At 36.4% G+C, this 144,179-nt stretch overlaps 1 protein-coding gene across 2 annotated transcripts; it reads left to right on the top strand.

The window, feature by feature from the left end:
* Positions 1-10,453: 10,453 nt before the first annotated feature.
* STXBP6 (syntaxin binding protein 6) lies at positions 10,454-117,115 on the top strand. 2 transcript variants are annotated; one of them, XM_035328042.1, is made up of 7 exons: positions 10,454-10,861; positions 15,473-15,699; positions 50,510-50,693; positions 98,111-98,241; positions 100,002-100,167; positions 113,277-113,434; positions 116,683-117,115. In XM_035328042.1, exons 3-7 carry the CDS (start codon positions 50,540-50,542, stop codon positions 116,704-116,706), a joined length of 633 nt encoding a protein of 210 aa, XP_035183933.1. In that variant the 5' UTR covers positions 10,454-10,861; positions 15,473-15,699; positions 50,510-50,539; the 3' UTR covers positions 116,707-117,115. The 2 variants fall into 2 exon arrangements, with proteins under 2 accessions (XP_035183933.1, XP_035183932.1); XM_035328041.1 differs by lacking the exon at positions 15,473-15,699 and having other exon boundaries at positions 10,457-10,861.
* The last annotated feature ends 27,064 nt before the right edge of the window (positions 117,116-144,179 follow it).

Here is a 144,179-nt window from a genome sequence, read left to right on the forward strand (position 1 = left end):
TCACCTATAATTTTATCCAGAAGTTGCACAATGTGCTGCTCTGCCTGACACAGGCTGCTCTGCTTCAGTGATCTCCCTCATAACTTCTCCATTTTTTGGCCAATATTGGAACTCCTACCAGATGGAGAGGTGTTTAACATGCAGAAAGAATGCTGGATAACATAGAAGTCTGGAAAAACATGTAACAATGGGAAAATTCTGTAGTAGCAAGTCACATATGTGATGCCTCCATCTAAGGAAAAGAAGCACGCAAAGCACATCTGTGGCAGGCAAGCCACAGGCAGAGCTCAGATGTTCATCCTAGGTTCCAACAAGGCAAGAGAATCAGCAAGGAGCTCGTGATGAATTTACCATTGTCTCTCATCAGGACAAACACGACAGAGGTTAGTAGAGCATCCCAGACCAAGAAAAGAAAAAGCAGACCTTTCCTTTCCACTTTCTACTTGCTTATACTTCTTACCTTTCATTTTCTAGAGGAATAGCTAGAATAGCCCTGAGTCTGTTTCAGAAACCAGGATCTGCAGTGTGGAGTTCAGCTACATAAAGGCCACTTGGGCTTTCTCACTGGAAATAAAAATAGACTTCCACAGTCAACATCATCTAAGGCAATGCAAGATATGTTTTCAAAGTATGACAACATACTGAAATTATTTTTGTCAGACACAATAGCCTACAAAGACATTAAAAAAAAAAAAAAAAAAAAAAAAAAAAGGTTTTAAAATTTCTTCATTTATCTGAGAATGGTATTTTAGCTTTTTGTTCTGTGATTTAAAAATCAAGTAAAATATAATATTGTTAGACTTGTCTGCCACGGAAAATCAAGTGTGAGCTCCTGCCCCATCCTTCTTTCACTCATGAAAGTATATGTTCACTATTGTAAACAGTGTTTTTAAAGCAATTCTATCTTATTTGCAGTTTTCTACTTTTCTAAAGCAATACAAAACTCAGATATCAGTATTCTTATATGCATATTGACCAAACCACATTTTTAACTTTTGAAAAGGGATTTCATATATATACTGGGGGCAGAAAATCCAAGGGATGGTCTCTTTTGTAACCGCTTCTCACAGAGATGATGGGCAAGAAATTTCCAAGTGGTGAATGCCACCTCCTCAGTTATTTAGCCAGATGATAGTCAACAGTGAGCTTGCTGGCTTCCAGAAAATATCTGTCCTTGGAGGTCAGTTGTTTACTTCAGCAGCTAAGGGTGAACTCAGCAGACTTACATGGGCATCAGTTCTTTCATCCAGAAGCAATCCTGTCACTCATGGTTACTCTACAGCTCTCAGTCTCTATCTTTTTCACGGTCCTGACTATCTGCAGCAGGTGTCTGTACCTCTGCATCCTTATGAGACAGAAATCTGGCAGTCGGATTCACTTCACTGCACAACTCCATAACCACTTGTAGGTCTGCTGTCAGGTTTCAGAATGGAAAGGCTTATAAAAAGCACTGTGGAAATGACTGGGGTAAAAGGTAACAGTGTCCTGATAGCAATGTGGCTTTTTGTTTGGGGATTAGCTGCAGGGCTGAGCTCAGAAATGGGAAGGCCTGTGAACCAGCTGCCAAATGCTCTCCTCTATGTGCCATGCAGATAAGCAGAGGAAAAACATCAGGCAATTTGGAAAAGCAGAACACATGCTCACAGAGCATGCAGATGTATATGCCATATCATGTGCTCTCTTATGAGAGATCTCTCATGCCTGGTCCTATTTGAATCTGTACTATGTAATGATCTAAGCGTATAGGAATCCTCTATAAATGAAAATGGATGTGTGGTCTTAGATACAAAGAGAACTCTTTCTTTCCTAAAACCTTTTCCCTAGTTTAGTTTAGCTTTCTGTTATGTTAAATTCAAATTCTAGCCATTCTTCTCATTTTTATCATCTGAGAACAAAATCACAGTTCACTGAGTATTTCAAAATCAAATATGTTCTGAAAAAAAAAAAAAAAAACACTACATAATTTCACAAAGTTTTCAGTTTATTTATTTTGAATAGTCTTAACTTCTTAAAGGACACAATGAAGTTATCTGTATATAAGATTATGCACTATTGCAGTGTATTCTTTATTATCTTGGGGAGAAGGCTTTACTATCACAAACACTTGCATCTACACCGTTGCACACCAGAATATTAAAGACATCCAGATAAAAGATGCCAGTTAAAAACAAAAAATGTCTTTTGGCCTACAGGCCGTAAGCAGTAGGGGAAGTACTTTGAAATCTTATGTCTGAATGAAAAGCTTCAGCTGAACAAAAAAAAATATACATGTATTTCTAATCTTAGAAATATTTATAGTGGTATACAAGGAAAACATTTAGTTTATTAAAGGAAAATTAATAGAAAATTTTGGGAAGGTTGCAAGATGAGAAGATAAGCAACCTCATTGAAATTGGCTAGCTACAAGAACACAGTGAAGTCAAAGTGCACATTTCAGAGCTGGGCCAGCGCACCCTGTAGAATACTTGCCATTGGCATTGATGATGAAATGGAAAAAGGTAAGTTAGCTGCAGTGATATTCTCGGAACACTAACTTTTAAAATTAACATTTGGATATAAGCAAGAGCATATTATTTCATGTTTTTCTCTTCCTTAACTGTCCTTTTTATGTGGATATATTTTTATTTATTTATTTATTTATTTATATTGTTTTCCTAACTACTTTCTTCTACTCCCCCTTAGTGAGAACTAAGCATTATGTGAAAAAAAACGGGGGGGGTGGGGGAGGGAGTTTGCCTTACAAAAGTTAGTAAACACAGCAAATATCCAAAAGTTATTTCACTTAAAGAAGATGGTATTAGCTAATGCTGATATTAGTGCTGCTTATCTAGACACTAAATTGCTTATAAAGGAGATATTTTACTTTTTTTTTTTTTTTTTTTTTTTTTTTTGCCTGAAAGAGCTATGCAGGTTATAAATAGCACCATAGTGAAAAAAAGCACACTATGACAATGTGCCAGATAACAATTAAATAGCCTAGAAATGGAACAGAAATGAATTGCATGTACAATATCTTCTCACATGCTCTCTTTACTCAGTTATCCTGTAAAATAGCATTAGTCTTGAAAGTAGATTATTTAACAGAATGCAGAGTTACTTCACTATGGAGATATGCTACCATAGATATGGGGTTGGGGAGTGAGGGGCTGGGAGCAATTGCATTGTTGAAACAAATTCTGGATTCTATTCATTACATGTATTCAACATGAATTCTCTTTCTTCATTAGATTTACAATAAAAGACTACTCCAACATTTGATGTATTATTAGTTAAAGATACTGGAAAGTATTTTGAAAACAACTTACTCAAGACATTGGTTGTGTTTGGTTTATTTATTTATTTATTATTTAATTATCTCTTCTTTTTCATAGACTAAGAATGCTTTACTATGTTTTTGCTTCCCTTAGCTTGCAGGGAGTAAAACGTAGCTGAGAGCAACCAATCTGGAATAATTTATTTATTTATTTCAGAAGCATTAACAATAAAGCTTAATGAAGACAAAGCCTAGGTTGCAAAGAAGGTCTGCCTAACTTATCCTAACAAATATTTATAATTAACCTTAATAATGATATGAAAGGAAGCTAGTTTGATTATTGTTACTGTTATTCTGGGAATTAAAACTTCTCAGATGAATTGCACTTTAAAATTAATCTCTGAGTATTCAGAACAAACTTTAAGTACCTGGGAAGTATATAAGCCTTCTCAGGAAGTTAACATCACTGGATATTATATAGGTGCGTTGTAAAATCAATTTTCTTATATGAAGGAAAAGTCATTTATTCTTTTTGAAAGCCTCAAGCCCAATCAGTTTTGAAGCACCTGTCTATTACATGTACTCAAATCCTTAAAATATTGCATTGTAAATGCATTCACCTTTTTATTTTTTCCCCTAAATTTATTATGTCTGTGTATATTGGTTATATACAGGTGTTGAATCAGCATTATTAGTATTTAAAGAAACCTGATGGTGCTCTCAATTGTGTTATTTGGTAAGTGATTTCAGGTGTAAGTAAAATCATGGGCTCAATTAGACTTCACCTTTGAAAGAAATACACTGGATATCTACCTATTGCTTTATTTTTCTGTTCATATATATTTATGCATATGTATGCATGCTTGTTTTGACATACATTGTCTGACTAGCTCCCTCAGGGAATGGTGCCATTAATCAGTTAACAATGAGTGCAAAATTATCTATTGAGTATTAGATTCATTGTCAGAATACACAAGCACATTTCACCTGACTTTTTTCAAATGCTTGGAGGGGTGGGCACCATGCTGTGTACAGTTTGAAATTTGATTTTCTTACATATGAGATAAAATTCAAAAGTTATTAAGAATGCTTTAATATTTGTTAAGCTTGCTACTGTTCCTTTTTTTTAAAACAAACAAACAAACAAACAAACAAAAAAACCTGTATGCAGTCAGATACCTTCAGAAGTTTGAGATGTTTACAGTGCTTGAAGTGACTGAACTCCAAGGCTCTTCTCTCTAAAGTATTGCTCTTCTCCTGACAGTCCTGGTGGGTAACTGAGAGTAAGTACACAGTTTCGCATTGCTTGGGCCTTACTGCACAAGGCTGTTCCACCTCTAGGGCAGAAATCCCCAGGCACTTGTACTGAGCCTTTGAGGACTGTGATTATCTCAGGAAGCTGATAATGTTCAATTTTCTCCCCAGAAACGCTCACATAAATATATGTATGTAGGTTACAGATACAGATATACACATAAAGAAAACGTATATGTTCATTAAATAGTCTATGAAGTTCATTCTCAAGACAACTGATTTGATTCTTTCTGCCTCTGAAGACAAGATTTACCTTATCGTCATTGATGTGGGCAATGTATCTTACAGCTTTCAGTTTGTAATTTGGATTCTGTCCAATAATCCTTATTATTCTAAAACAGCACGTTCTGCCCTCACACATACTCTTCTATCTGTTCATCTGTACAAGGAACCCGTTCACAGATATTGTGACTAATACAATTTCCATGCAACCTCTAGCACTGGCCATCAGTGGACCTCTTTCAGTGGTAACTAGTTTGCAGAGCCTATAGATGATTTTACTAGAAGCAGATTTAAATCTAGTCCTGAATTTAACACAATTTATTTCACATATTAAGTTTATCATACTGAGAACTTTGAAATTATTTTTAATGTGATATATCCTCAGAAAAAGCAGACAGATGGTGAATGGTGGAAAAAGAAAGGGGGGGGGGGAGCGGGAACTCAGGGCATGTGCATGTATTTGTATGTGCGCACCTGTACTCAGTTATGGGCCCAGGCACTTGCACACACAAGCAACAGCATTCATCTGTCCTGCACAGTCAGCTGAAAGGCAAGATAGTTTGATCATTTAATTTTGTAATTTTCATAAGAAAAAGTAGAAATCAGATTGAGGAGCTTTTTGAAAACTTTGGATCTTCATAAACAATTGTGAGGCCAAAATCATAATATTGATAAAAAAAAAATGATTTCAAAAATCTATTTTCAATGCATCCTCCAGCATGTAGCATATCTTCAATTATCTGTCTATAGCATCTTTAAGCCTTCTCCTCCACGTTGTTATCAAACTGTTTCAAATATGATCTTTAACTTGAGGAAAACGCATTTCTTGTATGTTTTATATTTTAAATATTAAACCACATATTGGTTTATGCTCAAAAAAAAAGCAACCTATAATCATTGCCATAATAGTAATAAAAAGGTTTTCTGGAAGAAAAAAAATTTTCAAAATCAGTTGGATTTTTTTCCATTCACAGCTTCAAGTTGAATTAAACAAGAAGGTAATCTGGGAAATGATTTAGGAAGGAATACTACAGAGCCAATAAAATATTCTCCAAGTGCTTTGTAGAGGCATCACAGTAAATTATCTAGATCTGTCTGCTTTTTTTCCACTTTACCATAAAGTGCATTTTTCAAATAATTTGTAGGTACAGATTGCTAGGTACTCTCGATTCCAAAGCAAAAAAATAAAAAATAAAATCCACAGCTGTAATTGTTTTAAAATTAACTGTTATGAAAACGTGTTTCTAACAGTTCTAAACTCCTTACATTTCATACTCAGCCCAATGACCTTTAGCACAAGTCTCTACATGGCTATGATACTAAGCACTTAGTGATGATAAACAGAAAGGCATGCCACACAAATGATAGATAATTTGCTGTTGCATTCCCCATACTGTATTACAAATCACACTAGAATTTCTGTGGTCAAGTCATACCCATCGTCAGGCCAGGCAGCAGGTGACATCACAGCCATATGCTGTGCACTCCCCTCGTAATCATAAGCATTACACATAGATCTTATCTGCTGTTCGAGACAAACCTGCAATTAGTGTCTAAGCCAATCAGGTCTAATAAAATGCTACAGTCTTCCCAGTCCCATAAGCAAGCATCAAGCAAAACCTTTTAAACCTCCTACTGGTGCCTAACCCACAGCATGTCTTGAAAAGGACATCTTGGGAACTTTAGAAAAAGGTCACAAACTCTTCCAAGACCTCTGAGGTTCACTTGTGCTTGTTGCTGTGTGTTCCAAAGCTTTCTGAAGTATCATTGGTAGTGAAAAACAATTCTTCTTCATTTCATTTTTAGGTAGCTATCTTTAAACTGGTCCCTGCACATCCTGTGACAATAAGCTCTCGTGCCGTTATTGGAGAAAACTGGACAGTTCTAATGTATCCTAGTATTTTGAGATTCTGATTTTGCACATACACACACCCCTATATATATACCTTGATGTTATCTTAATTAGATTTGAATTAAGGGCTATTTCTTTTGGACTGTCTTTATTCTTAATTAAACACTGTAATTTTCAGTTGGAGATAAGACTTAGGGGTGACCTGGGTTTGCAGCTAGGGATATTACTTTTAATCTAAACAGGAAATGAATAAACATCAGAAGATACCAGTGAAAAAACTGCTTTCTCTGCAAACATTAATAATTCCTATTAATTCTGTGTAGCAGGTTGTACACAATTTCTTTTTGTTAATCAATATTTATTAATACTGAGCACTTACAGAAGAAAATATCATTCAGCACGGATGACAGAAACTATACTTTTATGTTAAAAACATATTTGTACATTTTGAGAAATACAGGTGGAATCCTGCCAATTTATTTTCTTACTTATGCATGCATTCTTTCATCAGAAAAAAACCAATACTGCTCATTATATTCTGAAGCAAAAAGAAAAGCAGAGTTACAGTCCTTCAAAGAACACGCTGGGGACAGGCCATAGTTTTGTAGGATACACACTGCTCATCGCTGATGACTAGTTCCTGCCTTTATCTACTCTGCATGAGGGTCTACCCCTCCTGCTGCTAGCCCTCCAGAGCCCCGACCTGTGACCTGCTGCTTGCCCATGAGGTGACAGCAACACCGCTGGATCTAGAGCCTGACCCTGCCACCTACCACATCCCTGACTCATTTAATTACTTGTAAGCACAGGCTTGGATTTGCCACGTGGGGTTTTCTGATCTGAGGGCTCTGGCAATTAGAAAGAACAGCACTGCATGCAAGTGACAGCAGAACACAATTCTGGCTTTAACTGTGCTGCAGCCTGAGAAATCCAAAAGTCCAAGACACAGCTCCCCCAAAGAGTTCATTGTACCATGCACTTTCTTATGACTTGTTATCACTCTCTTGCACCTGTCAAGCATTTAAATTGGCTAATGACTTTAGCTATGCACATGAACACCAGCACTTGCTTTAGCAGTCTCATTCATTCAGTCTATGCTACCTATCTTTAAATGTTATGTTTGAACGTTTCCAGTCTGCTCAACTTCCCATATAGTGTACTGAGGTGACTGCATGGTCCTTTGTTAGTCCTGTGATGGACTACAGACATCCTGCTCATTACTCTTTTACCAGGCTGGTTATCAGTGACAGTCCTAGGCACTCCAGTGGTACAGCTGCACAGCTGTAATAGATTTCCTGCTTTCCAGGCCTGCACGACATTTCATTAAGCCTACACTTGGAGGCAATATTTCTGGGAAGCAGTTTATTGTCCGAAATTTAATTTTAAGAATCTTGTTTACCTCATGTACAAGCCACTTCCAAAATCTCATCTTCTCCTGGGGCAAAGGCTAAGTTTTGCTTGGATGAATCTTAGACCCGAATATCCATCAGGAAGATCTCAGTAGTTCTGTTTCAGTGGAATTTCAGAATCTGGGCCTTCCTTCTGATCCCACAGGACCACAGAATATATGGAGAAGAAGCTCAGTGTCTTTTTTTCTGAGAACTCAGCCCTGTAAACTCTTGAGGCTCTGAAGAGACGTGCTTTGGCAGAATTATTGAAAGCAGTTTAAGACAATATCACTTGCCAGGTTTAAGCTCTGTCTCCTGGCCAGAGATTGCTGTAAGAAATGTTTAGGTCAGAATTAAGGTTAGTTAACACCAAGGTAACAGAATATGGATTTGGGTAGGAGAGACACAAATGCATGACCTGTTCTACAGTGAAGAGAGTAAGCCCTGTGAAAAAGTCTGGCATGCTGCTGTGGGCACTAGGCTCTCAGATTTATTCATTTAATTCTACCAGACATCACTCGTCAGAACCCTTTGGCACTCAAAGAATTTTACATGGTTGATTGACAGATCTCTGTATGAGTTATGTGTAAATGCACTTACTTGCCTGGACCTCTTTGGCATGAAGGCTGAAGTCTGTTGGACAGTTTTGGTGTGTTAATCTAAGTAATAATGCATCCAATTGTAGGATGGGAGCAATGGCTGAGCACACGCATGCCACTTGGCCTGACAAGGCCCAAGGACATTGAAGAAGGCATTTTTACGGGAACTGTACAAGTCACTGTAAATTTTTTAAACATAAACTGAAGTCCATCAACATCTAGTAGCAACAGTTAACTTATCAAAAGTAAATACCATCAGATCCAAAGATGATGGGAGCAAAACTGAGACATATCTGAAAGGCCTGAGAGTAGCTGAAAATTAAAAGCTGGACTTCAAGTTCTGCTCTAATTTGAAATATATCACGTGCAGAGAATCTACAGGGAAAAAAAAAAATAACCACTAGAAAACACTAGAATAAGAATAAAGGAATAAAACATGGAAGGGCTGACAGGTGTCATTCTGATTGTTCCCAAAAGCATGTTCAGCTTTTTTGCATGTTGGTTTCTGGCATTAGGCAATTAAATGATCTTCTCAGCTTGTGTTACTGGTCTGTGTTGTTGTGGAGATGTTAGCAACGTTTAAAAGACTTGGTATTTATGCACTATATAAAAATAGATCACATATCTGGACATTCCCAAGTTTATCCTTTTGAAAAGATAGTCATGAACTCTTGAAAGGACTCAGCTACTCTGCTACTACGTGAAGGAGTAACCTTCTTTGCAGCTTTGCCTTTTAGAGCTGTGGCCTGTGTTCCCTCATCTTTCTCAGGGCTGTGCATTTAGCCACAGGACCAGGGAGCCAGAGACGTTTAGCTGTAACGGCAACCGGTCTCACTCACACAAAACAGAAATCTATCTTTTGGAAATTTATTCTTAAAAATTGAAGGCCACTGGGGGCTGAACATCTTTACATTTAAGATGGGGGGGGAAGTAAGGCGTTTGTGGGTGGCTGTTGCCTCCAACAAAAGTTGATCAGCCTGTTTCCACTACACCCGTGCAAAAGCTATTGAAATTAACGTGAGTCATTCACTGCATTTCAGAGCAGTTTTAAGGGAGGCCTGAAGGAGCAGCAGTACGGCAGACTGCAATGGTCTGAGAGACTGAGGCCATTGTGAACAACTGCCACTGCATCGATAACCATCCGAACAAATGACGGGGACAAAACACACACACAGTGAGCAACCAACGCTCATTTTCTGTAACAAGCGGAAACTGTACTAACTACAGTTCACGTTGACAATCACACAAAAATGCAGTGTTATAAACATTGCAAAATACAGCACCAAAATATTTTGATACATCGAGAGTGTTTATTTTCATACTGGGCAGCGCATTGTCTTTAAGCATTGGGTTCTCAGCGCTGCCACCGTGAAGAGTGCAGTCCCAGCTCTGTGGCATGGGGCCGGACACCTCTTAGCACCAGGAGCGAGCGTGTGGCGACAAACTTTATTTCCAGCCTTGCTCTCTGGCTGTGCGCCGGGGTCTGATGCTCCAGCAGAACGTGATGGTGCTGCCCTCAGGGTCCCAGTGAGCCTGGGCAGCCGCTCCCATACTTTCACGACGGAAGGTTCCCCGTCGGTGTTTCTTTCCGTGCTGTTGTTCCACCTTGGGGCCGTTTGGGCAGGCAGAGCCCGCCCCACACCGCCGGTACTCTGTGACAGCGAGCCAGCGCGCTCCAGTTTTCCTGCAAAACTCATGAGAGCGCTAAAAGGCTGCTTTACCGAGTTGTTCGGTAAAAAGGCTGCTTTAGCGAGTAACTCGCTCCGCAGCTTCGTCCGCCCGAACTCCTGCAGCCGGGGCTCGGTCCTGACGTTGCCCGGCGGGGCTCCTTGTCCCCTCCCCGCCGGCAGGTCCCAAACTCAGGTCCCGGCGCGTTGGTTTCCTCCCGCGGCCCGGAGCTGCTTCCTGTCCCCGCTGCCGCCACCGCCACCGCCACCGCCACCGCGCAGCGCCCGCCCTGCCGCCGGTTCGAGGCCGGCCCGGGCCGGGGCCGGGGCCGAGGGCGGGTGCCTGTCGGCCGGCGGGGGTTTGTCTGTCGGCCGGCGGGGGTCCGTCGGTCGCCGGGCGGCGCGGATTGGCGCAGCCGGCGCACGTGGGGCCGCCCTCACGCCTCGGCGCTGGCAGCGCGGCGGCCGCCGCCGCGGGAGCTCCGTGCGGGGCGGCGCGGCACCCGGCCGCGGCGAGGAGGGCGGCGGGACCCAGCCGAGTCGAGCGGAGCCCAGCCGGCACGAAGGTGAGAGGGGGGCGGCCGCGGGGATCCCCGGGGGGAGCCCGGCAGGCTCGGATCTCGGAGCACACCCCAAAACCTGCGCAGCGCCGGCGGTGGCAGTCCCCGGGTTCCCCCCGGTGAACTGCTCCGAGGGGTGGAGGGCGGCGTAAAGCTGGACGGGAGGCGTCCAGAGGGGCTGCTTCCAAATGATGGTTTAGGGGTAATAACCTTGACAGCCCGGGGGAGCCGCCGCCTCTGCCCTCCCTGTTTTCTGTTCTCAGCGGCTCCGTTAATGGGAAAGTAAAACTTGGAGCGCCTGGCTGCTTTTATCGGCATCGCTGGGGCACTGCCGCTGCTGAAGTCTGAAGTTCGAGGAAATATTGACCTTTATTTAGAGAAACGTGACGGTCTTTTTTCACCTCGTTTTGCCCTCCGCCAAGCAGAGGAGTTTGCGTTTTGCGAGTCGCATCCCTTTCAGAAGCCCTGCGTCTTTCCATAAATGTAAGCGAGCTTTCGGGATATCTCCAGCTTGGCTGTTTTCCCTTTATGAGTCAGAAATAGTGTTACAGCTTTTCATTGCTTGAACGGGATCCACAGCCCCGTGGCATTCCTTTTAAGAGTTTTAAGAGTTCCTGCTCATGCGGTGGGAATAATCTGGCATCTCTTTGTGTTTGGCATTTCTGAGGACAGGAGCAATCCTTTCTCGTTGTGCAAGGCTGGAGGATGTCAGCGTGGTGTCTCGGTTCTCTCTGGATTGCAACATCTCCAGGCTGCAGCATCTAGCTACGGAAGAGATCTCGGTGCCCTGCCCTCCCTCTTGTACGAGAGGGGTAAACAGACAGCACTGAAATTGCACCTTGGTGGTGATGTACTCTTTTTTTTTTTTTTTTTTTTTTTTTTTTTTTTTTAGCAAGTGATAGGTTGCTTTTCCTTTATATCTCATTTCCAAGCACCCCTTAGCTCTTGAATTGTTCAGTGAGTGTAGTTGGCTGTTTTAAGGAGTCCTTGAAAACTCCAAATGTGGTGGGCTCTGAAGTAATGAACAAAAAGGACGTGTTTGGGATAGCTTGAATGAATAATCATGATGATGAGTTGGTTTTCTTCCAACCCCCCATGAAATACAGTTTTACAGCTTTGTGCCTCTGGGAAGAATGATCCTCCTTGGGGATGATGGTAATCTGCTTGATACGTTACTGGAGAAAAGGTCTCTTTCAGTAAAATGTTTTAGGGCCTTTCTACCTGGGGGGATGTAGTTATGGCATAGTTGTGCCACAGTAATTTCCCTCGTGCACGTTCTTGATTTACATTTAGAATATGCCTTAAAAGTTGGATGCTACCTTTAAAGATGCATTAAATTAAATAAAGGAAAAAAGAAGTACTGTGATATTTTCAGGGCAGGGTGAGAACGCTTCTTTGGGAGTTAGCCCAAGCACCATTTTGTGATAGCTTCCTCAGGTGAAGGAATTGCCAGGTGGAAAAAATCTTTAAGAACTGTGCTATATGTTCTATAGGTGTTATTTTACCACTTTGTTTGAGTGTTTGCTGTTGGGACTGAGACTGCTTTAAGTCACACACGTTGATTTCACATCTACATTTGCTGTATCTTCACATTCCTGAGTGTCCCCTCCATATGCAGTCTGGATCTGAACACCTTGAGTTAGGGAGGCATGATGAGAATGCAGTAAAGTGTGCCATGGGAGGCCCAGGGGTGGTAACTGCTTAGGGCTTTTTTTCCACGTGTGGATTCAGATCATCTCACCTCTCTGTGCATGTGTGATTTTTTAGGAAGTAAGGATGTATTGAAAATAAGCTAACTGTAAAATCCTTAGCATGAAGGGGTTTTTGTCCCCTCCCAATTGTGTATTTGTTCATTATGTAGGCTACTCATACTAAAAGCTCACTTCTTAAATAAGAATTCCTCAGTAGCTACTTTGTACTGTTGTTAGTGGATTAGAGTGTAAATTTTAGAGAACTTAAAAATACCTTTTATCCAAAATGTGCAGTTTTAAAAAATGTGGGACATAGAAGATCTATGTTGTATTATGAATAAAATCCCATAAAAACAGATTCTATAGAGCAGTAGCTGTAGGTCTGTTTTTTGAAGGAGGTAAGCTGTCTGAATAATAGTGCATTTGTTCTTTCTTTCTCTTTTCATCCTCTGTAACTTAATGTTCCTTTTCAGTGTACAGCTGGTAAGTTAGCCTTGCCAAGGTGGTACAAAAGTGTTTTAATCACAGTTTTGGAAGCCAGTGTTTGGATAACATGATGATAGATGACAAATTAATTTCTCCTGTTTTTAACTAAACAGGAATGCTCTAGCTAATGTGTATACAGAGACAAATCAAGTCCTTCAAGAGAACACTTAATTTTCATAGCCCTTGATTGGCAGTCTGTAGTGATGTTGGGGATTTGAAAAATAGATGAACTAAAAAGCTGTGGCATTAATTTTTATCATAGCCAGATATGCCAGTGAATTCATTAATACACTTTTGGATATGACTGCAGCATGCAGTACTGTGTTAACTGTATATAAGTGTGTCTAAATTTAGGTGTTTGGTTTATTTCTTGTTGTTTGGAGTCAGGATACACACACTAGGGCTAATCTAAACTAGGTTCTTACCAGTGCTAATGAATATCATCTGGTTGTTTCTGGTAGTTTGTAGTATAACGTTCCATAACTTGGTTCTACAACTCTTTAACTGAGAATAAGTAAACCTTTACATTTTCTTTTTTTTTATTATTTTTGAAAAAGTATGCTGGTATCTGAGACAAATTTCTTAAATAGTAACATCAATTACAAACAAATAATATGTTAACAAGAGACAGAAAAGGCAATAAATGTCATAGAGCATTTGAACTCTCATGTAAGTGGGGAAACTGGTTTAAGGGGACAAGGGAAGGGCAATGCCTACTATTCCCGTCTTTTTCCTTTTTTTTTTTTTTTTCCACTCCCCTGACTGAAGTGCTACCTCAGAAATGAATGAATGATAGTTTTTCAGGAAGCAAATGTATTTTTAAGGCTATATATAGCAGAAATAAACTTGTGAAATGTATTCACTGGGTAATAGAGGGAAGAACAGAGACTAGACAATTTTTCAAAATCAGTGCATTCAAACTCTTTCAGACTTCTGATACCCTTCCTCTGTCCCCAGAGGCTGTGTTCTGGAAATCTGTTTTCTTTCTCCCGTATACATTTCTTGCAGGCCCAGCTGAGTTTTGTCATACACTATTTGTTGTGACAGCCCAGAATACATAGCTGAACATTAAGGTAAAGCTCGGGCATGTTTTTTCCATCCCAATCTTAGGCAGACATCCCCTGCACCTGAGTTCTTTGACTTTGAAACACAGATGATGCTGTGGGGCTTCTTTGTCACAAGTATGAGAGATCCTAATTCCTTGGCAATTAGGACTGCATGACAGTAGATTAGCTCAAGAGTGTTCTCTTTTCCCCCTTGCCTTTCCATATTTTTTCTTAGGTAAATAGTATTGGGAAAGGCATCTTGGCTGTCCTTGAGTGCTGGAAGTCTGGGAGCAGTTTGGACTGCGATGCTCCTGGAAGGGTGGGTTGTCATCTTTGGAAGATTTCATAGACATTGGTGTTTTTATGCTTGGAAGATCTACCTTTGGCAATGTTAAAACAAACATATTTAACTTCTTAATTTTATATGCAGATTTCAGTTAGTGATAATACAGCTACAGTAGCCCCAGGGAAAAAATCTAGACGTTTCTGATCTGTAACATTTTGATTTCCGTAATAAAATAAGGATTATGAGAGCTCAGGAATGCTCAGTGGAGCAAAACTCATACCAGTGGTTATGAACATGAGTTATTAAAGGTTTTAGTGTCATGAGCTGATATAGATCAAAGTCCAGCACTTAAAGGCATTTCTTTCTTGCTCTTTAAACTTGGTTCTATTCTCGCTGTGGGCATGAGAGCAATGCCAGCTCCAGGAACTTTCTTCTTTTGCCTTGGCAGAATAGCTGGCATGGTAGACTTTAGACACTTTCCCTTCATTATATTTTCCTAGAGATCACATGTGATTTTACATCTGTGAAGTTTCCAAGTAGCATAAAACTCAATTACAGCCAGATTTGTTAATAGCAGGGGAGGAAAGCAAATTATATGTGTCTGTATGAAACACTTCAGATGGAGAGACTTTGCAAAACTGTTTTCAAGGTAGGTTCAGTTTGCCTTGTTTCCACATAAACCAGTTTGGCTAAACCTGCCTCAGTAATAAATAGTAAATGTGCATGGAGAGGAGGAGTTAACCAACTCTCACTCCAGTTAAACTGAATCAAAACTAACCTGGTTAAGTGATGAATAAAGTTGTGCTGGGAACAGTTCATTTTGCTTGAAGCATTGCTATAAGGTCAAGTCAGAAATACAATTTTTATAAAATTTGGTGTTTGCCTACAGTTAATCTATGAAAAAAGTCCTGTAAGTACTTTTCCTTTCTTCTTGGTAGCAATGCTGGTTAACAAGGTTGTTATTTATGGACTGTGGTTTTGGGTCTCCTTTTCACAGATGATTCTTTGCTATACATGCAGGCTGTCAGAAAGCATTTTTTATATCTTGCAATTAGTTGATTACAGAATGAAAACAGTAATTCCCTAATTTTGCTTACTTTTTTTTCAGGATTGTTAAAGTGCAAAATTGGAAAGTGTTTCAGTTCCACTTCAACCTTGCTGGTGTAATTTTGAGGAAGAGAAGAGCAAACATTTGGCCATGTGTAATCCACACTTGGAAACTCCCTCTTGGCAGTTAGAAATTCAAGGATGTTAACAAACTGTCTCTTGAATCATTTGCTTTGTGGGCCATTATGCAAGGACATCGACTTGCCCTCTTGATTTGAAGATGCTTAGGTCATCATTAGTAGTAGTATAGAGAAAGAAAAGATATAATTAATTACTGGCAGATTTCAGATGGTGGATTTCTGTGAGTTCATTTATTTTCTTGAACTTGTATGGCAGTTTCTTAATGCTGTAATAAAGAGCATCCAAATATTATGATATGCGCAGAGGTTAGTGACTAGTCTGTTAGCAACTTTGTGATTTCTGTATAAAACACTTCCATTAGTTTTGTATGGGAATTCATTCACAGTGGGTTAACAAACAGTTCTGTACGCTAACATTATACACTTGGTTACTCTGTGGGATGCCCTAGTGCCTTAGTCTCTCAGGCATGGTGCACTGGAGAACAGGTGGATTGTCAAAGGAGGTTTGCCCCACTTACTCCTAGCAATGCAAAGGACTTCTTACTGGCTTCCTGGTGGCCCTCAGCTCCTTGCTGATATGCAGCTTCTGTACCTTTTGTCGTTACCGGTTCTTTCTTCACTGAATGCAAGTTATGTGATGCAGAGAGACAAAAAATTGTCTGGTGTCAGTATGCATCTTTCCACTGGGAAAGACCAATAAAAGAACATATCTTCAGCTGTCTTTTGTCTTTGAAAGTCAGATTTAGAGGTAGATATCAAAACTCAGAATTCGTACCTTAGTTTTGTTATTTTAAAATATATATCTACACAAAAGTGATTGCCTGAAGAAAGCAATCTGACTTAAAAACATAAAAAAGGAAGATCACAGAATCACAGACTTGTTGAAGGTGGAAGAGACCTTTGGAGGTCATCTTGTCCAGCCCCTCTGATTGATTCTTGTTTCTGACATGATTGGAATTTTTTTTGCGGATCTATCATACCTTTCTCTTTAGAAGAAAAGCTGTGCTAAGATTAGCTTTTGTTTGTTTTGTAGGATGTTGAAAGGAAATCGCTATTTGTAAATTTCAATGTTGACTGGTTAAGACAGAACAAACCTAAAAGTTTTTTTTTGTTTTTTTTTTTTTCCCCAATGCTTTGCATACAGACTGCCAACTGAGGTCAGGGAGACGTTCACAAGCAGCGTGGAGTTTTAATTTACCAGATCTGAAAATTTCTGAAGTTACCATATTTTTCTAAGCCATCTTAAACTGGGAACTTTCATTATACCACAGGTGCCTTTCAGAAACAGTAATGTTACTTCCCTTCTGCCTCCCTGTGGCTTCTGACCTTAATGCATTGCTCTCATGTTAGGAGGTTGCATTAACAATCCATGTTATATCGAAAGTGGCAGAAGAGCGATTCCATTTCTGGGCAGAATGAATGAAGTTCTTAGTTAATAGACCTGAAACTTCTGAAACTGTGAAATAAACTAATTATTTATTTTTCATCATTGGTAACGTAGTAAGGTTTGTATTTGAAAAATGCAACCCAAAGTGAATATCTATGTGTTTTTAATATTTTTTTTTTCTGTACAACAAACTAATTTGAGTACGTTATCTTAGCAGACAGAGGTTGCTTTAAGGTAAGATATTTAGGTCACTTTCAATTTACCAGGGCCTGAAGTATACATTCATAATTGGTTGTGGACAATTCTGACTTAGCTCTTACGGAAATTAAAGAAGAGGCTGTTGTTGACTTGACTGGGAACTGAACATAGCACCTGGGCGTGTTTCATCCTGTGGAGTTGCTTCACTTTTCTAGCTCCTATGGTTTTAGGTAGGTTTCAGGCAGTGCTTTAGTATGTAAATATGGGACTAAGTGATAGGCATTTTTCAAATGTTAAGATGGTAGTTATATAATCTGTTCTTGAAATACCCAAATATAAGATTAAGGGTTGGTCTCATGATGATGAATTGTATCATACGAAGGTCTTCATTACTCTGTAATAGAAACAAAGTGGTTCAGTCTGTGCTTAAAACTTGAGTATTTTATGTCAGGCCTTGCCTTGCACTGCGTGTTACAAGTTTATACTGTGGCACCTAATTATCCCCTGGTCTATGGTGTCTGTGTTTCCTGTCTAGTCAGTGGAAGTAGTTGGAAGCCTTAAGGGCATGAATTGGAGTGTTATAGTGTTTCACAAAATAGTAATGGCATTACTTCAGTAAGCAGTGTGAGAAAGCATGGGCAGAAATAGCTTTTATGTGAGTTGTGAATAATCATAGAATCGTTAAGGTTGGAAAAGACTGGGTTCTGTCCTGTTTACACATCTTAGCCCACCGCTCTCCATGTAGGCCCCAAGTTGATACTGAATTGTGAGTGGTTCTTGTTCCCAGCCCTGTGGGTCAGCTGCTTGGCACATCTCTGTTTGAGCTGGGAAAGCCTTATGAAGGTAAGAGAATTCATTGATCTATTAAGCTTCTTCGGATGATACTAGGACCAGTAATTTATATTTAATGCCTTGATGGGATCTCAGATATTATGTTTAATACTTTAAATAAAAAGTAAAACCTATGTGTCTTGTAGTATTTTCACTATAAGCACTTACCTGACAGAAGATTAATATACCAGCTCTTATAGGAGTGAGAAACTAAAAGCTTATACTTTTATTAAGGAACTTAGTAAATGTGAGCTTTGTATAGGGCACCCTTAGATCACCAGAAGAATCAAGTAAAAGACATAGTTTCAGGTTCTGTTCAGTTGCTAGGCAGTGTTTCAATTTGGGGGGCAAACAGCATGTGGTTAAAACTTTAAGCATTGAACACTGGTAGTTTTTTTTTTTATTATTTAAAAATCATGAGCCTTAGCCTTCTAAAAATAGAACTTTAAAGATACCAGCTGAGAGCTGACAAATGTCTTGATACTATTATCTTATTTTCCATTAAAGGAAAAAATAATGTGCACACACACATCTTAGTCACAGGTAAAATAAATCTGATTTTTTTTTTTTTTTTTTGCAATGCTGTCATTGTGAAAGAGCCATTGATAGTTTTGAATGGAAGAGTAAATGCTTGTGATGGGTCTTGTGAACTCCTTTGCCATGGTTCTATAATTCCAATCCTATTGCTAGTTACTTGTGTGTTATTCTACTAACTCTTCTTACAGAAGTGACTACTTATGCATGAGAGTGTGCAGAAGTCTGGGCTTAGGTAAAGGTTGATCCTGGTGTCACTGGAGTGTAATTACAATGCTCTCCCATGGTTATTAGGTGGGTGACAAAAATGTTTGCAACTCTGCTTCCCCTTCCTCAGTGCTAACTAATTAGGAAGCTGACTGCTTTGTGGATGTTTGGGTAAATGAAACCAGGAATTCTCCAGTGATATCAGACGCTCATTTATTTGATGTTTGTCCCCTATGGAAGCTTGTGAAGCAGTGTACTGTCAAGATGCTGAGTTACTGTGCGATTAGATGCTTGTTTTGAATAGTAATAACTGAAGTGAATGATATGCAATCTTCAAATTATCTCCCTGAAACCTTGGAGAGACTTTAACTACTGTTTTTTTTTTTTTTTTTTTTTTTTTTTTTTTGTGTGTGTGTGTGCAGAAATAATACAAATAATACTGTTATTCATTCAAAAGCTAGCTATGTACAGTTTGGGATTGTTCTTTGTTTTGTATTGATTTACTGGGAAAAGTGGAGGAGGGGGTTGTCTTTGCCAGCAGTCCAGGTAGCACTTTGAATGCTAAGTGGGGCTTCCCTACAGCCCTCTGAAGAAGTAATGGGGCTGAGGAATGCAGATGTGCAACATGTAGTCTGGGTGTTCAGCAGTGGCTGTCACCTGGGGTTGCACAACTGCTTCCCAAATGCCAAGTTTTTCAATACATCCGGGAGCTAGGTGTGGTTAACCCCAGCTTAATGCTGAAGTGCATGACCTTACATGAGTTGTTTAAGGTCATGCCACTTAAGTGGTAAAACTGCGATCATAATCCATCATTCTTTTTCAATTTTTAAAGATTGCCAGTGTGTATCAGACTTCATTTTTACCTTTTTAAGCAATTCAGTAAAAGACTTGCAGTGCACCTCAGTGTGCATTTGAAGTCCCTTGGTATTTGAAGCTGTGGATTTATGCCATCCATGTAGAACCTTGCCCAGTTGATAATACAAACTTCGTCCCCTTTCCATTTTATAACAAAACAGTTATTTATGTTTCTAGAATAAAATAGGCAATGGTGTATATGGGCTACTACATTTCCTGCCTCTCTTTGCATGTATCTGCTGTATTTTGCTCTGTAGTCTGACATACTTTGTGTAGGTACCCTGCACAATAAGGAAATGAATTTCACAGGTGCAGCAATAAAAGCCACCCATGTGAACACTTAGGTGTGGGTATATCTTAGTGACCTGTTCCTGATTTGGTAGCCGGAGTTAAAGGAGTGCATTTGCTCACTTCCTGCTGTTGACACAGCAGTAAATCCAGAGTTAGCTTTCTGTATGTTCCCTCCATTATGCAGGTGTATGTCATGTTCTTGCAACATAGGTTTCCCTGAACTTCAAGACATGTTTTGAAGTTAGTCTCATGCTTTGATGTGAGAGCTCAAATTCATTTTTGGTTTGTTTCAAACCCATCCCTTCCAAAAGGTGGCATGAGAAAAATGTGAGTTACTCTCTCCAATATTGAAAGGGAATCCTGCTCTCCTGAAAGGGTGAAAAATGTATTTTTGTTGGCAGCGAGAGATAAATATTCTTCTTATTTCGTTATTTGTGCTAAGATGAGAGTAGTGGGGATCAAAAAAGTTTAACCTGAATGGTGATGCAATATCTTATAATAAGCTCTTCTGAATAAACTGTTCTGAAAATGGCAGAGATACTATAGGACAGAAAATACAGCAGTCCCACTGTAAACACAACTGAGATGGAAGGAGGTGAGAATTCAGTACCTCAGGAACACAGGACAAGTTCATGAGAAGCCTTTTTCACACTGAGGTGTGGAAGCTGGTAGGGCTGTTTATCTAATTAATGAACCAGTGGCACTGGTTCAGCTGTCCTCCTCAGCAAGGATTATTCCCATGACCTGGGCCCTGTCTAATCTCACTTTTAACACCTTCAGCCTTTATCATTTTCACTACTTTTTCAGTATTTCTCATAATTTCATGTTGTTCTAATCTTTTAGTCTTTTGTATGTGTCTTTAATCATCAGCCTGCTCTCTTTCAGACCTCATTTGGTGGTCTCCCGTGCCTTCTTAAAGGACTTTGTAGGCGTGTATTCCCTGTTGTGTTTCACCTTGAGCATAAAATTCTGCATCTGTGGAGAGAAGACTTTGACTAGAGATTGATTCTTCCATTGACAAGTTAGTTCTCTCCTCCTTTTTTCTTTTTCTTATCCTTTTTCTTATCACCATACTTCTTCAGCTTATCTTGAATGCTGTCTTTTGGGAAGAGGAGAATATGACTTCTCTAGCTCTTTGTTTCTCTGTATTTTTCACTCCTGTTTCACGAAATTTCTTTTTCCTTTCTTGTGCCAGTTGCATACTTTAAATGAAACAAAGTTGTTGGTGATAAGGGATGGAAGGCAAGTGTTCTGTAAATACCACTGTGGTACATTCTGTGTCTTTCCAGATATGCTACACTGTGGCAGGAGGATGTGAAATATTTTATACTCATTGAGTAAATAGTAGCTGTTAAAAATAAACACCTTTATCCATGTCTGGGTAGCTTTTTCTAGAAAATCCTTAAACAAAAAGCTGGGAAAAGTATGTATAGAGTAAGGGGTTGAATTTGAGAATGCAGAATGGACAGAGGGCCCTGGAGATAGGTTAGATAGGTAACTAATGGTTGTTCCTTCTGCTATGTTGGAGCAAAATAACATAGCAGAAGGAACAACCATTAGTGCTAGTGTGGAAAGGTGAAAATAGAAATAAATGTTCATTAAAGGAAAGACAAACTTGGGATGGTGATTTTTTTTTTTTTTGCCTCCACATGGAGTGTTTGAAAGTCTAAGATAGTATGTACTTTAATACCATGCAGTGTGTTCTCTATCTATAAAGATTAAAATTGGATTAATGCAGGTTGAAAGGCAAGAGAAATAGATCCATTAGTTATCTTTTAATCTTTCATTGAAAGGAACAGTTGATTTCATTGTAATATTATCTGTTTCGCAAGGTACAGGATGCTGAATAGCTGCCTCCTGCTCTGGTTAGCTTTCTCTCTAGTTCCAGGAAGTGTGAGCACCTTAAACACTGTTAATATATTCATCATACTTACAGATTTTTATTAAGAAAATTTCTATTTGTTACCCTTAGCAATTTGTTTTACTATACATATTAGACATTATACCATATATATTATACATTACCTATTTCTGAGACCTCTGCTTTTTTAGAAAGAATCTCATATCTTTTCTTATCTATAATATACTTCTTTCAGGTGTTTGATGTTTCATTTTAGTTTGAAAAATAGTCCTTATATTAAATATGGATTTTCTAAACTTACGTATATGTAAGTAAATTTTCGTAAATTACGTAAATCTTCTCTTACATAGTTTATGAAGCTGAATAAAACCAATGGTCAATTTGCAGAGCTTCACTTTTTTAAATAGTGCACAAAAGAGCTTAGAACAGAAGTAACTTGAGAACTGTTAAGTTCTGGATCGATAATATAAGATCGAAAATTATTGATTGGGTTGATTGAGTAAAGACACATTTTTTGTCTTTGGACTGAACACAAAGCTGAGACAATAAGTATTTCTTGGAAGATTTATTTTGGGAGATATTTTTCTGAAGTTTTATTAACACGGTATCCCTACTTGATTCCAGATTTAATTTTTCAGTTTTCTTTGGGGTTTCTATGAAATTGTTCCTTGTACAGCAAGCAAATAGTCTCTAGTCTCAAGTATATAAATGATGCTAGAATTGTCAAGCTGAGCGAGCAACTTAAAATAATGAGTTGCAAAGAATTCAAAGTATGCATCTGGCTATTAGGGCCATACCAACACTTTTCTCATATCCTTATTTGAAAAAATCTCTCTCTTCACTTACTGTGCAGATGGCCATACAAAAGATTGCTCTTTCAAGAGAGAATGAAACGTCACTAGGCATAGTAGCTAAAAGCACAAAATGCACTGAACTCTGTCTTTCTCAATCTCAAAATCTCTCTGTCATGTGGATTAAGAAGCAGCTCTCATACAGATGTATCTTTTGACAAATTGATATCCTTGTAAAAATTAAATGAAAGCCTTTTAAGAAGTTACAAGAGCAATGTCTGTATCATGCTGTCTGCCTGCATTCATGTGTACCTTGCATTATAGATGCCGATTTTCCCAGAGATGCCTGTCTTTTTTTTTAACAACACTTTGTGTATGAAATTTTCTTGGAGAGACAGAAGATTCTCAAATAGAAGGTTCTTTAGCTCTTAAGGCATGTATATATATTTTGCATATGAGACTTGTACCTTTGTTGAGGCAAATGTAGTAATGGGTGTTGCTTTTTTGTTGTTGTTCTTTTGCTGTTGCTGGTGTGTTTTTTTTGAGGATAAAAAAATCGAAACTTTTTTTTCTTTTTTTTTTTTTTTCCTGGAGCATTTGGGAAGTTAACTTTGAAAATTCAGCTGACTGCTTTGAAACCTTTCTAACACGTAAGTAGGGATAATAGCTATATTAAAGTGCTGTAACACTGGTAGTATCCCACTTTTTTAGAGCATTCTCTGGTGTTGGAATCTTGATGAAAAAATCAACTTCTGGAAAATTCGGTTCAGCTATAATAGTGGAGACTGGAAAGAATAAAGCACACACAAATAAATGCATGTATCAGACCTTTAAGGGTGATGTTTAGTGGTTTTCTTTTTGAAAGTTCTTTGGCTGTCTGTATGTGTGGTGATTCATCTGTGGCCTCGCTGTAGTTGTTCTGCTGGATGTGGTCTATTATATTCTAGTTCAGCATTACTCTTCAGAAATGTACTCTTCATCTACACCGCACATAAATACTTTATTTAAAAATCATTTAATCTTTCTCGTATGCTTCAAGACTTCAATTTTGACCTCCGAGTTCCTGTTTTGTTTTTTTTTTTTTTTTTTTTTTTTTTTTTTTTTTTTGCACTGTGGCTCATGAGACTGCTGTGAGGAGTGCAGGTCTTGCTCCGTTCTGATTGATGATGATGGAAGAATTCAGAAAGCTGGCTAGTTTTATAGACCTGAAAAACTATTCTGTTCTTAAAACTTGTCATAATCAAATCTTAGAAAGTTACAACTATGATATTAATATAACATGTATTAACATATTATTTTAATGATTATATCTGTGATAAAAAATACTGTCGAATCTTCCTTGAATTGGGAAGGATATGGGAAGGGATGTTAAATGTAAACATTTATTTTTAATGCTTTAAATATCAATCCAAAGATCTCTGAGGAATTTTTCCAGTTGATGCACATAGTGGGCATAGAACATCATTAACTTTGTCATGCTTTTAGCCCAGCAGGCAGTTAATTACCACACAGCTGCTTACTCGCTTCCCCACAGTGGGGCTGGAGAAAGAATCAGAAAGGTAAAGTGCAAGAACTCATGGGCTGAGATGAAGACAGTTTACTAGGTAAAGCAGAAGCTGCACACACCAGCAAAGCAAATTCTGGAATTCACTCTCTACTTTCCATCGGCAGGCAGGGGTTCAGCCACTCCTAGGAAAGCAGGCCTCATCTCACATAATGGTTCCTTGGGAAGGCAAACTCCATCCCTCCAGACAATTCCCTCTTCCTTTCGAAAGGAAGCTGTTATTGCTGACTATGTCACCATGTGGTGTGAGACATCCCTGTGGCCGGTCTGTGTCAGCTGTCCTGGCTGTGTCCCCTCCAGCTCCTGGTGCACACCCAGCTCCCCCACTGGCAGGGCAGCACAAGAATCTGAAATGTCCTTGGCTCTGTGTGAGCACTGCTCTGCAACCACTAAACCATTGCTGTGTTACCACGACTATTTTCATTCAGAATTAAAAACATGGCATCATACCACCCTCTGCAAAGAAAACTAGTTCTATTTTACCGATAAGCATGACAACCTTAAAGAGACTTCTTCCTGTAGAACAGGATCCTGGCTCTCTGACGAATGCATGATAGTTCGGGGTTCTCTTCCTCTCCAAGAAAGATGTTTCTCTGTTCTTGAAAGTCTGTCTTTTCCCAATTGCAGGCCTGTCTTCCTATGAAAACATAGGAGCTCTCTTCTTTTCTTTCTTCCTATTCCAATTTCCTTCTCCGGATCATGCACCTGAGTTACTTTAATCTCCTTTTCTGTCCTTTCACCAAATTTCACTTTAGAAAGGATGGTTAAGAAGGCTGAAATTGCAGCAGGGTGCCTACTCAGACTACAGCATTATTAGTCTGAAATTTTATTACTAAAAAGAGGACTTCAAATTAAAAGAAAAGAGAGTGTTGAGCTATCAGCACAAATGCACAGAATGATGTTTAAGATGGTGTAGAGTACCATGCATGTTAAGATGAAGAATACTGATCGCAAAAGAATATTAACAACAGTAATTGCAATAGGATTTTAACAATTCTAGGACAAGTTTCTAGCTTAAGAAAACTTAGTTGAAAATGCTTTTGTTTTGACTTCAGCTTACATTCTTACAGCTGTTTGCCCTTTTTGCTGTACACTGATAGTGCTCAAAAATCTGAGTTGAGCCATTTTTCTTCCCTTTCAGAGAAGAACAGAGAAGACAATTGTTTTGTGTGAATACAGCTCTAGAACCGCGTACATGGAAATACTAGATCTGAATTGTTCTTACTGCAGTTGTGAGAAGGCACCAAAGCAGTAAATTCTATTGTGCAACAGCAAAGACAGCTAAAGGACAGTAAACATTTGGGTTTTCTCTTGAATCTGATGTGTACTGTTTATTTAACGAGGCTTCATGCTTTTGGAGTGAAAGAGTCCGGCACTTGGGGCAATTCCATGGTGAGTAGCAATTTGAGATTCTATGTATATCTTTCTCTCTTTTTTTTTTTTTTTTAAACCTTGGACTTGCTGGTTGTCAAATACCTTGCAGCAGTTAATGTATTTACAAAAGGTAGAAGAAATACCACATACATCTTGAATGCTTAGCAAACATTTGTCCTTTACTTTAGACAAGCTCACAAGTGTCAGAATAAACTTATAAGGCTTCAAATGTGCTGGTATACTAAAAGCATTATTAACCTCAACAGGAACACAGCTGTACAAAAGCATCTGAATATTATCCTTCCATGAAAGGAAGGAAGCTAAACTATAAAATAGCATATGTATTTTACCCACACTGCTGCATAGGGTCACTGCAAAGCAATCCTTCTGAGGTGGGTTCATAGGTGATGTCAAGTGGTGGAGGAGTACCCCTGTTACTGACAGCTTTTTCTCTGCAAAACAGGGAAATCCAGTTTGAACTACTGAAAGAACTGGGGTAGGCACAGTTCTCCTGACTTCTTGAAAAATAAGATTCTGAGTTGTCTTTCCAGGCAGAGAAAACCTAGTTGTGTTAGAAGGACCTAGTTTTTCCTGTCTGTCTGTGAAATGTAACTAGCATCTCCGCAGTTCAAGGAAGAAGAGAGTATTGGCCAACATCTTTGTGAGAGCTGTGGAGTCCACAATGACTAGGTTTGAGAGTGTTGTATGAAAAAAATATGTAATCTGATGACAGTATGTCCAGGGAACAGAGCTATGCTTTAGCTTGGGGTCTTCTCAACTTATGAGAATTAAAAAGAAATTACATGGGATTGAGGGGAAAACACAATTCATCCAACTTCTTTGTCATTGAGGACAGCAGTAGTAGCCAGAACTACTTGTTGATTTCAAGCAAACTAGGTAGTATAATTTTACATGATTCTAGATCTTTTGGGACTTCTGATTTTGCTTATGAAACACAAGTAGCTTGAAGAGGTTGTGGGTGTCTGCTTCATATGGGACCTTTTCTCCCTTTTTCTCGTCTACTCCCTTTCCATTCATATTTTGAAGTTACACCAGGATTGTACTGCGAGCTTCATTCATAAGTGGTTGCACATGTGTAGGCTTCACCTCTCCTCCCTGCTGAAATAAAACTCAGGAAAGTAAGGTAATTATTGTGCTCATTGGAAGTATGTTGTCAAGTAATCGCAACAAGACTGTTTTATTAAGACTTGAAACTGTTCTATTTCTCTCTCATCAAAACACTCTTCTTCAAAGGAAATAGATTTTTAGTTCTCATTTTATGAAGTATTCAAAAATGTAGTCTACTAACATATTTGAATTGGAAAAAATAGGCTCAAAAGTCTGGTTAGTTAAGTATTTTTCCTGGAATTAAAGTTATGTAAGAAATGGCAGTTGGGCCACTTCTCTGTTACTGCACCTCATTAAGGTACCACACCCAAAAAGTCAATAAACTCAGACTAGTGTGGATCTGAGTAAGTAATGTTCCAAGATTATGGCATTCAGCTCCTAATTCCTTTTCTTCTATACCACCTGCAAAGTGCTGGAAAAAAAAGTTACATACATTAAATATATATACATAAATTGGGCTTTTATATAAATGATTTATTCACCTATATCAACTAAAGTCACTATCTGTTCTTTTCTGTATGTTGAGATCATAGAATGAAATTTGGCAGGTTGAATTGTATTGAAATACAATGTACAGGTAGTCCTTTATAGAAAGGGGTCTGCTGAAAAAAATGTAAGCCAATGGGTAGGAAACTGATCTGCTGGGGCTTGTTAAAGGATATGGATTGCTTAGGGCATTCCTCAAAAGTGTATCTACATAGTAACCACAAGCCAGGAGTTACAGTTCAACTGATTTGGAGTAGAGATATTGAGCAGAATGTACTACTTGTGGTGAAAAATTATATTTCCTTTGTGCCTGGATTATAATAATGGCAAAAGGTACAGAATGTTGGTGCTGATTTAGCATAGAGGCTAACTTTATTCTAAAACTACATAATAAGAAGCAATGTTTCAGTAACATTATGGAAACAAGCAGTTCCTGGCAGACGCTAGAAGGAATTATATTGATAAAGTTAGCTGCAGGAATTTATTTATTTATTTATTCCTTTCTGAGGTGGAGGTTGTGATGCCTCATAAAGGAAGATCTCTGAAATTTTCTGTTAATGTGAAGAACAGTGAGACTTTCAGGATATGTTTTTCTAAAAATTCAGTCTCTTAAGGCAAGTGAATGCTTCATTGCAACCATTTTTTTTTTAGTCTTTTGATCTACACGTCAGTAGACATCAATCCTGTTTAGTGATTCAAGCTTGTGAATTTCAATAGAAGCATTGGTTTCATACTGAAGCTTGTGTAATGCCAGTGGTGGTTGTTTAATGGAGTTTATTTCCATAAATTTATTTCTCAATTCTGAAGTTCATTAATAGTGCAGATACTTCACACGATCTTAGAACCCCATTCTTCTGAATTGTTTTTCCACGTGGTTTCTGGCCAGTGGACTCCAGGTTGCCCTGCCTGAGCAGTATGTTGTGCCAAGGGATCTCCAGAGGTCCCTTCCAATGTTAACCATTCTGTGATATCCTTGTTTCAGACTAAGTGAAGAAGGCCCATTTGGCTACTGTTTTCTATGAGTAGCCATGTGAATATTCTTGGATATTTCCAATTCGGGGGAAAAAAAAAAAAAAAAAAAAAAAAAAAAAAAAAAAAAAAAAAAAAAAGGTTATTAAGATAATCAAATAGAGGTCATTTTGAAATAGAATGGGAGGAGAACAGTAGCCTTCCCCTTTGATACCATCCCTGCTCAAGTGAGAGCAGCTTGGAAATCTACCCTTTGCGTACCGTTCTTTTTCTTTCCTTCTTGGTTTAATAACATAGCTATACTGGCTAGAAACCATGCAACCACTCTGTCCTCATATGTTGAAATACTATCTCAGGAGGGGAGAAGAGGCGCTGATGCGGGTCAGCAAAAAGATGCTAAAGAAGATGAACTTCCACATCTAGTGTTTTATTTCAGTATATTTTCAGTGCGTCTGTGTTTACTCAGAACAGAATTATAACAAATTAAGATTGACCTTTTCAGTTTTCATGCTTTTGTGGGCTGTTTTTAGAACATTTTGTTTCTATTAGTAAGCCACTTGTTAGGCTAAAGTATTGAGGTTTATCAGTCAAGTTCATAGTGTTTTTGCTCCTTTTCCTTAAAAGTAAAGATACGCTGCCTGCTCATAGGTGACCTATTTGTTTTATATGATGGTGCTAGAAGGTGATAACTGGCACCTTGCGTTTCCATAAAATTTAAGGATACTTTTTAATGAATTTCCTTTGCTGTTCTTTAAGGGAATTAATTCACATATCACAAGAAGCTGAATGGAGGTTGCGTACAGTATCACATGACTGTTTCTCTTTTGGCAATGCTTAGTAAGCATGTTTCATGATCCCAGTAATTCTGTTCAGTCTAAGCCTAATTTTGGAAAAAGAAGAAAAACTGATGTGTTGTCTCTGTCTGGAACTCATGCTACAAGGCAAAAACTTTGTAATTGAAGGAATACATGGTTTGTGTTTGAAGAAATTAATATCTAAAAGTAAAACTTTAATATGTGTTGGAATCTTATGTTTTTAGTTTGATTTCAGCTGTTACTGAAGAGGGACTGTAATGTAATGCTTCATTTAACCTTTCTTCATGAATATGCTCTAACCATGTCTCTAGTCTCTTTCTCCATTTGGATGCTTGATGACTCTCATTGTGGATTTTTAATTATACGAAAATGACAACTTCAGTATAAATGGCAGTTTTTGAATCCACTTCCAAGTAGACGCTTAAGATTTTTGTTCAGATTCTTGTAGATTGCTTTAATGCTCTCACACTGCTCTAGTGGGTTCGTAGAGTCTTGTAGCAGCTGGAAAAGAGTCTGTCTTTTATAACACTTGTCAGCATCGCCATTTATAGTCCGTACAGCAAGCCATCTACTTCTTGCTGTGAAAGTGCTGAGCTATTCTAGCTTAGATGCATGTGACCTGTGAGTCTGTTGGACACCTCTACCCTATGCATAAGCACTGCAATTACCTCATGCTTACGTGTCACAGGCACAGGCGCTAACCCAGTGCGTAACACAGAACGCGTATGTAAGAGAGGAATGCCTGGTGGAGTGGTGTAATTAAGCGTGGTGCAAATAGGACACGTGCATCTTTCAGACATGAACTGTATATTCTGCAACTAGTACTGATGATTGTCTTCTGGACTGATGTATCTATTGTTTTGATCAGTCAAATCATGATTATCAAGTACTAAATAGAAAGGTCATTTGTTTGTTTTAAATATGAATTTGGAAGACTGAGATCTATTTTTTTTTCAAATTCTGATCAAACTAGTTTAAGATCAGCGCAAGGACAATACTTTTTTATTTTTAAATGCCAATTTATTAATCCTACTACTACTTTTTAAGATACCTGTGCGTATCACATACGCATGCAGCTTGGTGGTGGTTGTGAGTTTGAACTACTGCATAGCAATGGTGGCTCAAACAGTACAAATGACATTAGTAGGTAAGTGGGCTAAAATGTTATTAAAACACCCAATGAAAAGCTTGTTCTCTCTCTCTCTCTCTCTCTCTCTCTCTCTCTCTCTCTCAATATACATGAAGTGATGGATTTCCTTTGCTCTAGAAAGATTTAGGAATCACACTTCCTGGTTTTATATACTGGAGGAAAAAAGACCTCCATAAAGAGGTTACCTTGGGGTGGCATTAAAAATATTTTGGACAAATACCAGTTGTAAATGTGTGCTGGAGTTGTCCCTACGAAGGACTGGATGTTTTGAAATGCTTTCCAGACATGTTTTTCTGAATTTCCATGAGCTCAGCTGCTTTCTGGAATAAAAACTTTCACTGTCTTCTAGTCCTACCCCTAGAAATACAAGTTGGTCAGCTGTTTCCAGTGGTTTTCTACCATCAGTAATTCTTCATGGATAGTTTTACCTGGCATGGGTGCTAGTTCATTTAAAAAGAATAAACAGCAATAGAGCACTCTCAGTGTTGCTTTTCTATGCAACAGAGATGGCTAAGCAGAATGAGTTATGGGCAGAATGGGCAGTTATGCTTTCCATTTCATGCAAACACACCAAAAGCAGAGAAAACCTGTGTGAAATAATGAAATCTTTGAAATTCACCAAGGAATTCACCGTGGAATTATGAAATTCCATGTCAAAATTTTATGATTGTTCATGGTGAAGTTACAGTCTCATGTTTTCATTGAAATGTTCTTATGTATAGCCAGCTTTTTGAGAGGTTAATTAAACTGTTAACATTTGTAACCATTGTCTTATCGATAGTTACTTACTAGTGATTTATGCAATGGTTTTTAACTCTGAACAACTGCATAAATTTCTCAGAAAAAAATGATACTAAAATGTTAATTTCACTGTTTCACTTGTCAAAGAGCTATGCTAGCTATTTGGATTCCTTTTCTCTGCTCAGATGTGGTTATAGTTGCAAGGATTTATTTATTGATTTATTTATTTGTAATTCCTTTAAGTTTACAGGTTAGTTTCCTTGGCATTCAGAAGATTGCCAGTTACTGACCTATACTGAAATAGAACCATACTGAATTGTAAAGCAAGACAGTTTCTTGCATAATTCTCCTTTCAGGCCTGCTCAGTTTTTCTTCTCCTAGGATGGAGTTATGCCCCAAAGATGTTGATAAATATTGATAAGGGTTGTTGCAGTCTGAGCAGTTACTTCTATTATGCTTGAACTGTTCCTGTGTTTGAATAAGAAGGAATTTTTATTGACACTGGTATGATGTGTCAGGCTCAGTAATTACCATACTGTTGTTAGAGGGGATATCCATCTCATGATCTTGATTTCACGTGGAAGAGCTGCAAGGCTTGGAAGGCCCTTTGTCTCTCTGTCTGTCTCTTTTTTTTTTTTCTTTTTTTTTTTTAAAAATCATTATTTTTTTAACATGCTGTTATTAGGCCAGAGCTGCTTGTGTCAGTTTTCTTTCCCACTGAATCTCAGCACAGACTTGGTGAGACTAAGAACATTCTTGTGATGCTGAAGAGTGTTTTGAGGATTATCGTCGTTCAGTTTTGTTCTGTGCATTCCAGCTTTCCTACAGGAAGCATCCTGGCTGAGAGACAGTGTGGCCTTTCTCAGTCAAAGCCAAATCATGCTGCCTCTGTCCTTCTGCAGAAGTCTAGTAGCCTTTCCTCTGAAGATCTCTATCTGCAGGTCTGAGGTCCTTATTGCCCTTGCTAAACACAAAGAAGCACAAATTTTTCAGTTCACTGATGTAGCTTTGTGATGTGTGCTAGCAGCCTTCCCTCTGCTCAGCTGCTGTGCTAGGTGGTCCGTTACCTAGTTGCTTTTCTCTTTGAAAATGAAAAACAGCTCAGTCTAGCTAATGCTGCTGAATAGGAGCTATTACTCTGTGCAAGCTAGCACTGGGGTGTGTGTGGAAAAAGCTTCCTCCATCATGCTTCTCTGCTCTCCCTGGTTTGCTGTCATGTAGTGGTAGCCTCCACTCTCAGGTGATTTGCAGTCTGTTACTCAAAACCTTCTGAAAGCAAGTAAAAAAATCAATACTGTTCGCTTGATTCCTTCTTTTGTTTTTCCATTCTCTGTCACAATGAGACTTGAAATAGCTGCGTGATAACAAAAGGATCCAGTATAGACTCTGGATCCTGTTTGCTTGTTAGTAAATTTGCTCAAGCTGTTGCTGGTGTACATTGTCCTTGTGCAAATAGTTACTTTTGAGCCGCTCTTCTGTTTCCTGTGTTGATTGAACTGCCTAGGCACCCCATGGTCCTATAAGGACTAAGACTGTTCAAAATGCTTATTTAAATATTTTTGTTGTTGTTGTTGTTTGTTTGTTTGTTTGCTTTACATTAAAAAAGTAAAGGATTGTAGAAACACCAGTGGCTGTTGGCTATGCAGGAGGCTGAGTTGATGCTATTTTTTTTATTTTTATTTTTTTAACACACAAAGATTGCGAACAAATTGATAACCCTTTTTGACAACATAAACCCTAGTTCTTTAAAATATTTTACTCGCCATTTCTATTGACATGAGTATCCTACATTTCTTTTGTATAACAAGAGTTGTTTTTCTGCTGATAGCAGTATCTAAGTAGATGAAGTTAGTAGTGCTATGTATTTACCTTGTTATGGACACTGTGTAAAGAAAACAGTTTGAAAGTATTTTATCTGACGTATCAGAACAACCTACTCCATTTGGAAGAAATGTTTTCTGATTTATTTTAAGGTACAGGGTAGACAAAGAGTGGCATAATTTCAATATTTCTTTTCAAACCTCTGAAACTAGATTCATTTTGATTTTTATTAGGGAGAATAAAATGGGAACATGTTACAAAATTACATCTCTAAAGCCAGTACTTCTCTGGCTATCACCAAGTGATTTGCTGATGGAAATGCTGGTGTCCTGAACTATGTACGATACAACTGTGTCGTAGCTGTTAGGTTCTGTGCCTTTTGCATCTTTGTCAGATAGCTGGCACTGCAGTTACCAGACCTGAATGTCACTGTCGCATGTTGGTTGCTTTGCTGCAAAAAGAGAAAATAAAGGCTGGTAGGGAAGTGGTGATTGTAGTGTTGTTTTTGTATTGGTCATATCAAAATATGCATTTTACTAAGGAATTGCTGGGTGTCTCATACAGTGGTACTAAATTCTTAAGTCTCCAACTCACATTCCATCTGTTTGATCAGAATTATTAGTCTTAGTTTGGGCTGCTTCTATGTCTCATGTTAGAAGTATGTGCTTGTTATTTAGTTGCCAAAGGGTTTCTTTGCAGATTTTCAGCATTTCAACTGTTTGGATGCATGTCTACTCTTGCATTTGGTATGAAAAGCTGTGAGAAAGATCTTTCTTTTTCAGGATTGAACCTTATCTAAGGCAATGAATAACGAGCAGAGATCCCCTTAAATGCTAGTGGAAAGTACTATATTGCGCATAAACAGGATATTTTGGAGTTATAAGTTTCTGAACGTGTTTGGAGCTGATTTGCAGTCCCATTGATTTTACTGAGATATGAGTGCTTATCCTCTGTTAATGTTTTGACCTGCCAGGTTTTCTTTACTGAAATGCAAATTATATGCACCTTAGAGTAGTGTTGCGAAAGAAACTGGATAAAAAGGAGGAAGTACTATGTTAGAAAACAGTGAGCCATGTGCAAAGGAGGATACAGTGATGACAGGGTGGGGGAGGAGATAAGTATACACAGGTAAATATATCTCTGTTGCACTGGTTGATGCTGGGATTCTGTGCATTTTAGGGTTAGACAAAAACAAATGTTTACAGAGGGAGGAGGCAAACACCATGTAATGGTTACTAACTTAAGTTAGTGCAATTCCACCAATATTATGCCAGTGTGTAATGAAAAACACTGTGTTAAAAAATTAACAAAATTTTCTAAATGAAAACACTCTACTGTTTGGAGTTCTGATATCAAACTAAACAATGTTGAAAGTTATCAGTTATTTGGGAAACTGTACTTGGGTCTTATTTGCTTCTTGTGACATTAAAATAACAAAATATTATTTTAATGTTTAGTTTTTGATGCGTAAGACCTATGGAAATAAACTTTAAAGTTCAAAACCTGAATATTTAGAAGTTGCACAGTTTTGCAGCTCATAATTGGGAAAGTAATTCTTTATTGGCAAGAGAATGTTTTATTTTTCTTAAATAAATTTTTCAAACATCTTCAGCATCCACTGCCATTTCAGTTTTGAGACAATAGTGTTAAAAAAGGTAAGGCAGGAGCATGACTGAGGTTTCTAACATGCTTTATTTCCTGCATACAAAGTGAAGCCTGATATTTTATGAGCAAGACATACTAAAGTAATTAATTAATCATAAACAAAATAGCTGTCTCCTAGAAGAAGGAAAAAAAATGCTGGGGATAAGAATGAGTCATGGGTTTGGGAACTGTGCTGGTCTCTGTGTGGTGAGATCACCAGAAGACTTATGGGTTTTCAGTGTGCTTTCCAAGACAAAAAAAAAAACATATTGTGAAGTCAGTAAAACCTTCTTTTTATCCGTTAGGTTTTGAAATACTGGCTAGTGAGGATACTGTATCCCTGTATTCTCTGGATTTTGTGCTGTAGTGCCTAAAGTCAGAGCCATCTCTTCCTGGCTCCGAGCAGGTGACTGTACTCGGATTAGAGAATTAGATGTCGTCAGATTGTCTCAGACCGGTGGTCAGGTGGAAGAAGAAAATGACTCTCAAATTATTGGGCTTGCATGGGAAGCAGGGAACAAGGGACGTTTCTTCTTCTCCCTGTCCAAAAGAAATATTTCAAGTGAACGGTCTTGAAACAATGGGTTTATTTTTTCACTGAGAAGTTATTCAGTGAGGATAACCCCCAGTGAAGTTCTATGCTTTGCAGCCATTGTTGCCTGCATGTGGCAAATTACTGCTCATGAAACAAAATGGTGTCAGTAACTGTACACAGACTTATTCTCTGAACTGTCATCAGCATTAGCTGTTTCATCTCTTGCTCACAGAATACATTCTCTGTGGTTAAGTACTGGTTCCAGGAATTGCAACATACTGTGCATGTGTCTGACAAAAGTAGAATTTCCTGGATGTTTTATAAAAAATACGCTCATCTTAAAATGCAAGTGAGAAGCATAGGCCAAATCATATTATGCTTACCCAATGCATAACCTTGATCATAATCTGGAAGAATGCAGCAAGCAAATGTAATGTTCCTCAACTCAATTGGGTATATTTTAAAGATCCAGCCTTCTTATCTGGTATTTGTTCCATCCTTTTTTCATTGTTGGGACCAAGCCTTTCTGCCATTGGCACGTTCTTGGTAAAACAGGTAAACGCTAGCATCTAAACAACCTAGAGTTTAGCATGGTATGGCATGCAGAAGATCACAGTTGAGAAATCATGAAGGGGACATAATAAGCAACATGAAGGAATACCTACCCCGAATCCCTCCTTTCCCCCCTCCCCCCTCCTTGTAAACTGTAAATTTAACTTACAATTAAAATTATTTTTTAATTATAAGAATTTATAGCAGGCCCTTGTGTTTTGCCAGTAGAAGCTATTTCCAAGCACATGAAGGACAAGAAGGTGAGTAGGAAGAGCCACTGTGGTAAATTATGCTTGACCAACTTGATTACCTTTTGTGATGAAAGAATTTCCTCAGAACACGAGAAGAGAGCTGTGCAGAATGGACAAAATGAGGATATATGTATACCCAGTGAAATGTATTTATTCCTGTTCTGATGTTATAGCACTTTTAGAAGCGGGGATTTGCCTCCCTTTTTCCATAGCTCCTGTTCATTTTGTTTTGTCACTGCCAGAGTGGGGGTTCTCTCTTTCCCTGTTCTCATTCCTCCTAGGAGATTGTGATATGGGGGGGGGGTGGGGGGGGGAGGGGGAATTACTTGTTCAACTTGAATGTTAAGATTATTTTTAAATCTCCTGTGGCAAAATATTTAGCAACTGTACTACCTACCAAGAGCTTCCTAATCTAGCACTTCTTGCATTTTGGATTATACTCTGTTTTTTAATTGGTATTTCAGTGGATGTTCTCAGTGTCTCTCTTTTTCCTTTCTTCATTGCAATCTGGGATTGCCCTCTTCTGTAAGTTTCTTGACTTTACCTACACCATTTTGACAAAAATACATTTTTTTTTATCTGCACCTTTCCTTCCCTGTAACCATGCCTAGTTAGTATGTAGATTGCAAACCTGTTAAGGTGGCTATAGTGGGCTCTTTATTTTAGATTTAATGTTGCGAAAATGCTCTTTGTAATGTGGATAAACCAGGCACTGAAATGAGCCTTGGTCTTGGAACTTTTGGAATTTGTTTTTCAATTTCTTTGCTAAATCTTGATAGCCAGAATGAAGTGAACTTGTTTGAAATAAATTGTCATAGTGCTTCAGTCTAATGAGTGGACAAGTTTCCACTGGATTCTTCAATGGATTCTGAAACCATGTTTATTTAAATACTGACTGTGTGGAGAAAAAAAGTAAAGTAAAAGGTAAATTTAAGTTTGACTTGGATTATTCATTATTATATTAACTTTTTTTCTTCTTTTAATGTAGTTGATTTTGTAGGTGGGTGGTTTTAAGGAGTTACGTATCAGGAGACAATGCTACTGTTTGTCTTTGTTTTGCTTTGTCTTGAGCTTCTCCGTCCTGGAATATATGAAAGGAAAAGCCTATAGCAAAGTGAGATTACTTTGTCTAATAGAAGATATCAAAGTCTAGTAGTAATGGGTGGTGCTTTGTGTGAGTAGAGCTGACATGTCCTGTGGAGTATTGAAAGAGAAAAATCAAAGCTGTAAAGCGGAGTCTGTAGGCTTATTGCAACAGGCCATTATAACTGATGCCTCAGAAATGATGATGTGTAGGATTCAAGAGCAATCAAGTTAAAGAGTGTAGTTCTCAGGCTTGTTTCTAAAGGCATCTGCAGAGCTGAGAGTGTAGTTTCAAGACTGAGTTAACGAAGTGAGCTGTAGATTATTGCCCAAAGTAGTACATGTTCTTACGAATTCCCGTGTTGATACTAATGAAGTGCAGCTGCAAATTTTAGTAGAGAACTAGTGTTCTGATGAATCAGCAAAAAGCTGCGAGATGAAAGAGGCTGACCACTTCATTTGGCAGCATCCCACAGTTAAACTGGCATAAGCTGGTGCTGAAAAGCAGCTTTTGGCTGAGAACAGGATTATATTGATTTCTTTGTGAAATAGTTTTCCTACCTGTAATCGGATATGTCTAACTTTGAGCTATTCTAGTATTACATCTATGTATTGATACTCTTGCGTAGTGGTGTCTTGGTTTTGCACACGAAGGATTTTTTTCATAAAGCTGTTTGTGCTGGAAGAAGAATATTATTCTTAAGATAAGCACGTATGTATTTACTTGGATTCCTTTTCTAGTCTGAACATCATGGTAGAGGATGCATGGCTTGCAGTTGTTTTCTCTTGCATTGTATTGTATATGTGCCTTTGTTAAAGATGTAATCTATATCTTCATGTTGCTCTGGCAGAAAGTATCTGTTGGATAAAAATCATGATTGTGTGGGTTATGTGCTTGTTCTTTCAATTGGATGCAGTTTATCTAAGGGTATTGCTAGGGAGCATGCCTTTTTGTGTTGTTTTTGTTAGATGGTTTCTGGCAGTAAAAAGTCTGGAGATGTCGTTTTCTTTGTAATATCAATATTTACAGCTCAGCTCTAGATATAGGATGTATTAAGTTGACCTGGGCACAGAACCATTGCAGAGGGTCTGTTGCTGTGGAGGTAGTTAATTTTTATACTTCTGAATTTGACATGGAGAAATTCTTTATCCAGATGAAAATGTATATTTCTAAACTTGATGTACTTCTGGAGCAATGGTTATCTTTGTATAAACCTATGAAGATGTTTTGAGAGATGTTGTTTTAGGGTCTATAACTGTGCCCATCATTTAGAGAGAATGTAAATTATTCATAGGTAAGTTGTGAGTGGGAGGATATCTGATACATTGATTGGGCTGGGATCAGTTTGAAAGATGCAGTTGGTTTGTTTTAAAGCAGCCCTCCTGCATTGACACATTAAATGATTAGATGCCTAAGAGTTATAAACGTAAGTTCTATAAGAAAGAAGCATAGAGTCATTCCTAAACTTCTGAAATGAATGTTGCAGGGGTTTTTGTGTTTTGTGACCTCTCATATAACCTTCCCCTCCTCCCCCCCGCCAAGTTTCTTACACAAGCTTAGATGTCATTTTTTTCAGTCTACCTTCTCATGCCATTGTGTATTGTAATTCAGACATGTAAAACTTAATTCTTGAAAATGAAAGCATTGAGGGAAAGGTATGCTACCATCTCTCTTTTGGGAAAATGTAAAAACAGGATAGAAAGGACTTACTGCTTTGGCTTTTGGCTGTTTAGGTTCCCGTCTCTTGTGCATCTCTGTACTGTAATACTTATCTCAGATTTCAGTGTAGAAATAGAAAGTGTTACAGTGTGTTGTACAGGTATCCATATATTGATTAATACAGCACTGATCTTTAAGATTTTTTTTATCTACAAGTTATTGCTTTATGTAGATTCATAAACCTGATGAAAATTTTCATATCCTCAGGAAATCACTTGTGATATCTTGTGGTGTGTTTATATACATATATATATTTTAATCTGGTTTCCAAAGGGTTATCATCACCTGACAGGATGATTTCTCTCTGCCACCTACATGTTTAATGGAAATTTTCTATCTGTTAAAATAGAATGCTAATTTGCAATCAGTGATCAGTGGTAAAACTATGAAAGCATCAAAGGAGAGGAAAAAGCCAACAGTTTCCTTTCTAGCTTTCTCAGATTTCTGTAAGACTAAACAAGACATTCATTTGAAAAATAAATCTTCATAAGGTCTGTTTGCAGTAGTTTTTCCATTAATTTTGTCAGGAGTGCAGAGTCAAACAATCAGACATGGTTGGAGGGGGGATGGATAGTGTTTCTAATAATTTCTGAGATAACATCCCTTGAACAAAACACTTAACAAAGCCATTTTATTTATTTATTTATTTTTGTAGTTTTCTTCTATTTGTAAGACTTTTGGGAGTTTTGCAAGTTTAATTCGGCTCACCCATTTTGAACTGTGGGATATTTACTCATGGAGGATTCGTGGGAAGTAGTATGCAATAAGTCAGAAATGTCTTCAACTCATGTTATTTGCCAGAAAAATCATACTTAACTGCAAGAATATATCAGGACACTACTAACAGATGGTTTACTACTTTTGCATGGTTTTTGTTTTCCCTCAAGTAAAATGTTGGTGTAATGCTTTAAAAGAGGTCTCTCTGCCCATACAAAGATTTTGGTATCTCAGAACTGGGTGGTGGAAAAAGTCTGACAAAAGCCAATAGGTACTGATACATTTCGTTCTTAAAAGAATTATATATTTTGTCAGTAAGTGATTTTTTGCTCATGTATTTGGAGATATTTTAAAAATGTTTTTATTTACCTGAAAAAGCTGATTCACCTTGTGTGGGTGAAGTAGAACACTTAAATTACTTGGAGTTATGTTTCATCCCCTTGTATTGCTCTGCTTTTGTACTCTTCCCTGGTATTAAAAGTAATATAAAAGGAACATCCCTTGTGTTTACTGAGTTTACTTCCCTTTTCCTCAGATGTGGGTGTTGCAGGTTGCAGATCAGAAAATTGAAAATCTTGAGCCTGAGAGACCCAAGTTCGTTTCCTGCTTCACTTTGAGGTATTTGATTTAATAGATATTGGTAATGTGAAAAAAATTACAGCTTATACCAGTACTAGTTACATCAGTGTGAGTAGAAATAAAACTGAAGTTTTTAGAAACATGATGATGTGAGAGTGTGTGAAAGTGCACTGGTTGGAGTAAGCCATTGGCAAGAGCACTGTAAGACAGCTGAAGCAGGTTTTTTATTTAAAACACCTTCAACTAAAACTGCAGTAATTTCCTATCTCTTTAGCAACCTGTATGCTAAATTATGAGTCCATTTAACACCTGGTTATTCAGTAATTAGCTAAACAGTACTTGCAGAGTTTGTCCTTGTTGAGCAGCTGTGATTGTTCATGCTAATAAGGGAAAATTGTGTTCCTCTGAGACGTCTTTGCCAGAGTAGCTCCCCAGACTTAATGTGCTCTAGTTGCATGGGACGTACTGCAGTAATAGCATTGCATAGCATCTTTGGATATTTGCAACAGGTTCTGATGGAATTTATTGCAGAAATCAGAGTGTATGCTAACAAAGCCTAATTTCCAGTTTGTCCTTTTGCCATGCCTCAGTTTTGTCCAACAAATAATGGAATCAGTACACCAAGAAATTTGTTCCTATCTTGAGACATCCTTTATTATCAAGGAGAAACCTTCTATGAAATCCTGTGTTTCACCACTTTTTATTCAGTTCAATTCTGTGGATTCCTTTTTTCAAGTTTTGGTTTTGAAAAAAAAAAAAAATGTTTAGGTTGTCTTCAGCCAGCCAATTTCAAACTTCCATCAGTGTGGTAGAAGTTCCTGACATTTCGGAATCTGTCCTTTAATCATTGCTTCATGATCAGTACAAGCTAACACTGCCAGTGCCTAAGGCAGTCCCAGTGTTATTCCTGCTTTTCCTTTCCATGTGCTGTCACAATCAGCTGTGTAGTGATTTGAGTCAGGGAGCTGATCTGAGTAAAACCAAAACTAATTACTATTTTTCTGCTTTTAAACTGGGTTAAACCTGGATTAATTCTCTTGTCTAGTTCACTGCACTACTATATAAGCACTCTTTCTGTCATAAGGACTAAAAGGGCACAGAGAAATCGATCATTTCTGACAGCACAGATGCACTAGGTGGGCATAAATTAATTGTGAAACAACAGAAACTTCTGAAAGAAGCTCTGAACACTACAAATGGCAGTCCTTCAAACTAGTTTTTCTTTCATTAGGGAATGGGGGCTGCTCTTTCTCTCCATAGTTCTTTAATTTCATTTATTTAATAGTTTTTCTTTCCAGACATATTCAATGAACAATGGAATAAAACCTATTTTTTAAGGAATCAGAAGGTGACTAGAGAGAACTCAATTGATTTGTTTCTATGATAAGGTATTAGACCATGTGAGTAAGTTAGAGCTGGCAGATAGATTGCAACTTTAAGGATGCCTTTGAAACGGTCTCATGTGATATGTCATGAGTGAACTAGGGAAACGCAGTTTATATGGAAATAGCATAAGATGTAGGAACAGAAGAATGATTGTAGAACTGTTTTCAGAGGAGTTGGTATCTTTCTTGTTCTAACTGGAGGAGTGAAGGGAGGCTGTGTTAGCTCCCAAACTGTTAATGACTAAAACTATGAAACACAGAATGTGCATACTAACTTTCAGTGGGTGTCAATCCAGAGAGATCTGCAAATGTGGAAAGGCAGGCTTGGAATTCAAAATGATCTTACAGTATTGAAGAAATAGCTTGAAAGTAGTAAATACAAAAATCTCTTGTTAAGTGGGAGTAACGAGTTACTTAAATGTCAAATGAGAAACAAGTTGTGTAGTAGTAATTCTTCAGAACACCTGAAGAATGTAGTAGACGAGGGCTTTCGCTCTCATCTACGTCTTTTGCTGACCTTTTGGAAAAGATCTGCATATGGTAGTCTCACCATAAATAGGAATGTTAACTGGAAGATCTATAAAGTAGCGCCTCCAGTTGACTTTGCCTTAAAAGAAGCTGTGAGTCCATACTTGAGGACTGCTATCCAAAAAAGATGTAAGCTCATGGGAGGGAGTCTAGAAAGGTCAGGTGTCTGGAAGCCTAATTGTGAGGAATGACAGAAAGAACTGTGATAACTCAGCCTGCAAAGTCTAAAGGCAGATTTAATAACTGGTCTTAACAGCTAAAAATGTCTAAAAGGTTGTAAGAATTAAGCTGACATTTTAAGACTATGATTTTCAGTGTTGCTATGCGGAAGTAGTAGCTCTTGCTGCTATGAATGTCCTGATGTCCTGAAGTAATAAATATAACTTCCCACAAATGCAAATGTGGTATCTCTGGGGCTTTGTTAAAACATCTGGCAGTTCCTGAGTTTCTCTGTGAATCTTTTTGTGAGGTTAAAAACATTCCTGTTGCAAAAAGATGATTCCAAGGGCAGTGTTCCAAACCAGTTCTTGGTTGGCCTTTAATAAAACAGTTCATGCTTTGAATAGCGTTGCTTAATGTGGTATTCTCTCTCCTTAGTTTCAAACTCATGCCTCCTCAAACAATTGTGACTTTCAGTTCTGGGACTCTTATAATATGAAAATACAGTAACTCATCCAACCATGTGCCTTCTTGTACCAACTCCTATATAATTTTGTATAACTTCTGGACAGAGTTCAGGACAGTCTCAAAAAGAGCCCAGTTATCCTGCATCTTCTGCTTTTGCTAACATCTGTCTTGAGGAAGTAAGGGTAACTGATGTTGTGTGATCCCTCTTACTCTCTGTTTTAATAGACCTCTACTAGGGCAGAGCTCAAGAATGAAAACAGCTGCTCCGTCTTGTGCACAAAAGTGGATGTGGTCCTTGTTAACCACTTGCAGAATTCCACTGATATCCATGGTAATCTCTCATTGTAAGTACGTGCTTGGAGCTTGTGTGTGTGTGATAGAGGGAGGTAAACAAAACTTCAAGGTGAACTTTTGGGTTATGTTATGGTCTGCCAGACTGAGGCACTTGATGATGTAGACTCAAAAGTACCTTTCTGGTTTGCATCCCCATTTCCTTATAAATACCATTCAGAACTCTTTTTAGACTTATAGGTCCTTGCAAGTTGCACAGAACTTAAATCATATTCCTTTGGGATGAAAGGTTCATCCTGCCTAGGGTGAAGAACCATGTCAAGCATTGATATTTTAGTTGCTTATTGCTTCTATTAGACATTAAAATACTACAACCATGTGCTTTGCCAATCCTGTGTGTTTTTTTCTTGATTAAAAGCATTACATGTTCTCGAGCCATGAAGTGTTGTACCCAGCATGTCCATTCCCATTCCATTCAACTTATTCTAGAAGCCCTTTGAGAGATTCATAGATAATTCAAACCAGGCTGCTTTAAGGGGTCAAAAAAAAAGAAAACCCAGTGCTGGTGTGCTGTTGAACACCTGTTCATAGCTTGTTCAATCCATAGCTTGGTTAAAAACAGTTAAGGGTTGTAATTGTGAACTACAATATGGCTACCAGACATTGGATCATGTGGTTGACTGGCCTCTGTGAGATCCACTTAAGGGGCTTCTTTGTTGTTTATCTTTTGTTTTATTTGTATCTTGTTTATTTGTTGTTTTAGATTTAGGAACCGTTGCTCTCTGAAGTCTGCTCATGTCCAATTCAGCTTGATTGGGCAAACAGATTGTTTAGTAATTATATTTGTAAGTAAAAACACATTGGGTGACTGAATTACCACTTAAGTGTCTGGCTGCACAAATATATTTACAATTCCATAATTTTCATATTTTAGAATTAATATTTTATTCAAATGAACCTCTCATCACAGAGAGCTTATTTGAAAAAGTAAATTGGAAGTGTGACTTCAAACAAAAGCTCTGGAAAGTGTTCCCCCCTGCCCAGTAAATAGTTGGAAAAACCTTGAACTCTTGTTATTAGGGTATAATAGATTTCTTTTTTTCTGGCCTGTACAATGGTTGCTGCTAATTAAAAATTTCTCAAAATCAGTTTTCACTAATAGAGGAATCACAGAAGATACTCTGATCTGTTATTTCAATCATTTTAAAGATTTTTACCTCAACTTTTTAAACCAAAGTTGGTCTACTGGTTTAATCCTTGTTTGCAGAGCTAACTAAACTTGGTGTTATGCTTCTAGGTTAACGTTAACTTAAAATTACCTACTGCAGACGAGCTCTAGAAACTGTATGTTTTAACATTTGGTTTTGGAGGACTTATACGTTATTTGTCTTTGTGCTATGATGCTATACTTCTCCAAATATGTAATAACTAGTTGTTTGAGACAACAAGAAATAGAAAACTTTTGATAAATGGAAATGATCAAATACATAGTCTCAATGTTTCTAGCAAGTAAATACCAGATAGTTATCAGAATAGAAGAGGCTGGGTCCTTAATAATGTTGTCTTACAATGATGTCTAAAGTCGAGGTATTCTGTCAGGATGGCTAAAAGTGAATTTGTGTGCTGGTTAAAGCTATCAGTGCAGCCCAGCAGTAGTTGGTTGCTCAGGATTTCACGCTGTAAGCAGTATTGCAGCAGTTACCCTGTCCTGTGAGCCCATTCCTGCTTGTGATTAAACAGTATCTTAGCATGCAATGATGCTTAACATACTGAACGTTTTTTTAAAACATTCATTCTCTTATTTCTTACTTCATTTCTTCTTGCTGATTTACAGCTGTTAAAGTTCTGCATGCTGAGGATTAGTTTCCCCAGTGTGTCTGTGTAGCATTACCTCAGCATGGATATTGCAACTCCCTTTCTTTGCACTTGTTTGCATGGCCCTAGAAAACATCTGGGTGTAAAGATAAGTCAGGTGTGTGTTGGCAGGCTGCTGGAAAGCAGTCTGAGTTTTTGGCTGACCAGCAAACTATTTCTGCTCATTGTTTCTGAATGTGAGGGATCTCTTCAGGTATCTTCTTAGTTTTATTTAATATATTTTTTTTTAGAAATTACCTTTAATTCCTGCTTTCTCCTCTGTTCCATATACTGTGGACTGGTCAGCTTGTTCTTAGGAGGAAATTTTACTGATACAAATGCCGTGGGAAAGCATTGTAGCAGAGAAGGGTTTGAGGTGATGCAGCGTACATCAGGCACTAGATCAAATCTGCACGGAAACCTCTTCTCTCTGGCATTTGTGTAGCGCTGCGGGTGCGGTGAGCATCCAGACATCCTGCTCCATAGGACTGCAATGGCTGGAGTGAACACCCGCAGGAGGAAAATGGAATTTTCTTTGTTCAGCCAAGAGCATCATTAGAATAATTTGAGCAGAATCAAGTGTGTAGAACAAAGGAAGTGTGAGGCAGGTTAGTGTGGTCTCTTTACTAAGACTCATGCATTTACTGAAATGTTTAAATCCCCCTTGCCTCAGAGGGGTAGGGCCTTGGGGCCTGCCCTGCCCCTGTCAGGAATGTTGTGAGCAGAAACTCTGCCTTCCCACGGCTCAGAGAGCCTGCAATAACATTTTCTACTTTAAGGCAGTTTATATTTGAGCATGTTTCCAGGATAATTACTTTTTTTTGGCCTAGATATTGAAATGGATACTTCTGAAGGAAACTGAGACCAGCACCTTTTTTTTTTTTTTTTTTTTTTTTTTTTTTTTTTTTTTCTGAGGCACCAAGCAGCTGAGATGAGAACTGTCATGTACAAAACTGAACCATTCACTGAGAAAGATCGTGTTGTTGTCCCATTATAACCACAAGTTGTGTGGTTAAGGTACGGTTTATAGAGGTCAGTGCTTCAGTCCCTCGGGCTTATTCTGATTCCCCCAACTGTTGGGTAAGACCTACGCGATTAAATTCAGAGAAGACTCCATGATTAAAAAGGAACACTTCACAGCCCTGAATAAATTGCCTAAAATTTCACAGATGTGTATTTATGAGTTGGATCCTCTTGGATAGATTGCAGAGAGGTGGATCCTGAGACTTACATAGAAATGAATCCATTTTATAGGGAACCACCACTCCAAATCTATCCAAAAGAGGATCCAAAAAGAGGAGATTTCATATTTTGGATGTTTGAATCTGTCTTTTCATTCACAGGGAGATGACATCTGGAATTGATAGTGATGGCTACCATTCTCCAAACTGCATTCTGAATCTCTCTCTGTGCATCAAACAAAAAGGAAAATAAAATATTGTTAAAAAGTAAATTAAGAACAGTCCAGAACTGATACGAAAAAAAAAAAATCACATAATGGCTTACATTTTTTAGTTGATCCATATATTTTTTATTTTGCCTTTTACTTTTCAAAAATCTATTGAAACTTACTGCCCAGGCCTTTCTCTCAAGTAAGCTCAGGGTTTGAAATCCTAGGGTTTGAAACACATGCAGTCATGTGTTACTAATAACATAGTACATATTAATAATGATAACAATCCTACTGATTTTAATCTAGGCAATATTGCCTACCTTCTTTTTTCCATCTCTCTGACAAAGATAATTGTAATAAAAAGTATAATAAAGTATTGAAGTATAATAAAGTATTAAAGTATAATAAAAAGTATAATAAAAAGTATGCAGTAATTCAACTATTTCTATATCTACGTGTGTGTATATATATATGTATATATACATACACACACACATATAAAGGTTATGATGACCTGGACAGACAATTTAAAATGAAGGCAAGAAAAAAGCCACTGCAGGAGGCTGAGTGAATTTTTAGCTTTGATACGAAGTCGAACACCAAGAGTCTGGGCATGAATTGCTTTCCTTAATAATTTCCTATGCTTTGTGAGAAAGGAGATTTTTTTTCTCAGTTGTAATTAGATTGCTTTTCTTTAAAGTTCAGTAGATTTCTGATGGCCAAAATAGCCTTAATTCAAATAGCATAAGTTAAAGTGGGGGGAGAAATACTCATATTTCAAAGTATTTGAATCCACACACAGTGGAAATCCACACAGTAGCGGAAAACGGTAATAATTTGAATTCTTCTTGGAGCTAATGCCAAGAACATTACTGTATAAATAAATCTGCATGTACTACATGAAGTCTTGCATGTACAGCCATCATCTTTCCTTAATGAAAAGAGGTTTTTGTTGGAGGATGGAAAAAATTGACAGTTACTCATATGCATTGAGCAAGTCTTCCTTTTTTTTTTTTTTAGTAAAACAAACAAAAATACTGTATTAAAGATTCTTTTGAAAAACAGGAGTGCTGGAATGTTTTACATATTTATCCAAAGGTTATATTAAAGTCTTTTACATAGATCCACCAGTAAATATGGAGAAGGTTACTTATTTATACCTAGCTGCTGCTTTTTGAACTATGAGAAACAATTCAATACAAACTATACTTACTGACAGCTAAATCTCAGAAGTCTGTTTACACCTAGGGATATAACAGTTGGGTTGTTTTTTTTTTTGTTTGTTTGTTTTTTTGTGCTAATGTTGGTTTCCATATTAGATTCAGAAATCATGTCAAGCACACTGTATTAGATTAATCTCGTTATTCTGGCATTTGAGACTGTTGTAAACCATCTATTTAGGAAAGAAGGATCAAAACCTGGGCAGTGAGTGCATACTTTAGTCAGGGGCAACATTGGGTGTCTACTGACGATGTTTGCTACAACTTATGGTCAATGTATTAAAAAAAAAAAAAAAAGAGCATAATCACAAAGCAAATAGCAGCATGCAGCAATATTTGATTCTTCCATGTCACTTCTTCTGTGCCTCTACTGCAACAGGAGAATTTGTCTTGTGATATTGTTTAGCTAGGCAGTATTTAAAAGTTGGATTTTTATGGTTTTCTGCATAAAAGCACTTCCATTGATAGATAAGGATGGGTATATACATGGAGAGATACATTCCTTCTGCTAGGATTAGTATTTCATTTTGATTATTGTGTACGTGGCAGTTATTCTTGTTTCATGCTGTAAGTTGCAGTGCGCATACAAATCAAAGTGATTTGGGAAATTTATGAAACGGGATTTGGATAGTGTCTCTTGTTTATTTGGCCTGCCTCCTGTTCAGCAAAATCCTACTGATTACAGCTATATACATTGAGAACGATCCTTAAACTAAATCTTGAAGTATTATATGAAAGCTTTGAAGCTGTAAAGAAATATTTACTGCTACAACCAATTTCAGGTAAGAAAAACTGAAAATAGGGGGCACTGAATTTAGTGCAATCACTCATTTCTTTATAAATATATCCTCTTTTAATCAAGGAGACCTTTACAACACAGACTGGTTTTGAAATCATGCTTATTTTGCAGTGCATAAATCTTAAGAAAATGTCTGAGAACATCAGTGGTTCGACACTCCAGTTGCAGAATTAACAGCCTCAGATTGTGGCTAGCTAGAGAACCTTTTTCTGTAAAGTTTATTTATTAAATAAATTTATTTATTAAATAAATTTTATTTATTAAATAAATTTATTTATTAAAGTTTATTTTTACCTGAGAGAATGTGTTGGTTTTCCCATAGAGACATTTATTAGAATTTGTTTAAGCATGTGAAGGTCTGACACTGAAGTTATTTTGGTAAAGATTATCAGTCTTTATCTCAGCCAGAAGGAGCTCTGTGTGATTAAAACTGTAGTTACGAGCAGCAACCTTGAATTTTAAATAAATAAATAAAATAGTCCTAATGTGCCAACAGCTCACATGCTGGTATATGCTGCAGTTATTTCCATAATACAGAACAGGAGAAAATTCTGGTACGATCACCACAAATGTGAAAACAGCCTTTTCTAAGTAACTAACAGGTAGATTTATTCTTTTGATTCTTTTTCCATGTTGATATTTGTTGTTAAAGGATAGGTAACTTTCATGGTAGGAGTTAAAAAAATCACATATTTTGGAGGAGCTGAGCATTCTTTCTTGCAAAAACTTCTTTTTCTGAAATTGGTCTAGTTTTATCTTTTAAAAGGGCCACTTTTAAGTGAAATTGATTTTCTTTTTTTGTAGGAATGTATGTAAAATAACTTCACGCTACAATTTGTCAGAACTTGCACAGCTCTAATGTTGGTTAACTGTTCTGAAACTGGAGTGTGCTATTGCGGTTAGTGCCTTTTTTTTTTTTTTTTTTTTTCCGAAGGATTCTATTTGCATCCCAAAATAAATAGCTTGTTAACTTGATTTGGACTAAATTGTGCTCTCTCACCTCCATGAACACTGGTTTTGAAAAAAAAAAACCATAACGGTATCATAAATAGGTACCAACAAAATGCTGAAACTGAAAATGCTAAGACAATTCCTTTTCTGATTATATGTATCTCAGTATGACGGTTCCATGAGTCTCTTGGATTTATTATCTAATCTGACCAGAATTTGTGTTTCTATTGTGATTAAATTGTGGAAAATATCATCTGCCAGTATCATCCCACAGGTAGAATTCATGAGAATTCAAGTTGAGACCTGAATGTGATCATTTAAGGCAAATGAGTCATCTTTTTTGACTTTCCTTTAGAAAGTTTGAAAAGCATGCATGTGCAAGTTGTGTAATAAAAAATGAAAATATATCAGGAGACCTCTCATTAATTTCTGACACAGATTTAGAGGCTCCATGAGTTTTGTTTTTTTTTTTAAAAATTATTATTGTTTTATTTAAATTCTGTAGTATGTTTTACATAGTGTCTGGAAAAGATATACTGGAGACATTTTGTGTTCTTTATATAAATTAACTTAGAGATGGAAACAAAAGATCAAGTAAGGAGAAAGCTGAAGGTAGTGGTGGCAGCATGGGACTGGTGATTCTTGGAGATAAGGAACACTCTTGTTAGGACAGACATTGAGCAAATAGAAAATGGTCAGAGTGAAAATAAGTTAGGCTTGAGAAGTCAAAATGAACCTTGTTCAATTAAAACTTCCCTGAATAAATAATTATAGGGCAAGTGATTTAAAAAGTATATGAGGATCAAAAAAGAGGATTGTTTCTGGCTATGAAGTTTCTTTAGATTTAGCAGTCTGTTAGTGGGACCTACATATTTATTAACAGATTTCACTACGGAATTATTTTGAGTTATAACTCTGTCTTCATAAAATCAGAGTTACATCAGCTCTGTGACTGAGTTCTCTGTTCTTCTGTTAGGCTCCGCTGTAAGTTGTGCTCAGATGCACATTTCTTTTGTTGGACGCGCCTGAATAAGCAGCTTCCCTCCTGCTCCTTCCCTGTTCTCATATGTTTTTTTCTCTCCAAATGTCTCTCCTAAACTGATTGTGCTATTACATGATGAAACAAATTGAGGAACTGACCTGGGTTAAAATTACTTGGCAAAAATGAAGAGGTGTGGTTTTGTCTAAGCTGATTTTTCTGATACTGTTTTCCTGTGCAGTTGCCCAATTGGTAATTACAGAGGGGTCGAGGGGATGAGGTATTAAAGCTGCAAGAATTGCAGGAGCTGCTTAAGGAAGCCCTGTCACTGAAAGCAATGGTCCTGAAAGAATAGTCTTACAGAGATCTAGGCTTCATGTATTTTCTGTGAATGCTGCTACTTGTCTGCCAGTATGACCTAGCTCAGAGTGGAGGCTGATGAATTTGACCACAGGCTCAGTTCAGTTCCTCATTCAGTGCTTTCTCTGTGTACATGGAACAGATGAATTTTCCACTGGTTACCAGAGAAAGAATTAATGAAGCTTTTATGCAGAATGAATTTAGTTACAAAATCTCAGTGAAGAATTTGAATCACACTGAAGTGCTAGTATGGACTGCTCATGCCCAAATAGGCTAAGCTAGTTTGAGACTTTGTGTGGATAACAACAAATAACTTTATGGATGGCTACTTTGAAAATTCTGCCTCAAAGTGTATGAAATTCTCTTCTAAATTCTTTGAATCATTAAAGACTTTATTTCAAGGTCAGAGATGCTAATGTCAATCAGCTGGACTTCCATGTAGCTTTGGAATAGTTCCTAATACTTTTATTTATGATTTTATTTTTAGAGAGTGTCAGTCTGCTATATCTGATCTACAATGAATGCCAAATCTGCAATCAACAAAGAAATATTTGCCCCACATGATGAAAGGATGCTGGGAGCTGTCCAAGTAAAAAGAAGAACGAAAAAAAAGATTCCTTTTCTAGCTACTGGGGGTCAGGGTGAATATTTAACATACATCTGCCTGTCAGGTAAGATTAAAGATTTGGACATCCATTTGTCTGTTTTGGTATATTTTGATTAACTGATTAGATGTTATCCCATAGCTGCAAGGTGCTGGGTGACTCGAATCTTAATAATGGAAGCAGAGAATAATAGCACTTGAAATACAGGCTATTAATATTTATACCATATAATAAATTGAACAGGTGGTTTCATTGTTTAAAAAATGAGGTGTTCTCATAATATAGCTGCAGAATATGAACAGATAGAGTAATTGGAAACAGTCTTTTCTTATCGATGTTAAGATCTTTCTTGGAGGGTTGAACTTCATATTGTTTCTGCTTTTTATGCCCTGAAATTCCTGGTTTGAAGCAAATAAATTCTTTTCATATTTGCACCTGTGTTACAAACTTTTTGGGTCCTTAAATATGCAACTTTCAGTTAAAATATTTTCAGTTCAGTGATACACAGCACCACTGTTGTATTTGATATCCTGACTGGACAAAGGGGTGAAGAAGGAAATAGTTGATTTGAAGGAGAAAATGATGTATAATGATCGGTTTTGAGGTCTCACAGGGAACAGGGAGAAATCATCTATTGCTGCTAATGTGTTCAGGTGAAATTCATTTGAGCTTCTCCAAAGTCAAATCGGTACTAATGAGAGTCTGAGTTTTGTGGAACAGACTACTGTCCTGGTTTCAGTTAGGACAGTTATTTTTCCCTCCTAGTAGCTGGTAGGGTGCTATGTTTTGGATTAGGATGAGAAGAGTGCTGATAACATGCTGATGTTTTAATTGCTGCAGAGCAATGCTTACACTATGCCAAGGACTTTTCAGCTTCTCGCTCTGTCCTGCCAGCAGGCAGGCTGGGGATGCAGCAAGAGCTGGGAGGGGACAGACCCAGGACAGCTGACCCAAACTGGCCAAAGGGGTATTCCATACCATCTGACGTCATGCTAAACAATATATAGGGGTGGCTAGCCGGGGTGGGGGGCCGGCTGCTCGGGGTTGGGCTGGGCATCGGTCAGCGGGTGGTGAGCAATTGCATTGTGCATCACTTGTTTGTACATATTATTATTATTATCATTATTATTTTCTATCTTAATAAACTGTCTTTATCTCAACTCACAGGCTTCACTTTCCCGTTTCTCTCCCCCATCCCAGAGAGGGAGGGGGGAGGGTGAGCGAACGTCTGTGTGGTGTTTAGCTGCCAGCCGGGTTAAACCACAACAACTACATAGTAGTTGTCTGTTTAGCATATGTTGTGCTAGGTATATTTTTACCCTTTCTAATAATGGCAAATGTCCATTCATTTATTTTAGTGTGTATAAATGAAACTCATTGATTGGGTAAACTGTGGTTAACTGTGGTATCACAGATTTTTGGATATATTTTTTCTTTTAAGAATGTAATTTCGCTTATGCTTTGAATACTTTCTGGTTATTATAATTGAAATTAAGATAAATTTCACCAGGATTATGTCTCGAAGCAGTTGGAAAGTAGTTTGTGACACTCGTTTGCCTATAGATTATACCAGTTTTCAGACTTAGCATGTAATTAAGTTGCTTGTTAGGCATTCAGTGCAGTTCTAGATTTCTAGAGATACCCAGCCTTTCTTCCAGGTACCTCTCTCTCTTAGGAAGGCAGAAATCCCCTTGTAGTTTCTGTGTCTACTAAGTGAGTGTGTGTGATTATCTTTGATATCCTAAGGTGCTTTCGTCACTTACATTTTTGAGTATCGGTTGCCTCCTTAGAGGGTGTGTATCTCACTGCAAGTAAAACTAGTGGTCACAGGAAGAAGTGCTCTGTGAAGTTCAGATGATTGAGACTGTTTCTGAAGTAAATGGAAGATTATGTTTCATGGACTTTGTCAAATTTCTTTCCACTGAAAATTATATTAAACCTTTCAAAATGTAGAGTGTAAAACCCAGTGACTCTACAGCTGTTATAAGACGTCACACACATGCACACAAAATGTAGATTTATTAAATATGTTGACAAGTAACATTTGTATATGTATGTACAAGTACCTATGTTAAATAGAAGCTGCAAAGTATCTGTACACACACTGTGAAGACAGTAAGACAAAATAGATTCAACACTTCTTGCTGAGTATTCAGCGTGCCGTTCTTCCCATGTACAGTAGATTCAAGGAAGAGTTTGATTCACCTAGCCTTTTCCCTAAAGTTGTGGTTTGGATACCCTTTTAAGATGTAAAGATTGCAGGCCTCAATTCTCTCAGGTTGTGAAGGAAGCTGAATCTAGGTCTTCCATCTTTGAAATAAATGTTCAGATCACTAACTTGTTTTGAAGCAAAGGCTCAACTCTTACTTGTTCGGCAGTCAGTTTTTAAGAGTTGATTTTTTTTTTTTTTTGAGTCTTCATACTCTAAAGAACAATCCTAGTCTAGGACCACACAGTTTCAGAATATCACAGGTATCCCACCATGTTTCGAATACCCTATTCATGACTAAAGGAGGAGTGGTCTGTGCTTTCAATTTTCTATAGGCTAATTCTGTTCAGAAGGTGGATTGGATTTTTTTTTGCATTGCCAATTTGGGGAACATAGCTTCCATTCAGCTCCCGCACTTCTATGTTCATGTGTAGCAGCCAGAATGGACTTGAAGATGTTACACAGTCTTAGATGCATCTAATGCCATTCTGCAACAGGATAATGCATTATGAGTAGGTAACAGCACATGTCCTGATTTCAGCAGAGTTTCTCTTTGACAAAGAGAAGTATTCAGGGTCTAAATAAAACTACTGAAAAATGTGGTGGTCACTGAAAAGCTCTGTAATTGAATTAGGCGAGTTGTGTGTGGCTTGCTGTTAGTGAGGTTCTGCAGGGGAATGAGACTTTATTATTATTAAATATTTTAATAGCCTATGCAATCAAATACAATGTATGATCAGTAATTTCAGTTGACTTAAGAGGCTTGGGAGGGGACTGCCTGGTATGTTCATATTTGAGGACAGATTCAGAATTCCAGAGTGATCAAAAAGTTGACATAATACAATAGGGTTAAGTGCAATTGCTTATTTAGTCAAGAACAATCAAGAGCACAAAACTAAAGGGTAAGGAACAAATGCTTCTGCCACTGAGGTTAAAGGAAATTGCGACAAGGATAAACTGTTTTGCTCTTCCCAATGGCTATGAAGTAATAATGGTTTTAGCTGCAATGAGTAGGTTTATTAAAAAAAAAAAAAAAATAGTAAGGATATATGGGAATGGCAGTTGTGCTGTGTCCCCAGACAGCCTAAGATGAACTATATATGGGGGTTACAGAGTGTACTTGGTGACTTTCCATTTTTTCTGTGATTCAGTGCAAAGTATGAGAAGCATCAATGGCCAGCTCTAGATAGTAGTTTCCACTTCAAATGACGTATGCTTTAATGCTGAGTGTTGCAACACCTATCTTAGAAACAACTTTATAAGCCCTGTACTCTTTACCCATTTTTTGCCCAGGTTTTGCGATATATTAGGTAAATGTAGTGAGTAGAATATATGCATTCTTAGTTTTCTTAGAATGATTTGTGTGGCCTTTACTAGAAGGAATTTGATAATTTACAGGCTAGAGCTTAGTATATCAGTTGAAAGAGTCCCCTTAGAAACTAACTTGTTACGAGGATTATAAATGTTTGGGGTTATAAAATGTTCTGCCTACCTATAGTTTCATTCAAGATAGGGCATAGAAATCTAGACATCAGCCATTGTAAGAGCTATTTCCACGTTCTACTGTGTTTGTAGCTGAAAAAATAACACTGTTAATAGTTGTGTCTTCCTTTCTCTTTTGAATTTAAAATACATTGTTGTCTATCTGCATTTTTGTAAATGAGGATAGAGATCCTGAGCAGAGGGACTGTATCACTGCCACCTGTAGGACTCAAAGAGCTGGGATAGTAAAGCATTAGAAGAGTCAAATAGTGAAAACAGTGAGATGGGAGAGTAAGAATGATTGTTGCTTCAGATTTTTACTTGAAGTATGTACTGGGCTTCATATTTGACAATACTAAATACTGAATTGGTTAGAAGGAAATACCTATAGATGCTCCAAAAATGTGTACATAATGCCTGTCAGCTGCAACTGAAGGCGGATTAATGTAAGGATGCTGTAGCAAGACTGTTTACTGCAGTTGTGGAGACCTGCAACCTGGAGCCCATTGTAGTGGCAGGGCTGACAAAGTAAGACTGGGAAGCATAGCCAAGAGAGATCTTCTCAGATATTTAGTTGAAGAACAGCAAGCAAGGAGTAGACAGATGGGAAACACAGAGGCTGTAGGCAGAACAGAGAAGATGAAAACTGGGATTTTTTTTTATGTAGGAAAGGATTTGACACAGCAAAAAGGCAAGAAATTCAGAGCTGAAAGTGGATATTTATCACCTCCTCCACACTAGCAGGCCTAGTGACAGTTATTGGATCAGATCTAAGTTTTAAATTTGTCACCATTGTCTTATATAATTGAAATATAAATGTTTAAAATAGCTTTTAGCCTTATTTAGAATGCTGAATTAAATATGAAATACTTAAAAGGTCACTTCAGAGATACAGGGCTCTGGCCATCTCTCCTAGCTGCTTGTGCGCAGTTCTGTGTGTTATTTCCTTTGACATGATATCATTATGGCTTCTAAGTGACTTTTAATATTAAAAAGGTTTTTAATTTCATATAGTGCATTGGAAGTGTTCCAGTTTATACATATGGATGTGGCATTGACCTTTTCGAGACTAAAACTCTATTGCAGTTGCAATACACTGAATGAACCAGATTGTTCCTTTTGAACCTGAATTCCTATGTGTGATAACACTTAGCTGTGCTACTCTTTCAAGTCCTTCTAGTTAAAAATTTGGAGTGTAAGTTTTAAAAGCTAATATTGTTTAAAACTGGGAGTGGAATCCTTTTTTTCTTTGCTGTCTCCAAATGAAATGAACATATTGTTAACATTGGATGGCTTTTATGTGAAAGTACAATCTATTGAGAGTGATGAGGAAAAAAAAGCCCCCAAAGTGCACAGAAATTGTAAGGAACAACATAAACAACATATAGATATAACATATATATATATTCATTTTTTTCTTTCTTCATTAAAATTTAACCTCATTGACCATGTCACAGTTTGTTCAAACAGGCAGTAAATTAGCTTAAAAAGCTATTTGCAGTTACCACAGTGTATGAAGGTGTTTGTTTGTTTGTTTGTTTTTTCTCCTGTTTCTAAGTATACAGAGAGACAGAGGTCTACCTTATTAGCTTAAATAGTTTTGTGAATACCCTCAGTTTGTGCTCTTACAGCACATTTACTTCAGCTAATATCTAACCACGCTGCTTGGTTATGCTTCCAACATAAGCACCGTATTCTATTTTTGCCTCTAGAGCCAACGGTGCCATAAAGTTGTTTTTCCAAATATAAACTTGTTATTCCTTCTAAACAGATGGCTCATGGAGAAGAATATTACCTAGGAGTGGCCTATATCTCTTCTTCCTTTGAAGGTAACTTGACATGGCAGTCAGAAATTCCCCCTAATTTCATGGGGAGTTCCAGTGCTGATAATACGTAATTGACCTGTCCAATTTTCAGTTCAGCTACCAAGCAGAAAGTAGTGGGAAGGAGTTTCAGATCAAAATAATTCATTTTTTCTCCTATGTCTTCTCATTTTTTTCTTGTCAGTTTTGGTCCTGTACTGAAGTGACCATCTCCCAATTTATTTTTTTCATGTTGAAGAAAACATTCCTTTTTCAGGAGCTTGTAGTGCAGAGGATTCTCATGTTTCTTTCTCGGGTTGTGAGAAAAAAAAGTGAATTTCCTTTTTCTGTTTGCTTTCAAGGAGAATACTGTAGTCACCTCATCATAGGGTGTAATGAGGTATTACTGAGTAATTTGTTGGGACAGTTTCCTCTGTTTAAATGTTGTACTGGGGGGTGAGAATGATACTTCAGTATTAATGGTCAGACACAGTGCATTCAATTTGGAGGTGGATCTGGCCTACAAGGATGTCAGGCCCTCTACTGAATGTTTAATTACTTATGCAAAGTGGAACATCATCTACGTGAGAGATTCAGTCAGCTCAGAAGAACATGAATAGTAAATGGTGGTTTGGTCTTCTGCAAGTTGTGTGTGATTTGGACAGCTGTTTGAAGACAACTGCGGGCCAGTTGTGGTGGTTTCCCTAAGCCCACGGACCTCCAGGTTGGCACAACAGGTGGAACATCTGGGCATGCATTGATATGTATGTTTGATCATGGAAGATATCTCCAGTAGCTGTATTCAGCACAAGGGCTGCCAGTTACAAATGGTGGCTTTAAGGTAAAAATTCATATACTGTGTCCCAGTTTACTGGGTTTCTGTGGCAAGGCTTTGGTAGCAGGGGGCTGCAGGGCTGGTGTTATCTGTGAACTTAGCACAGCAGCAGCCCCATGTCAGACAAGAGCTGTCTCCAAAAGGCACCTGCTGCTGGCCAAAGCCGAGCTAGTGAGGGAAGCTGGTTGTGCCTCTGGGAGACCAGATTTAGGAAAGGCAAAAAATAAATAAAATAAATTAAAAAATATATATACCCTGCTGGGCAAGAGCAGCTAAGAGAGAGGAGTAGAAAATGTAGAAAGAAACATCACTGCAGACAAGGTCATTGCAGAAGGAGGGCAGAAGGTACTCCAGGCATGCAGCCAAAGATCCCCTGCAGCCTTTTTAGAGGCCCCTGGTGGAGCAGGCTGTCCCTCTGCAGCCCATGGGTCCCATGGCAGAGCATATCTCCATGCTACAGCCCACGGAGGAGGAGAAGATAGAGCAGGTGGATGTAGCCACATGAAGACTGCACCCCATGGATAGCCCTCACAGGAGCAGGTTCCAAGCCAGAGCTACAGGCTGTGGAGAGGAGCCTGTTCAGGAGCAAGCAGATTATCTGTCGGGGGTGTTGCACATGGGGGACCCAGGTTGGAGCAGTTTGCTCTTCATGGATGGGCCCCATGATACGGACCCATATTGGAGCAGTCCTTGAAGAGCTGCTGCCTGTAGGCAGCCCCCACAGGATCATTTCGGGAAGGACGGCATCCTGTGGGAGGGACCCCACGTGGCGCAGCGGCAGAGAGTGACCGTGAGGGAGTGGCAAAGTGCTATAGACTTACTGCAGCCCCCATTCCCCGTTCCTCTGCACTACTCGGGAGGAGATGGAAGAGGCTGAATGGGGGGAAGGTGTTTTTAGTAAACAGTAGCTGGGGAGTGATCTTCCTTGTCCAGACCCTTGAGCCCTTTTTCATTGTATCTTCTTGCCTTCTTCCTTTGAGGAAGGGGTGTGAGAGAGCAGTTGTGGTGGAGTTTAGCTAGCCATCAGGATGAAGCCACCACAGTCAGAGAAGAGGAATATTAAGTATTTCGCTATCTTGGATGAGTTCATTGGATACTAACCATAACTACAGAAAAGTGTGGTTCCAGTTTTCCACCTAACATTTTTTTCATTTTATATGATACCTGATAACTTTCTGATGGCCTATGGAGAAACTGGTGCAGAATTCAATGGACAGGACTTTGCTGTGCAGAAAATCAAAGTAGTGTTCCTTCTGTATTGGCAGCTTTCTATGTCAAAGCACAGATTAATTGGAGACTTTCTCCTGTTGGCTACTGATCCCTCTAAACCTTCCTTGTGTGCTTCCTTAGCTGTTTTTACTTCCAGTTAGACTCAGGTGTAACCTATACAGATTTTGTGCAACTTCTGCATTCATGTTGACCAAGTCAATGATAATTTGCTAGCATCAGTGGAGTTACTGATAGAGCATTCTGTGATTTCCAACATGTGCAATTCAGTGGCAACTGCTTTGTGTTTATTCTGGAATTCCGTGGGCTGATGCCTCTCACAGCCTTCCTGGTGCCTACGCTGATGTTCATGTATCTATGTATTGAGTTGACTATCAGCTTACTGAAACTTTTTGTCATTAGTTTTGCAGCTGAGCTGGTGCAAATGCATAAGCAAGGCTCTCTGGCCATGGGAAACATGAACTGCAGCTGACTTGCATTGTTATGAAACCATTTAGACTAACATTACAGTTGTGAAAAACAAAGTACAATGAGGAAGATGCTACAAGGAAAACTTTTTTTTTTTTTTTTTTTTTTTAACAGTAAGAATAGCAAACAATTGGTGTAGACAGCTTTGAAAAAATGTATAATCTGTCATTGGAGACCTTTGGGAAGAAGCTGTAGAATTTTGCCAGGAGTTGCATGAAAGGTGACAGATTTTGCCTTAAAGATAGATGCTTTGAAAGATCACTTGGGTTTACTTCTAGACTTTTTTTTTTGATGACCGCATGATTGCATAGAGGAAACTTTTCAGAGTAGCTTCAGGGCAGAGGAAGAAAGTCAATACTTTTATATGCCATTTTGTATATGATACATCTTGTTTCCATATTTCCATTTTTGATACTTTCAAATTTGAAAATCTGGAAAAGAATTTTCTGGGTGTATATAGCACACCATCTATATAATGCTTAGTTGAAAACTGAAGCTTATAGAAGACAAATTTGTATATTTATTTTTGGTCCTTCTATCCATGGATCAGTCTTGAAAAAAAAGCTTTCCTGTGCAAATGCTTCATTTACTGAAGAAGTTTTCTAGGAAGCAAGTTGAAATATGTAAGCTACTCCTTAAAATTTATGGGCATTTCTGAGAATTCCTTAAAGTTAGGAGGTTATGGCAAACATTGAAAAGTGCCGAGAACGATGTTCTTTTCAGTATGTATGTTTTTTGTTTCAAAACTTTGAGTTTCTGCATGGTGGAATAGGCTCATTACACTTTCTTCTTTGCTTTGCTCCATTAATTTAGAGGCATCTTGTTTGATCATTCCAATGCTTTCTGTTCTACTTTTGAGTGAGGAGATAATTCTTTCTTGTGATTGTGTACATGACAGATTACTCTATTTTCTTTACCACTTAGTGTGTTTTAGGCTGGTGTTCATATTTTTTGCTTAGCAAAGGTATTTCTACTGATATTTAATGATTTTTTTTGATTTTATACTATTATATATAAAAAAAAAAAGGCAGGCTTACAGACACCTGTAGGATTGATATGAAGGCAATTTCTACATAACAAATTTGCAGTTAGAAAACATGCTTAAACCATCAAATATGCAAGAATGATTATGGCCTTTCATGGATCTATTTTCCCCTTATTAACGTTTCTTCATAAGTCAGTCTAAATGGAATAAGAATCCCTTTTAAATGCTGTAGAATTGAAGCAAATGGGCCTTTTCAATACCCCACCTTATCTTTACTAGGGTTTCTTATAACGTTGATTAACCACTTTAGGAATTTGGATGAATTCTGACATTTAGTCTGCCTTTACTTCATCTTTTATAATAGCTACCTAAAAAATCATCAACAGCTTTTGAGTTAAAACTCTTGAAATTATTTAAATTTTGTTAATTCTGAAGTATTTTTAAAATTAAATAGAAGTGTGATTATACAGAAGTATGTTATCATTAGCCTTTTTATCGAGTAAACTAGGGACTGTTACTGCCTTGATGACATTTTTGTTCAAATGAAATAAATTACAAAGGATGTCTCAGACCTTGTCTTCTCTAACATGAGCCTTTAACAATACACGTGTTAACGTGTTAGCTGTTTTTTTTTTTTTTTTGCTTTAAACAACAATATCAACATTAGTTTTGAATTGTGATTAGTGATGCAAATGCAAATCCTTTTTTTTTTTTTCCCATAACCTAGAACAGAAATTAATAATAATTTTTTTTAAAAAGGCAAGCAAAAAAAAACAAAAAAGATTCTTTTCCTCCCAGTTCTTCAAAGGAAAACGTTCCTGAACATCACCGTCCCCCCATCTTGGGAATATCTTCAAGACAAAGGTTTAATCTTCTACATACCTATAGGGCAAATGTGTGTCTTTGATGTTGTGCTCAATGACTTATATTTATTGTTCTGTATTGGCCATTAAGTTGGGTAAAGGAGAGCACAGATATTTTTGAATTGTTGCTTAACGTGGTTGGATTCAGGCAGTATACATATGTGTGTAAATCTGTATAAATATACACTGAATACATACATATGTATGAAGTTTTCATCTGTGCTTAGCTATTAGCCTCAGGGCTTGTTACAGATGTAGCAGCAGTTTGCAGTAATGCTGGTTGATAGTAACTGGTAGTGCTCAAACATGTAATGTATGGTGGCTCAGAAGACTGACAGCACTGACAAGGGTAACATTCCTCTCAAAACCATCTTCCCTGTTGCATCACAGCCTTGTGATTTTGCCAAGATGTTGACATTGTGGGTGCACAGCTCATATTAAAATGTCAAAATATAATTACCTTCATCTACCTCTACAGTGACTGTGATAGATTATAATACTGAATGGAGTTCTTAGCCAAACCTCTCCTTTATCAAAATTTGTTTTGGTTTAGATAGTTTTTTTTTGTTTGTTTGTTTGTTTGTTTGTTGATATTTTAACTCCATGGATCTCAAAAGGATTTTTAGAAGTCTAAAAAACACTTTCTCTTAATGCTAATAAATGCCAACTTCAATTAAATAAAAATAATTTCAAAAATTAAGCCATGTGAAGGGTCTTTGAAAATCTTTACCTGTCATCAAATTAAATAGATAGAAAACTGGTGGCTGTTGTGTGGGAGCTGGATTAACTTTCTGTTCTTCGTTATTGATCTTTTTTGTATTTATTTAAAATAGAGGAAGGAAAATTAATATATTGCTTTGGCAGGTAGGCTAATTTATTGATCGTATTCAGAGTAATATTGTAATATACGTTGATGTTCTGATACTTTCTGACTGTGTCCAGTTGTTCAATTTAAGGTAATCAATTCTTTTTCCATAAAAATATTGCTTAAAAGGGAATCTTGTTATACAAAAGCTACAGAATTGTCTATTTAAAAGCATCTGGTCAGTTGTTTTTTTTTTTTTCCCTTCTTCTGAAAGCAAAGAAAGAATGTATGTATGCTTCCATGCATCCATCCCCCCAGTAAAGTACTTGATCTAATTTACATGCAGGAAATACTTTCTAAATTGCAAGCTGAAGGTGTGCAGTTCTGTGTCTGACTGATGTTTGATGTTTCACAGAATTGCCAGTGGTTTCACACTTTTTTTTTTTTCAGAATAGAACTGTAGCAGATTGAAGCTTGACAGTTACTTATTGTGCATCACTTTCAGTTTTATAAAATGATATGTTGATCCAGAGAACTTTTATCACTAATACTACCTTCAGCTTTATTCAGAGTTGAACTTTTGGAGTTGCTTTTCCTTCCACCTCACGCACACGTGTTCCTTGGAACAACTCCCAAAATACCAAATCAGATGATTTTGGAAGGAAGAAATATTGAAAGAAAAAAAAAATCACACAGAAAAAAAATTAATAATAATAATAAAAAAAAAATCACCAAGCAAAACAAAACCATAGAAAGCCAGAAAACTTGATGGGAAAAGTAAGGAATCAAATCTGTTTCTTTCGTCAGACATAACTTTTGTAATAATCAAAAGGCTATCCCTTTTGGTTTAATGTTCATAAATACGAAGCATGTATTGATGCAGTAAATTGTTATGCATAAAACAATTTGTTTACAAAGCTGTATTTGGAAGTTTTACACTGGAAGCTGTATGTTGTCCTGTTCATCACAACTGAAGCTTAATGAGGTTATTCCTGGCTGGAATTTGTAGCCCTTCCATGAACGCATCCCAGAATTACTAGGAAGTCTTACAGAAAGTGGTTGAGTTGCAGCATTCCTTTCCTATCCCTCCATGATCAGAGTAGGTTGGCAACTGTATTCCTTTATCCATTCATTGGAATTATTTGTTCTGGGCAGGTTAGCATCCCTAAAGGGTTGGAAGTAGCTTCCTTCAGTGCATGCAGCATATTTCACTGCACTGTTTTGCCCAGAACATGGCAGATGCTTGCATCAAGTTTACTGCCAGGTTAAAATGTTTGAATGTCATGCTGTCTTTTGGAGGTGGTTCGTTCATTCGTTGTCCAAGTGAGTTTTTGGCAGGGGTTAGTGCTATCTTATATGTGATAAAAATGCAGAGCTAGAATTAAGGATATACTGAACAGTATTTTGTGGTAACTGTTCCTTCAAGTTGAAGTATGGAACCATGCACATAAGACCTGTGTGAGTATTTACTAATTGCTAGCTTTAGAAGAAATGGTTGTTATTTTACCATGACAATTAAAATTGGCGTGTTTTGCTTTGAGGTAGGATTCAGTTTGAACAGTTTTCTTAGGTTTTCTTAGTTTTCATGGTACTGGAGAGAGGCCTTTACAGTACTCTGACTCATTGTGATGTGAATTGTTGAACTTTAATCATATGAGGTAGAAAGCATCTCGATTGTTTCCTTGCAGTTGTGCTTCAGAAAGCGTTTCTGCCAGCTACTGTGTAGTTCTGCGTTTTGTAGCTTCTAAAGGCTATATGTTCTTTCTCCCTGACCATTGGTTGCTGTGTCACAGACTTTGAGTAGATAAACATCAGATTAAAATCTTATCCTTTTATAGTGCTAGTACTCCAAGCTGTAGGAATCAAATCCAGTATGTTGTCGTCATAATTCTGCTCTTTGAAGTCTGTACAATCAAATAACTTTCAGTGTAGAGCAGTCCATAAGAAGTACTTAAAAAGAAATTGCAAAGCCAATTAGAATATTGCATTCAGCTCGTTACTTTTGCTTTTACTGTTGCTTTGTCAGAGATGAATAATACAGTCCTGATCTCTAAATATTTTGTTTATGAATTTTATCTATAAAAAATAATAGAAGTGAGTTAAATAGAAAAAGAACAGGTAAGGACCAATAACCTGGTCTGCTGCTGTGGTTTGCCTGTATCCCCAGTTCATCCAAACCGTTGCCAGAGGAGCTTCAATACTGATCAAGTATCAGGCCATTTAGGGAACACTGTAGGGAAGGAGGTTTGAGCTAATTCTGTCCATTTCTCCCTCAGTGGTGTAATACCCAAACATTTCCAACTGTAACAATACATGTATGTATGCATCTGTGCTATCTGAAATAATTGTTCTGTGTTTACAGAAGCCAACTTATTCCCTCCGGCCTGCTTAGATTAAGATTTTTACATATTTTGGATTTTGTAATCTGATTATGCATATCCGAACAAGAAGGAAAAAAAACAACATATGAAGGGTGGGGAGGCTGAGAGAATATAAACTATGTAAAGTTTTGTTGGCCCTGTATCAAGGAGGATCTACCCATTTGTCCAAGTTAAAACAATCTCTGGTAGCTGTTTAGCTGGAACTGCTTCATAGAGAAAGTCTGCCCCACCCTTTCAGTGGTGCTTTTGCTGTGTTTATTAGAGCTCAACAGTACATAATAACCTTCAGCCTCAGGGAATGATCGAGTTACAGCTGTACTGCAGCTCAAATTTTCTAACACTAGCATTTGGAAGAATGCCTCATTTAGGTGAAATTTTCCTCATAGCCTTTTGGCCTCATTTTCCATTATAGTAGTTTAAACAGCTACCTTTATCATTGAATGGGTATTCTGAAACACAGATCACTTCTCTCTAAGCAGATGAGTACTGCAAAACTACAATATCTGTGAATATAAGAAAACCTGCATTACATTTTTTCATTGCTTTACAGACATCTCATTTACTGTGTCAGAGCCTTGCCTTGAGGCAAATGCAAATTGAGCTATTTTCAATAGGGGCCTAAATCTTGATTATTTGGTCTCCTTGAAGGTTGCTTGACACAAAGTTTTCTCTTTTCTGTTGAGGGATTTTAGGCTAATGAATGACCTTAAAAGATTTAAGGTAAATCCCTTTTTCAGGGGGTTGGTCTGAGATACCATTATAATATTGTGGAACATATGCATCACATGGTGAAGTTCCTTAGGCAAATTTATCTGCCTAAAACTAGATGGCTATTAAAAAAATTGCTTGAAGAATCTAGTTGTCCATCTGTATTGTCTCCTCAGATGTTCAGAGGACAGGCTCAGCTGGAAGAGAAGCTGCAACATAAACTTCTTGCTGGATGAAATAACTACTAAATGCTTTTCATGGATAATATGATATCAGCCCCTGCTGAGTTAGTTATCTTAAATCTCTGCCTCTTGTCACTCTTAAGGAAACAGTAGTAATGGTAGGAGCTGTTTTCTGTGACTGGATCAATGTCCAGAAGAGAATGGAACTTTTGATTTAAAAGAATATTTTGTTGCATAATTTACACAAAGTGTGCTTTTCCTGAGTGAGGTGGAAAAATAAAAGCTTAAATAAACAAAAGCTTTCAACCTCCAGTCATAATATTCATTTGCAATAATGGCAGATTCTTAAATAATTAGTGATGGCGCAAGCACTTATTTTTTTCTTGAAGTTCTCTAAAATATTGTCCAATAGGATTTTTTGACAGCTAGAATTTGGTAGATCTACTTGGAAACAACAAGAGTTTATGTAGAGAACTTTTGAAAAAGTTCTGGAGTAATTTTCTCTTTAATATTTGTATTCAGATGTCATAGTTTCTTTTAAGAATAGGTTTCTTATATTTAGCCCCCATAAACGTAGCATACAAATACACACAAACTATCCATCAACTGTACCATCTGCCTGATGAAGTGCTGGTTGTTTACCCAGTGATCATTGTGTAATTGAAACTAGTTGAGAAGCAAAAGGACAAAAATAAGCCTCAACTATGGACAACATAAAATTGGAAAAGTGTTGAAGGGATGCCATGAAATTTGTCAGGAACTGAAAAAGGGCATTTGAAAAGTTCTAAACTGGTAGACCACTGTATTTCATGAATTATAAAGTCATGAAGTATTAATTTTTTATTCATTTAGACTCTCAAACACCACTCTAATTTGTTTGTAAATTTGCAGTGCACCATGCTTTTAAAATAAAATGTTTTCTTGCCAAATTAAAAAAGGTGTAAAAAAAAAAAAAAAAAAATCTTGCCTTTGAGTCAGCTTCTTGAAATAAATATTGATCTATGCTTCATACCAGATTGGTGAAAACTGTTGAAAATGAGAGATTTTTATTTATTTTTTTATCTGGAAATTGATGTAGCCTAATAAAGCATTTTTGTGCTAGTGTCAAACAGCTTCTTTTCTTGAAAGAATGGTTTACGAAGGGAAGAGCAGAAGAGAGAGTTACCATGTAACCATAAATTAGTAGAACTAAGGACTTCTCTTGACTCTAATGATGGATACAATGTGATGATGCATTTTGAAAAACAGGTCGTTCAATACATTCTGAAATCCTCTGAGAAATAAAGCACTTAATTGTTAACCTCCAGTGGCAGTGGGTTGATTGGTTGTTGTGGTTTTTTGTTGTTGTTGTTGTTGTTTGTGATTTAGTTCATGGGAAACAACATAGATTTCATTAAAGGCTCTAAGTGCCTTTTAAACATGACAAAACCTACTTTTTTTGTTTAGTGATATTTCAGTACTTTTGTTACGCTAATTAAATAGTCTATCCAAAAATTTGTGCGTAGTAAGACAATGTCATTCAAGTAGTCTGCTTAAATGATTCAGAACAGCAGTGTAAGCAGTAGAATTATTGTCAAGAATTATATTAGTTCTTCATTTAGATAGATAGCAGGAACATGTCTCCAGGACTTGAGTAATCAGGGTTGTGTTATTGCTTTGTACTGCTTTGGACTCAAAGTTGAATGGAGAAAATTTCATAATTAGAAATTTTTACAGAAATCCCATGAGAGCTGTGGAAAAAGTCTCTGTCACTGAATAATCCTGGCAAGATTATGGAAAAGATCCTCCTGTAAGGAATGTCAAGGCACAAGCAAGGCAAGGAGGTGATCCAAGACAGCCAGCATGGCTTCACCAAGGGCAAATTGTGCCTGACCCCTGTGGTGGCCTTCTCTGTTGGAGTGACTACATCAATTGACAAAGAAAGACCAATCGATATCACCTACCTGGACTTCTTCAAGGCCTTTGGCAATGGTCCCACATGACATCCTGGTCTCCAGACTGGAGAGAGATGGATTTGATGGGTTGACCATTCAGTGGATAAGGAATTGGCTTGAAGGTCGCACACAAAGAGTGGTGATCAATGGATATATGTCCAGGTGGAAGCTACTGACAAGCAGTGTATCTCAGGGGTCTGTCCTCGGACCAGTTTAGTATCTTCATCAATGACATGGTGGGATTGAGTTTACCATCAGCAAATTTGTAGATGACACCAAGCTGAGTGGTGCAGTTGGTACACCAGCAGGAAGGGATGCCATCTAAAGGGACTGGACAAGCCACGTGAACCTGATGAGGTTCAACAAGTCTAAATGCAGGGTGTTGCACATGGGCTGGGGCAATCCCAGACAGAATTACAAACTGGGAGAAGAACTCCACTGAGAGCAGCCCTGCAGAGAAGGACTTGGGGTTCTGGTGGATGAAAGGCTCGACATGAGCCAGCAGTGCGTGCCTGCATCCCAGAAGGCCAACTGCATCCTGGGCTGCGTCAACAGAGGAGTGGCCAGCAGGGCAAGGGAGGTGATTGTCCACCTCTACTCTGCCCTTGTGAGGCCCCACTTGGAGTGCTGTGTCCAGGTCTGTAGCCTCCAGCACAAGAAGGATGTTGATCTGTTAGAGCAGGTCCAGGGGAGAGCCACAAAGATGATCAAGGGGCTGGAGCACCTCTCCTATGAAGCAAGGCTGAGAGAGCTGGGGATGTTCAGCCTGGAGAAGAGAAGGCTCCAGGGAGACCTCACTGTGGCCTTTCAATACTTAAAGGGGACTTACAAAAAGATGGAGAGTGACTCTTTGCTCAGTTAGATAATGACAGGACAAAGGGGAATGGTTTTAAACTAAAACCATTAGTTTAAACTAAAACCATTAATGGCAGGAGGGAGTTGGGAGGCTAGAGGCTGCCTCAGTATTAGCATGTTTCTGATAAACTTTTGCATCAATATTCTGTCAAAGGACACAAAAAGTATGTAAATACTTTTTAAAGCGGGAGGGGAAGGGGTAAAGATTGCAAAGTAGCCAGACTTTTCAGGCTTTCTTCTTGAGTTCTTTCTTTCAGTTTGTTTTCCCATTTCCAGTCTCATCTTTCTTGCAATCACTAAGCAAATGTGAGACATGGGTATCTTTCTTTTGTTAATTAACATCATTCAGCTTTGTTGGGTAGACAGCACCAGTATGCACTGTGAAACTTAGGAAGTAAGTTGTCTTGAAAAGCAGGAAAAAGGTGGTTTTATAAATCTTGAAATGTATAGGAAATAAGAGGATATATGTTGATGGAAGTCAGACAATTATTGCTGTCTTTTTTCTTCCTTTTCAACAAACTTTCCTGAGCCCATAATAAGGATCTCTGAATATTTAAAAGGAAAGATCAGTCTAAGGAATATTTCTGTGAACTTAAGTTGCATCCCATAGAATGTCTAACTGAATTCTTCAGCAAGTCTGGAGACTAGTCTGCTTATACAACAGCAGAAATCCTTTGTCCTGGGCGTATCGTATTTATCAATCTTACTCATCTGAGGAGGGGGAATGAGAGAGCGGTTGTGGTGTTCAACTGCCTAGCACGGTAAAACCACCACACGTGTACAATGACAGAAAGATCCCTCCTCTGAGAGGAGGGAGAATTACTAGTTCTGCAATATAATTGTATCAGCGTGCTTCAGTGGAATGCTTTTTTGTTGTTGTTATTTAGTGGTATTTTTTTCTGGCCTTAGCTGCAAGTAAAATTGAATTGAAATTGAAGTGAACTTGACACTTCTTCTAGAAAAAGAGGAAGCCACTGTTTTCCAGAAAGTCAAGTTTCAGAACTTGGTTTGAAATTTTCATGCTTGCTAGGTAGATTTCAGCTGTTCCCTGTGTGCCTCTGTCACTTTAGATTGTTAGAGGTACACTCCATGTCAGACTTAAAATTTTCAGCATGGTAGACCTTGAGTAAACTGAGTTAGTTTTTGTTTTGTGAGGCAATTACTAAGTACTGTTGCCTGTATTAAAAAAGAAAAGCTTTCTTTTCAGATTCCCTCTGAACTATGAAAGTCATAGTATGTATCAAATATTTTGGCAAATTTTGAAAGTGTCTTTTTGAAAAAAAAAACCTATTTCTCTTCTCTAATATCTAGCAATTATGCACAGCTATTGTTTTCTGAAAGAAAATGAGTATGGCAAGATTATGCCAGGTAAAGACAAAAATACCACCCTTCTTTCAAGTATGTCCTGTTATTTTTAATTTTGTTCCATTAGTTTGGAATGTATCAAAACATTTCTCTCCACGGATGTGCTTAACTGCATTATACTACTCTTGAGGGGAAAAGTATCAGAAGATACAATTGTTTTCAGAAACCCTTTGAAGATAAGTCAAAGTTTTACTGACATTTCTCAGAATAAAAATAGACGTTCACTTTCTTATCAAGTCCATTTATTAGAAATGTTAATGGAAGGCCCACTAATTTAGCAGGAAAAAAAAAAAAAAGATGATCAGTGTAAGAGTGTTTTCATGCAAATGACACATGTAAAATTTAAATCTCTTTAGGAAAAGGTGAAGTGTGATGTGATGCTAAATTGTCTAATGTACTCAAAAAAAAAAAAAAAGTTCTATCTGTCTCTGCTTTTCATATTATAAGTATTTTTTCTGTAACCTATGGTTTCAGACTGTTTCAGCTCAGTCTTGGTCACTTTCTTAATAAATTTCATAGAGGCTGTTCTCATCTCTTTGCTTACTCAAACATTTATCCTTTCTAATTGCCTTTTTTTTTAAAAAAAAATATCTATGTGGCTTTAGAAGCCTGGATTGCTGATTCAGGGGAAATAATTTGATTTCATGCTGTCCTTCCCATTTTGCATTTCTAAAATGCATTCAAAGGCTGGAAAACGTTTGAAATGCCCTTTTTATGTGAGTAGTTCCTATAAAAAACTGTTGCAGATATTTTCTTTTAGTTTTCTTATTCATGAATAACTCTAACAAGGTTTTTCTTTATTATTATTTCTACTTCTAAATTTTCTTTTTCTTCATGGCTAATTAATTGGATTATTTCTGCTACCATATTTGTATATATATGTATGTATATCCTTTTTCTAACTATTTTCTGACAGCTGATTGTCTCTGTGATTGTCTTAGACTGCGACACCTTCTTGGAGAAATTTCTGTCACTAAACATAGTTCCTCACTTCAAGTTAATTCTCATTTTAATTTTGCGCACTTCCTTCCTGAATGTGACTATTCACTAGTAACAAGGCATTGTCAACTTGCCTCTATTTCTGCTTAACTTAACTTCCAGATGTTGAACTTTACACAAGAATCTACCTTTTTTTTAAACAGATATAACACTGTTCTTTCTTTGTCAACCATTGCTTATGTCAACCTTTCTTGTTCCTAACCCTGACTAGTAATATTGGTGATTCTTTTTTAACCTCATGTGATTATTCTGTAGCCTTTTACCTTCTTTGTTCTTTTTAAGCAGTCTCTGACTCTGACTCTTCTGTTTTACAGCCATACTCTTTAGTTCTCAGTACCTCATCTGCTGCGTTGGACCATATTTTTGTTTTGCTTTGCTTTGTTTTTCTTTTTCCCTTTGTTTCTAGAATCCTGCTACAGCTGCAAACCCAGGCTTCCGTTATAGCAGTTCTGTGAAAATTTGATATCCTATCACTTGGCATCATTCCCTGCTCAGGAGGAATCATCTGGAGTTTAGAACTCTGGTTTCTTCTTCTCCCTGCACTCTTTGCCTTCAACGCTTTTGGATGTTTTTTGTTTTCTTGTTGGGTTTTGTGAACTCCATGCTCTGATTGTTTGCCTCTAATTTGAGGTCAAAAGGTATCATTCAATTGACTTGTGTAATAATTAATGCATTTTCTCATGAGCTCTGTACAGGGGGGGTTATATAAGAGAAGTGTAGAGAGATTATGCCTGAAAGACATTTGGTTTTGACAACAGAGACTGGTTTGAAAAATCTGGAAAACTAAGAATTAAGAAATTAAAAATATTATTGATCTATATTTTCAACTCTGAACAAATGGTCATTAGGACATGTTTGTGTAGGTGGATCACTGGAAACAGCTGCTACATTGTCATAATTTTTTTTTAGATACAGGTGTAAGCTTCTAACATAGCTAGTTCTGATTTGTCTTCCTTTTCACTTGTTAAAACATATTACTCTGTTCTCTAGCAGTGTAAAGAGAGCTTTGTGTTGGCTCTACAGTTGTTCATGCTTTCCTTCTTTTTAGCACATTGATCTCAAGAGAAAGAGAATTCACAACTTCTTTCCCTCTTTTTACACAGCGGTATGCATAAATAAACACTATCATGTATACAATTAAAAAAAATAAAAAAGGTATGTTATAAAATCCATATGTTGAGGCTACAGTGAACAACACAGGAAAGAAAAACACATTGATCTCTTTTGACACATCCATCCTCATATATTTTAAAACTAACTTCAGCCATAGTTCTTCTGTTTGTTATAAACTGTCTCACAGCATTTCTTGCAAAAGATTGCAGATAAAATTTGAGTAATATGGTGACTTAATTTTTTCCATAAAATGCTTTTTCTGATGGTGTGACAAGTTAATAACACAGTTTGTCAAACATCTGTGTGTATATAGAAAACAGAATAAAAGAAATGCAAATTATTTGAGCTTTAAAGTGATGCTAAAGCAGATAATTTCTCTTATACCGTAACGAGAATGCATCTTTTTGAGGGCTGATTTAAAATTGAATAAAACTATTTTGCCTAAGTATGTAAATTATTCTGAAAGGATAAATGTTTTCTTTCATTTTTAGCATTATACAAATACCTCAAGAACTGGATGGATTTGATATTCAATAAATTCTGGATATTTAATAATGCACATGTAACTTTGTCAGGCTATGTCTTGACTATATGCTTCATCTGTCAAAGCAATCTGACTCAGAGTACACATAGAATTTCCTAGAATAGGAATAACTTGACTGACATGCCCTTTATTTAAGATGTTATTTTTACTGAGCCAGTAGTTTCATAGCCTAGTTATCAATATTCCTGAAACAAAGACAGTTACCACCAAGTTGCTAAGTGACTGTAAACTTGCATAAAGGGTAAGTAGTACTGTAAGGACAGGAAGCAGACAGCCCACTTTTAATGGTTCTAGTATAAAGCTAAGAATATTTGTCGGACTTTTCAAGTTCTCGTTTGACAGTGATGTGGATACAACTGTGGTGGAAATCAGTTTTATCTTACTGGTAAGTGCCATGAGATGTCAGTTTTATCTTACTGGTAAGTGCCATGAGATGTTAGAAGAACCAGAAGAACTGGTAAGTACCATGAGATGTTAGAAGAACCCTGGGATCATAACAATGCAGGGCCACCTTCAGCAGGGAATGCTGCTTCCATATTACCCAGAGAGATTGGCTTGTGCTCTGATATAGGAAGGCATTCTTAATGTTTCAGTAATTACATTGCTACAAGCAGACTGAGGCAGGCAAAAGGAGATTGATTTACTAAACTGATGAATATCAAAACATACAAAACCGGTGCTGGCAGGATCCTAGGATCAGGACAGGGTCATAATATTTGAGGAGCAAAAGGTAATTGTTATACATATCTCTAAGAAATAATGTGTACTTGGAAAGCAAACACTAAGTGATGTAATGTATATTGTCCCTTTCCACCTGGACATCTTTAGAGTTGTTTCATTGCTCTGAAATGCAGGAAATATTCTGAAATGGTTTTGTCATTTTCGCCTGAAATGACTTTTGTCTTGTACCAGTAGTGCTTGACATACTGCTGATAACAGTATTAATGACTTCTAAAGTATTTCATATGGTTTTCTTCCAGCTTCAGTGCGACAGTTGTTTGAGGTGCACTGTCAAAGGAAGTTGGTGAGGTGTCAGGAAGCATAATCCAGACAAAGGGGAGTGGAGAAAGAGAAGAGAGCTGTAGCTCATATCTGCAGCAACTGTATCCTGCTGACAGTGCAGCCAACCTATAAAATTAGATGAATACTAACATATCCAGTTCCACCAAGTCTTGTTTTATTTTGCTGCATTTATTCAGAATGTCATTAAAGTTATTACACAGCTGTTTAGGTGTCTGTGTCCAACCTTCTGTTTGATTGCATTCAAACTTGGTTATTGCTGTTCCACAGAAGCCCTAGCAGGGATAATAGCACACTGTTTGAGATTTATTTATTTATTTATTTGTTTATGGTATCTTGTTTTGTTTTAAGATAAAACGTTTGCATTTATTTTTCTAGGAGACCTTGACCTCTTGTTCATATAAATGTTTTGATATGGTGCAGGAGAACAGAAATTATTATTTTCCCAGCAGAAATTCCTAGTCTCAGGAGTCCTGAGCCACTACTTCACCCAACTAATGAGATATTCAGTGTACTCTAACATACTGTATGGAACATCTTCCTTTGAAGACTGAAAGGTTTTTGATAAGTATGCTGTAAGGTCCCGCCATTCTAATTCCTATTTCACATAGGAACAGGAAACGTTTACTTCCAGTTACTTCCAGTTGTATGTTGTATATAAACATTAAGAAAAAAGAGCCCTGAGACCTAAATCCTGTTATCTGGAACCTCCATCTGTGATAACAATACACTGTGGTCTTGTAATGGTAAATTATTCATCAGCAAGATCTCTTTAGACTGAGGTTACAGATTATATAAGTATTGTTTATCATACTTTAGTAATAAAATTTAATAATTTCCTGCTCACACATTGTTGTATTTTTTAACTGTACAGGGTCATCCACATGATAATCATTCTTGGCTGTATCTCATCAGTATTATGTACTCCACAAGATCTCTGCTGGTGACATTTGTGTAAGCTTTCAAGATGCAGCTGCTGCTTATGTTGTTAAATCCTTTTCATTACGTATTCCTTTGAATAGGTTAAGCAACAATGGCAAGAGTGAAGTCTGGGGCTAAACAACTGCAATTTGTGTAGTACTGTGCAGTATGCTATGTCCAATTTTAAATTTCAGCATTATTAATATACCAAGAATCCACTATGAATTCCTCTATAACTTCTAAAATTAAACTTATTAAAGCTGAGCTTCATAGGATGGTACAATGAATTAATAAAAAGGCTGGGATTCTTATTAAAGTTAACTATTATACTATATTGGCAAAAGGAAGCCCTCAGGGTAATATTAATCTGAAGACAATGGTGGTAGTTACAGTATGAGATCGTGGTTTAAAAATAAACCAGTGATAAATCCACATATCTTTAGCAGTGGGTGTTAGAATTTATTACTTGTTCACAGAAAGTCTCCTAAACAAGAGAGCCACCCCTCTGCAGAACCCTACCTATAATACCATGCATAGTCTAATCTATAAAGAAACAACCCTATCTGAGTTGTTCAGCACAAAAACTGGTCTGCACTGCATCTGTGCAAGGCTAAGAAATTCCAGGAACTCTAAGTAGATATTGAGGTGGTTGACTTTTCTCCAGCAGGTACAAACAGGAAAAAAAAATGTAAATAATTATCAGTCAATTATCAATTTGTTTCTGCTTAGAGTACTTGAGCTATCTGGTATGCATCATTCAAAATCACGTGGGCTTTTGAATCCATGTTTATTTGCTCCATTGAGGGAAGTATATGCAGCTCTCGCAACTCTCTATCTTTCTTAGTAAAGGAGTACTCAAATGAGATTTTGTGCTAGTAAGGAGGAATCCAGGCAACCTGAAGCAGAATTCCTGTATTTCTAAGGATTTCCAGACCAGCATGCATAAATGCACATGTATTGCAAGTCCTGCAGTGTGTTTTATGACCTTTGTGTATGCAATCAATGCACATACTGTACAGGTGTTCTTGGGAACTCGGGATATTGTTCAACCTCATCATCTTGCCCAAGCAACAAATATGTGGGAAACCAAATAGAAGTGTTTATAAAGTATTTGGCTTATGCTTAGGGAAAGCTTCCAGGTGGAAAGAGGAGAATATATCTGACGAAATCTGAATAGGCAGGTCTGTTTATTAGGTCTGTTGTATTTTCAGTTTTCTGGAGGCTGTCTTTATAACAGAATGTTGAAATGATAGCCTTCCTTGATATTTTTTTTTAAATAATTGACCTGCAGTCAGAGCCAGATATTTGTGTAAAAAATTTTTAAAAGCTTATTGTACTCATATATAATGTTGTAGAATTTGTGGACCAAGCACAAATCAGGCTGGATTATTATGTTCTAATTTTATTTTCCGAATTAGAACTCTTTTTTCCCCCATTTTGTAATCAAATGCATCTAGTGGATCCTCTTTCTTCATCCGTAAAACACAATATCTTAAGCAACTTCATAAAGCTGTGTTTTCCCATTCCTATCTGAACAAGAATGTCCCTAGCAATCACCCAGAGAACTTGCCACAGGTGTATAGGTACATACTGACATATTTATGCTCTTGTTAACTATAATGATTTGGGTGAGTTTTGTAATATATTGTTTTCAAGCTTACTGTTTTCAAGTTTGTAAGGCTTTAATTATATTATATATATATATATATATAATACATATATATATTATATATTTTTTGAGATCACTTCTTTAATGTTCAATGTAGCTGTGAATCATCACTTGGCTGATGATGCATTTCACCTTTGCTTAAAAGAAATTGATGTGGTTCAGTTATTTGTTTTAAAGTAATCTGATCCCAATTATTTTCTTCTGGCCACTTACAATACCTATTATTCTGGGAAAGGTCTATCCTAATTCAACACAAAATACAGCAATATGAGACATCCCTTTAAGCTATAATTAAAAACAAGAAACCTTATTATTCCTGTATTATTCTCCAGTAATCTTTGAGCATTTGTGATCTATTGGGACGCTTTTTTAAGCACTCTGTTCATCTGTACCATAGCTGCTGTTATGCTTCACGCTGTTGAGTTTGACAATGGAGACTGAGAGATTGAGATAAAACCCTTTCAAAATGGATGGTGCTGTTCAGCGCCCTTCCCCTGTAATTTTAGTCCTTGCATCCTTTCAATCCAAATGCCTTCTCCCTTTTTCCCTGATGTTACTTGTAGTTTCTGTAGCTATTCAGTTTACTCTGGATCACATTAAATTTCTTGTGTTGGCAGTCTTTGCAATTATACTGCATTCAGTAAATCTCTGACAAGGCTAAATTGACTTCTGAAGAGCCTTTTGAAGGCCTCATTACCATTAGTTTTTGTCCTGACATGCTAAAAGGGACATATTCCTGCACTTCTAGCAGTGCCAAAGAATTAAGTGCTTGAATACCTGTCCTTATGCAGTATAAATTTTCTGGGTTAATGCTTATTTCTCTTTGTTTCAAATAGCATATTACAGTCATGGTAGAAGTGGGTCTGTGTAACCCCTGGAACTGGGATGCAGATGTGGCTGCCTAAGAAGAATTAGACCAATTGATAAAGCAACATACTGCTTGTACTCTTTCTAGCTGGCAAAATGTATTTAGGTTCATAAGTAACCGTGGATTTAAGATTTCTAGTCCATATAAGAGTAAGCTATTTCAGTATTCTCAGACCTGGGAAGAGAACAGTGAGGTTCAGTGATTGTCCCTCACCGGGCTGATATTTGTCAGCAAATATCATAAACAGCTGTGTAGTAGTTAGACAAGTCAGGTTATGCATACTAATTACTTTATCAAACTGTTTCACAGATATCCTGATGTTCAATTTATAATTGTTTGAACAGTTTGAATTCTGAAGCAAAACTTGTTGATTCTTGAAAATGACAGAAAAGGTGCCAGGGAAGGAAGAATATTCTAAGAATAATGCTTCACTAATGTTTGTTTGTTTTTATTAATAATTTTTATTGTTTACCCTTTGATTTCTGAAATCTTCATATAAAGAGGTTGAGGGGAGATTAAGTCCTTTAAAGTGAGGGGTCCTATTCAGCTTTTATTTGATTATTTCAAAGGGAAGCAAAGTAACGTTGGTTTTATTAAAGCATCTTACCCAGCAGCAGGATGCTTTTCTGAGTTTCTGTACTGAAACTTCAGTTCAGCAGGTTACAAGTTAGGAATAATAACTGGATGGAAGAAGCAGAAATCTGTGAAACAATGAAAGTTTTCTCATTAAGGGAATTAGTCTCAAGGGTAGGTTGGTTTTGGTCTTTTTTTCTTTGAAGATGCTATGTCTTATTCCTACTATTAATGCATACTTAAGTACTTTACTGAATGCTGGTAAATTTTTAAAACTTATATTTCAAGGAGACTTCTGTGGTGGTGTTCTCTCTTAAATCTTAGTCTGGAGCAGCTCAAAAATGAGAATAGCTTTGTTGCTCGTTTTATCTTTTTTATTTTTTATTTTTTACTTAGGCTTGGGACTCAAACTTCCCACTGATTTTCCAGCTTAGTTTCCATGGAAGGAAGGTTCCGATCTGCAGGAGCTATGGTAGCTCTTGCAAATATGCTGCTGCTATAAACCCACAAAGATACAAACATGAATCTTTATGGTGTGGAGCAAACCCTTTGGCTCTTCTACATGAAACTAAAAACTGAACTAAATACCTAGAGAACTTTTAAGTTGCCAGGGTTTTTCATTTTCATTTCTAATATTTTTTTACCTTTCAGTTCTGTTTCTGGTTCATAACACTGTTCTGGAATTGAAATTTGTATACTCAACAAAGATGAAAGGGAAAAAATCTATTATGGAAAGTTAAGGTGCATTGAAATATCTGTGTGTTTGCAGGGATCAATCTGTGAAAATTAATATTCTGTTTTACTGCTTTTGTGGAATATTTTTTTCTCTTTAACGGAAGTTCTGTTGCAGTGTTTCTGTCCTGCTTTTTTCTTTTCAGACAGATTTAATAAGTACTACATCAGACTTTCGTAGAAGGAAAGTATGGAAGCACATTGTACCTCCGTAATGGGTTGAGAAGAGCAGAGGTAAAAGCCAGCTATAGATGTACCATATTTGACCTGCTTTGAATTACCTATGACTACTGAAAATATGTGCTTATCTGCAGGAAATGAAGTACTTAAGTGATTCATTAGGCAAGAACTTTTTGTACCAAAATTGATTCCTACAGCCAATCATAAATTGTAAACCATGGTAATAAAGCAGGACTTGATACAGTGCAGCAAGTTCTTCCAGGCTGAGCAAATCAAAGCAATTATTTATTACTGAAGCAGGACGTGATTTGACACTGCATGGTTGAAATCCTCCTCAGTTTAAACAAAAAATTAGCCTTAGGCCAAGTGTATAGAACAGTGGCTTGGAACTGTTTTCCTCCTGAAACATCAGCCAGAGATGTTTGCTGGCGATGGCTGGCTGTGAAATGGTGTGGAAGAGGAACCATTAAGGAAAAGTAGATTGTGCCAAAACTTCCTGTCTTGTTCTCCTTTTATCTTGACTAAAGAAGGTTGTCATACTGTTGTTACAGGGCTCAGATGGGAAAGTGAAGTGTTACAAGTCTGAACTCTGCAGACAGTACTAGCATATAATAAAAATGTGCAGTTCAGTTAAGCATTGAGAAACAGTGATATATTGGTCACTAACAGTGAATTTCCCAGCTCAACTTCCGGAAAAGGCATACAGCTGAGCTCAGTAAAATTTGATTCTAAATGAAGGATACTTCCCCTTGCTTGTACCAGTATACCTTAGACTTCTAAGTATTCTTTTCACAGCTCAACATCTTGCTTTAGCCTTCTAGAGTCCTGGAAGGGCTTCAGAGAAGGCAGCTAAGAAATACTTTTCTCAGTATTATTTGTTTGTTTTGGGTTTTGTTTTCCTCTGAGTCTACGAAGCATTTAGTATCTCACAAGGAAACATACAATAAAGAGGTTTGCATTATATACTATGGTGAGGTTTGTCTGAATAGCTTAGTCAATACTCCTCTGTAAGGAAGAGGTAGTTTGTCTATGGTTAGTGTATGAAGCATAGCCATGCTGAGAACAGCCGTCTAGTCCTGTGTTCTTTGATAGTGGCTGATAATGAATACTTGGAAAACAAAGATAAGAAAAGGGAAGTTTAATTATGAACTGTGTGCTTAAATGTGGTGTTTTTTGATAAACTCAATTTGATGCGTTATAGTTACTTCAGATTTTTTTTTTTTTTTGAGAAAATGGATTAGTTCTTCCCTATTCTTCATCTTCTTGCCATTCTTAAAGTTAGGAAATAAACTCCTCCACTGCCTTCACTCTTTAAGTGCTTGGTTTGTCTTGATACCACATGGCAAATGTATCTTCAGAGGATGCTGTCCGGTAGCTTTCTTTTTCTTATGAAAACTTAATATCCATATCATTAATTGATTTACCGGTAAATCTTTCCTAAACTCCAATTAAAATATGTATTGTTACTAGTAGGAGGTGAAGGAAGTAGTAACTATTTACTTTCTGATACTGCCTGCTGGGAAAGATTTTTAGACTCTTTGAAGAATAGTTAATTTTACACATTTGTACACGTTCATGTATATCTCTTATATAAAGATACACAATGAAACAGAATAAACTGTAGTAAAATCTGTTAAGTCTCTTCTGAAATGTATTTTCAATTTATGTAACATAAGAAAATATATCGATATTTCACCTCACCTCTTAGTGAGATGTCTTGTTAATTTTGATCAATATTCTGATTTTTCTGAATTGCTACAGCTGAATACAAGTGCATCTGTTGCAGTAATATGGATATGCTTCATGAACACATCACTCAGGACACAGTCCCACTTTTGAGGTTTTTCTACAGGTATTAATAATTTAACAGATGTAACCATCTTTTTATATTATTTACTAACTTTATTGTATTCTTGTGATACTTTTTATACTGGGCTTTTTACTTTAGAAGGGCAAACTTACACGTTTGAGGAGAACATGGCTAATTATTGAGTTCTCTAGCTACTACTGTAAGGATTTGTTATGTCTATGTTTTTCAGCAAGCTGTGAAAGAGTTTTATTTCAGATAGCATAACGGTTTACAGAAACTGAAAAAGCTATGGAGTTATTACTGCCAGCATTATAGTTCAAGCTCAAGACTATTTTGCTGCATTCACATCTTAAATAATAAATTCTGATGTAGTTTTAAGCCGTTGAGAAATGCTCTAATACATATAAACTAAGCAATTTACAGTAAGGGCAGCAGATACATTTTTTTTTTTTTTTTTTTTCCTGCACCATTTTACTGGTTTTATCCATGAGTATTTAGGCATGGGGCTAACAGGGTAATTACAGGAAATCCTTCATAGAATAGACAGCAGACAAGACACCATTCCTGTTGAATTTTACCTGTAAATTGGGCATTAGGTAGGAGCAAATTTACGAACAATGAGGTTTAGAATAACAGAATATATTAATACAGTCTATTAGAAAATGTAAAGATCAAGAAAATGCTCTCCTATATGTGTGGTATCAGTTCAGTTAGGCTCTTTTCTTTCAGGACGGAATCCAATTTAGGGGGTATGCAAGCAGGGAACAAAACGAAACCCTTAAAAGGTCATAAACAAGTGAAAATGTTTAAAAAGGCAAATATAGACACAAAAAGGCATGATAATAAATTTCATACCAGTAAAATAGAGGTTGGTTTGCTAAATGCTGATATTTCTTAGGCCTGGTGTTTGGAAATTTTTAAGTTTCATGATGTGAATTTGAGTGTGAATGGGGAGAAGTGGGGATAAGTAATTTGGTTGTAATGTTGTGGGGTTTTGTTTTTCTTTTACTTAATTCCCTCGCTTTAAAATGACTGCAGATTTTAGAGTAGTCAGCATGCTGAAAATAGTTGTGACGTAAACATTAAGAATACAGAAATGTATTTTAACAGAAGAAAATGCTGATGCTAAGATGTCAGTTAGTTGAATAACAGCATTATTTCTGACTAGTAGGTACATAAATTATATGCATGTTTAGAGTCCATTCAAGCTTTCACTGTAGGCTTATGTAACCATTACTTAAGTTGAAATGTGTAAAGTCTCTGCTTACTGTTAGGCTCTTAGACGCAAAGTGTGGTGATAAATAATTGGTCTGATCTTAAGTGTTAGGCCTGTAGCCTTCTGTAATTAAGTAACATTGAAAGAGGCTATTGGTTATTGTAAAAAATACATATTATGTAAAACTCATACCAAAAGCAAAAGACTGCTAGCTCACTGCTTCACATTACAACAGTAAATCTATGTATTGATTTGAATGGAGTTTATAAATCCTCATGTAAATCTAATAGTGACAATAAGGGAATACAGTCACATAAAAGGGTAGCAAAGGTTTCAATTCTCTGTCTTTCCATCCTTGCAAGCAAATAGGTATTTTGGGTTGAACAGTAGGACTGCAGGGTGAGGGGAAGAGCTGGCCCTACTGTATGGGTCCAGGGTGTGATTCTGTCTTCTCAGTGTCTCGGAGCCCCTCTGTCCAGCAATGAATGATATTATGCAGAGGCCTATCCTAGTTCATGCTCTTGTCTATGACTGGAATCACAGGATGTGCTGTGTTTCCCTCAAGTTTGCAGATGATACCAAACTGCAGGGGAGCAGTCGATAGGTGGTGAGGGGATGGGACTGTTAACAGGCTGCCTCTAGTTAGAGGAACGGGACAACAGGCCCGTTGTGACATTCAGCAAAGGCAAACGCAAAGTGCATAAGGCTGTCACTGATACCAGTGGACATCTTTTCCTCAAGATTGGGTTCAGAGATGTCTCCGAGTCCTGAATCAACTCTGCTTTTAATGACAGGTGCAGTACGTAGGAACTAGGATGCCGGTAACTGCAGAGCACTTAGAGAGAGGGAAGCTTCTATGAAGACAAAACTAAAGTGATTTTATCCTTGCTCCTGAGAACTATTGTCCAAAGTATTGCTGCTGGGTCATAAGCCTGTTATCTTATTCAAAATTTAGTAGTGAAGTGTAGGAAGATTGTAAGAATATCATGCTGTGAGAGAAATGGCACTTGAATTTAACCTTCCCAAATCAATTAGTCTCCCTTCAAGGAAATTGCACAGTGATTTCTTATTTGTTAAAGTCGATAATTGAAGCTTACTTTACAGTTATAGCTTTCTTGTATTCATTGAGAAGCTATTGGTTAGACATGTTTTTATTTAGCGTGTTTATGTGCCTCAATATAGAATGGGTGGACCTAAGGTTGTGTGCTTTAGGTTAAGTGTTGTTGCAATAGGTATATGAAGCTGAACACAAATCATCTATTTTTTCCATGTGATGTCTGCAGCAAGTGTGCTGAGACTATATTCCCATGGACACAAAATATAAGTAGTCTCATTTCAGGACTCCTCTTTCAGAGAAGTCTGCATAATTATTTTGGCCTGGCCTAGTTTGATTCTTCTAGTTCCAGGTTGGAAGAAACCAAATGCATGCTTCGAGGTTTCTTCTGAGATGTGTGGAGTGCTATAGGTTATCTGTGCTGTTACCTCAAATGCACTAGGATGGACTGAAAAAGAAGTTGGTCATGAGACAAGAAAATGTCATGAGGCAAGAAAGCTGCACTGTCAGATTTCGCTTTGAAGGTTCATCTCTTTAGGGGTGGTTGTAATTATAGTTCGTAATTTCAAACGTGTGTTTAGAAAACCCTCCGGAATTTGTTGCATTTTTTCACATCTTAACAGTGCCAGTTACTAAATTTGCCTGAGTTTATGCTGGTCTGCACCTCATTTCTTACCACAGAGAAGCTATAATTTGGTCAGAAGAATTAAATATGGGGAGGCATAATGAGCAGTTCATCCATTTTAGAATAAATCACACTAATTGCAATGTGCAATGATTATAGTGACAACAGCAGGAACAAATCTGCAAGGTGTTACAATGTTGCTTGTAGCTTGTTCTCTTTATGTTCAGACTTTGGTGTCATGTGATGAGACATTTAATGGAACACTACTTGTTTGTTAGCTTATTTTTGGCAGCATTTCTGCATACCCAGATTCTTCTTAACTTTTTTGCTGTTTAAAGTGATCCTACTCTTTGTCCCTGGGTTGGGGAAGTGTTTGTCTTCCACATACTAGTACCTTTTTTCAGTATTGGAGCACTGTGGTTTTCTTCTCCTGATAACATGCCTGTCTGTGGGGATAAATCATTTTTAATTTAATTGCAGTAGTACTAGTTTCCTCTGTTTCTGAAAGCAAAGAAACAAAACATCAAGACAGTAGCTCCACACCTCTCTAGCTATCATACCAACAATCACAGCATGGTTCTAAGTTACAAAGGCATACCTGCCACCCAAAGTTTGAGTGTCCGAGTTGTATAGTTGCTGCTTGATAGGGGGGAACGTAGTGAAACTATTTTTGAATATTCAATATTATTGATTTCTTTGATCTATACCTTCATTTTTCAGACCTGCCCTTTTTATTCATTTTCACTTTCAAAGTCTTTTAACTGTTGCCTTTATTTATCTGTTTCAAAATATCTTTAGTTTTAACCTTTGAAGGTTAATGAAAGCAGGATCCGAGGAAATATTATTTTCCTTCCACCTGTTTTTAATTTGGCTGTAAATATAAATGCATTACTCATGCACACAGATTGTAAAAGAAAATATATAGTTTTTTCCATCTCAAGGACTGATAATTAGAGTCCTGTGTCTGGAAACACTATGTCTAGTGCTTTAAGAAAAAAATATGTATATACATATATCCTGTGTGTGTTTCCTTTATTTTGTCTCTTGTGTACTGTCCATTCACTTACACTTTCACTGGCTGTTTTCCTGTAGGAAATTGATTCAATTCAGTCATGCGAAACACACACCTTCCGCAAAATATCCACAGTTATCTGTGTGGAGAGAAACAGTCTGAGGAATTAAAAAAATAAATAAAAAGAATAGTGCTTTTAATAGTCAAGGCTTGGTTTCAGTTTTGGGGGTGGGGTTGTTTTTGGTGCTGCTTTTTTTGGTTGCGTGGGGTTTTTTGCAAAGCATATGCATGGGCTTAAATTTTATGAGTAAATTGAGCTTTAGCATTTTGATGTGTTTTATATTTTTATGAGGAAGACTTTTTTTCCCTTAATGTTTGCCACAGCAGATCAATCTAAAGTGAGGTTGTATTCAAACACTAATCTGCTTCTATGTTTCCAACCAGGCATTAGTATTACTTCCCTGTCCATATACCTTGACCTAGAGGACCAGAACCTTCAGCTCAGTTGGCTCTGTGTCAAGATGATTAATAACCCTTCCAAAGGCCACCCCAGTTGTTCATAAAACATGGACGTTGATGTCTTCTTTTTCAACTTTTGAGGTATCCTTCACTAACCTATGTTCTGATTCCATCATTCAGCCTCTAAAAACAGAGTACTAGTATCTATGCAAGAGAAATGTTGAAAATAACGGGAAATTGCCCTGTGAAGAAGGGGGAGTTTTTTAGTTATATCTTATTGGCAAAGGGAGAGTGGCTTCATTTTTAATATTTCAGAAAAAAATGATATATCAATAAAGTCTGCTTGACAGTCTTAAATGGTCTTTGGTGGTAGAAAGAAGTACGTTTTTTGTTGGTTTTAATTATTTATTTTAATGAAGTACAAGGAATAGCAACATGGTGACAGTAATTTATAAAATAAAAGTACAAGAAACTGTATAATCTGTTTAGGTGGTTCCAGTACTTTTGCTAGTGAGATATTTACTGTTTTCAGTTTTTCTTTGAAAAAACAATTGTCACAGGCAGGTCAAGCATAGATGCAACCCAGCTAAATTAGTAGCAAACTATTAATCCACTGAAGAGCAAACAATGAATCTCGTCTGATGTAGAATGCACAAATCTCACTGTGAAATATATTCATATTATATGGATTTTAACAAACCCGTTTGATAAAATGTAAAGGAAGTTACGATCCTAAAAGATACAGGAAGTTCTGATCTTAAAGACATTGCTAATGATCATTGCAATTACTTGCAAACAGGTCTTTTCAATTATGACCAATGTGTCTCTAGGGTGGTAATAAGTTTGTGTTCCTTTTGGGGGGTTTGGTGTGGAATATTAAGAATCATTTTTGTTTGATTTTTCTGAAATGTAATTAAAGAGTGTTGTCCCCCATAACAGTCCAGTACAATAAGTACAGTACAATAGAAAAAAAAAAAAGTTGATGAACAGCGTGTCCGCTGCTAGCAAGATCTATAATGTGCAAAGTAAGGTTAAGCTGCTCGATTTTATGCTCTAAAATAAATTCATGAAGAAAACTCCTTTTGTATCACTGACAGTATAGATTGTTTATTTTTCAGAGCAATTTTTAGAGGAAAAGTTTCCAGGAGAACTACTATAAACAGTAAAATACATCACCGCAAATGAAAAATTAATGTTATATTACCATAGTAAATTATTAAGGTTAAGATATTCTTTTCTGTTTAAAATGTTAGAGTTATTTCTGCATTCTGCTGTGGGCTTCTGAGACAATTCTGTGTGTGCAGTGTATCATCAGTGTTTTTCTCATTAATCATGAGTCAGTTGTATCCTAAACCTGTTTTAGATTTTTTCTTTGGTTTAAAATGTCATGTTATGGTCATGACAAAGCTCAGGTTAGGTCTTCGTATCTTTGCAGTATAGAGATTAAATCTGAAGCCAAAATTAATTTGATAGACTCAAATAAACAGAAGACAATAGTCTTCTATATTAATGGCAAGAAATTTAGGGGCCAATAAGGGCTCTATGGCGTATACTCCTATAAGGACTATGCCTATGAAACAGCAGTATATAATCCTGTAATGTAAGGAGCTATACATCTTAAAATACATAAATTAATAGTCCTTAAATGGAAAAGAAAAGCAAACTTAACAAACAAAAAACTTAACAAAAAAAAAAAAGGAAAGGAAAGAAAAAAGAGCTGGTGGTATGCACTTGAGTCTTACCTTTGCATACATGCCCCTATACAAACATAGTTTGCTGGATGTACACAAATGTTTTATAGTAAAATATAGCATTTTTTTATTTGAACAGTCTGAGAATGTACGTTTTCAAAATAAGTTTTCAAAATCGTTGGTTGTTTACATACATACTCATCAATCACTCCTCTGTGACTTTAGGAAGTTAGCCTTTTATGTGAAGTTTTGAAGACATGGCTCAGGTAATCTTTCAATCTGTGACAGTGGTCTTCACCTTAAACTTGTGCTAGTCAATATTCTGGGATATGGAATTTGCTAGGAAAGTCTTTCAACCGTCCTCTAACTGCATATCAAAATGAGACCTATGTGCGTGTAACTGTCCCACCACAAAATCCCCTCTGATGGCCTTTGTCTATGTCTTACTTTCTACAACAAATTTTCACCAGATTCTGGGGTTTGTTTCTCTTTAAAGGCTAGGAAGGCTCTCTGTTAGGAAAGGCTATAATGATCCTTGGAAAAGAGAGGCAACTAATTCTTTTTGAAACTTTCTGTGAAAATTTTCCTGATAAACAGTACAGGTGAGAAAGTGACAGTGCTGATTGCAGCTATCACTTAAGTCAAATTTTCAGTCCTGCCATTGCAAGGTTGTGCAATGGCATGTGAGAATAGTTTTGTTGAAATAAAACTATTTGACTTAAAAGAGGCAGTTGATGCATGTTTGGTGTTCTTTAAACTGAAATGTCTTCAACTGGAAGCATCACAAAATACTTCTTCTTAGGATCCTCCCGCAATGTATGTACAGAAGGAAGCACCTATTTACAGAACAAATTGATTCTAAAACCCCCTTGCAGTAATTCACTGTCAAAAATGGGAACATATGAGCCAGTTATATTTAGTGAATATAAATAAAATTTAAATTGTTTTCAAAGGAGTTCCTACTACTGCCAGTGGGAATCTGTGATGTGCACTTACAGTTCATCTCTCAATAGTTAACTGAAAGTTTTCTGTTTTCAGTCTTTTCCAAGTAAAAGCATCTTTATTTATAAGGATTAGATCCATTTACTATTTACTGAATCTAGCTGCGATAGAAAATTTTCTTCAGAGCAGCCTGTATGTTACTGTCTATTGGATTTGTGGATGAAATTGTGTTGGTAACACCTGTGTTTTGGCTGTTGTGGGAAGTTCTTACACAGCATCAAGGCCTTCATGTTTTCCCCACTCCACTCCTCTCCCTTGCCTCAAGAAAGTGAGCTGGGGGTAAGCAAGAAGTTGGGAGGGGACGCAGCTGGGAGAGCTGATCCAAATTGGCCAAATATATATATGTTGTACCATATAACATCATGCTCCGCCATAAAACTGGGGGTAGAGAGAGAAAGGCAGGGGGCTGTCTTCCAGGGTGGTTGTGGCTTGGCTGGGCACTGATCTGCTTTTGAGAGGGGGGCCTTTGTGTCACTTTTTCTTGTTGTTTTCTTCAGGTATTGAACTGTCTTTGTCTGGACCCAAGAGTTTTCTTGTTTTTGCTCTTCCCTAGCAGAACAGGAGAGAGAAATGGTGGGGGAGTGAGCGGCTGGTTGGGTGCTTGATTGCTGGCTGGGTTCAACTCACCACAGTTGTGGGTACAAGAAAAAGCTATGAAAAGGACAAACCCCTGTCTCAACAGTGTCATCAGAGTAGTACAGTTCAGTATAGTCTCTTCAGTGTTTCTTCCAGCACTTCTTTTATTGTTTGTTTTTCCAAAAATGCAAAGAATGCAATGGAATAAGAAGATATATTCCATATAACCAGTTTAGAAATCCGTAAGTTTGGTATCCACTGATGCATGAAGTGAATGCTCTTTCTCCCAGCTTTCTTTGTGTGTGCATCTTGAGCGTTTTTCTTCTACCTTATGTGATCCGTTTGAATAATTTGTAAAAGTCTAGCTTCATCCTCTTATTAACACTGATTTCTGAACTGCTTTCCTGTGGATTTTGTTTTTTTCATGCTACTGGTATGCTTTGTCACCTGTTGTTGCCAGAAAGTGGTGGCACATTGGAAAAAGCTTTGTATGGATTCAGGAAAACCTTTTACATCATCACATTTTTGCTGTTTTCCATTGTAATGTGAAGTGTGCCTCCAGCAAAAATGTAATAGGCACTGGTACCTGAGCAAAGGAAGAAAAAATTATAACAGCTTAATGTATAAATCTCTGATTGCTACAAATAATTGGATGCTAAATCTATATATAAATAACACTTTAAGTTACAGTCAGAGAAATATATTTTCAGTTAGGATTGGACAGTTTTTCAATAACAGTCTTTGTTTTTCCTTGAGGTAGGTGAAAGTTCAGAGTATGGATTTTGTGTATGAAGTGAATTGCTTTTGTTGAATCAGCAACATGCAATTCTTTACTATTTTCAGGAGCCTTATAAGAGGATTTTTGGTGGAGCTTTTCCCAGTTTTTACTCCTGTGTCTTACAGGAAGTTGAGATGTGAGAATCATTCTAACCGTGTTGTGTGACTTTGAGAAATTCACTCTCTGAGTATCATATATACTATACAATGGTAATACTACTTATTTTACGGGGGTGCTCTGAGATTCAGTGCTTTGCAGAGGACTTTGAGACAGTAGAATAAGAACTACAATAACAATTCAGACGCTAAATATTTTAGTTGATGTTCTAGTCCCCTACAAAAAAATACTGTATGTTAATAAAAGTAACCATATGCAATATTTCATATCCCAAGTATCCCAAGTATTTAAAATACTACAGTAACTCAGTACTATCTGCTCATAGCACCTTCACATAAAATCTAGTCCACCACAGCTGTGAAATTTGTAATGTAGAGTGTATAGTGAAAATTTTTCTTGCAGTTCAAACACGTTTCTAGAGTCTCATGAGGGATCTATTCCTTCTGAGCATTTGATCTTTAAACATACCGCAGATCCAAATATTAAGAAAAATGTGTGGCTGTTTATAATGTATAAGACTTGATGTACTGTAATCCCAGACTTCTAAAAATTATTTCTCATAACATGTTTTGCTGTTAATTTCAGCAAATGCTATGAAGTAACTATTTCAAAATAGTCTTTAATATATGTGTAGTATAAATTATCTGTGTAGTAGGAAATTAGATGTTAACTTGCTTTTGAAATAGGACACTCTTCAAAACATTATTATTTTTCAACTAAGAATTCTGCAGTTTTCTGGGGGAGCTTTTCTTCTTTGTATCCATACTAGTGGTAGAATACCTTTCCTTAGTTCATGTACTAGCAATGCTTTTAACTATACTCTCTCTTTACAACCTTTACAAGATTTAAATAACTTGCTTCAGTTAAAATTGTATGATGATAACTTGGTACTGAAGTTGTTGGACCACTCGTTTTTCTTTCTACTTGTTTTTTTTTTTTTTCCTTCAATCACGCTCTGTATTCCTTCACAGATGTGTTTGCGATTTTTTGCTTTGGTTTGGTTTTTGGTTTTGTTTGTTTGATTTCACTTCTTCATAATCTGAAATGGTTTAAGTGCACTTTTATAATTGCTTAAACTGAGACCTGGATGCTATCATGCCATATGTGAATGTTAATCTTTTTGTAGAATTGTGTCCATCAGAAAGTTAGTCATGAATATGCAAGAAATTTTCCACCAAGGTTCTGTCTTAGACCCCTATGTAGTAGAAGATAAGGATTTTGTATTGAACAGTTGTAGTAGAATCCCTAGGTGCATCTGCTCTATGCAAAGTATTTACAGGTAGCCTCTTTTACTGTCTTTCAAGTAATTGATTCAGTTCAAAATCAAGGAAAAAGCACAGTTTTGTAAATCATTTTTTAAAAACCTCCTGCAAACATCTATTCTGTTGCAGTGGTTCCTTTTACACTGTAGGATCTTAGGTCATTGAGCAATTTATTCCAGAAGACTGTCCAGTTATCTAAGCAAACCTACAAATGGAAAACTATTCCCTAATGCAGTACTTTTGGTGAGATACTGAGAATGAATTGGAACTTTAGTTTTCCAGAGCCTCTTCCTGCCCCTCAGGACACTGCTGTGAGGTTCAGGACAATGCTGTGAGGTTCAAACATTGTTCTGTGCTGTGAGGTTCAAACATTGTTTTCAGGCTGATGAGGTAATTCCTAGTGTACTCCCTGCATGCGGATGCACATCTGTTAAATTGTATGGGAATTATGCCAAATTTCACTTTTTAAGAGAAGTACTTATGTGGTATTATCTTTAACCAGTTCTCCATAGTTGCTGGTGCTGAAATGACTAGAATGTAGTAAAAAGAATATCTCAAGACACCTTCATGGATATTCACTGTGGTCAATATTTTCAGACTTGATTTCAAAACTAGATTGAAGTGAGATTTTCTGAAGTGTGCATGAGTGTTTGCAAGGCTACTTAAAGTATCCTCAGCAATGTTTGTGTAGGTTGCCATCTTCATTTTAACAAAAAGAGAGTGAATAATATTGAAACTAGGGGATCCAGGCTAATACAGAAGGACACATGCTACAATGGGCTGCAATTCTCAGTCACCAGATAACTTCTAGTTTTGAGGTGAGGCTCTACCATGCTAGAATGAAGTAAAATGCTAATGCAGAATGCTTTTAGCCAGGATCAACAGTAGTTCTGGGCTGGTTGAGAGGTCTCTGATGATGATTTTGGTCCCTGGGTTGTAAGGAAGTTATCTTTCTTCCCTGGGACCCGATGGACATACCTAATACTTTTTTGTGCAGCTGCAATGCCTTGATAGATCTGTCTGAGCACTATCCTGTTCCTTTCAGCTAGATTTTAATTAAAAAATGTCTCCAGAACTCAAATTTTGTTATATCTGAGTAGAAATCACTCTAGTTGCAATTGACTGTATGCAGGAAAAAGGAGGTGGGAAGAGTTTGAAAGTTGGCTGCTCTGCAATGTGGAATAGTAAAAGTCAATTCTAACAAAACCTGGAAGTTCAGTCATCATTCTGGAAGTGAATATGTGTTTAATAGGATTCCTTTCCAAATATTTGCAGTTAAGCAGAAGCATTTTCTCTGGCTATAAAACAAAGTCTGCCATTCTTTCCACTGTTAACTGCATCTGTTTATACAACTGTGCCAAAGTGGAAAGCAGTTGCTTTGGTATCAATACATTAAACTGTATAAAGAATAATTTTAAAAAACATTAATTTATAACTGTAATGCTTCTACTTCTCTAGCTTTAAAATTTTGGTAGGAATAAAAAATGAGGCTGTCAAACTGCAGTGGCCGGATTTTATATGATGTTATAGGGGGGCTTAAAGTGATTAAATAGGCATAAAAAGCACTTATAAGAGCATGTATTCATGTTCTGTGAAAAGAAAAAAATGGAAAACCAGGTGCGAAACTGAAGGGAGGGGCACTGGTATTGGGAAAGAGTTTGTTGTTAATGCACTCTGTGGTATGTTTGGAAAGCATACACATACATATAACACTTCATGTTGTCTTACGCAACATAAACTCTGTTTTCATATAGGTATTGTAACCCAAAGTGTTTTTTTCATTTGAAGACACAACAAAAATATTCCTTAAATTGTATTTTGAACAATGTATGATTAAATCTTACTTAGAGATCCATATTTCTTCCCTTGTGATATCTTTTATCTGAAAAAAGGTAAGGCTGGCATCTTATTCTGGACAGTGATGCAGAAGGTGTTTATTTAAGCAGGTGGGTAACACAAACTGTTTTTTGTTTGACCTTCTGGGAAGAACTCTGGGAAAAAAGTACCTGTTTAGACTTAGGATTAGTTTGTCTCTGTTGTATTTGAAAACTTTTCCTTGTGTTTTTCAAATTGGTGTCAAAACGTTCTGTCATGCCTGAAGAAATGGAAGGAATTCATCTTTGATTAAACTGCTGTGTATTTAGGGTCATTGACATCCACTTGCCCTATTTAGTAAGTGGAGAAGATGGGAGCTATGCAGCTGTTCTGTGCTTTTAGCTCTTTACATTTCTGATGGTGACAAAAAGCAGCATTGCCAAAGAAAGGAAAGAGGAAAGATGGTCAAAAGTAGGAAATGCAATTCTGAGAAATGAAGTGACTTATCAGCCATTTTGACACCTGGCAACCCTTGAGGAGCAAGCAGGCATTTAAACAAGCCCCTTATCCCTTGCTACATTTTAGCTCCTTTTGCTTATTTTCAGTAAGGATTGAAGTCTTTTTCAGCTCACACTGTTGAATAGAAGAGTAAACAGGAAGTGCAAGATGCAGAAAGGCAGGAATCGTGGGAATGCAAGACCAAGAACACAAATTTTACTTTGTGCCATGCTTGTGATAGAGATGACTACCATTGCAAAACAAGGATGAGAATAATACTGAGGTGGAAGTTTAGTAGGTATTTTGGGACTTTGGGGGAAGTGATGGAGAGGTAAAGTCTATAAGGTTCTGGAAAAGTACAGAAGATCCTGCATATGTTCTCATTCTGTTAATATCCTATATTGTTCAGGTATCTAACCTGGGATCTCTTCTGTCCCACATTCTTTTTAAATGAAAACTGTTCCCCAGAAAAGAACTCCTTTTTTAAGAAACAAGATGCAGAAATGAGCTGCAAAATCACAGACAGTGCTCACATCAGAACAGCTAGTCCCAAGAACTGTATGCAGTTCCTAAGAACTGTATCTGCATAGAGCTCTTAGTGGGACTAGCTATTTTCAGTTGCAAGCATGTTTTTGTTTTTTGTTTTTTGTTTTTTCCTGTGCCTAAAATTAATTCTGGAGGTGACCTGACTACTTAGTAGCACTGTCATCTCAGAGCATCTCTTTGTATTAGTAGCTGAGGTCTAAGAACAGTGGCAGGTCTCAAAGTTGCAGGAAGTTGGACAGCCACAGTGGTAAGGCTCAAAGTTCTACAAGAATTAATTTAGTCCCTCTGTTAAATCAGTATTTAGTTGAAAATGCTGTGTGAAAATATACTGTAAATTTTGGTATTCAAACTGAAAACTGTAGTTCATAGCAAAGCTTACAATTATCATGTGAAGCTGCCTAGAAATAGTTTTCCTGAAATCCACATGGTATACTAAGACAATTTCATGCATCTGGTCCTTATTCTTTAGTACCTAAGTATGCTAGAGTGCACAACCTTATTTAATTAATCAGCTTTATTTGTCTGAATGTTAAAATGCTGTTTGGGGAAATTTGGGAAGTCTTTTCTTCTTGCCTTTTCACATTTACTAAAATGAAATCTATCATGGATTTCTCTAAACATTAGAGACATTTCCACCAGTTACTCTTGCCTTGTTCTCTGAATACAAAACCTCAGACTTGTGGAATCGAGAAGCAATTGAGGAACAGAAAGGTCACCGTTCTTTTGAAGGTCAGAAACTACAGATCACCGGACTAACTAGTATCTATAGCTTGCTAGAATTCTGCACAAGACTGTCAGAATTTTAGTCAATGAGCTTTTGCAAGCATATGAAACAGTTGTTCCCTTGGAGGCTAGGACTGAAGGGACTTGCTGAATTAGAATTAGATTTAATTGCACAAACAGAACTCTGGAGAGAAAAGGCAGCTTTTCAGTATGTAACCCTGGAGAACTGAAAAGTGTGGAGCAGTAATTATCTCTTTCATGGTCCATTCATAACCTACTTTTCTTTTTTTTCTTTAGGAGTGGGGTTTAAAAAGAAAGCATTTCTACCACAAGTACCAAGTCATTTTTATTTATTGAAAAATCTCTATAAAATCCGTCTCCGATATTAAATAACATGTTAATAAAAATGTGCTGCTTCTTTTAAATTTACTATTTTTATTGTAATTGACTCAAAAGTTTAGAAAACTCTTGGCTGTTTTTCAACTTCGTCTCACTCTGAGAAGTTTTTGCTTTAGGCCAACATTTCTACAACAAGGTAAGAATTATTAAATTCTAGATGCAGTGACTATGAACTTGCATCACCCTACCATGGTATCCAATTCAACATTTTCTTCACCAAAGATTTATTTTAAAGAAGTGTTTAGGCTCTCTTGCATTTTAAAGATATTTTTTTCCATCATTAATTATTAATAGCTACTTTTCATCATCAGTTATTTGTGAGCTGAGGGATGAATATCCACTGCAGCTCTACAGGATGTGATATACAGCTAGCTTATGCTGACCTAACATTAAATTGACAGGTAGTTTTGTATTAAACGACAGATACAGCCAAGTATATTCAGTAGAACTCTTCACTTTCAAAAAGCAAACTTCAGTCTGTCAGTCCTACAAATGAAAGTAATTTTTAAGTAATTTTTTTTTCTCCTACTTCATTTGCACTATTACCTTTTTTTAAGACGTAGTGACACAATAGCAATAAAAGCTTGGGTTACTTAATTTATTAATCTCTAAGAGCTATGGAGTACTCGTGTAGTGTCCAGTTATTTAAAAAATAAAAATTTAAAAAAAATCTTGTTATAATGTGAACAGATGCAGCAATCACTAACTCCTTCAAGATTTTATACTTAATTTCTCCTTTCAGTAGATATTTCAATCACTCAGCACTTTAGAAATACACTGAGATATGACTAGAAACTCTGGGAGGCAATCAAACCATTTGTCATAAGATTCCTAATTACCTAAAGAGTTTAAAAGTTATTTAATAAACGGATCCAAATTTAAAGAACATCCAAAGCTAAACACAGATATATAGAACCAAGACTTCAAGCACAGATGTTTTTTATATATGCGTTTCAAATATGATACAGTAAATTTCATAATGGGGATAATGTGGGTGGTTTAGAACCTTCACACTATAACTCAGGGACAGGTATTTCGGAGCAGGTACTTAAGGAGTTATCCCTTCTCATCGTTTTGTCTTTTCTGTACATGATGGACAGGTAAAGATACTTCAGAAGACTGACAAAAAAATAAAATATTCTGGGTTGCAGATGCGATTAATTTTGACTGCAACTTTTGTCTGCCTTAGCTTTCTATGTGGAGAGCTGTATTGATTCACTACTTAAGATTCCAGTGACATGCGGCACTAGCTTAGGTCTGGAGTTCAAATACATTCATTTCAGTGCGCTCTAAATTATGAGAGCAGTGACTTTCTTGACTGTCACAACATGATCTAAAGTAGATTATTTCTGCCTCTTATTTTTGATCTGCTTTTGAAACAGAGTGTTTTACTTAAATACGTCTCTTAAACTTTAACAACATCTTTGAAACTTAATGCTGTGTCTTATTTTTATTAGTGATGCAAAAGAGTTAGTAATATCTTAAATCCCAGAAGTAATGCTGTTTCTGGCTCAGTGCTTTTTGGTTATTTGTTAATGTACTGTTGTGGTGGTTTTTTTTTGTTTTTCATTTTAAGGAAAGGTCCTCAGTGTGTTCAATTGTAAATTGCTGTAGTTGACTTTTCACGTATTCTCTCTTAACTTACCAGTATATTCCCTGCTATCAGATAAATCTGTTTTCCCTGTGTCATCATCAGATGCACATAAATACTGTGTGGACCTATCTATTGATGGTTTCCAAGTAAATGCATTTTGTCCGCGCTGTTGCAACCATATTTTCAAGGTCTAATGTTCTTCTACCAAAGCAAACAAACAAAAGCAAACAATAACACACACACACAAATTGAAGCATAATTTTAACATTGTATTTTATAAAGGTAGATAAAGATTTTAGCAAATACATCTGTATGACTTGTCAGAAAGTGTGGCTAGGAGCGTGTAATTGCTTCCAATTTTTTTCAAATTTTTTCAGATCTATGAAAAGACTTCTTACATGTTTGCAGTTCAACACCCACTCAAATGGCTTGTGTGGAAGTGCTCTAGTTTGGAAAGCAACGTAATGAGCAGCTGGTGAGGATAGCTTTTCCAGCTTCAAGGGAGTCTGCAGAGTTTTAATGACTTCCATGCTACTGTCAAGCTGTCGTGGACTAAACGAAGGTTTTAAAGCATGTTTGGTGGGTTTGTGGGTAGTAGTGCTTAGAATGTTCTGGAAACTCTAGCTTTTTCCTTTAATACTGAGACACAAAAGGTGAAGTGCAACTAAGTCTATTTCGCTGCAGACAATAATTACAAGTGAGAGACCTAAGGCAAACTGCCAGTATTCCAGGAGGGTCACACCAGCTAACTTGAGACCAAATTTATATCTAAAACAATGACTGAGATGTTCAGCCTTATAAGTTCTTTTGCAGGACTCAGCCTTTCCAAGCCTTAGTGTGTTGTGGATGATATAGGACCAGTCTTCCACTCAAGATGTTTTTATACTTTATCACTAATAGGAATTTTCAAGAGTTGCTGAAGCTTAGACACTCAATGTGATCTTCTTTTTGCTGAAGTGCTGAGTACTAACAGCTCCAGCTGAAGAGAAAGCTGTTTATTGATTGTTACAAGTGCTATACAGAGAAATTTAAATAATTAGATTATTCAAATAGGAAAATGTAAAATTAACCAAACAATACATGGAGTTTTTGACATTGTTTCACCATCAAATCTGTAAAATCTGATGTTTTTCACCTTGAACTAATAAATTACCTCTGTTTTCAAGAGCACCAGGAATGTGTGTCACGTACGAGCCTTCAGAGCAGTGACAAGTTTGTTGAAATCAAATTTAGGGCTGTACATCTCATAATCTGTTATCCATAAGATACTGAGGAAAAAAATAATATTTGATCATACGATTGTTTTATTTAGGGCTTCCTATTTTTAAATGCTTTGTTTTGCAATACTGCTGGTGTTGATTCTATATGTGGCTTATATATAGTATGAACATTTTTACTTTTAACACATCTAATTCAGCTGTATATTATTGTGTAAATTTTCATAGAAGTGGAATAAACCAGAGATCCTAAAATTTGAGCCACTCTTAGATAGACTTCTTCTATTAGTATTACCTAGAAAATATATGGAACTCAGTCTAATATATGAGAAAATATTTCATATTTTCATATTTCATATTTCAGAGTGGTCCAAGCATGGAGACCATTGAGCAATCACTGAATCTTTAATACTCATCTCACTCACTTCTAGTCTTTGCATTTCAATAGTTATTCTGATCTAAGTTTGTTGCTACCTTTCTGATACTGTGTTGATTTCCTCTGTTCTGTAACATTTGACCTGCCATTCTGAATCACATACTACGCCAATTTGATTCTCAGTGTTTCAGCTGCTGATTAAGAGACTTCTGGCAATCTGTTCATTATATTGTCATCAATAATCTGGTCAATATATTGAGTCCAGCTGTGCTTTCTAGTCTGAGGTAATTTCTCAGAAATAATTATCTACCATGTAGAAAATTAATATCTGACTTTTTTTGACATACTAAATTTTCCATGGAAATGAATTTTCTGTTAATAACAAATTAAGTTCCCATAAAGCTGCTCAAGCTTTTACCATAGACATCCATTGAAAACGTATAAACCTGAGATATTGAAAAAGAACTTTTCATGTTAATCAGAATTTCCATTCTAAAGTACATTTAACATCAAGCCACTGACCTCTGCAATAGGAAATTTTCATCCTAAAAAGTAATGCTAGCTCTTTTCACTGTGTGGAATGATGAGGCATTACATCAATATTTAGTTACTGTACACCTGTGCCCCTGAGTGCAGAAGCATATGCAGTATGTGTCTTCAAATTTGAAGTCTGTTAACTTGTTAGTTTTCCTGGTAATTTGGGTAAAGTGAGTGCACAAGAAGAAGCAATCCTTACTACATAAGTCTTGATTATTTAAGAAGCCTTCTTTAACTGCCAGCATCTAAAACCAAAAAGGAAAGTAACCATTCCCAATACTACTCTTTTTGGAGGGTCATATGGATTAAAAGGACTTTAGGAAATAGATTTTAGCATGGAAAACAAATAACACACCAGCCTTAGTAGATTGTATGGTATAATCATTCAAAAAAAATATTTTTTCACTGAGCGTGAAAATGTGTTTTGAAGTTGACTTAACATACATCAACAGAAAAATAACATGAACGTAATAGTGAGTATGATTATATAAAACACCTGAAATTGTTTTAAACAATTTTGTGGTGGTTGAAAGTATATGTAGTTATACGGATTAAAAGAAAATGCATTTGTTTAGAGAGAAAGTATAGTACAGGAAGCCATTTTTCCTGCTGTTGAAAAGTTAGCTTTAATGTTTAAGTACGCTTTGAATACCTGATGCTGAGTTAAAGTTGCACTATTTTGAGTATTTTATATTGACTTTTTTTTTCCAAAAGCAGAACTGTCATGCATGACTTATTCCCATTGTTTGTAACTTTTAACATACTTGGTTTGTAACATGCAAGACTGTTCTTTTTTATGGGCTTTGTTTATGTTACCTACTAGTTGGAGGAACAGGATGGAACGATTTCCACAGGCTGTTTGTGGTTTGGTGGGTTTACTTTCTTAGTTCAGTAAGTGTGTATACTTAAGTCTGTTGACTGTAACCTGGTAATTGAGTGTAATAGATGTTAGACGAATGAGAGCTACATGTAGCATCTTATGAAAAGACTGGAGAAACCTGTAGCTTTTTCAATCCTTCACCAACATTGAAGTCATTCCAAAGTAACTGTTAAATTAATAAATGCATTCATGCATATATGGACATATACTTGCATGGAGTTGTCATGTTTGTTCTCTTATCTTAAAAAAAAAAAAAGTGAGAGAAATAAATGAGTAAGAGGCTGTATTTGAGAATCCACAGCTAATTAGCTTGGTGAAATGAAAATACTAAGATGACAGTAAAAATGCAGATGGGAAGAGCTCAGCTTTAGTTAAGTTTTTTACAAACTGTTAGCAACTAATGCTGATAATGGCTGAAGTGTATCTAATACTGAGTTGTGTAATGCTTGTGTGAAATTGTACCATCACATAGAGAAAATACACCATCAAAATTGCTACTGATACAGTGAACTAAACAATATGTTTCTGAAATATTAAGCCCACTTCAGTTGTATGCTTTTTCTTTTATATGTTTAGTGACAAACAAGAAACCGGCTCAAGCTTCTATTACGAAGGTCAAGCAATTTGAAGGCTCTACGTCTTTTGTCAGGAGAACGCAGTGGATGCTCGAGCAGCTACGCCAGGTCAATGGTATAGATCCTAACCGGGTGAGTTTGAACAGTTACAGAAAATGAAAACTGAACTTTTAATACCTGATTCACAACTCAGTTACATCTTTCATTATTCAAAAGGCAGATGGAAAGATGAGATACAGGATTAAATGCAAATCCTCAAAAAAGAAATAATTTAGTGTGGTATGTGAAATAGATTTTAATTGGAAAAATGGGAGGAGGCCAAAGCTCATAATCAGCTATTTTCTTCTTTCCTTCCTGTCTTTCTCTACTCTTCCTCCTGCTCACTCTCTTCTTTGAAAAGAAAAATAAAAGCTGTGTTTGTCTTGTCTTCAGCTATAAGCCTCTTGGGTTCCATTTTGGCATGCAGCTCTGTTGTAAGAGTAGTAAGCAGAAGCAAAGACAGGAGAGGTAACTGAGGTTCAAGTGCGTGGAAATATTTTGAATCTTGCCTTTTTTCTAGGACAGTCCTCTCCTCAGATCCTTCTGCAGTTCTTATCTTTCTGTACAAAGGGCTGTGATGTGGTTTATTTGCTAGTTTAAATTTTAAGTGATTTTTGCTTTTTGATTTAAAACAAAAATTAAAGCAAACAAAACCCCACAAAGTGTTTTGGAACTCCTTCCAGAATTTTTGCCTCAAACATGTTTTTTTTTAATGTGGAATATACAGACTGCCTTGAGCTGTCTCGACAAAGTCACACAAACATGTAATAAGCTTACGAATACGAATCAGACAATGATCACAAAGCAACTTAACTGCGTTCGTTGTACAGCAGAATGCTTGTAGATAACTCCATTGGTTTGCTCAGGGCTGTACTCTGATCAGCTGCCTAAATCTGAGTGACTTAGTGGTGCAGACTGTGCTGTTACAGTACAGTCTTGTTAACATAAATGAAGCCTTTGGAGTTTTGTGGATTTTTCTTTGAGTAAAGGGGCACTGAAAATGAGAGCAATGATATGCAGATATGGGATATGACTTTAAGGCCCTTCCCCATCAACTGTTAAGCAGATCTCTAAATAGCAGCTTGAGATATTTTCACATTGAAAGTCCTATCAAGTTCTTCAACTTAGACACATTCCTTTAGGACTTGTTTTCCTGTGATTCTTAGTGCCATTAACTCAAAATAGAGTTTATTGGATTAGTTTACAAAATGAATTCTAGCAAATATTAAATGTATAGCAGCAGTACTCTTACAGAATCCATTTACTTTGGTAGTTGATGTATGGTACGGAGGTGGGGGGTGGGGGGTTATTTTATTCTGGCAGTGCTCTTTTGTTCTTGTTATCCTGAGATCTATACAACAGTTTATGATAATAAGTTAAATACAATAACTGCAACTTGCTATTTATCTTCCTTCTTGAGTGAATATAGAGAACCACATTTTCTATAATACATTGCGAGAACAATTTTGAGACTGAGAGGCTGAACACGTTAAAGTAAAAATACCTTTGTTAATACCGAAGAAACATAGTAACTATGTATCTGTAGCTAAAGAGGACCTCTTATGAGATTCCAACTTCTAATTCTTTGGTCTAAAAACCATTATTTTCAGATATTTTTTTCATAGCTGAATATTCCTCACTAAAAGAAAAATAAAACAGTGAAAAAAAATATCCTGCCTGTGTTTTCATCCAAAAACATGCAAAAGAAAAATAATCCCAGGATGGTCTTTAGTTACATGATCATTGTCTTTTTTCCCTACATAACTGCTTTTTAAACAATGACAGTTCTACATCTTTTTCCAAATCGTTAATAAAACCAGAGTAATAGTAATGTATATATTTTTTTCTTCTAGGATTCTCCGGAATTTGATTTACTATTTGAAAATGCTTTTGACCAGTGGGTAGCAAGCACAGCTTCAGAAAAATGCACATTCTTTCAGGTTCTTCATCACACTTGTCAGCGATACCTTACAGACAAGAAACCAGAATTTATCAACTGCCAATCTAAAATTATGGGAGGTAAGTCAATTGAAGCTGGAGTACTTTGTGCAGTTGGACATGAAATGATTTGCACATGAGTTATTTTGTGTTCAGATGAGCTTGCTACCTATCTACATCTTGAAATCACGGGTCTAAATACACTGATTTCACAGTGGCGAAATACAGGCTTCACAATTTCTCCATCAAGCACCACTTCAAATTCTTACAATACCTTTTCTTATGTTTAGTTCTAGAGGTAATATCCACTACCCACCTTGTGAGAAGTCATTCTTCTCCCATTCCTAGCAGCATTGCTTTCAGTTTGCTTCCAAAAATATTTCTGGGCTGCCTGGAATATTTCCCACCAGAAGTCTGTTCTACAGGGCCATTTCCTAACAAGTGTTCCCAAAAGTGTTACCAAATTCCTGTAGTTTTTTTTTTAAATTTACTTTGATCGTGACAGAAATCAGTTAAGTTTTATTTTCATAATTTCTTTATCCTAAGGTATCTATCTGATGTCTATCCAGGATTAGACATCAGGTTTAAAAAAAAGAAATAAGGGGAGAGGGGAGACACAGGGGAACACGATCTGGTCAATATATAGAATTGTTGTTTATTATCCACTTCATGAACAACAAACACTACTTTTGGGGGAGGATTTTTCCCTTATTTCACAAAATATTCTTTGGGAAAATAAACCTTTTGGAAGGTAGGTTTTAGTTGTTACGTTATTTCTGAAAATAGTCACCTTTTTATCTGCTCTAAACCAGAACACTTCTAAAACCTTTTACGCCTTCTCTGTTCCTCTCAGCTGGAATAAAAAGTTATTTTTGCTTTTTCAGTTAGTCTTGTAACATTTGATGTCTCTAAACTGTCAGAGATGCACAGGCTGGCTTGAGGTTTTGTTTGTTTGTTTTCCCCCAAGACATCAAATACAAATACAGTCAGCTTTACTCAACTCCTTCTGGTAGGTCTATCTTATAAAACTGGTATCTGTTCCAGTACACTGTCAGAAGTACATTTTGTGCACCCACCTTTGTATTCTTGTTTCTGGCTGTTACTTTGTCTTCCATCCCTTTCTTCTAAAACACCAAAGGTAAACTTGGGGAAGGGGGAATCATCTCCAGTTTGGCACTTACATTTTAGGTAGTGACACTGAGGTTACCACTAACTTTGCAGTCAGAGCCGTTCTGTCAATCATACTTGCTTTTAGTGTCTTCTAAAACTAAGATAAAAGGCACAAATTTTTCTTCTAAACATCCTTTTTTTTTTTTTTTTTTTTTTTTTCCTCCTTGTTCAATTAATCTTCTTTCCATCATCTTGAAAAGCTTTTGGATTACATTATATTTAAAACCTTAAAATGTATTTATCTTACAGAGGCATGCTTGCTGCACTGAGTAAAAATAAACAAATAACTGTCATTGCAACTTTGAAATATCTCCTGTTAAAGGTAGCCCTCCTTCATGATACATAGTGCCATGAAGTTAGTTTGGTTTACTAGGTTATGTTAGTTGGTCAATTACGTTGAGGCAGACAGAGATATTCAGTGACCAGAAATAACACCATTCATCGACTTTAGAAGCTGTTCTGTTAGTTAGTAGTTCACTGGTTCAGATGCTTGGCATCTGCAATTTTGCTAGTTCTCCTAGTAAGCCCAGAGATGGGCCAACTACACATCAAAACCCATTTAGTCTGAAACCTGCAGTATCAGAGTTCTGCGTGAAAAATACAGGAAGTATGTAACAGATTTCAAATTCATCCTCACTGGAGAAAACAGGGCATCAGTATAGCCAAGCAAGCCAAATAATGTATACCTGAGGATATATCTTGAATTATATTACAATCAGTTTAGAATTTGCAACTCTTCCCCTCCACTTTCTCCTGGTAATTAACCAAAGCAATAGATTCAAGTCATCCTGAAACCTTAGCACTGTCAGATTATGGAGGAAGCTTGTCACTTCTTGCCCTTTGCGTTTTAAAGTAGCCTTTGTTTTAAGTGATATTCTTTTGACCTTTCTGGGGGATATGCACAGTAATTTCCTCTTGGATGGTTTAACTTCTAGTACCAAACAACTATGTTTTTAATAAATTATTACAATATATGCTTATGTAATGGTATAGATATACACATCAAAGATGTAACGTGAAACTTGTAACTATACATATTTTCTTTAAAAAAAATAAAAAATAAAAAAAGACCAAACTTCTTCCCAACTGGAACTGAAGATCAAAGAATTTGAAGGGTTTGTTTACAAGCTTACTAATTGAGCCTTAGTCCTTCCTAAAGGATGCAAGTGAAGAAAGTTAAATTCATGTGTTTCTGCAGAAAGTGCTTAAGAGCTTATCCTTAAGTAAATAGGTGTCATCCTGTGGAACTGGAGACCCTCTTCATTGACTTCCTGAATTTACTCCACACACACACACACACGCTTCCTTCTACTGGCCTGATTCTTCTTCTCTAGAACTATTTTTTGTGTTGAGTATGGTGTAAGGATGTCGTCTGTGGAGTTAAATAGTCTACGCTGTTTTCTGTAACTTGCTTAATGACATTAATTATAGTGATAATGAAAACTGATGAAAGGAATGGGTGCTAATTCTCAGAACATAGAACAAATTCAAATTTGCAAAGACTGTAATGAGATTCTTTCCAGTATTAACTTGTGTGAAATAGTTAATCTTTTGTTTGGAAGAGGCCTCTCTATTGCTTACAGGTGGTTTCTAGATGTTGCTTTGGGAAGGTAAAGGCAGGCATTTGGAAAGAGTTGTTGTGTTTTTTTTTGTTTGTTTGTTTTTTTTTTTTGATTAAACTAGGAAATGCTTTCTCCTTCCATATATTTCTGAGGTACTGGCATATGTCTAATTTGAGGCATTGTTATGTTATGTTAATTGTTACTAAGTAACCAAGCTAATCAGATTTTTTTTTTAATTTTTTTTTTTTACATCAGTAGTGTGTTTAAAAAAAAGTTGGAGGTGAGCAGTGAGCTGAATATTTTTATCCACAGATTATGATCATTATGACAACTTAATTGTTGACCTAACATTAGGCTGATACGAAGAATACATTTAGTCTTTATATTTCTGGGCAGAACCCTGTGATACATAGTGTTTGAAACCTCGAAGATTCTGTGCCTGTAACAATTAGCAGTTGCTGCCACCTTTAGACACACATCAGAAGTGCAGAATCCTTGGAAAGACAGGTTGAAGAAAGATGATGATCCTGCAGTTTTTTTGTTTGTTTGTTTTAAGCTTTGTCTTATAAGCTTTGGTCATCCTGTCAAATTAATTAAAATATTCTTAGAAGTTCAAAGTAATTATATCTTTGCCTCTGTAACCTTTCCTCTAGGACAGGTGGCAAGAGTTATTAATGGATCGTTTTTTCTCTTCCCCATATATTTCCAGTGTGAGAATGGTAATGAGTTTCTTTTTTTGTAAGCTATTGACTCATTTTAGCTTCAGTGATCTAGGAATAGGACTTTATGGTGTTTTCATTAATTCTTTGGACTTATTTGAAGATGAAATTTCTACATGAAAAAGCCAATTTGCATTCAGTTTTAGAATGCAAATCTATAGTATTTTAGAAAGTCGTCCACTTGTTTTTATTTGGAAATAAGACCCAGGAAAAAAAGTTATTATGAGGCTGTGTTTTGGAAAGCAGATTTCACAGAGGTTTTGAAGTTTGCTAGTAACTGTAAGCTTTAAAGCAAAATATTTTTGGTCATGTTGTCTGAAAACCTTTTGTATATTGAAAGAGATGTTCATGAGTGATATGTGGTGGAGCTGGTAAACGTATAGTAGCTTTTTCCATACTGTGCAAGTTTAATGAATGACTAAATGAGACAAACGGAATTAGGAATTAGGATGGGAAGAAAGACTATTGCTCCCCCTAGCCTCATTCTTTTCACATGTCTGATACTTGTTTTCACCTCTTTACCTGATATAGTCATTGAGGAACTGTATGCTTGAGCATGTTACCCTTACAGACTTCCACTTGTAAATTAATTCTGATGCAAATGACTTTGACAAAATTAATCTAAATTGAAAAAATCTACCACTTCATTTTGGCAGCATTTTACTATTTTCAAATTATTGACCAGATGAATCTTAGCAATGTTTCTATATGGGAACTACAAAATTCTTTGCATTGCATTAAGATATTTTTTTGCCAAGAACATAAAGGTCAATGTCAGTCTAGAGACTGAAATATTAGAAATTATTTTCTTTTTACTGTCAGAGACCATTTCAGGTGCTTGCTTTCATCCTCTGCATATTCATGTTAAAATTAATTCTGCTCTACCATTTGTTTTTATTTAACTGCATAGATTTTATTTATCATAAGCATAAAAGCTATTTGTTGAGATCTGAATGAATAAAAATCATAGAACAGCTCGGGTTGGAAGGGACCTTAAAGATCATCTAGTTCCAACCCCCCTGCCTCGTCCAACCCGGTCTAGAACACCTCCAGGGATGGAGCATACACAGCTTCTCAACTCTTTGAGTGAAGAAGAGTTGAAAGCTTGTCCTGTAGAAATAGTGCATATAAACAGACCTCCAAATAAACTTTGAAAGACAAGAATCTTCTGGTGGGAAAAAAAAAAAAAAAAAAAAAAAAAAAAAAAAAAAAAGCACATTACATTCTTTTAAAAACTGTAAGCTTACGTAAAATCAGAAGGGACATTTATTGTTACATTTATTGTTTGGTTCCTTTTACATCTGTACAACTCTCAGACAAGATAATATACAAATCAGTGAGCAATATATTTTATTGCATTCTGAAGAATGAAAGTCTAAGTGAGATGTTATCTTCAGGGTGCAAAACAATTCCTGTTTGTCACAGAAATGACAGAAATTTTAGATCAAAATACTTGATTTGGGTGTTCACAGAGCCAGAGTGGAATTCTGTGGTTTTGCACTAATTAAGAATTTTTAAAGTTTTGGGTTGGTAGACATTTATTAGTGTAAGTATTAGTTTATTGTCAATTTGACTTCGATATGTATGCTATATATTTGCCAGATTTTAATCATTAATTTCTAATTTCTGTAGCTCTGGCTAAACTTCAGAATCAAGTACTATATTTCAGGGGGAAGGACAGGGCATGAAAACTATGTGATCATGTTGAACCCTAGAAGAAAGCAAGTCTGTAAATGTAATTAGCCTGAAAAAATATAAGTAATATCTCATACTTTTTTGTTTTAATGGAACATTTAGTAAAGGTAAATGAGATTAAGACAAAAAGATCAAAGAAAGAAAAAAAAAAACACAGCTTATAAAATTAGCTGCTTATATAAAAACATCTAAAAGATTAGCTATCCGCAGATATGAATATAATAATCTTATTAATATGCAAACTTTGGAAGTAATCTATTATGCTTTTGTTCTTCTGATCATCAAGAAAAGTAGTAATTATTGAGCCTTCATTGTGTGTAGTTATTACAGTTCTATTGCAATACTCCGTATCTTTGAGAAGGTGGTAATGCATACTGGTAGATACAGGAGTAGACAGAGAAGTCTGATCCATTCTGACAGTTGTATTTACTTACTTGCTGTTCTTCTCTCCGTTATAAATCAAATACAATTAATTTATAATGCAGGGCTACTGAACTGCTATATTATATCTGTAATGCATTCCAGCACCTTTGAGCTGTAAGCTTGTTTGTATTTTGTTTCGTTGTGTGTCTGTTGTGTTTTTTTCCCTAGGAAATTGCATTTAAACTGAATGTGTTATAGTGGCTTGACAGTTACTGTACTGTTGGTTTGGATGTTGTTTTTTTGTTTGTTTGTTTGTTTTTGGCATGAGTTCTGCTTGAAAAAATGCTTATGTGAAAGAAAATGAACAGTCTGTAAAATCAAGTTGACAGAGAAATCAGTTCCTGAATGTCAGTCATGCTAGGAATCTGATTGCAGGACAAAGTAGTGTCGCAGCTCCATCTATGACAACAATAAGCTTGTGAGGTTCCACTGTTGCAGTTCAGTGAACACGAGATCACATTCTCCAGCTGTAATGAAAGTTACTGTATTTGAGATGAAATACAGCTGCCCACACTCAAACTAATGATGTCATTGATGAGAACTTCGTAACATGTTTGAAGTACTCCCTCTGGGGAGCTGAGATTTGCTGTACATCTCTAAAGAAAATTGCTGAAGAAAAGTTAATTTGATAGCCATTTCAGAACACCCATTGTAGCATGACAGTAATTTTATAAGGGTATATTTTACTGATTTTCTGTCTTTGTCTTCACAGTATTTAAACTCGCTCATAAAATTCAAAACAGATCAGATTTGCATCACCTTCATTCAATATAGACTTAACGCATTGTATTGCGTCAAGAGATCTTCAGCTGTAGAATATCTTGAGGGGATAAGAGGCATGATACTGGCATCGCTGTATTGATTTCCAGGGGCAGAGTCTGATCAAGTCTGAAATAACAATCACTAAAAACACATAATTCTCCCATTGTTGAAGGTATAAATGAGAAGCTGGTCCAAACTACTGGAAAACCTGTTTTACCTGCTAATCTTGATAGATCCTGTGTTGCTACCAGGCTATGAACAAATTCTCTATTCATTTGTCTCATCTCTATGTTCCATTAGAAATGTTTATCCACTGAAAGGATACATAGCTGATGAGTTTACATTAGTGTTTTCTGTTCCATCTCCACTGCCAGACCTGTGATAAGATAAATGTCAAATGACTTCTTTGCCTCTTTGGGAAGGCCTGCCCATACATAACCTTGCTTTACATGAATGTATGCATTTATATAACCAATATTTTTTCTTCTCCTTCTCCCCTTCCCTCCCTCTCAAGGACTAATGCTGAAATGATGCTTTAAAGCCAATTTTGGATTTGGACAGGAAGGTATGGAAAGTAGAGTTCTCTCAAGTTAAAAGTTCTTCAACTTAAGCTTGCAGCTAGGAAAGTCATTCCTATTCTGACCTGAACAGAGTATGTAATAGTATATCCTTCCACTCCTACTGAATAACCATTCAGTAATATCTTTCAGACTTGCCTTACTCCCCTCCAGGAACCATAGCAGACTCCTCTTAGTTGACTGTGAACTTCAACTCACTTTTTTTCTTTGTTTTATGCGCTTTTGGCAAAATACCAAATTAGGTGTATTTTTAGATATGTTAGATTTAATTCAGTGTATCTAAAAATCTCTCTACTTCAAAATAATCTGCAATATTTGCCTTCATTTTTCAATTCAAAACTGCTCTTGTCCACTGTTGGCATTAATGAGCATTAAATGATTCATTTGTGTGAGAAGAAATCACCTAACCCACATCAAAAAAGTCGAAACTACTGTAATCAGTCTTAATTTTAGATTACTTCTTTTTCTGATACCTATGCTACTTTCCCTTGTAGAAAAAGATTTTTACAAACCTGGAACATTGATCTGTGACTTGAGCGTACAATGACTTGTGATGTTGTCTGATCAGTATAAGCTAACAAAGTGCAGCCTGCCACCTTTGTGCAAGCACTGGCACCTCTAACTGAACACATGATGTTCAGTTAGAAACTGATCTGCCTGAAAATTGTTCTCTTCTGTTTAGGCTCTGGCCTTTTGTTCGGCATGGATTTTCAGCTAGGTCAGTTTCTCAATCTGCCATCCATCTGGCTGTGAAGTTACAAGTGCAGATACAAGGAAGACAATAGAAATGTGCAGGTGGTGTGGGGCACCTGCAGAGGGGCAAGGCTGGCAGTTGTAGAGGTTCACATTGGCTTAAACTAGCTGTGAAATCCTATTACAGTTTTAGTTTGTCTGCCTCTTCTCTCTCCTCGATTTCTCTTTGCCCGTGTACTTTCTTCCTTGTGTTTTTCCAGAAAGAGTATTTTCTGAAAGCAGGGAGGACAGTGTGGAAGGACAAACCTGTATACGACTTTTATCACAATATTTACCAGACTGTGGTAGCTAATGCTTCTTTTGACAGTCCAAAATTTGACTTTCCAAATTCAGGTGCAGAGACCTACAGGTGCAGGTGCAGAGGGCTTTTGTTTACTTTTAGAGAAGTTGGATGTCTGTAGAAATCCTTCTCTTCAGCCTGAGCTAAGAGACTTCTAAATTTTAAGTCTCAAAATTAATTTGGGAAGGACATTATTCTTCAAAGATAAATTGAGAAAATAATATTCTGATTTCAGTCTGCAGATTCAAGTATTTTAAAGTTGTAATTAATAAGTTTAGTAAAGTTGCTACTTCCAGTGAATGTTCTGTATTTCAGAACACTTGGTCATCTTTTCTTGATGATAATTTAAATATGGAAATTATCTAGAGACTATTTGGGAGGAATGATGTTGGGAGACTGAGGATGTAGGGGTGAAGACATTTCCTCAGTGCTTTCTAAAGGAGAAATAGCACTATACTGTATATCTTCTTCCCTTCTTCAGACTATTTTACCGCTTACCAAACACATTTCTTTTTTTATCTGCAAATTGTTCAGTATCTTTCTCTTCTCTCCCAAGACCTTTAGTTTTGTATTGATACTATAATTACACAATGCCTTTGGCTCTTAGGTGATGAGTGCACAGGCAGTCAACAAAACACAAAATAGTAAAAATAAAGAAAAGCTGTTCTTCAGTCTGTTTCCAAACTTCTTTTGAACTTCTAGTGACAACAGTATATCCTAGTGTAAATAATATGTTGTAATACATGTGGTCTTGTTAATGAATTTGAACTGATTGCTGTTATACTTTTAACTGTACTTTATTCATTGATGCAGCTCCAGTTTTATGCTGTTCAATGGGAACAATATATAGCTCATTTTCTTAAATAAATAGTTCTTATGTGATGAACAGAACTTCTTAATTACCATAGCAAATCATGGTTATTTCCTTCTGGAAACAGAAGGTAATTGCTAAATGCTGTGTTAATGCATGCACAATTAAAAGTAAATGCTTGTGTTTACAAATCAGTCACTGTAAAGTCTTATCACTGATGTACAGATAAAGCTCTGGATTAAACTGAAATACTTTTTATAAGGCTAATAGAGAATGCGTTGAACCTTTTATGAATGTGTGTTAAAACAGATCATGCAAATGACAATAATGATATCTCAGGAGACCAATTAGTTTCATCATTAAATAGACCAATTCCCACACTGATTGATGATAGTGTCTATTTATCTTTCAGGTACTGTGTATGACAGGTTAAGAATGTTCTTTTCTTTGTGCATGCTCTGATGCAGCTTGTGATCATCATAAGAAGAAAAAAAAAAAAAAAAACTAAAAAATAAGGCTGACAGGACCTGTGTGGTGCTTCCTGCAGTCTCGTTTGTTCAGTTTTTCTGTCCATCAGCAAGTAATGCTTCCAGAATTACTGGTCTAAAGCACTTTCCCAAAGGCCACTCTGCCTCTCCACTGTTTCTGCATCTTTGGGCCCAATATGTTACGTACAATTGTACAGGTCACTAACAGAATTTTCAAAGGAGAAAGGAGAATTTAATTCCAGCAGTTCATATTCTGCTTCAAGAAATTCAAAGTGAAATGGCTGATCTGCTAAGCAAACTGGGTTACCAAGCTGTGTAGCTGCTAATCAGTTTGGAAATCAGAATGTCAGATAATAAGACAATTTCAGATGAAAAGACAAAATATCATAGAAAAAAAGCTGTATTAAAAGCCACCCTATTAAAACACTTATTTGCATAACTAAAAATAAATAAGTAGTATGCTTATGTGCTTTTATTTATAGCAAACATACTGTTGAAAAACGTTGAATGAAATCCAATATCCTTCTTGATTTTAGTTTCAGACTGAAATTGACCTAAACATACACATTTTGCTGATATTAGAAATTAATATTAACCTAATATTTTAGATTAAACTCAATATAAATGCGTATTTTCCCCATGTCATCTGGCAGTATTTATTTGCTCCACCTAGTGAGTGAGTCAGCAAATACTGCTGGATTAAAAATAAAGGCTGTGTGCTTGCCCTTAATAGTGACTTAAAAAGAGCTGTTTCATAAAATGATGAAATATCTAAACTTCTCTATTTTCCTTTATTTGAAAGAGAAAAGTCTGTAGTCTTAACTGCTGGGATCTGTTCTACACAGCTAAAGAAAGATGCATATGCTTCAAAAACTGGAAGATTCATGCATACCATAGGGGGGGAAGAAAAAAAAAAAAAACACACTACAAGTATGTGACTACATACAATGAAGACTGTAGGCATGCAAAATCTGCAAACACAAGACCTTGTAGTTGAACATCCTGGGAATAATGCAAGTGGCCTCCTACTAAAAGCAAATCAGAACATCAGCTGATCCATACACATATTTGGGTGGTATTTATCTCAACTTGCAAGTGTTACAAAATCTCTTTCCTGAAAAGATGTTACATGAAAAGGTGCTTCAAGTCTGTCGTTGAGGGGACTCTGTATCTGACCTAATAGATGACACTTGAAACCTTCATAGAGGCAGAAAAAAAAAAAAAAAAAGGTTAATAGCAGCTTTCACATTAGTAGAAACTAAGCAAGGTTGGAAGACAATTTTACCAGACTCTAGGAAAGAGATATTGACTGTTTCAATTTATCTATTTATTTTTAAGTGATTGTCAATTGATGGGGAGAAGTTTATGCCTATGTGGGTACAGCTCAGGCAGTTTTGGTATTCAGTCAGAGAACTAACTTCTCCAGAAATTTTGCATCATGGTAGTTACCTCCTGAAGAAAAGCTTGAAATTTTTACAAGTTATAAGACGAATGCTATGTGATTAGTTTTTAGGACTGATTCTCCAATACATCCAGTACAAATTCTGCTATTTGGGGATACTAATGTAAGGACATAGTCAATCATACCAGAAACCACCTACATATGCTCTAGAAATACACTGAAATTCAGTAGGCTACTGAGATATGGGTTTCTGTGTTGTTCGTAGATTAGAGTGGATTTTATTTTTTCTGTTTTGCTGATGTTTCAGGTCAGCAACCCTGTGTTAACTAATATTCACCAACAAATTTTAAAATGATGTCTTAAGACGGTGATGAGTTTAATAAAGCTCTCTTTATTAAGACACTTTGCTTCACTTGAATTCAGTGGAAGCTTTATGGTTGTATAAAGCATCAGCAGAGTTAATCCAGTGTTTGGGATCTTTTAAAAATATTTTCCTAGAAAACCAGCGCTGATTTGTACAAGAGGTTAAAGTCATAGATCAAGCCATGAAAAAAAGGAAACAGTTTCCAATGCATTATTGCCCAGTACATGTGTTTACAGGAAAAGTGACCTGAACAAAAGCCAAAATAAGCTTCTTAGAAAAATCAGTGGAACCGGCTTTAAACAAGCAAATTATGAACAAAGTAACGACTGATTAATGCCAATTTTCTTTTCTAAATGCAGCTCATTTTTTCCTTACATAAGTAAATAAATAAATAAATCTGTAGATGTTCCTATAAAGTTTGTGTTTTTAATTACTAATGTGAATAGTGTAACAATATTGGCAGGTATGATATTGCATGACATGCATATCAAGCGTTGGCTTGATATTTCTTACATTGACTCATCATCCATGAGTCAATGTGTGTAGGTTCTTGGGTCCTTCCCCTCCCCCACATAATTTAGTAATAGTTTTCATTTAGTTAGGAAGATACTGTTTTTTCTCAGGGGTTAGTGCATGTAGCTTGCACTGTTGTATCATAGGCTACTTGGAGCAAATTCTGGTTTCACTCTTCATTGTTTGTTTGCGGTTTCTAAGGAAAGAAGTATTATCTGTAACGTTAGTCTCAATGGATCTTTTGTTCTTGGCTTTCCTCATGAAAATTAGTAGCAAAATAACCATTCAAAATAATGTTGGGGTTTTATTTTTTAACCTGAGAATATTTTTCAGTAGAAACACTTTTCAGATTAATGATAAAATTAGCAGGTAGGTATTTATTTTCAGTTGTCTTTGTATGTCTGTAAGAATAAGAGACTATTGTAACACAGATTTGCTGCGGTGCTCACATAAGTTTTGTGTATTGAACTAGTTTTATAGCTTCACCAGCATAATGCATTTAACTGTTACATATTTGTTTTTAATTCTGTGAAAAAAGGGTCTGGGTGAATGTAACATTTAGGGTTGTAGTTCAGAAAATTAGCAGTGACAGCGTGCCTACTGATTAATATTCTGTGTATTGTCTTTCTGACTCTCACAGTGCCTTTGTATATGTCTAGATAATTAATTCCATGTAAGGTAGATTGTTTTAAAGCTTTTGGAGTTCTAATGGAAGCTACCAAGGAACTATCATACCACCATATTGTGGAAAGTTTAATTTTTGCTAGTCCTTTTGGTGAAAAGAATAAAGGATAGGACATAATTTTTTGTCATGCATGGGTTCTAATACATATACCAGTTCATGTTGAAGATATGCAACTTTTATGTGAGGAGTTTTCAGTTTGCACTATTGTATGTGTTGTAAACGTTTATTGTCAGTTCCTTCAAGAAAGAGGATAAGCCCTTTCTTGGGGCTCCGACATTGTATGCCAGAGAATTAAATAAATTATTAAGGAGATCTGGATGATAAGGCTAAGGGTTTAGATGATACTGAGTCTTACTTGGGCTTTGAATCTGAAGGTTTCAATTTAATTCAGTATGCTGTGACATGGAGCATAACCACTGCTTCACATGGAGAAGGGATGAAGATAGATAGATCAGAGCAGCATAAGCTGACTGTAGCAATAGTGTTTGGGTGGACTTGTAAATGAAAGATGATTGTTATGATTACAGTATAGAAGAAAATGGTGCCTTCCTACAGAATTGTCCTGCAGAGTTTTTCATTTATTCTACAGGGACATAGTGTGACTGTCTCAAAGAAAGTTACTTTATATAAAGATAAGAGTATTTGGAAGAAGCTGTGCACTTGTAATCTGTATCATGGATTTAATAGAGTAAGTTCCTGAAATGGTATAAGAGCATAACACTTTAAAAAAAAAAATAGCTAAGTCCACTGTTTCCTTATATTTCCCAAGTACTATGTTGCAATACCATCTTTTTATGACACTGTTTCATTGAAAAAACCGGTAACTTATCCCTGTATCAATATTGCAACTAGATGACAAACTGGCGGATAATGCGTTAACTCTAGAACATTATAAGTGAAAATATATTATTTATATTTATACTTTGTGTGTAATATACAGTATATCTGCATTTGTGTGTTCTAACAGCTTATTTTGGTATTGCAGGAAACAGCATACTCCATTCAGCAGCAGACAGTGTGACAAGTGCAGTGCAGAAGGCAAGTCAAGCTTTGAATGAGCGCGGTGAAAGGCTAGGTCGAGCAGAAGAAAAGACAGAGGAGCTGAAAAACAGTGCTCAGCAGTTTGCAGAAACTGCACACAAGGTAAGACTTGGGGGCAAGGCTCTCAGTAAGTCCAAGTCACACATTCCTTTCTCATGAGGAAGCTCTAGAAAGAAATGCAGTCAGTCACTGTTTACAAACAGCATACACTTTTCCTTGTATTTATTCCTCATTTGGCTGATTTCTGGTTTATAAGTTCTCTGAATGGATCTGTGGTTTGCTGCATTTCTACTTGAATTAAAATGAAACTACCTGTCCTAGCCTTTCTGAAGCATATTTCAAATCCATCTTCCCACTCCTTTTATAAGAGGCTGTAAATAGGAAAAACTGATACCTTCAGGCTGTTTGTTTTAGTTTGGTGTGGGTTTTTTTTTTTTGGTACAAAAAGTACTCAATATTAGGATTCAATTTTGCAATTCTACTATCTGTTCTGTGTTTAAGTGGAGAGCAGGGAGTAACAAATACTGTCAAAGAGCATTCTGGATGCTCTTCCAGAATTCTGTTACTAAGTATGAATTTCTTCATGCTGCTGTCTAACACTGAGATGGGAGAAGATAGGTATTCCTTCTGATTTAAGGAAACAGCTACTCATTCCTGCAAGAATGATTGCTTTACAGTCAGAAATGCTGATAATGCTGCTCATACAAAATAGGAATTAACTTCTTCAGAGCATAGATTCTTTAATCTATTAGTTTCTGATCCCAGTCTCTAATCTGGCAATTTTATTTTTTTTTCGCTTTAGATAGGCAAGCAGTTCATTGCTACAGTAGTGTGACAAAAATATTAATGGAACTGATGGTCAAGGAGGCCTCATGTCATGAGACTTCAGACATTCTTTAGTCATATGTTGAATGTCTGTTTCATGTCACAGTGGAGGAAGTAGGGGAAAAAAAAGTAATATGGAAGAGCAAATCTGAAGAGCAGGTAGACATACATGTTGTGTTTTACATTGATGTGAATACCCACCCCTTTTTATATATATTTTATTAATATATCTTACTAGTAGTAAAAATTCCAGTCAATCTGCTTCTTGTCAGTCTTATTTTTATTTTGCTTTATTGTATTTCATTTATATACTAAGTTTTGAGGACATTTCTTTTTCAGTATGGTTGCACACTGGAACAGGCTCCCCAGGGAAGTTGTCACTGCACCGAGCCTGTCTGAATTTAAGAAGAGATTGGACTGTGCACTTAGTCACATGGTCTGAACTTTTGGGTAGACCTGTGCGGTGTCAAGAGTTGGACTTGATGATCCTTAAGGGTCCCTTCCAACTCAGAATATTCTATGATTCTATGATTCAAACTGATTAAGTGCTATATTGATAAATGACAACAAAACTATGACACCATTTTATGTAAGGATATAAGAACATCTGAGGTTGCTCAGAATAAGTGTAAATTTAACATTACAGTGATTAAAAAGTTATCTGTTAAAAGTCCATGGCAAAACCAATAGGAAAAAAAATGGGGATGGGGACAATCAGAGGAAAAAGGAATCACTACTTTTGCAGTAATTAATATAAATAACTGTATTTCAGATATATACTTTGGAATAATTTAAGGCATATCTTTGGTGTTTTAGGGGGAGATTTTGTGTTTGTTTTTGTTTTTGTTTTTATTTGTTTTGTTGTTTTTTTTTAAACAACTAGTGCACATGGAATGAGATGATGCTAGTGCTGAGAAGGCTTTAAAATTCAACTGTGTATCAGTGAACTCCTGTTGTGAAACTATCATGTTCTGTACAGACTGCAAAAACACACTGTGTGCAGCAATACAGTGAAATTATTGTTAATCCACCTTTGATTAGAAGTCATTGGCTTGTGACTGTTTCTGAAGAGGTATCTTTTTATATCTGGAAATGTTATGAGGATTTTGAATAACAGTTCCATCTCAGGAACATATGGATATTGCCTATTTTTGTGGAAGATATTGATCATACTGTTGCTTCTGCATGTGCATAATGGTGTTCAACTTCCATCCATCTCTGTGACAGAAGTTGTGGGCATCTACAGTACTTGATTTGGTGACTTTTTAATACATCCACAGCAGGCAGTATGCTTTTCCAAAATAATAATAATAATAATAAAAAAGCTAAACACTTTCTGAACACGAGCAACCATTTTAGCTGGCAAATTTGATACTTTCAATGCCTAGCACATGCTTTAGGCTTTTTCATGCTTATGCCAAACAGTGCTGCTTTATTGCATTAGATTGATACTGTGCAGTTCTATACAAGCCAACCCTCAGGACCCATGGATTTATCTCGTCAGGTCCTGTGGACTTGTGCGCTTTCAGGTTCTGTAGTTGATCTCAAACCTGATCATCTCCTACAGTGAGCAGTTCATCTTTCTCCCAGTCCCTGCCTTCTGGGACCCAGGCTATGTGGCTGGAGCTCTTGCCAGTGAAGACTGAGGCAAAAAGAGTCATTGATTACCGCAGCCTTTTCCATATCCAGGTAACCAAGTCTCCCATTTCCTTATGGAGATGGCCCACAATTTCCCTAGTCTTTTTATGACTAGGCCCTTGAGTATGAAAGGTTCATGTCAATTAAATTTGAGTCATCTGTTGGTCCTCATTTCACTGTTAGCAAATGAAATGTTAGCTGCACCTACATCAGGTTTCTACATAACACATCTCAGCTTTGTATAGCATGCTATTATCTACAGATATCATTTTTATATTATACAGAGTCTAAAACTAAGTTCTCTAGTTGATTTAGCAAAGTCAGTTTGTCTACAGTTTTTATACAGGATTTATCTCACTTTAGCTTTCTTCTCTCTTATTCCTAGTTTTCAGTCCATTTTTTAATTATTTGAAATTGAACTATTCAGTAATTGCAGAGATAGAAAGACAATCAGTCCTTAATTTTTCATCATCATGTAAAAGCAGAGCTGTTGAACAAGTGTTTTAAACAATGTCTAGACTTTCTGATTGTAATAATCCAAATCATTAGGTCTAAATGACCCTTATTACATGCGTGTCTCTGTTTTTAGGCTCTTGCTTACACACACAGTTTTCATCACACAGCAAAATAGTGGAACATTGGGAAACATAGCTCTGAAAACATAAATTCTGCCTCCTCACCATAGCAAAGGGAAACTTTAGGCATCTATCACAGAGGCAAATTGTTTGCCTATCCCTGTGCAAAGAAGTTCACGATTTCTGGCATCTTTTGGAGAATTCAGTTTACAAACTCTTCTGATTCAAACTACCCATATAAGCTTGACATAGCCATTGGTACAAATGTTGCCTCTCTAATTCTTCTTTTCTTTCTTTTTTTTTTTTTTTCAGCTTGCAATGAAGCACAAGTGCTGAGATACTGCCCAACGCTGAAATCTTCCTGAGAGAAACTGAAGTCTAGATTCAGCAGTTTTTACAGGAGATCAAGACTTGTGTGCTTTTTTTCCTTCCAGTTCAGTGGAAATGCATTCTTTCAGTTTCTGTGCAGGAAAAAATGTTGCATTTCTACCTTTTTGACTTATATTTTGTTCCTTTTTTGTAATACTGCTATACAGTCCTGCAGTACTTTGTACCTGTATTTCTGTTGTTACAGGAGCTAAAGTAAATGGGAACTGGACCAAATGACAAGCTGATCAGGATTAAAATAGTAATATTCTTCCCCAATACTCTTTCCTAATACTGTACGATACTCTTTCCTGATATTGTATAGCAAAGTTATTAACTGGGTATGGACGTTTGTGTGGAAATAACATCCAAAAAGGGGTATACTTTCCTTCATTTTATGTAGCATCAGCAGAATTTGAATGTTGGAGTTGATCATCTGAGGTTGTAACTATGGTGCAGATTACTGCTCTGTCCTGGGAAACAAACTCTTATCCTACCCAGTGTAGGAAGTTTTGCATGTGCCATCACCAGCATTCAGAAATGCGTATTTGAATTTCATAGGGGAATCTGTCACCAGTGCTGCATTTTGAATATTTCTATTTTACCTTCCAGATGGATTATTTGAGCAGTAGAATGAAACATAAAGGATGTATGCTTGAAGTTTCAACATTGAGAAAGGAAGTAAATTATGCGTCTAAACACACAGAGCTGTGCCTCAAACACAGTCTAGTATTTAGCAATCCGCTGTTAAATAACATTTCGTTTTCTTTTTACCTATGATTCTCTGGCCTAAAGGCTAAAAATGTTGAAACCTCAGATCAGATAAACCTGAAAAGAATTACTTGTCTAAACTGAGATAAAAAGGCATAGTTTTTCAGGTGTTTACATAACTGAAAATTCAACATTTTCCACATCATATTCTTCATAATCTTACAGTAAGAATTTTTGGGAACACTCCTGAGAAATTTGATTAGAATGACTTTTGTCTTTAGTTAATCATCTGATTTTTAAAATGGAGGCTTTGAAAAAGCGTGTCTCAGTACATTAGAATCGTACCTTCTAGTTTGTGTCTCATTTTTCAACATTTACATTATGACCGGAAGAGTGACTCCGTACTTCATACTATATGCACTGTATGCAATACATGGACTGTATTATTTTACAAAGATAAGCAGGTTACTCTTTTTTTTTTTTTTTTTTTTTTTTTACTTCACATATAGTTTCTTAACATTTTTAAAACATTCTAATATGCTTTAATTTTTTTTTTTTAAAAAAAAAAGGTTGCTTTTTTTTTGTTTGTTTTACACCATTAAGGAAGAAATAGAAATCCTAGCAGAAGTTTCAGCCTTCATCTTCCAGAGATGCATGCTCTTTAAAAGCAATGCACTTCAGAATCTTCTGTCCTCATCCTACCAGAGATCCAGAAAGCTGTCATTAAATGAATGTACTGTAGTTTTCAATGTAGAATTAGATATTTGCATTATTAATGACACTTTAAGCAGTCTAAAGTCTTCAGAGCAGTGCTTGAAAGAAAGATAAAAGCAGCTATAGTAATTGAGAATATTTTGGTTTCTGTAAGCTGAATCAACTTAAATTCTGTCTTGGAAATACTCATTGTTAAAAGATGTTTGGCTTTAGGGAAACATTCTTATATGAACTTAGAGACATCATGTTTTTAAAACTGATTGCATTCAAACTTCACATCTATTTTTTCATATACTTTAAACTGATTTATGTGAAGCTTGTTATTTAACATCACAGTGGGAATTGACAGAAGGCGTAAATTTGTCATCTGTGTAGTACCATACGATCATTTAGACAGATTTAGCATCAGCTCTAACAGTTACCACATTGTGCACTGTCAATTGAAAAGGAGTTTGGCCAGCTCTGTGTTACAAGTCAGAACAGGCTCATTAACAAGATGAGCTCTGCACACTCAGTCAAGCTACTTACAATTAATGCTTGTGCTGGAAACGTCAGTATCTTTCTGAGTGCCATTGTAATGTCTATGGATATTTCTGCAAATCAATGAGGAAAACAGTCCCTCATTAGAAATTCCTACTAGAGACAAAATGTTAGACTAATTTTTAAAAATAGTTGCATTAGAATTCAGTCTGGGGAGTACATATTTGACCACATAGGTTCTGTCATCATCTTTTCAACTCTTTTTTTTTTTTTTTATTTATAACTAAATCCTGCTGCTAACTTCCAAGTCCGTCTCCTGAGAGAAGGAAGGAATAGATTTTGAACTGCTGCCATCTAGCTGGCCTTCTAAGCTTGTCAATAATTCAGAAGAAATGTTGAAACCTCAGATCAGATAAACCTGAAAAGAATTACTTGTCTAAACTGAGATAAAAAGGCATAGGTTTTCAGGTGTTTACATGAGTATCAGCTGAACAGGTCAAGGTCACAGCTGCACTGCTAAGTTCTAGGTCATTTGTGAGCTGAACTGTTCTAAGGCATTGCTTTAATCCTAATGACAGTTTTTCAGGATATTTTTTTTTTTGTATATCCTCCAGTTAAATGTATTGTGTTATGTATCATAACTCAGGACTTTTATCTCACCATCAAAAGCCATTTACTATGGGAATTCTGAGTAACCTAGTGTTACTGAATGAAGGAAAAGGGGGTTATTTGTGTGTTCACTTTGTTCTTGCTATTCATTAAACTACTATATTTGGTAGTTTTTAGAAGAAAAAAAATAGAGGTGTATAAATGTCTATCCAAAGGTAAATCTTACAGCATTGCAACTTCCTTCTGGAACTTAGCTTGTAGTATATACAATATAGTATTAGATAGTCATGTACATAACATATACTAAAATTCAGGTTAATGTTTCATATGAAAGAATGTATTTGTAAATTGTAACAACATCAATAGTTTCTTTATCTTTTTAAAGTTCTGCAAAGAATAAAAACAATGCATTGTTAGACTTGAAACTACTGTACTGCAAACTCTGTCTTAAAAGGCTACTTTTGTGTCTAGCAAAAGTCGTGCATTATGTGAAATATTAACAAAAGTGATCTTAAGGGTAGATAGGTTTTGCTATGATATGCCAGAATTGTAATACTTGCTGGTATCTATTGTAACCAATTCCTTATAAAGTTCTCAGAGATGTAGAAATTTTGTGCCATTCTGGGTAAAATAAATAAATAAATAAGAGTGGGATCTGCTCTCTAGGGTGATTACTGGAAACCCTGATTTTGTCATTAAATACTTTAACTGTGATCAAAAGAAAGCTGTCCTTGGATTATTTCTATATGTCTATTTTAATTTGTTCATTCAAAATACAAATGATTTCTAAATTACATTTTTCTGTTTCACTCTAGGAGAATTATATTTCACTCTAGCAGAACTGAACAAAAAATTAGTTTCCACTAGAAGGATGAAAGGTTTTGGGGGGGGCGGGGGGGGAGCTAGGGGGACTCCCTAGCTAGACAGCTAGGGAGTAAGGGGAACTAGGTAGAATGATTTCATGTCCAAGAGGATTCCAGACCATACTTAACATAAGTAAGCATCCGACGTAAAAGCAGGTTAAAAAGAATTGTGTTAAATTTTATTTCAATTTGCTATAAAGTGCTTATTGATGAATTATTTTCTTTTGCTCGTCTACTTTTACTGTTTGTTTTTTTTTAATTAAAATAAAAGCAATTCTAATTGTCCGGTGGGAATAAAGCTATAAAGGTTGAGTTCTTAAACTTCTATAAACACAGAGAAGCAATCCGTATATTAAAATGAGGGCTGCTTGTAGATTTACATCAAGTATGAACTGATTCTGATGCCATCTGTTTTTTTGTTTTTGTTTTTTGTTTTTTTTCCAGGCTTTAAAAAGGTCTGTACTATATCAGCTACCAGGAAAAATTTGCTAGAACGCTTGTCAAAAGTCTGATGTTGAACGCAGTGTGTGCTCAGTGCCCAAACTGCTTGAAACTTTTACTAAAAAGCAATAGATCTCTGGTAGATCAGAACAGAAATTGATCAGAAGAGCATTTTATTATAATTTATATGTAACAAATTAACAAATCATAATTTGGCCAATGTAATTAAGTTCTTTTCTATACAGTAGTGAGTAGATCATTAAGACCTAACCACTATTCACTAAGGATGTCTCAGGTTAATAAATTGCCTTAATTTTTTTTTCAAAACTAATCACGTGAAAGTGGTCAGCTACCAGTGGGCTAAGGACATGGACTTACCTAAAAACTGTATTTTCCAGTGATTCTAAAACTGGACAACCAGTTCATATCACATAAGCTCAGCTTGTATTGTGCATCATATGAAACACTGTATGATGCTAGATGTTTCAACTCTTTTTTTTTTTTTTTTTTTTTTTGAGTGTTTCTTTTTATTTGCTGTTATCTCATAAAATCTTCATTGTCACAATGACCGGATAACTCCAGACTGAGTGTAAGGGTACTATTTCAAGTATTTTGATTCATGTTAAGCCTACGTATTCTGGATATAAAAGTAAGCTTGTTGGATAGGGGAATTGTATGGCTTTAGAAACATAGAAAATAGGCATCTAACAAAATACCAAATGATGTTTTTAAGTTCTTTCACAGCTCTTTCTTTTAGGTAGCTAAAATTATAGTTGCTTTTGCAGGGGAACTGAAGTTCTAGCCCGTATTGTGCTGGAATTTTGTTGCTGCTAAAGATGTGAGGACAAAGTTTTCTTTGGTCATAAGTGTTCTCTTCTGAATAGAACAGAAAGGAAATCTGAAAAAAAAAAAAAATAATAAAAAAAATATTAGGCAATGTTTCATAATATATCAAAATGAAAATCTTTGGAACTAAAATTAATCAACTAGCTGGTTTCCAGTCAAATCAATGAGTCAGGGTTTTTTGTCTCTCCCCACCCCCATCGCATTTCAGAAAGATACGGTAAAACTTTATTTGCATAATAAATTTCTAGCATGATTAGAAAAGATGGATTTCTACAAAAAATGTGTTTGTGGGGAGTATTAAGATTTTAATGAGAATCTTTCTTTCTAAAATGTTTACCAGTTTTATTAAACATGGCATCTATTAACATTTACAACAGCTGTGAGATCCTTTATGTAGCTATGGTTGGCACTCTGATAAAAAGCATTTAGCTTTAATAATAAATTGCTACATTCAGTTGTTTGAGGCTTGTAAGAGAGTTTAGTTCAGTCTGAAGCATTCTGATATTGCTTTTTAGGGATAAATTATGAGTACTAATCAGACTGCAAATCAAGAGCAGCCTAATTCTGAGGTGAGAGTGGAGAAGATGAGGAGACCTCCGAGTCTCCACTTGAGCAAGTCAGAAGAGGTGATAAAGTAACTGCCAAGTGAGCTCAAGTGAGCCAAGCAGCTCCAAGGAAAGAGAACAACAGTGGTGGAGAGCTTGCCATTAGTGTTTTCTCACAAGTCGGTAGAGAACCATCTGTGCTTTTAGCAGCCAGTTCTAGCAAAATTCTTTCAGGATGTTCCCAAGTAGTCTTTACACCTATCTATTGAGAAATTAGTGCCATGGTTTTTTATCTTATCTGTTCATTTCTGTTGCTTTTCCACGTGCAGTCCTTCAGCATTTCCGACAAGCTGAAAACAGGTCTGTTAAGTCGGAGCACTCAAATAGGATGACAGGTACTATTCTTCACGGAGAACATGAACAATTGTAGAGCTGCCAGTGTCTGACTGAAATAATAGCTGTACATACAGGATAATTTGTAAGACAGATGGCTGAGAAAGGTACCATTTATCTGCCAAGCAAGGTTGCATAACCCTTAGCATCCATTCATGAAGGAAGCATCATTAACAGCTAGATATTGCCAATAATCTCATTTTAGTGTTAGATTAAAATCCTTTCTTCTGAAGTCTCTATTCAATCTCTGCAACAACACTGAAAGAGGAAAAGGAGGTGGGACGAGGAAGGGTATGTTTTCATGTTCAATGGCTGACTAATAATGCTTCACAGAACACACTCCGCAGTCTTTACATGAAACAAACATGTAAACAGTCTTTGAACAGTCTTTCCATATTCAGTAGCAGGTTTCTCTCTTACTGGCTCACTTGCAACTCCTCATCCTAAGAGGTGGCTCCACAGCTTGCCTCTCATTTTTTAAGACCATTATGAAGTATGATCTCTAGCCCTTGCTTGCCCTTTGGTGTTTAACAGCTCTTGTGTTATTTATTGACTGCAGTTTGTTACTGTTTGTAGATGAAGACGGAGACATGTATTGCACATAAAATGAGAACGCTCTACAAGAGCAAAGTTGTAGTGAAAGATTTAGGAGGACAAGTTTTGTTAAATGTCAGATATACATAGTGCTAGGCTAGCTGTGCTCTTCCTTAATCTTACTAAAGTTTTTTTCCAAAGCCTGGGCAGAGGCTGTAATAATACAACATATACTTCAGTGTAGCATTTCTTACTATTCTGTAACAATTCAGAGAGAAATATCATCTTTTATATATATATATATATATATATATATATATTCATTATTATAAACTAAGGTTTGCAAGGAAGTAATTTAGAATAAAATCATGGTCAGGAATAAAATAGGGACCTGAGAATATAAAACCCACATTCTCTTGTTCCTAGTACAAAATATCACAATTATAATTGATAAATTTTAAATTCATCTTTTTGTTAAAATATCAGAAACAACAGCAGACTTCTGGCAAAGACTTTTTTTCTTTTTGTTTTCCTGCTCCAGCAATATATCTTTCTTGGTATGTATTCTACAAAGCCTGTGAAGCCTGATCAGTTGCTGCAAAATCTTTCCAGAGAAAGAGAGACCCAGGGGTCACAGCACAAGGGAAGGCTGGGCAGAGAAGGCAGTAAAACTGCATCACTTCCCTACTAGGATTTTACAAGCACTGCTCTCAGTCCGCCAGCTAAAAGCATTTGTATCACTGCAATGAAAGAATCCAGTTTAAAGTCCTTGGGGGAATGCTGTTGTTTTGTGCCTTTCCTCGCAGTCTTCAGCAGTTGTGTGGGAAAAAAATGACTGTTGTCTTGTGCTCATGCAGTTCTCTGACAGTTGCTGGTTTAGTGTAAGGGACAAAAGCATCTGTGTCAGAGCCACACGGACTGCATTGTTGGTATCAACTTGCATTAAATATCGCCCTTTTGAAGTACATTGAACCCTCCCTCCTAAATGTATGGAAGATATAATTCAAGGAAAAGAAGCCAAGTCCTAATAAATATTTAAAATATCCATATTCTGCAATACTGTAGTGGTATGTGCCATAGCAATTCATGTTGCAAACAGTATTTCAGGAAGACAAACTCAAGTTGTTTTCTTAACTCAGATGAATAAATTTAAAAAGCTGTTCAAATTCTTTCCTGTCCCTGCTTCTGGAATTTAGAAATCAGGCATTGGGTTCAAGAGTTGAAGTGAAAGAGACTGCTATGAAAGCACAACATAGAATAGGATGAGAAGTATTATTAGAAACAAGACTTAACCACAACCTGTGTGTGGATCATGCCCAATAGGGCAGACATGCAGTGAACATGGGAGGCACAGATACAGCAGAAAGCTATGGAAAATAAATGAGGATAGACTCATCCTGAGGATAGACACCTGGCCCTCAAAGGGCTGCAGAACTCTGTATTTGAGGGAAGAAGTGACAGTCTGTGAACAGAATGTGATTCATTGTTGTCCAGAAAGAAATAAGGCAATCGTACCATTAAATTTCCTAAGATCATGCAGAAATATTTACAAATAGAAAAGTGGGCAATACTTGTCTTTTATAATAGTTTAGCTGTCTCTGATAAACAGGACAGGGCTTCATTTTAAGTTATAACAACATTAACTGGACCATTTTCAATTTATATGCACTAAACTGTTGGTAAGTTTTCCATTCCTATTCAAATGCTAACATAACATTTACCTTTCATTTGGGTTAAAATGAATAAATTTTCATTGCAACTGGTCAAAAATACTACACCTTCCATATAAAAATACTTTGGCAGTGTTGATAGTTTAGTACTGCTGTAGATAGTTTAGCTCTGCTGTTTCCTTGACCTGTAGTGAGGTTACATGAAAACTTTCAGTATCTCCTGTCTTCAGAGTTCTTTGATTCTGAGATTTGTAAAAATGTTACTTCCTGAATGACACAAAGCTCTTACTTCTTTTTTGTTAACTTACAACAGTTTTTATATGAGTGCGTGGTGGGTTTAGTGGTTGTTAGCTCATGCTACAAGTGTATTTCTCCAATGATTTATCAAACCAGTGTACTATTGCCAAGTTCCAATCAAATTCTTTATAATGATAAATAAATATTAATTTTTGTTTTGCTAAAAATTGTGTTTTAAACTGTCTTTCTTTCACCATTCCAAGGACTGTAAAGCAGCAGACTGGCATTATGCAAGATAGGCAGTAATTCCGCCAGTCAGATTGCAAGTGCAACTACTTGCATCAGGGGATTCTAGAAATCTCTCCAAGTAAAATACCTTCAGGATTTTTCTTGCTAGGAAAGTCAATGTAAAACAATGATGGAAAGGCTTTGGGAATGGTTGTAATAAGGTATTTTATTTTTTAAAATTGAAAGGAATAAAGAGAATGACTGGTTGAAATCCCAAGAGAGCACTGAGCAGAAGCATTCTAGGCAGTGAATAATAGGTAAGGGTTATTTTGTATAAACGATTGGATGTAGTCTTGTTTGTAAAAATCATAGACTCCCTAGACAATTTTTGTGCTTCATCAAAAAATGCTACATAAAGTTACAGATTTCTGCCACATGTACAACTTGAAAGCAATGCCTCTACTGTTTCATTTTCTTTATCCTTAGACTCATAGAAAATTTGAAACTCAGGCAGGATACTGATAATCTTCCATGACTATTTGCATTGCAGTTGCCTTGAACATACACACTCAACTACACAAACAAAACAAAGGTCAAGAGAAATTTAATCTCTCCTTAAATCCTGTTCAGTCCAGGAAGACTGATGGATAGACCATGGAATTCGCTCCTTGGTTTGGGAGCAGAATCCACAGCTTCAGCTCTGAGATTTTTGTGAGTTTCAGTACAGTACATTGTCCTGAAATCTCTGAGTCTCTGTATAGGATTTGTAGAAACCAAAATGCCGTCTAGGTAAACCTTCAAAGATTTCATAGAAAGAATTTCAAAGAAAATATGCAGGTACACTTTTAATGTGTCTTTTACTGAAGACTAGACTACATATAGAGATGAGTGTTAAAAATACATTTTAATGGATCAAGTTAGCAAAACCATATTTTATTCAAAGGGTTGTGGTAAATGGGGCTACATCACTAGTCAGTAGTGGGGTCCTTCACAGCTCCATTTTAGGGCCAGTTCTCTTCAATGTTTTTATAAATGATTTGGATGTAGGACTAGAAGGTGTTTTGGACATATTTGCCAACGACACCAAACTTGGAGGAGTTGTGGACTCGGATGAGTGTGGAAAGGCTCTGCAGCGAGATCTGGACAGGTTGGAGAACTGGGCGATCACCAACCACATGAAGTTTAACAAAAGCAAGTACTGGGTCCTGCACCTGAGACGGGGCAACCCTGGCTATATGTACAGACTGGGTGACGAGATGCTGGAGAGAAGCCCCCCAGAGAGGGATCGGGGGTCGTGGTTGACAGCAAGTTGAATATGAGCCAGCAGTGTGCCCTGGCAGCTAGGAGGGCCAACCATATCCTGGGATGCATCAAGCACGGCATTGCTAGTCAGTTGAGGGAAGGGATTGTCCCACTTTACCCTATGTTGGTGTGACCTCACCTTGAGCACTGTGTGTGGTTCTGGGTGCTACAGTACAAAAAGGACATTAAACTGTTGGAGAGTGTCCAGAGGAGGGTGATGAAAATGGTGAAGGGCCTAGAGGGGAAGACATATGAGGAGCGGCTGAGGTCACTGGGCCTGTTCAGCCTGGAGAAGAGGAGGCTGAGGGGAGACCTCATCACTGCCTTCAGCTTCCTTGCGAGGAGGAGTGGAGGGGCAGGAGACCTTTTCCCCATAAACACCAATGATAGGACCCGCAGGAACGGGGTAAGCTGAGGCAGGGGAAGTTTAGGCTTGACGTCAGGAGGAGGTTCTTCACCGAGAGGGTGGTTGCGCACTGGAACAGGCTCCCCAGTGAAGTAGTCACTGCACCAAGCCTGTATGAATTCAAGAAGAGATTGGACTGTGCACTTAGTCACATGGTCTAAACTTTTGGGTAGACCTGTGCAGTGCCAGGAGTTGGACTTGATGATCCTTATGGGTCCATTCCAAATCGGGATATTCTATGATTCTATACAAAAATACCAACTTTCCAGACATACCTGTGGATTAACTACTCATTATAAAAATAATCATATGTTCAAATCAAATACAAGAATCTTTTTCAGTGAGAAGATGCAAATCGTGTAGCTTACACCCTGTCAGCTGTGGCTGATCCCTAAGAAGGTGTTATAGGTACATCAGAAGTAATTGACACCATGTTTTAATGAGCTCCCTAGTTACATTCTGACAACTAACTGGGTTTAGGCTTCACTAATAAAACAGATGTGCTTAAACTGCTCATGTGGGTATCTAGCTTTTTCTGTGTTTTAAGCAAGTATGTTTTATTTCACAAGTAGATTTTCTGAGATTTTCTATGTGGCCAGTTTTTATTCCTTGATAAAATGTTGGACTCAGTATGGCAGAAGTTATATAGCTATAACTAAATGCACACCAATTTAGTCATTACAATTAGAATAGTTTTTTGTTTTGTTTAGTTTCCACCCTCATACAACTTTTCTGTGCAGATAACAGTTTTGTGCATTCTTTCTAGACCTTAGTACCACAAATGTAATAAAGATAGGCATTTCAGTCGTGAAGAAAAGGAGAAGTCGTGAAAATGTCTCTTTCTAACAGTTCAAAAAGAAATGATTTACCATTCTAATTTTTTCTTGAAGAACAGGTAAGGTTTTCACTTATGATGATACTGGTATCCTCCAAGTAGGTAGTCTGGGATGAAAAAAATGCAAGTAAAAGCAAACTCATATGTTGTTAAAGCCAAGTTTCTAGTCAATAACAGTAAATTTTATATTTTGAGGTCTGAAACAATTTTTTAACTAAATTTATGTGTTTGGTCAACCTGTATATCATAAGCTTTCTCCAAAACTACGATACAATAGTACTGGCATGCAAGCTGAGCAGAGCTTTGATGGGTGATTAGTCTTAAAGACTGCACACTGAGTGTTTTGAGTGTTATACACCTAATAAAAAAAAATGGTTGGGATGTATAATGCTGAATTTCACTTTTGGTCTGCCTTGAAGTATTATTTTGCTAAAACTCCTGGAATTTTGTGATGGTCCTTTAAGTAATGTAAGTTGCTTTCAATTGTATAGAACCTAACTTTCCATTTAATGATTTTTGCCTCTTACATGCTATAAATTATAAATTTTGTACAGATTTCCTGGTGAAATTCATTGTGGTTGTAGATGTTCTAAGCCTGGTATTTAAAACTGACTGATGGTCAAGTATAGTCTGGTTACCTCTAGTTCTGACATCTCAGTTTCTAGGATAGTACATTGGCTTGAAAGTATGCATGGTTGTATGGTTTGTGTTATATAATAAGCTTTTACTACACTTTTCCTTTTGTTTCCCTCTGGGACAACAAAACCTGGTCATGTAGGCTGGAAGGGAGCCACACACTTTGAAATTCTTTTGAAATAACTGGGGGAAATAGAGGGATGTGTTGCACAGCCTTTTTTTTTTTTTTTTTTTTTTAAATGTACCAGAGGTTTGAAGGCTCCCCTGCACAAAAAAAGTAAGTCATTTAGATCTCCTATGTTAGGACTGTGAAGTTTATAATTCTCTCTGTGTGTTAATTACAGCAAGATACAAGAAATAGATTACTTCTATGACCATCACAAAATGGGCTACCAACTGCAGGCTAGGAATGGAAGATGGAATAAAGAATTAAGTTTTTCTGGCCTTGGTCTAAGGTCTGAAATTTTAGGGATTACCATAGCTGTTTTCTTGCAAAAGAAAAAAAAAAAAAAAAAAGTGATTTCAAGTCTAGGATCATTTGAGAGAGAGACATGAAGGAAGGTGTTTTCTTGATTTTTCAATGTAAAAGCTAGAATCCCAATGTCAATTTAAAATCAAGGGTATTAAAAATTGTATCTATTGGTTAAAATAATTTGAGCAACCATGTAGTTAGGCAAGGCAATGCATGTGGCTTACTGGATCAGTTTGTTGTGATCATTAATCACTACAGTCAGTTTCAGCTATGTTTCAAATACATTATATCTCTGTGGATTTGCAAACAAAACAATGCTGCAATGACACTGGCCTGAGGGAGCCTCTGTTTGGGGGATTTGCTTTGTTTTGGTTTAGATGTTTTTTTTATCCCATTCTCCCTGGTTGTGTATTCATAGTTTTCTATGAAAATGACAACTGTTTTTGTGTAAATATTCCTCTCTCTTGCACTGTCCCTGGGGTTTGGACTGTGAACATGTATGACTCATTCTCACCCACCTAATATGTGTCCATGACTTTGTATGGAAAGGAAAAGCAATTTACAGGTGTGCAAAATGACTATGTAGAAATTTTGTTTCACATGAGCATACAGTAGTCTCAAAACACACCCAGTACATCACATTTCTAATATGCTCAGTACATCACATTTCTAATATGCTATATGGTTCTATAAATGATTTAGTTTTTACATTAAAATGTTCCTTTTTCTAAGGAATTTTTGTACCCCAGTTTATTATTTGTATCTCAGAAAAATAATGAAAGATGAGGTTACCTGTACTAGACAGCTAAGGATATTTGTTTTGTAAGCAAACAGTAGGGTATTTGTCTAGTAACATGATAAAAAGTCCCTAATTAGCATGAGCTGAAACATTAGTGCTATTTCTAGTGCTTCTGAAATGAGTCTTAAAGAACATGTACCATAACTGGGGTTAGAAAATGCTTTTCCCCTACTTAGAAATAACTGGTGAGGTCAGATTGAATGACTGCATTTTTTTCTGCCTATAAATTTTCAGCTATACCAATCTAAGTTTTTTGTTTGTTTGTTTGTTTCCAATTTATCAGGAGAAAGAGATTTCCAGAAGTCACTTTTAGTTGCAAATATCAGTAATTCAAGACTTGACAATTACTCTGAGAAATGTTTACTCAAAGAGCAAAAAAGTTTTTGTCACCTAATTCTTGTTGCTCTAAAGTACAAATTAGATCTGGGGCTGCATAGTAGAGACCATAGTTTTTTATGTTCTTTAATAATATATGTACACAGAATTTACAGAAAAGAAAAAAAGCATGCATTTCATGGCTTTTCTGTCACGAATTCAAGCATGACTATTCTTTAAAGGAGAAAGTACAAAAACAAAGGTAATATTGCTTCATTATTCTTTTTTCTTTCTTTCCTCCTAAATCAGTATGTGTGATTTTTTACATGGAATTATTAAATCATGACTATTGTCTTTTGAAGTAATTAAAACTGATAAACAGTTCTATTTATCAGTGGTCTTTTAAAAACCACCAAAGCTATGCTAGACAGTTATGATGTATGTTATATGGTTCTGTAAAAGCTGTTTCTCTCCCAAGTACAATATTTAATGTATAAATTATTAGGAAAGTCACTTGTAGAAAAAAAAAAAAAAAAAAAAAAAAAAAGGAAACAATGACCATACCAGCTAACTCTTATTTCATGGTCATTCTGTTTTAGACGCAATTATTTTACATTGTCACTTCTGTTTTAGCTTATACTCTGCCATTTTCTAACACATCTTCTAACAGCAGTTTTTTTTTCTACAGTTCTTCAATAACACTCTGTACATTAAGCTAGGACAATTTTTTTTTCTGTTACAATAACAAAGAAAACATGAAGAAAACATGAACAAATTAATTTTGTTAAGAAACATGAGGAATCTGCGATTGTTCTTACTAATTTATTGTAACTGACTAATCATGGGCTATGCTATCAACATACTTATCTATTACATAATTTGTTTGCTTATTATTGGGATATAAATTTTAAGTTAAACAAAGCTCTAAAATCCCAAAATTCTTTTGAATATGTATATTTTTTACTCTTTAAATGCAATATGCAAAAAAATAGAATTAAGTTAATGCATTAATTACTTTTTTAATGTAGAAAAAATAGAGTGGTTTCTTCATCAGAATTTAATCTGTTCTTTCAGTTTGTTGTGGTTTAACCCGGCCGGCAGCTAAACACCACACAGCCACCCGTTCACTCACCCTCCCCCTTCCCTCTCTGGGATGGGGGAGAGAAATGGGAAAGTGAAGCCTGTGGGTTGAGATAAAGACAGTTTATTAAGATAGGAAATAATAATAATAATAATGTTTATGAAACAAGTGATGCACAATGCAATTGCTCACTGCCCGCTGACCTATGCCCAGCCCATCCCCGAGCAGTTGGCACACCACCCTGGCTAGCCACCCCTATATATTGTTTAGCATGCCGTCAGATGGTATGGAATACCCCTTTGGCCAGTTTGGGTCAGCTGTCCTGGGTCTGTCCCCTCCCAGCTCTTGCTGCATCCTCAGCCTGCCCGCTGGCAGGACAGAGCGAGAAGCTGAAAAGTCCTTGGCTTAGTGTAAGCATTGCTCTGCAGCAATTAAAACATCAGTGTGTTATCAGCACTCTTCTCATCCTAATCCAAAACATAGCACCCTACCAGCTACTAGGAGGAAAAATAACTCTGTCCTAACCGAAACCAGGACACAGTTGTATCTCTGAATTATAATATATTAACTGTCCTTCAAAATTGAGGTTGCTAGTCATGTAGAGGAGTTATTTAACTATTTTTTCCTTAAACATTCTTCACAAGCAATGTGGCTCCTCACTTTGCTACAGTACATAACTACTATTGATTAGCTGCTTTCTGTTAAATTCTTCTATGCAGCAGCAAAGGGCAGGTATAAGAATTCTGACAGATTGATTGTGATGTGCAGGATGCAGTTTAAGGAGATAATAGCTCTGACCTTCAATTGAGAAGGCAAACCAAGTTTCTGTGTGAAGTGTATTCTCTAATCACCCAAACAATGACATTGATATTTTATCTGATTTCAGAGATATATGTGGCATTTATGTAAGTTGCTATAGATATAAGTTAAGCAAAGTTACACAAAGAAGAGTTAATCATTCCTGCCATAAAAAAAAAAAAAAGGTCACTCAATTTTGAAATATTGAAATTTAGTGTATTTTGAAAAATAAGTTAAATAAAGAATAAAGTTGCTAGAAATAATATAGGAATGCAATGGAAAGGACATAGTTATAACAAACTTATATTGACAGTATTGTATATCTAGCATATCTAGCAGACAAGGCAGAAAAAGTAGTAAAAGAGTATTGTCTCTTGGAAAAAAGAGCTATGAATATGGTAAGTCTCAAAATGCTTTTTTTTTTTTTTTTTCCAAAGTATAGATATTAAGTTTGCATTTGGGAGTGAAGCAGGCTAAAAAATCCCAACAACAAAAGATATTAATGGCACATTCCAAGTAATATAAATAAGGGGTGGAAGATGAATAATGTAACAGTAAGAACACTCAAGGCAACTGCAGTATTTATTGAGCTCAATGACATATGAATGTGTCTTTAAAAAAAAATGAGAACATGTGAAGGGATGTTGAACTTGTCAGCCAACCTTACAGACCATGAAAATGTGGACATCGACAAAGAGGAGTAAGAAATGACTGGAAGTGGTTTTGTTACCTATGTCCTGGAAGTATCTCAAAAGTGTCTTCAAACTGTATGTCAATCTGAGGAAGAAAAAAAAAAAAAAAAAAAAAGAAGAGGAGAGTTTGAACTGTTCTTTAAAAAGCATCATAATATCAATATCATGTTTCAATATCATGCCTTCTAAGACAGTAAAGGTAGATGACAGTTGGACACCAGAAATTCCTGTATGGAAAAAAGAACAGTACTATCTCTATGATACAGCGGTGTGTTCTCATCTGGGTGTGTAATTTAGGAATTAACAGATAGCACTCCACCAAGTGTGGAGATATGAGAAAGGAAAACAACAACAACAACAAAGCCTCGCCCTGGTCAAAACTAAACCAAGACAAATTTAGTAGCATTTCTGTTAATTAATTGTATATTTTATTATGACTATGTTAATAGACTTGATATTACCAAAATAATTCAAGATCCATAGAGAGAGACAAAGAAAAGAATTTAACCAGTAGTCATTAAGTATTCTATTTTCCTGTTTACAATATGATGTGCCTGCATCTCAGACCTCTAAGGATTTCAAAATGTTAGGTCTGATGTGTTCAGAATTTCTATTTTGACAATGCAAGTTGTCTTACATCTATTCCTATATTCCATTTCTAATACTCTGAGGTCCAAAGATTTTTTATCATTCTGATAAACAGAAAAGCCTAGAAATAATTTTTAACTTCCAGCAAGTACTAGCATAGCAAACAGTGTTTTCTTGGGGTTTGGTGGTAGAGTTAAGATGTGGTTCTGTGATTGCTGAGATCTAGTTGTGAGTAAATGACAATTGTTAAAAAAAAAAAAAAAAAAAAAAAAAAAAAAACACTATTCTGAGTATAACTTATATCAAAGCAAGACACTGGTTTGCTGTGTCCTGAGGTTATCCTGGTTCTTCTAATTAGATATAAACCTAAGCATGCTCACTTCAGTCCACTTAAGTGGCAATAATTAGATGCCATTGTTTTCACATCAGTGCTAATTATTGTTGCTGTCAGAGTTGAAGACTACAAAATAAATGGTGTGAGTTCTCAAAGCAGAAATGCTAGAGATATATTTATCTTCTCTTGGGGCAGGTAACATCAATATCCTTTTTATCCATAGCATTAATGGTTCTGTGAATTCTGATCTCTTTTCTATTAGCTGTTCTCTCAATCAAACTGTATTTCACATAATCATTATCCTTGTACTGGTTCCTTAAATGTACTCATTACATTGTGATTTAAATTAGATTGTAAGTGACCTTTCCTTGAGGACTGCTTTAAAGTGTCAGTTCAGTACAGGGCACAGTAGAAAAATCTATTCAGGTTACTCTGACATACTTCAGTCTCTATGCAGAGAAATTCTGAGGACCCTTGAAAATTAGGAGGAATGAAAAATGTAAAGATCAAGGAAGAGGGAAAAAAAAAAAGTAAAATTGACTGCCTTATCACAGTTTTGAATGGTCTTGGACTGTTTCACTGAATGTAGTAAGCAGGGTCTGAAGTTCTCAGTTGCCTTTCATCAAGGCTGACATGTTAAGATCTTGGTGAGTGTAACTGAACAGTTATGCTGAAAAAGTGAAAAATAAAAATAAAATAGAAATCAAGCAACATTGCATAGCTACACAGAAACCAAAAATGCCACAGATCTAACTTTGTACCCACCAGAATTAGTGTGTTATTTCACAATGGTTTCTTTTCTTACCTTATTCATATTTATTATTAAGTATGAATGAAATATATATATATATAAATACAAAGAATCTCAGAAAGTGAATATTAAACTGCACATACACATATTCTATGCTGCCTACAGAAGATTTTGAAAAATTACTTTTTTTGTTATATTTCAAAACATCAAGAGCAAAAGACAGAGATAAGATTGAAGCTTAGATATCTATATTAAATACCTTTAGCTGTGTCCATTGCAATAAATGGCTCTAGGACTCACACAGAAGTTGTGCAAATCAATATCTGATGTTGCCTGCTGGGATGAAAGTAAAGAGCTAGCCATTTTGGTCCAGGAGTTCTTCTGACGCCAGTTTTGCAAAAGCCAGTGATCGTAAGGAATATCTCCTCATTTGAACTAGAGGTTGTCCCAGTCCCAGCAGCCTCTGAAAGCCATCTGACCCTGTCATTGGAGATCACATTACCTCAGCTAACAGAGGTAAGGTGAAGAGATAACAACATAACAGGCCTTCAGGAACCAAAGTATCTGAAATTGGAAGATACTACAATTGCTTATCATCTATCAGTTATTTAGCCAAAAAAATGAACTTCCATCTGAAGAAATTCACGTCTGACACCATATGATCTATTCTGTCATTTTTAAAGTAAATATGAAAAATAGATTGCAAACTTCCCAGGCGTTTGAAGGTTTTATATCATAGTTTGTGCAAATTTTATGAAATAATCACATAAATCTACTTGAATACATTCTACTCAATATTAGGATTTTTTCTTTTTTATTAATTATGGTTACATCTTACCCAATTCTCAGGCCTCTTAAAACACATGCAAAATTTTTGAGTAAATATTTGTGGATTATTTTAATTCAGTCCTACAGACTTTGGTCTATATCTCGTCTGTTTATTTCCTGAATGTTGATGCTCACATATATACCTTGAGCATTTCTGTTTAAACAAGATTAACCCTTCAAGGAAACCTGTGGTTCTAATCAGTGATCAAATAGGCCATTTCTTAACTCCAGTGAAAGGAAGTAAGTGTTGTTACTGCATATCAAAAGATTAAACTGAAAACATTTATCCAATTGCTAGTTTTGTCTTTTAAAAAACGAGTGTTCAGAAATGAGTTACTAATCATGATATTTTTTCACTTTTTTTTTAAACATGATTAATTACATTAATAAAATATTGTATTAAGAAATTATGCTTGCGCTTAATTAGTTATACCTTTTTCTTCACCTTTTTTTTCATTCTTCTTAGCTATGCTTTAACATAAGATTTTTTACATTATACTTTGCAGGTTTAAATAGAAGGTCATGCTTGGTAAAGGTCTAGTTTAAATCATGTCCATTAAAATAACTCCTACTGTTTTGCAAGTGATTGGAACAGTGGGTGCATTTGCTGAAATCTATTTTTCTTCTTCCTCTTCGAATGTATCAAAGAGAAATGGGATTAAAAAAAAAAAAAAAAAAAAAAAAAAGTGAAAAAAGTGTCCTTTCTACCAATGAAGTTCAAATTTAAAAGGATAACATTTTAAAGATATTTTTGGAAGTATGCTTAAGGAGCCACATTTGTACATGATACAACTCTTTATCTAGGGGAGGATGATTTTTGTCAAATAATACTGACTTCCTGGATCCTGTGTTTTTACTCTCCAGTGGGAACCTGCTGTTTTCAGAAAGCAAATCCTGCTTCTTAGGACAAGGTATTAATGCAATCCTGAAGACAAATCACCTCAGTATTTCTAAGCTCACACTTTATAACCACCTGCGTTCATCTTTAAAACCACATCCATATCATCTTCAGTGATGGAGTAACTGTGTTTACACTAATGCATGTGAGAGAAAAAATCAGCTTAAGATATCTGAATTAACAGAACTTCATCCTCTTAGTTGGCTGTTTGTACAGAAGTAAAAGAAAACTCTACATTTTTATCTTATATGCAATTTTGATTTCATATTATAAATCATGAAACAAATTCTGACTGAAGCAAAAGAATACGTCACCTTAAAATGTAGATCAAATGTTGAGCATAAGAAGTATGACAATTTGTCTTGCTGTTTCCCTTAAGATTTTTCCATTCAATTACTTAAATAACTTCACCGTAGTTATTACACACATATATTGTTGAGAAATGTAGCATTTAGACAGAAGATTAAAGATGGAGTCTTACCAATTTTGTTCACTACAGTTCCCAGTGTGCAGTCTGTAAAAACAAAACTGTCATCTTCAGTAGTCTTTATCTTAATCCACAATCAAAATCTCTCTGATCAAATTATCTTTGCAATCTTAATTGTGATATTATTGATTTCCCATCTTAAACTAAATAAAAACACATATACCCATAAACTAATAGTAATTATGTCAAAATGTTTGGGTCTACACTTTTCAGCTTGTGATGCTTTTATGCATATGCATATATATATATGAAATATGATATAGATGTCATATATATATGTATATCATATCTATATAGAGAGAAATATAGATATAAAATAGACCAATAGATAGATCATCAGAAAGAAATGCTATTCAAAGTGACCTGGACAGGCTGAAGAAGTGGGCCCATGTGAACAGCATGAGGTTCAACAAGTCCAAGTGCAAGGTGCTGCACATGGGTTGGGGCAATCCCAGACAGGAGTATAGACTGGGAGAAGAATTAATTGAGAACATCCCTGCAGAGAAGGACTTGAGGGTTCTGGTAGATGAAAGGCTCAACCTGAGCCAGCAGTGCATGCTTGCAGCCCAGAAGGCCAACTGTGTCCTGGGCTGCATCAGCAGCAGGGTGGCCAGCACATCAAGAGAAGGGCTTGTTACCTCCTACTCTGCCCTTGTGGGCCCCCCCCTAGAGTACTGCATCCAGGTCTGGGGCCTCTAGCACAGGAAAGATGTGGACCTGTTAGAGTGAGTCCAGAGGAGAGCTACAAGGATGATCAGAGGGCTGGAGCACCTCTCCTATAAAGAAAGGCTGAGAGAGCTTGCAGTGTTCAGCCTGGAGAAGAGAAGGTTCTGGAGACCTCATTGTGGCCTTTCAATACCTAAAGGAGTCTTATAAAAGAGATCAAGAAGGACTCTTTATTCAAGTAGGTAATGATAGGAAAAGGGGGAATGGTCTTAAACTAAAAGAGAATAGATTTAGGCCAGACATTAGGAGGAAATTCTTCACTCTTAGGGTAGTGAAGCACTGGAATGGGTTGCCAAGAGAACATGTGGATGTGAACATCCCTGGAGGTGTTCACAACAAGGATGGATGATGACCTTGGCAACCGTGACATCCCTGCCTATGGTGGGAGGGGGGGGGGTAGATTTAAATGATCTTTAAGTCCCTTCCAACCCAAGCCATTCTATGATATGTAGAGCATATGTGTGTGTGTGTGTATATCTATCCATGTGCACACTAAATGTCTAAGGTCAAGAATTTAAAAGTTGGGAAGGTGTGTTTATGTACTGTGTGTTTATGTACTGTCATTTTGAAACTGATGTTCTTAGTCTTGTGATTCAGTATTTTGCAATCATGTCACCAACTTGTTTTTTCTCCACAGATCTCTGGCTTAATTCCAGGTACAATAGTATTGCAAAGGTAGCAACCTGGCTTAATTCCAGGTACAGTAGTATTGCAAAGGTAACAGCCTTCTGCAACTTCATCTTTTTGGCCTTTTACAAACATAGTGTCTGGAAAAAGAGGTAAACGGTTTCAGGTAAATGCTTCCCTGGATAGTGCAATTCTGTCCCTACAGTGTTCCTTTCTGATACCCAGAATAACTTGAGTTGCACTTTCCCAACTATATACAGATACAGCTCTACTTCAGCAACAGTAGGTATTAGAAAATGCTTGGCAGCACAAAAATTCAACTTCAATAAGTGTTCCAATTTATGAACCTAAAGCTAATGATGTTTTTTGTCTATCACCTTCAAAATGGGAAATAATGTTTCACAGTATAGTAAGTACTGTGAAAATCAATACTTTTTGTGAAGGACTTGGATTTTGTACAGGGATAAATTCCACAGAGAACTTGTAGCAAAACTCATCACTCACTGTTCAGAATAGTGTTTGATGATGGATCACATACAAGGTATGGACTGACACCATATAAACACTGAAATGAAAAAAATCAGAATTGCTGTTTTATTGTTAGTTTTCTGAAAAAAAAAAGAAAAAAAAAAAGAAAGACTTTTATAAAAATTGTTTGCAACTGTATCAAAGAACAGCCATTAAAATGGTCAAATTAAAGTTTATGGATTAAATATATGTCTTTGTTGTGTATTAGTTATGCTTACTGTCCCTGGTTTTCTCTATGCATGCTGTGTGGATTCAGCTACAAAATACTTATTTTAAGAAAGAATGCAAGAAATAAAACTCTTATTTCTTCTTGTTTCACCTAGTGTTTTCCTTCACAGCTAAGAGCCATGATAGGAAAGAAGGAAAATATAAGGAATTAACTGCATATGTTCTTAATTTCTTCAAAGGCAGAGGTTTAGCAATACTAGGAAATGACTTTTGGAAATCAGACACTATTCCCTTCTGTCTTTCACTCTATTTATTTCCTTTTGCAGCGGTCTTTCCCACCAACACACAAAACCTAAGAATATAGACATTAATGATAGCAATAAAAGTGCTGTATCCCTGATGAATCAGTAGCTACCTTCTGAAAAGTCTCTCTCATAAACCCTGAAAATAATAAACATAGATGAAACAAGTAAACTTGATAGTGTAATAGGAAACTTTTATCTTTCAAAAACAAAAGTTATTTTCTTGAAAAATATTCAATTTAATTTGAGTTTAGATTTAATTGAATTTCCATATTGAAGTGAATGGATCTTCAACTAGAAGAATTTAATCTCTAAATATTTCTATTTTATTGCCTTTTAATCTGAATGAGCAAGTTTAATGCAAGCTATTATCTGTATTGTGTTTGGAGTAGCCATTAGCTACTTTGATAGCTGTTTGTTTAAAGGTGAAAAATCATCTGTAATTAAACATATCTTTTATCTGCTTTTTCTCTGCATAATACAATATTAATAATGTAGAGTTTAAAAGCCTTCAGAAAATCCTGCTATATATATCAGTTCCAGAAATTTTTACTACTACTGTTGTATAATGGAAATTACAGATCCATGGGTTCCAAATGGGGTCCAAATACAGTAAAATGGTGGTGAAGTACAAGAAAGTACACCACTGTTAATAAAAAATAATTCACATAATATCTGATTTCTTTCCTTACTATAAGTAGGATGTTCATCCCCTGCCATTATATTTCAAGAGATATTTACATGTCTGCTCTCCTCTTGTTCAACTTAATTGATGGTATCACAGCTTTGAAATGTTACTTCAATTCTGATTTTGGATTCTGCATCAAAAAATAATAATTTAAGAAAAAAGTATAATATTAAATAATAAAAAAGTATGCAATTAAATGACAAATAGTAAATGTGCATTTTTTAAAAGTAGGTAAGATCTGCAAGGAAATGTTTGTTACAGTTGTTAGAGTGATGCATGATTATTATTTTTTTGAGACTGGTTTTGGGCTGTCAGCATAAAACTGGGTCATACATACAAGCTTTTCTTCACAGCCATAAGTGTTACACTGGTGTTAAGAAGGAAAGATGAAAAATAATTTCATAATCACAGGTCTACAGCAACCGTAACTTTAAGATGTATTGAATGTAATGTAAGGGAAATTGCTATTGTCAGACCTCTACAGTACAGCTGGATCCTGAAAAATCATGGGTGTATATCTGCAACACCAGTGATTTCCATGTGGATCAGTTTCCATGACCAAAAAAAAAAAAAAACAAAAAAAAATGCTCTTGTACACAGAGTAACATCTATATAGTTATCATAGTAGTAGTAGACAAAATGAGATAGATCTGTGATATTATTACAAATTTTATTACAAATGTTATATATTGTATTAATCTTGTTGTTATAAATAATCCCAGAAGTATATGGAGTTCTACTGATAAAAAATTTATTCAGAAGTGTCAAGTCATACCTTTATGTTTCTTTACTTACATTTAAATGTTGCTATTTTATGTAAGTCTCAACATTCTGAAAACATGTAATTCTTTGTTTTGCAGTCTGGAAGCTGTGTTTTAAAAATAAAATTATTATTAATAAAGAAATTAGAGCTAAGAAATAAAAGAGAAAAAGTAATGACCTTAAAAGTCAGGCACTGTAGTAGGAAAGGAAGAGTTTGTTTCCCACTGAAGCTGGTGGGAAAAATATCTGAGATTTTTCTGTTCTGGTTTGGAGCAATAGTTCAGAAACTCTTGAGATGTAGCTCTGTATTTTAATACTTAATCCAAATACATCAAGTAAAGCAAAAAGAAATCTGAATAGGGCTATTAATATTTTTCTGTACAAAGATAGAGTCAACTTCTATACTTTTTATTATGAAACACAGTCCTAAAGCCTGAAGATTCTGAAACAAAATCTACTTTGACATCCTGCTAATAGCTGTTCAAATTGAACATTTTCTTGTGCCCAGATGGTGCAAAAAATAGATGTGTCCTGTTCTCTGAAATTCGTCTGCAGACTCTGGATTACTTGCTATGGAAAAGCTGCTGTCCTCAAACAGTTCATGGAATCCTTTTAGAGACTGGATAAGCTTGCCTTAAGGCCTTAAGGCCTTTTTTTTTTTTTTTTTTTTTTTTTGTGAATTAAGCCTGGCACAACTGGGACTGCTCCCCTTTGATCATGCATTCTGGACAAGGACTGCAGTTCATTTACTGCTTCTCAAGTGACCGTGTCAAAGTACATTATAGAGCATGATGTCTGAGGAGGTGTTTCTACTATCTGCACTAAGCAGACACATTTGCAAATTCATGAGCTCCTTTTGAAATTCATGAGCCATTCTCTACCCAGTTTTTCATTTTGTTTTCTACAATAGAATATTCAGATCATTTAACTGTCATTTTTTCTTCTTCTGAAAGCACATTACCACAACCTCTTTCAATGCAAAGCAAACAATAAAAATAAAATATGTATATAAATACAAGGTAAAACAAACATATATGAGTTATGGTCTTTCTCCTTATCCACAATTCCTCCTTCACTTAATGCATTTTCAACTGAAATCATGGTGCATATGCAATTTCCATTCAATTCCTCAGCTTTTATTTACCTGATTTTTTGTTTGTTTGTTTGTTTGATGTATTAGCATAGACAAAAACTTTGTTACTGGAACTTACCACAGAGAAGGATAATTTGCTACAAAAAATAGAGACAGGAATTGTACCGGATTATGGATTCATGATTATGAATGAAGGTGTGCCTTTTTTGTTCAGTCTTATTCCATTGTCTGAGCATCTCTTCTGATAAATGCCATCTGCTATTCGCACTGAGTGGTTTTCCTGAGGAAACTTGTGCTGAGCTTGATAGGCAAGCTAAGCAAGTATTTTGTTTAACTCCAGTTAGTGCCAGTTAGTGGACTGCCTGTGCCATGTGATTGAAACATTGTATTTTTTTTTATTTTTTTTTTCAAATCTGGAAACTCAGACCCCAGCAATTATAAATGCAATGGCTATTAACAGTGTACTGCTTTGCAAATAGGCTAAGTGAACTTCACAGAACTTTCCTACTAGTTCTGTCTGAGCCCTAAGTGTGACCATGTAAGTTCACCAGGAACCAGGCTGAGGAATATAACATGTTGCATCTATTTAAAAGTTGTTTTTCTGGTATTCACAGCACAAGGCAATCCAAACAGATGCGCTGAAATGCAGATTTTGGACATACAAACAGTAGCCTGTGCTATTCTGCTTTTTACAGAAAACATTGTAAACACAACTTTGGAATGTTTTTACAACATATTTTCTTGTTTTCCTGTTCAATCTCTTACAGTGAATGTAACATCCAAGAGAAATTTAAATAAATAAATAAATAAATAAAAGAAAACAAACAAAAAAAGAACACAAACCAACAACAGGAGATAAAACATTTGGTTAAGTCTAAAATGTCTGGAACACTGGATAAATTGAGTAGAGTCATAAAATAAAGAAAATTGCCTCAAAGTAATACTCTTAAGTAGGGAAAGATCAAGTTATGTGCAAAAATATGAGATTTTGGAAAAGAAAATAATGGGGTTTTTGTGTGCATATCCATGCAATGTATATGCATTGACATACAAGATGGTCTCTCAAATCTTTGGACTGAGTCCAACACAAAATCAAAGGACAAAACTCAGAAAACTCAGTCCTTAGCAGCCATCAGGACATGACTGACAAACTCACCTGCCTGCTGAATCTGAGTATTTCAGACCTTTCTTCCAAGAACCAGGTCAGGCAATGAAGAATTAAAACTCTAAAATCAGAGATCCCAGATCGAGAGCTACTCTGACTACTCAATGAGAAAACCTGGTACAATTGGTATGAGTGTGCTATCTGACCTGTAACTGGCTCAGAAATTATTTACTTATCCAAAAGGCACAGGCAGCAAATTGTAACTGTGTCAGTGCAACACTGTCAGGAAGGCTGGCAAAAGAGAACTTATCTACGAAGTGATATTGACTTCATGTGGCACAGACTGAAAATTCTCACAGGTATACTGTTGGGATGCAAAGACTCTTCATAGATCTTACAGCCACCACACTTTTCAAGATTTGAGCCTGCTGTTGGCGTGATGTCTTGGGCTCTCAATACAGATAGTTCTGAGAAGAAGGACTATGAGTGAAATGTAGGAGCTGGGCAGCCAGATTATGACAGCCTTTCTGAAATATTTCATGTCAGAAGATTTTAGTCCTACAATGAAAAAAAACTCACCAGAAATTATATGAATCTCATACTCTGAACATTTTTCACAAATCTTTCTTATGTCTTTTCTTATTTCTTAAAATTCCACACAAGGAGAAAATCTGTTCCAGAATCCTCAGTGTGTCTGAAAACATGTTTTTTGAAGTTTATTTTGCTGCTGTTTAAAGGTGACCTTGGACTATCAGAAATAGCCCATGCTGCTGAGTCAATTGTTGCCATTATCATGTGCTGGCTGCAGCTTACAGCAATGTAATATTACCATTACTGTTGGCAGAATTCCCTTTATGCATTAGTTTGAAATAATATATACAAAGCCTGTGTAGTAAATAAAGATGTAAAGGCTGGAAAATGCAGGAAAACATTTAATTTGTTCATATCCTTGGGCTCATTAAATTGGCTCAATGACTGGTTTTAAAATATGATATATCAACCCCGAAACATTTCTATGCTAGAAGCAGCAGCAAAGCGTACTTTATAAATTCAATGCCAGATTTTCTTGTGACATACTGCCCTCTTGTGCATCAGTAACTTTGTTATAGAGGTAATCTTAGAAGACCATTTACAGTTTCCCAAAATGCAGGCCTGATATCAATCTTGTGAATATAACAACTTGCCAAATATTCCTGAGAGCATGAAGGACCATGTAACAGTACAGACTGAAGACTGACCAGCTAGAACACAGCTCTGCAGAAGAGGACCTAGAGGTCTTGATGTATAAAGAGCTGAACACTAGTCAGCAATGAGTTAAAGTAGGAAATTAATAATTAATAATAATAATAATAATAATAATAATAAACTGCTGAAATATAGGAAACAGGTCTGAGGAAATGATCCTTCTCTTCTATTTTGACACTTGTGAGACTGCACCAGAAGTTCTGTGTCTGGTTCTGGGCTCCTTGGGACACCTGCACTTACTGATGTGCTGAAGCAAGTCCAACAGGTAGAACCAAGGTGGTGGGCTCTGGAGCACGAGGTATGAGAAAGGGGGCAGGAAAAGGGCTTGTGCAGCCTGGAGAAGGGAAGGCCAAGAGATCTTAGAGCTACTGGGAGGAGCTGGGAGTGGACTGGACACAGCTGAGGGAATGGAAACTCCCTGAGGACCCACAAGGACTGCAGTGTTTGCTGCCTGTGAGTTGTCTGCAGTCAAGCCTGCATTTTTTTGAATTGTTTTTCTGTTTTGGCTATTCATCCTGCATCTTTTCTCTTTAAAGTGCCAAAAACTATGATTTGTGTTCTACAATGGCATGAAAATTTTGCATTTAAACCCCCTTTTGTCTGTCTGTGGAGAAAGTACAAGGATGATCTTGACACCTTAGAGTTCCAGCAGACCGGTGGTAATTTCATCCTTAGGTTTTGGTTCCTGTTGCAGTAATATTTGTTT

This window comes from Oxyura jamaicensis, chromosome 5, assembly GCF_011077185.1.
Source record: "Oxyura jamaicensis isolate SHBP4307 breed ruddy duck chromosome 5, BPBGC_Ojam_1.0, whole genome shotgun sequence".
NCBI lineage: Eukaryota > Metazoa > Chordata > Aves > Anseriformes > Anatidae > Oxyura > Oxyura jamaicensis.

Coding starts and splice junctions, on each gene's coding strand:
- STXBP6 (XM_035328042.1), top strand. CDS start 50,540: ATGAATGCCAAATCTGCAATCAACAAAGAAATATTTGCCCCACATGAT. Junction 50,694..98,110: donor AACATACATCTGCCTGTCAG/GTAAGATTAAAG, acceptor TTATATGTTTAG/TGACAAACAAGAAACCGGCT. Junction 113,435..116,682: donor TTGCAGAAACTGCACACAAG/GTAAGACTTGGG, acceptor TTTTTTTTTCAG/CTTGCAATGAAGCACAAGTG.